The sequence below is a fragment of the Cucurbita pepo genome, chromosome 3, assembly GCF_057944985.1.
Source record: "Cucurbita pepo subsp. pepo isolate OVF chromosome 3, ASM5794498v1, whole genome shotgun sequence".
NCBI classification, from domain to species: Eukaryota; Viridiplantae; Streptophyta; class Magnoliopsida; order Cucurbitales; family Cucurbitaceae; genus Cucurbita; species Cucurbita pepo.
This window is the reverse complement of record NC_141800.1, coordinates 13,538,350-13,682,528: the sequence shown is the minus strand read 5'-3', so window position 1 is coordinate 13,682,528 and position 144,179 is coordinate 13,538,350. Positions and strand designations below refer to the sequence as shown.

At 35.5% G+C, this 144,179-nt stretch overlaps 10 protein-coding genes, 1 long non-coding RNA gene, 5 other non-coding genes and 1 pseudogene across 27 annotated transcripts; 5 read left to right on the top strand and 12 right to left on the bottom strand.

Annotated features, from left to right (window-relative positions):
- Nucleotides 1-675: 675 nt before the first annotated feature.
- On the bottom strand, nt 676-7,538 carry LOC111789743 (Ribosomal protein L34). Of its 6 annotated transcripts, none has more exons than XM_087122478.1 (4): nt 7,172-7,538; nt 3,075-3,209; nt 1,857-1,946; nt 676-1,148 (listed from the first exon to the last, which is right to left on the bottom strand). In XM_087122478.1, the coding sequence occupies exons 1-3, from the start codon at nt 7,440-7,442 to the stop codon at nt 1,882-1,884; spliced, it is 471 nt and encodes a 156-aa protein (XP_086978604.1). In that variant the 5' UTR covers nt 7,443-7,538; the 3' UTR covers nt 676-1,148; nt 1,857-1,881. The 6 variants fall into 6 exon arrangements, with proteins under 6 accessions (XP_086978604.1, XP_086978605.1, XP_023526192.1 ...); XM_087122479.1 differs by having other exon boundaries at nt 1,862-1,946; XM_023670424.2 differs by having other exon boundaries at nt 3,110-3,209.
- Nucleotides 7,539-16,190: 8,652 nt separating this feature from the next.
- LOC147793282 (uncharacterized) lies at nt 16,191-17,518 on the top strand. The gene is made up of 2 exons (XR_015420473.1): nt 16,191-17,224; nt 17,321-17,518. It is a non-coding gene; the product is annotated as an uncharacterized LOC147793282 (long non-coding RNA).
- Nucleotides 17,519-21,778: 4,260 nt separating this feature from the next.
- On the bottom strand, nt 21,779-21,852 carry TRNAR-ACG (transfer RNA arginine (anticodon ACG)). The gene has a single exon. It is a non-coding gene; the product is annotated as a tRNA-Arg (tRNA).
- A 30,166-nt stretch (nt 21,853-52,018) lies between these two features.
- LOC147793278 (uncharacterized) lies at nt 52,019-68,276 on the bottom strand. Its single transcript, XM_087122192.1, has 6 exons — nt 67,346-68,276; nt 66,454-66,735; nt 65,850-66,070; nt 65,468-65,670; nt 64,588-64,990; nt 52,019-52,090 (listed from the first exon to the last, which is right to left on the bottom strand). Exons 1-6 carry the CDS (start codon nt 68,274-68,276, stop codon nt 52,019-52,021), a joined length of 2,112 nt encoding a protein of 703 aa, XP_086978318.1.
- On the bottom strand, nt 53,814-53,886 carry TRNAR-ACG (transfer RNA arginine (anticodon ACG)). The gene has a single exon. It is a non-coding gene; the product is annotated as a tRNA-Arg (tRNA).
- On the bottom strand, nt 54,593-54,665 carry TRNAR-ACG (transfer RNA arginine (anticodon ACG)). Its single transcript has one exon. It is a non-coding gene; the product is annotated as a tRNA-Arg (tRNA).
- TRNAR-ACG (transfer RNA arginine (anticodon ACG)) lies at nt 59,004-59,076 on the bottom strand. The gene has a single exon. It is a non-coding gene; the product is annotated as a tRNA-Arg (tRNA).
- Nucleotides 59,332-59,528, bottom strand: TRNAR-ACG (transfer RNA arginine (anticodon ACG)). Its single transcript has 2 exons — nt 59,492-59,528; nt 59,332-59,367 (listed from the first exon to the last, which is right to left on the bottom strand). It is a non-coding gene; the product is annotated as a tRNA-Arg (tRNA).
- A 17,826-nt stretch (nt 68,277-86,102) lies between the features above and the next one.
- Nucleotides 86,103-92,685, bottom strand: LOC111791779 (polyadenylate-binding protein-interacting protein 3). Its single transcript, XM_023673253.2, has 15 exons — nt 92,371-92,685; nt 91,172-91,329; nt 90,929-91,093; nt 90,654-90,790; nt 90,229-90,416; nt 89,394-89,571; nt 89,053-89,286; nt 88,338-88,468; nt 88,146-88,203; nt 88,017-88,053; nt 87,425-87,717; nt 87,137-87,289; nt 86,833-86,931; nt 86,673-86,735; nt 86,103-86,520 (listed from the first exon to the last, which is right to left on the bottom strand). Exons 2-15 carry the CDS (start codon nt 91,308-91,310, stop codon nt 86,491-86,493), a joined length of 1,905 nt encoding a protein of 634 aa, XP_023529021.2. The 5' UTR covers nt 91,311-91,329; nt 92,371-92,685; the 3' UTR covers nt 86,103-86,490.
- A 3,522-nt stretch (nt 92,686-96,207) lies between these two features.
- On the top strand, nt 96,208-104,231 carry LOC111791777 (uncharacterized). Of its 3 annotated transcripts, none has more exons than XM_023673250.2 (10): nt 96,208-96,619; nt 98,246-98,289; nt 99,138-99,264; nt 99,541-99,670; nt 100,740-101,323; nt 101,679-102,015; nt 102,298-102,511; nt 102,696-102,785; nt 102,981-103,430; nt 103,751-104,231. In XM_023673250.2, the coding sequence occupies exons 1-10, from the start codon at nt 96,445-96,447 to the stop codon at nt 104,084-104,086; spliced, it is 2,487 nt and encodes an 828-aa protein (XP_023529018.2). In that variant the 5' UTR covers nt 96,208-96,444; the 3' UTR covers nt 104,087-104,231. The 3 variants fall into 3 exon arrangements, with proteins under 3 accessions (XP_023529018.2, XP_023529017.2, XP_023529020.2); XM_023673249.2 differs by having other exon boundaries at nt 96,209-96,619; nt 102,247-102,511; XM_023673252.2 differs by having other exon boundaries at nt 96,479-96,619; nt 98,235-98,289; nt 102,247-102,511.
- A 5,772-nt stretch (nt 104,232-110,003) lies between these two features.
- Nucleotides 110,004-111,286, top strand: LOC111791229 (protein BIG GRAIN 1-like B). Its single transcript, XM_023672491.2, has one exon. The coding sequence runs from the start codon at nt 110,053-110,055 to the stop codon at nt 111,133-111,135; it is 1,083 nt and encodes a 360-aa protein (XP_023528259.2). The 5' UTR covers nt 110,004-110,052; the 3' UTR covers nt 111,136-111,286.
- A 6,202-nt stretch (nt 111,287-117,488) lies between these two features.
- LOC111791544 (developmentally-regulated G protein 2) lies at nt 117,489-123,378 on the bottom strand. The gene is made up of 12 exons (XM_023672929.2): nt 123,238-123,378; nt 122,857-123,011; nt 122,650-122,717; nt 121,601-121,677; nt 120,920-121,100; nt 120,656-120,712; nt 120,085-120,159; nt 119,819-119,938; nt 118,674-118,844; nt 118,279-118,392; nt 118,011-118,181; nt 117,489-117,908 (listed from the first exon to the last, which is right to left on the bottom strand). Exons 2-12 carry the CDS (start codon nt 122,924-122,926, stop codon nt 117,813-117,815), a joined length of 1,200 nt encoding a protein of 399 aa, XP_023528697.1. The 5' UTR covers nt 122,927-123,011; nt 123,238-123,378; the 3' UTR covers nt 117,489-117,812.
- LOC111791919 (U6 spliceosomal RNA) lies at nt 121,303-121,395 on the top strand (annotated as a pseudogene).
- Nucleotides 123,379-124,180: 802 nt separating the features above from the next.
- On the top strand, nt 124,181-126,220 carry ATG12A (Ubiquitin-like superfamily protein). 2 transcript variants are annotated; one of them, XM_023670285.2, is made up of 5 exons: nt 124,181-124,338; nt 124,554-124,612; nt 125,121-125,189; nt 125,286-125,348; nt 125,881-126,220. In XM_023670285.2, the coding sequence occupies exons 1-5, from the start codon at nt 124,302-124,304 to the stop codon at nt 125,938-125,940; spliced, it is 288 nt and encodes a 95-aa protein (XP_023526053.1). In that variant the 5' UTR covers nt 124,181-124,301; the 3' UTR covers nt 125,941-126,220. The 2 variants fall into 2 exon arrangements, with proteins under 2 accessions (XP_023526053.1, XP_023526054.1); XM_023670286.2 differs by having other exon boundaries at nt 124,192-124,338; nt 124,436-124,612.
- Nucleotides 126,221-127,122: 902 nt separating this feature from the next.
- LOC111789648 (transcription factor MYB114) lies at nt 127,123-128,403 on the bottom strand. The gene is made up of 3 exons (XM_023670284.2): nt 127,834-128,403; nt 127,601-127,730; nt 127,123-127,481 (listed from the first exon to the last, which is right to left on the bottom strand). The coding sequence occupies exons 1-3, from the start codon at nt 128,015-128,017 to the stop codon at nt 127,205-127,207; spliced, it is 591 nt and encodes a 196-aa protein (XP_023526052.1). The 5' UTR covers nt 128,018-128,403; the 3' UTR covers nt 127,123-127,204.
- Nucleotides 128,404-133,931: 5,528 nt separating this feature from the next.
- Nucleotides 133,932-136,015, bottom strand: LOC111789984 (growth-regulating factor 1). 3 transcript variants are annotated; one of them, XM_087122755.1, is made up of 4 exons: nt 135,251-136,015; nt 134,768-135,176; nt 134,328-134,671; nt 133,932-134,205 (listed from the first exon to the last, which is right to left on the bottom strand). In XM_087122755.1, exons 1-4 carry the CDS (start codon nt 135,435-135,437, stop codon nt 134,198-134,200), a joined length of 948 nt encoding a protein of 315 aa, XP_086978881.1. In that variant the 5' UTR covers nt 135,438-136,015; the 3' UTR covers nt 133,932-134,197. The 3 variants fall into 3 exon arrangements, with proteins under 3 accessions (XP_086978881.1, XP_086978880.1, XP_023526497.2); XM_087122754.1 differs by having other exon boundaries at nt 133,932-134,671; nt 135,251-136,012; XM_023670729.2 differs by having other exon boundaries at nt 133,932-134,668; nt 135,251-136,005.
- Nucleotides 136,016-137,944: 1,929 nt separating this feature from the next.
- On the bottom strand, nt 137,945-143,695 carry LOC111790681 (putative GTP diphosphokinase RSH3, chloroplastic). 2 transcript variants are annotated; one of them, XR_015420469.1, is made up of 8 exons: nt 143,552-143,695; nt 142,365-143,341; nt 142,075-142,260; nt 141,345-141,805; nt 141,102-141,260; nt 140,677-141,019; nt 140,228-140,585; nt 137,945-140,090 (listed from the first exon to the last, which is right to left on the bottom strand). XR_015420469.1 is itself a non-coding variant. In XM_023671690.2 (7 exons), the coding sequence occupies exons 2-7, from the start codon at nt 143,118-143,120 to the stop codon at nt 140,292-140,294; spliced, it is 2,199 nt and encodes a 732-aa protein (XP_023527458.2). In that variant the 5' UTR covers nt 143,121-143,341; nt 143,552-143,695; the 3' UTR covers nt 140,115-140,291. The 2 variants fall into 2 exon arrangements, 1 of the variants encoding a protein (XP_023527458.2); XM_023671690.2 differs by lacking the exon at nt 137,945-140,090 and having other exon boundaries at nt 140,115-140,585.
- Nucleotides 143,696-144,179: the final 484 nt, after the last annotated feature.

Here is a 144,179-nt window from a genome sequence, read left to right as displayed (position 1 = left end):
CCTTCAAATTCCTCAAATATATATTTTCTATACTATATTATTCTTCTTACCTTCCTAAACATGTCCTATATTTGTAGCCTAAGTATAATGAAAACAACCCCTACAAACAGAGGACAAAATCAAAATTGACCTTAAAAATATTCCATAAAAAAAGTAATTAGAAGCTCTTAATTAATGGTTCAACAAGCTTGATTATGCTAATTAAATATGGGATTAATTTTTTTCTTGCTTCTGAGTTAAAGAAAAATAAAATAAAATAAATTATCGTACCATATAGTAACTTGTTTGTCCCCTTGTCAACTTAAATATTTTTGTTTTTAACGTGTTTCTAATTGAGATGTCATGTAATCGTTTTTAAAAAAATTAGATAAAAAATTAGGGATTAAAGAGAAAATTTTAAAATTTTATAATTTAACATGAATTTTAGTAAATGTATATTTTTAAAAAAATGAAATAGAATAATAAAAAATAAAGAGGGTAGGCGTCAGAAATATAATGAAGACAAAGCAAATATAGAAAATATAGAATTTGGTGAGGTTTTAAATTGGCACTTTCTAAGAGCTGAAAAGAGCCATTTTTCTAGCATACAATATTAAATCAAAAGGATTATTTATTTATTTATTTATTTTATTAAGAAAACTACTTTCTTACCATCATCATCGTCACTCGATACAATTGATAAAAATGTGTTTTTGGAGAAAGATTCGGAGAAAAAACCAAACCTCTAACCTCTAATCTTTTGATTAAAATTTCAGATTTTACGGTATTTGAATTATATTCATATTGGCACGTCTTAACTAGTTAAACTATACTTGATTCGTGTTTTTTTTTTTTTTTTTTTTTTCGCGCCTAATACAGGAAAATGTCACTTGAGAAGCAGGACAGGAATGAGAAAAGGGCGGGTAGGTTGAGAGGCCTATCAGAATTATGGTGCCTCGCTTTGGACAACAATGTGGTGCATTTATGGCAAACTGCATCCTCCAGTGTCCAAAGATAGGCACTGAACTACGTATAGCTTTGTATACCAATGGTTTCAAGTTTTAATGTCTAGTCTTCGAGAATGTACAAATTCCCTGTCAACTCCTCTTTGCCTTCTCATAAATCTTTGACAGTTTTGAAAATGCAACCATCTCAAATAGCTTGGACAGCTGAATGCAACCCATATTTGAAAGAGGAAAAAAAAAAGTTCAGTCATTTGATACAAATTTATGACCAGACTTCAAGAGAATTGGTGAATGAAAGAATCATGCTTAAAAATTTTGATTAAAAAAAAGAGGCAAATGAAATGGAATGACCTAAATGGTCTAAAGTACATGGAAAAGTCCACAGAACAACTCAGAAGATAGAGAAGTACCGTTAATTTCTTCATGCTCGTTCCAAATTCGAAGTACCATTTGTACAAATAAGAACCCCTTTGTTACATGATTTCTTTGTAATATAGATAGATATAGGATCTATGGAGCAATTACTTAGAAGTACATTTTTGTGCAGCAACCTTTCCTATATGATAGAAAATGATATCCATAACCGATATTATAGGATAGCAAATCTCAAATCTATCTATGAAGAGCAAATCTAATTATATTAGTGTCTATAATTGATTTCTAATGACGAAAATAATATTTTTTAGTAGTATTATTATTATTATTGGCTAGATAACAATATTTAAACCAAAAAAAAAATGATATGTGAAACCTAGCAAGAATTCAGATAAGATTTTAGTCCTAAAATGGCTTAAATCCTCCCATCTTGTTCCTTTTTGCATCTTATTCACCCAGAGAGTACATTCTTTCAATTCAGTTAAAAAAAAAATAACATAGCCTACACAAGATAATCGCAGGGCAATTCAAATGAACCTGACTTGAGATGAACATTATGCAGTTATTCTTGATCGGCCCTTTGCAATCCTTCGAGCAATAACTTTCCGCCCACCCTTGGTTGCTTTGCTGCTCAAAGAAGAAAATGAGGTTTTTAATGCACATTTTGAAATGATTTGTTACGTTTTAATTTGGCATTACAAACCACCTTCCCTCTAAAGCTAATCTAGCCAGCTAAACAAATCTTCGTAGGATGGTAGCTTTTTTTTTCTTTTTTCTTTTTTAACTCCAAAGGCCACAAATCAATGCAGATAAGCTACTTACGTATTCAGGAAGCTGGACAACATATGATGCTACTTCACGGTTGAATATAAATTATGGCAAGAGTGAAATGTTGAGATTTACGTTGATCGGTCAAGATTATCCTTTTTGAATGAGAAATTTGGTTGTAAGCTAGGTATACTTGGCCTTTGAACTGTTTTGGTCTCCCTTTGGGTGGAATCCAAAGAGTTCTATCTTTTGGCCGTGGTTGTTGAAAGAATCTACCACAAACTTCAGAATTGGAATTGTGCGTATATTTATAAGGGTGGTAGGCATACACTCATTCCAGGCACATTTTCTTATTTGTCTATTCATTATCTTTCTATGCTTCAATTACCAATAAGGATGCAAAGTCCATGGAGAAACTCTTTAGAGATTTTTTTTTGGGATGGATCTGGTGGTGATGGAAGATTACAAAAATATTAAGCGAAAGAAAATTCAGTTTCCCTAAATAATGGGTGGCCTTGGCATTGGCAATATAAAGCATAAGAATGATGCTCCCTTGCTAAATGGATTTGGAAGTTTCTACCTAACATCTTTTGGTTTGCTTGCAACTTAACTCTATTTTGTGGATTTTATTATTTTTAATACCCTTTCTTTATTGGGGTAAACAAACAGATATTTAAAAAAAAAAAAAAAAAAAAAAAAAAAAGAAAGAAAAAAACTTGACCACAAAACTCTACCGGGTGATTGGGAGGGCTTTTGTTCCTCTTTTAACTTCAAATTGGTTAGCTTTTTTATAATCCAACCTGTTGGTGATTGGGAGGGCTTACGCTCTTTCTTTTTTTTTTTTTTTTCTTTCATTTCATTCATCAATGAAATTCCCATGTTTCTCCCTAAAAAAAAACTTAACCATAAAGCTCTACTGGGCATGTTTAAGCAAAGAAAAACATTATTTGCAAATTATAGGTTCTCAATAGTAAAAACATTACATACATGATAAACATGCAGGAAAGGAAAGGGATAGATACCGGGCAAAGAATCCATGGTTCCTTTTTCGCCTGATGGTGCTAGGCTGAAAAGTCCTTTTAGGAAATAAGAGCATTGGTTCTTGAGTCGAAGAAGTATCTCCTGCGGAAAGAAAAAAAAAAGCTGAAGGAAAAATAATTGTGTGTGTATATATATATATTAAAAAAAAGAAAAGAAAAAGAGAGATATATAATAGATAAATAAAATGAAAAGCCCACGAAACAACGAGTTACAAGAAGGAATTCCAATTGTTTAATAAAATAGAAAGACTATAATCGATAAAAGGGTGTGAAAATTTGCACCAATGGAACATCAAGTGTCGTTGAAGATCCGTCCATTTCTTGTGCACCAAAGAGACCAAAAATAGGAGCGATTCAAAGCCAACAAAGTGTTTTCGCATTCCCCTTAAAAGGATGACCAATGAAAATCATGGATAGCATGTCAAATATGTTTCCTGGCAATGGCGTGCTTCACCCAAAAGCTTGCATAATATAATTCCAATACTGATTAGCAAAATAATAGTAACCAAATAGATGATTGGGCAATTATGAGAAAGCATGGCACATAATACACCAGGAGGGTGAGAGGGAGACAAAGGGCATTCGACTCTGAATTCTATCTATTGTGCTTACACTACCATGACTAAGTTCCAAAAGGATTTGAAAAAACTGAATCTAGAGAATTGAGATAAGAACCCTTTGAAGGGAGTCTAGCATAGAATGTACTGCAAAATCCAGAAGAATCAAAAGTCCACTACCATGAGTGGTTCATCAAGGATAATGAGATTGATCATAGAAAATGGGAGAGAGAAGCCCATTCATCTATTTCATCCTCCTTAAGATTTCCGCGAATTCCAGCTTCCATTATCAGCATTCCAGACATCGGCCACAGAAGCATGGGAATAATTTGGTAGTCTATAAAGTCTCGGATATAGTGAAGCTAGAGTGTGATCATTGGTCCAAATATCATGCCAAAATGACAGGTTATTACCACTGCCCAACACTTTCTTAATAGGCTGTTGAGCTGTGAAATTGAAGTCCATGGAGCTTTTGATGATCCCAGATAAGCGTCAGTAGGCCATTGTTGAAAGGCATCCATCTATCCAATGAATAATATTTAGCCTTAATGGTTTTACACCAAAGAACTTCGCCCTCACAAAGAACCTGCAAAATCCATTTATACAAAAGAGCCAAATTCCTATGCTTCAGATTGCTAATGCCCAACACCACCGACCTCCCCCAATTGGGGGGAATTTGTGTAGCATACCGTTTAACATTATGCATACTTCCATGTCCCAGTAGACCCTCCCAGAAAAATCTTGAGAGAACTTTTTAACAGAATTGACAATCGTGGTAGGCATTTTGTAAAGAGAAAAGAAATATGTAGGCATACTAGAAACAGTAGACATTAAAGAAGTAATGCCTACATCCCTTGGAAATAAAGGAAATTTCCAATTGTGAAGCTTGTGTAGTAAATTCTCCATCACTGGCTGCCAAAAACGAGTATTGGAAGGGTTGCCTACCACAGGAAGACGAACGAAAACAGCTGGCCAGCAACCCACTTTACACCCAAATTTTTGTGCCAGTCGATCTAAATTCTCTGGAGGAACATGTATTGCCATAGTTGATATTTAGACCTGAAGCCCGCTCAAAAAGACCAAAAATGATTTTCAATTGCCTTGTGATCCATGGAATAGAATAATAATGCATCATCCGCAAATTGTAAGTGATTAACTGTTAGGGATGAGGTACGACTGGTGCCACAGGTGTTGCTTTTCAATTCACCCAAAAAAGTGCTATCATACAAGAGACGATCAAGACAATCTGAAACAAGGATAAAAAGAAATGGAGACAAAGGATCTCCGTAGCGAACACAACGAGAAGGTATAATCTTGCCCCTTGGACGCCTATTAATAAAAAAATAGAGTAATTTGTGCTAGATATACAACCATATATCCATTTGCGCCAAAGAGTGGCAAAGCCTTTAGCCTTAAATATAGCATCTAGAAAGGCCCAATCAACTTTATCAAAAACCTTTTCTAAATCAAGCTTTAAGATTAAACCTGATTTCTTTAGAACACGCCAATCATCAATAATCTCATTGGCAATAAGGGAAGCATCCAATGTCCATCTTCCTTTAACAAAAGCCATCTGATTTTCAGCAACGGGGAAGGGCAAAACCTTTTTCAACCTTTTAGATAAACCTCGAGCAATGACCTTATAAGCATGGAATGAGACTAATAGGTCTAAAAGCATGAACCGTATATGCATCAACATGGTTAGGGATTAAACAAATGCATATTACAGGTGATGGAGAGGCTATGGGAGGCTGATCGGTTGGATTCTTTGGTTTTTTCTTTGCTTCCATGAAATACATATCAAAAGCTATGGTAAAAGTCTAGGAATCAATCAAAACATGCTGTATAGAGTAGTATCAAAGAGAAATTTCAGATGAGGGGTGAGCAGCCATGGATGGGTGAACGGAGTAGGTATACTAGCCATGGAGATGAGTAAGGAAAGGTTGGGGAGGGGTGTGGAGGGAAAATTGTAATCTTGGATAGGAAGGTCATAGTATTTACAAACAACTTAAAACAAGTTTTTCTTTATTCCGGATGCTCAATATGCAGTGCACACCTTAAGAATGCTAAAGAGAGATTTCTCTCTAGAAGGTTGAAAATGAGAGCTTTGACACCTAAACCTCCCCTCTCTTCAGCAACTCATACTATGCAATCTCAATATTCCCTACCTTCTCTTGTTGCCAGATCTCCCTGAGAAACACCCAACAAACCACCCTCCTAATTACCATATTATCCCTACTCTTTAGTCCATCCATTACTCTGACACAAAACGCACCTTGTCCTCAAGGAGTGAATAAAGATCCTCAAATTTTTCTCCAGTTAGATATACCACAAGTAGCAATAATACGGGGAATTCAGCTTCAATATCATATTTCAACAGAAAAATATGGTTCGCATGATATTTTCCAAAGCCAAAGTCAGTTAATTACAGAATAAGTAGACACACATCCCTGCACATTATCACAGTAAAGGATAGACATGGGCAGGCAAGTATCTTCACTGCCAACAAGGTTCTCAAGACTAATTGAGCCGTCATCTCTAAAGCTTGAATGATTGACTAAGATTTTTGGCATCCTAAATTTTCTCTTAACCTCAAGAGTGGCAAAATGTTATGGCGTTAAGAAACACTTGACAATCCCACTTTGACTTAGACTCCAAACTTATGATTATATAAGAAAGTTAATTGAAACTGGAAACGACCAGTATGCAGTATGAAAAAAGCATTCTTTTTCGGTTGCTTAATCAAGGCCGCATTTGCATTTCATGGCTCACAACAAGACATACATTTAGAACATTGAACCTTGATGCTACCATATCATTATTTCTGAACTATAAGTAGTTGTGGCTAATCACCATAGACCTTTCTTTCAAACTTTTGAACCAAACGGTTCATTAGGTCAACATACCATCTGCAAATGCTTTCTGATAATGAGTGCCTCACAAACAATATAAGATGTAAACATGTGAAAATAGGGTACATTGTCTAAATACAGCGTTATAAATTTTTTTAAAAAAAAGTTGCCTAGTATTAACGAAAAGAGAATAATGACATAGGACCAGATCATCCCCCCAATTTCATCCTGCAGGGAATTTATCAGATATGATTGTTATTTGGCATCGCTGCCTATCTTCACATTATTGCACTATCATATTTCAAGCCCTAGGGGAAAAAAACTAAATTCAATATTTGTATGAATTTAAAGAATTATAATAATATAGGTGCAACTTTCCGTTCCTAATTTGAAATCTAGACAAAATGTTAAATGAAAAAAACATCAAATTATCATCCATGCTTCATCATCTCCTATAAGAAGTCCATCCTTATACATATTAAATGAGCCTTGTACATTTTCATATTAAATGAGCCTTATACATTTTCCATCCTGTCGAACAGATGCCTTAACTAATCAAGCTGTGTTTTCCATTAGAATAAGCTACTTGTAAACTCATAAGAAAAATTAAGACGCCACAGAAACCGATAGCATACCGTCGGGCAAGAAGAACCGGAGCGACGGAAGACCGAAAGGGAAGAAAATGCCTTCTGATTCGAGCTTTCTCAATGATTCGGTATCATTCTGCTGCAAATGGTGAGCAGGCTGATGCTTAGAGACCGAAGGAAATAGCATCGGAGTGACATCAACACCATGGCCCTGGGACAGAGATTGGCTACTCCAAATCCAGTTATTCTGATGCGTCGAACTTAATCGCAATCGATTCATCAAAGAATTTCCCGTCCGAATCAGAAGTTTGGACGCCATGAGCAAAAGAACGAGCTCACTAACACTTTGAAATCAAATATAGGCGTGGCGGTGAGGTTGGTGACAGTGTGCGGAAAAACGTAAGGTTGGTGTGGCCGTCGCAGGAGAGCGAAGGGGAAGAAAGAAAATTTCGGGTGGGTTGGTGGCGGTTTTCCTTTTAAAACAACTCAAACCCCCTCCAAATGACTTAGAAGAGGTTGAGAGCCTAAACCACGGGGAATGTGATAAATGACCAAAATGCCCCCTATAAGACCCGTAAGAAGTTTTCAAAACCCTAATGATTTCTCGAGGCTATGAGAAACTTAAGTATGACCTTACGAAGTATTATACAAGATTTCAAAGGTTCTAGAACAGTATGGAACATAAGTCAAGGCTTACGGGAAAGGATAAAGTTACCCTTAACTAAGACTCAAGATCCTTATAGAATTTTTAAAGGACACGTTATGACTTTATGATACGTTGATGATTATGCATGTTATTATAAAATACTCACAACCTATGAGCTTGAAATATTGCTTAAGGAAGTAAGTCAAGATTTATACCTCGAGAATAACCCTTAAGAACAAGAACTTAAAGAAAAGTACAACGCTAAGTCCTACTTCCACCAAGACAAGAAGAATGTTAGGTGTCACTTATGAACAAAGGACCAAGGTCCTAGTAACTAGAAACTTTTTGACCTCCCACGGTATAACATGTTCATGACTTAGACTACATCTCTTCGAACGTAAAAAGTCTTAGATGTAAGTTTATAGACTGCATCACTTGGAACGTATGAAGCCTTAGATGTAGGTTTCAAACCACACTGCTTGGAATCTAAGAAACCTTGGGTGTAGGTATTCGGACTATGTCGATTAGAATGTATGGAGACTTGGGCATAAGCTAGATGTAGGTTTCAGATTACAATGCTTGGAACGTAAGAAATCTTGGGTGTAGGTGTTCAGACTATGTCACTTGGAATTTATGGAGACTTGGGCAGAGGTTTTCAAATTGCATTGCTTACAACATATGAAGACTTGGATGTAGGTTCCTAACTACATTTCTTGGAACATAAGAAGTTTTGGGTGTAGGTTTCAGACTATATCGCAGAAAACGCACGAAGTCCTGGATACAGGTTAAGACTAAATCACTTGTAACACATGAATCCTTGGATGAAGGCTCAAACTCTGTCACTTGAAATTCATGAAGCCTTGAACATAGGTTGTCATGTTCATGTCTTGTACCATAAATCCTAGGTGGAGTGTGTGAGAGAACAAAGAAAGAACCAAGAACAAGAATAAAGACAAGGATAAGAACTGAGAGCGAGAATAAAAACTAGAACTTGAATCAAGATCCAAGATCTCATAATGAAAAATCGAGAACTTCAGAATTAAGACCCTTGTTCTTAGAGAATCATCTTAGATTTCTATGTTTCTTGGGCTTCCACTCTAAGAGTTTTTTTCTTAAGTCTTGACCCACAACCAAGAAAAGAAATCTTAACGTGTAAGCCTTAATCCATACGAGCCTTAAACATTTATTCACATGCATAAATCTTTGATTTCTTATAAAGGGGTTTTAAGGTTCTTTCGTCATTTTTCTCCTACTTCATTCCCCCAACATGCTCTAATCTTCTTATGATCTTTCATAAATATCCTTAAGATCATAAATGTGTCTCACGTGAAGTTTCATAACGTTTGAAGTCCTTGAGGGTCTTGTAGACTTCTTAGAGTTCTTATAGGGATATTTTAGTCTTTTACCACCCCAAATCTTGGTTTAAGCCCTTGCCATATTCCAATAGTCCTAAAACTTTGAATAACCTTTTAAGCCTTGAAAAAAGACTTCGAATAACCTTTTAAGCCTTGAAAAAAGACTTCTTATAAAATTTTATGTCAATTAAAAGTCACTTAGATCACTAACTAATGGTGCATAACTGTAGGGACATTTTGGTCCGTTTATGTAACAACCCTAAATTTCTACTTACTCATAGTCGCTACTAACGTTTCATTTTCTCATAAAATGTTGAATCTAACTCTTAAAAGAAAACATCATTTGTAATATAAATGTTGAACATATTTAAAGCGTCTTCTATCTCTGGAAAACACATCGTACGTGTTTAATACGAAATATTGAAATGTAAAGAAAATAAAAACAAATACAAATAATTTAAATCGATTAAATTCAAAACAACCTATTCTAACCTAAGATCAGAAATTTAAATATGAGTCTACCCTATGCACGTGTCATAGTCTCTGCTTGCGATGTCGCCATCATCCATACATGGGCGCCTTGCCTTTACCTAAAAAATGATGTGGCACACGGCCTGAGTATTTTGAAGAATACTTAGTAAGTGACCCGATTATAGGGGTCATGCTAAATGCAATCACATGCAAATATGCTCTACGTACCTGTCTCTATCTCATCTCATACTAGGGGTGGTCTCCAGTCCGGACTATGACCCACACGACGAGTGTGAATCCCTAGGCGGCTTGCACACCCCCTAAACCCTCTCTGGTCAAGCTAGCTGTTTGTAGCGATGTCTGGAGGTCAGCGGACCCCTGGTGTCATGCTCACCATGATCCCCCTCATCATCATATTGTGCTTGTTCGCACTCATCATCTCTAAGAGAAGTATCTCTATGCTTATGTACACACATGCATGAGGTCCCTCTAGTTCTCATCTTAACATCTCTTCTAACACAACCCTAGTCTCATCTCTTCGTTACTTTAAGTAACACATGCTTGTTAGATATTTATATTAATACCATTTTCATGCTCTTAGAGTTGTGTCCTAAGTCGATCTATCGACATGATGCAATATGGCACTCATCATCATATAGCAGGCTTAATATGGAAAACACATTATACTCATCATAATGCAATTAAGTGCATCAAGCATGACAAGTACGTCATACATCGTAATATAACTAACTCACGTACATCATCATGCATCATAGCTCATACATCATCATAGCTCATACATAATCATATAACTAGCATACAACACCATACGATACAACTCATACATCATAAACATAAATATCGCATGCGTCATCGTACGTCATCTCAAAAAATCATAAATTGTAACTCATACAATTTCTAGCTTATCCTATGGTAAGGTCACTTACTTTGTTGGCCTTAGCCGAAGTTCTCCCTAATTAATATACGTTAGCTCCCATTCTTCAAGAGCTGCTCCAAATATTGTCAGGGTTCGTTTCCTATCACACCATTCATCATCTTTCCTTAGTATTTCACAATTTAATATTAATCCAACTAATAATTGTGAAATACGACACTAAAACGACCTCAATTAACCTAATCAGAGCCAAAAACAGGTTTAAAAGGGTCGAAATGGTGCAAACGGAGCTAAAATGAACATTCATATTAACATTTAATATGAAGCCTCATACCATAATTAATATACAATAATTGTTATAGCATAAATAATTAGTTTAACTTTTTAATTAAATCCAATTCGGATTCCAACCTATCCAATAATATTTAACATTTTTATGTGATAACTATTATAATTAAATACTAGGGTAAAACAAATATTTCAACCTATAATAATAATAATAATAATAATAATAATAATAATAATAATAATAATATGACATAATATGACATCATATTAATTAAAAAAATTTAAAACTATATTAATTTTCCTATAATCTTACAATTTTCCTTTTGATATGAAATTTATTAGCATAATCGTAATAATGAACACTAAGCAACCTTTTTAAATCTCCAATAGTATATACTATATTAATTATGATTGTTCAATTATAAACATAAAATAATTAATTAGGTTAATCCAATTAATTATTGTTTTAAATAGAATACGATACCATAATTAATAGTTTAATCATATGAGTTAATTATATAATTAATAACAATTTTAAAGTTGGACACTAATTATATTATAATATAATGATGATAATAATTAGATAATTTTATGTTTATTAGGATATAAGAAAATAGTTATAATTATAATGATATGTTAATATAATAATTATTATAATGATATCTTATAATAGTAACTAATAATTAATACCATATAATTATGTTTATATTATAATTATTATAATGATATCTTATTAGGATATAGTATTATAGTTAATATATTATATTATTATTATTATACTATTAGTTAATTTTAATAATAAGGATAATAATTAAATTTATAGAATCCGCGGACTAATTAAGAGGAATATATTAATGTATAAGTAAGAAACAGTATCTCTATGACTTGTGTATGGAGTGTCTTGTTGCCAAACACGAGGGGTTCACAATGGCTGGAAAAATCACCTTGCGCATTTGAATAAGCAACTTTATCCTTTCTAATTGTTTACTTTGTACGCATAAATGTAAAAATAGTTTGACCATGTTGAACCACCTCCATGAATCCCTATTTGGAAACGAGGTGGAGGGGTGTTCGTTGAAAGGCATGAACCTCAGCAACAAGTTCAGGCTTATGATGCTAAAAAGCAATCAAGTGAATTCAAGGTGGTGGCGGGTAATTGACTCATGAAATGATGGGCTCTCTTCACTCGAGATTTGAATACTTTCCTTCTGTTATGACCTCGTATTGATAACTGACCTACGAGTTGAATTAGTCAAAATTTATTTTATTTCATTAAGCATGCTTATGATGTTATTAGTTTTTTTTTTTTTTTTTTTTAATAGTTCAAAAACTTGGTAATTCACATTAATTTGTATGATGAGTAATAGAAAACCTATTTCCAACTCTCAAGATATCCTATCTTCTTTATTATTGATTCACCCGGCGAAATTCATGCAGTCTTGTTGCAGGGTTAGAGGTGGGATGGAGACGAAAAATATAATACTCGTTCTTAACCCTGTTTAGCCTCTCCCTGCTCTCTCTCTTTCATTCGGCTATCCGGATTGGTTTAATTCATTTTGAACTTAGATTGATTTAGCTTTAACCTGTTTTTATTTGAATTTAAATTCACCCCTAACAAAATACGAATAGAAGTTCCATCAAATTAGTATAAAATTTTCAATTACTTTGTAAAAGTGGAACTTCAATAATTGTATTAAGCTTTACAAGAGTTTCCCATTTATTGATTTATTTATATTACTCTATTTTCATAGAATATCGAAGCAAGCAAGTGAAAATGAAGCAAAATGAAGCAGACGTTGAACACAACTCTATGTGGAAACACTCGTACACTTTATTAATATCAATCGAGATGAGAGATTTACAAAACACTCGGTGGAAACTACTACTTTGTATTGCTTGAGATTTCTTGGGATGATAAACTAAGTAGGGTGGAGGGGTATTTATACTAGAAAATAAGTAATCAATTCCTAAAATTTCTGAACGTTTTTATATCCAAATCATTTACTTCCTATAATCCCTAAATCTCATTTTCTTAACATAAATATAGTCACTCGTACAGTTTGGGAACCCTACTGTGTTAGTGATGATATTTTAACGGCAGAATTCGAAAGATGACATAATCTCTATCAATGAAATTCGTGATAAAGATGACACAATCTCTATCAATGAAATTCCTGATAAAGATGGCATAATCTCTATCAATGATATTGGTACATGCATTCTCTCATACTGGTATATGAATCATCTTGCTTCATGTATGAGTACTAATGTTACAGTATTGCTATGCCTATATATTGTTTAGTATTGTTTTGAGATGTGGAGTCATTGCCTTTTGTATTTTATTAGAGGCAATTGGGAGGAAGTTTGTAAGTGAGACTTTTTAATGTGATAGTGCGAGAGATACACTTGTAAACACTTTGATTATAGTAATTTGCTACCACTCGTGGACATAGGAGAATTTCTTCTCTCCGAATCATGTAAATTTTTATGACTCTTTGTTGAATTTCTGTTCAAAAGTTTGTGAGTGCGATCGATCTTATTTCCACTTCTGTTTCAACACCCTCCAGGGTGTTTGGCAACAAGACACGACAAGTTTGAAATATGGGGCATGTCTCCAAGCATGAACTGCAATTATGGCATACTAATGACAAATGTCGTCCTTGATTTACTGAAGGGCAAACGTGGGCTCGTTCATGGCATCTTTGGCATGATTATGCTGATCATTTTAGTGTATTGCCCTAAAACAAGAAAAAGAGAAGAAATTGATTTTTTTTTTTTTTTAATTAAAGGATTGAATATGATGACAATGCGTGATTGGTTTAAAACCCAAGGATATATGATAATTTGGGTCCATACCCATATTCCGAAACCCTATTACGATGATAAGTACGGACGCGTATACTACGATGATGATAGTGATCATGTCGCGCATGACACTTAGGGTCTGCTGACCTCCGGACATTGCTACGACCAGCTAGCTCGATATGAAGGGTCCAAGGGAGATGCGAACCGCCTGTGGATTCACGCTCGCACGTGTGGGTCGTACGTAGGGAACTACTGCACATTCAATTTAGTCCAGACTAGAAGCTACCCCTAAGATGTTTTAATGATAGGTCCTTAGTGAATCATTGCATGTGTTTGCATTTTTACCGCCTTTATAGTGGGCTCACTTATTGAATATTTTTCTAAATACTCAGGTCGTGTGCTACATCAGTTTTCAAGTAAAGGCATGACGCCCCTGTACAGCTAACGATGGTATCGCGATCAGAGACTATGACACGTGCATAGACTAGTATCATATTTAGATTCTTAGACTTAATTAGAATAGTTTGTTATCTCAATTATCTTTCATTATCATTTTTTATTTTATTTCTAAATTATGTTTTGAACGCGTAAAACCATGACAATATTTTCAATTAATACTTGAAATTATGATTTTAATAATAATGTTTTAAGAGTTATATTCCGCATATGAGCTTAGGCTAAGATAACAGTAGCGGCTCTAGGTAGCTGAAATCTAGGTCGTTAGATTAGTATTAATAATATATGACATAAATATTAATTAAAAACTATATTATTTTCCTATAGTCTTATTTATGTACACATAATTTTCCTTTTTGATACTTAAATTATTAGCATAATCGCAGTAATGAACATGAAGCCAACATTTAATACTATATTAATTATAATTGTTCAATTATAAACTTATAATAATTGTTTTAAATATAATACAATACAGTGGTTAACTATATGATTAATAATTTTAAAGTTGTAAATTAATTATATTATAATATTATAATAATGATGATAATAATTAATATCCTAATCATAATTATAATAATTAGATAATGATAAGTTTATTAGGATATAGTGTTATAATATTTATAATTATAATGATATGTTTTTATAATATTATTGTTATGATATCTTATTATATTATAATTAATTATAGTATCATACTAACTAATAAATAATATCATATAATTATATTTATATCATATTATAATGATATTTTAGGATATAGTATTATAATAGTTAATATATTATTATTATATTAGTTATATTAAGATGATTAATTTTAATAGTAAATACATTACATGTTCAAATAAATTAAATATATATTGAAATATATTATTACATTTAAATAAAATTATTTTTCTCAAATAGGACCGTTAAAACTCTCCTTCTTCAGATATTCTTACAAAAGGCTCCCACCCATTTCTGCTCGTTACATAAAATGTGATTTAGATTAAAATACTATCATAGGTTAAGTATTATCACGCATTTTAATTTTTTTTTTTAATATAATTGTTATATTTGATTATGATGTTTTTCGTGATGTGATTAATTATATTACTCGTTTTTCATAGATTAAAATATAGTGATAATGGAGAAGAATCCCGAAGATCGCATAACCTCTTTCATTGCATATTAATTAGCATTATACTTATTGTTCGGGTTGGTCAAATTGGTTGGTCTACACCACGTAATTCGTTTTCTACATTTTCCGTTGTAAGCTTAAATCTCTGTAGGCGTAACACATCTTGAAAATCTCATTTGCTTAACCCTCGGTTCTTCCCCTATTTTGTTTCATCAAATAATTAATATTGATTCATGTGTCTATTCTCCTTTGTTTCATAACTCTATGTGAGATCCCACGTCGGTTGGAGAGAGAATGAAGCATTCCTTATAAGTACGTGCAAACCTCTCCCTAACAGACAACGTTTTAAAATTGTGAGGCTGACGATAATACGAAATGGACTAAAGCGGACAATATCGTTAGTAGCTTCAATATGATATTAATAGGTATCTCAAAATATCTCAAGTTAGTGTTTCAATACAAGAAGCATCGAAAATTTATGAACATCTATCACAGAGACAAGTTAATGGAAGAGTACGATCACAAATTTATTCAATTGTCTAAACTCTCGATTTTAGAACTAAAAACTAGAATAAGCGTAGCTTCAAATGTTTGAAAAGGATGTTTAGAATCCCAAAAGAAAACAATACATCGTTTACAATTGGGCGGTGGACGAGATGGAGAAAGAAATTGAAATATGAAAGGGATTGAGTTGAAGAAGTGGAAGACACAATGATGGTGATAACAACGGTGACTTTTCAAGCCAATATGAACCTTCTCAGTGTTTGGCCAAGAAAGTGTTTTTCTACGTCTCCTCCGAACCAGGTTGTTGACATATTCACAAAAGGTGTTTATTGACCGCTCTTTAAATTTTTCAGATCTAAACTTTACGTTCGTTCAAATCCGACACTCAACTTGCAATATTTAGTACTGAACTATAGTTTATCATATATATCATATTTGTAACGACCCGGGAAAGAAAGAAAGAAAAATAATAATATATATAATAAATAAATAAATAAAAGAGGAAAACGAGAAAAAAAAAAAAAAAAAAAAAACTCAGTCGCCGGAAAACCCGCGAGTTTTCCGGCGACCGCCGAGTTTTGCGGAACCCACGCGAAACGACGGCCACAGCACGCCTAGCCCTCAGCCCACGACACCCAGCATCTTCAGAACACCTGCAAAGGGAGACAAGATAGAAAATTTTGAGAGAGAGAGATTTCGGACAAACGTCAGCGAGTGTCCAGTTTCTCCGACGAGCCCTCAAACCGACACCAAATGACATGTTACCACCATGAGAAGGATCCCTAACGAAAGCACAATAACTCAGGGTGCGTTTTGTGTTATTTAGTAAGCGTCGTCGTCGGTAACCGAGGTCGGAAAATTAGGTTTTCTTAATCGTTCTTAGATCTGTGGCTTTTAGGAGCTTTTAGGCCGCAAAACTCCCAGAAAAGAAAGAAGGACGACGAACAAAGAGGAAAAGGGAAGAAAGAGGACCGAAATCGGCAACGGAAACGCCGCGGGAAGGAGAGAGAAAGCTCACCGGAAAATCGACCGAAGTCGGGTAAGGAAGACGAGATCTACGGATCTGGGTCAACCCGAACCCAAAACCCGAGAGAGCCAGCCCATTCCTCCCTTGGCCTCTGCCTTCGGCCCAGCCCAACTACAGCGGCCCAAACCTCAAACCAGCCCAGAAGCTACGGTTCAGTTGAACCAACCCAGACTAGACCCACGGTCCAATTGAGCCGGCCTGCAAACCAAACACTTGCGGCCCAGCCCAGTAAGCCGAGGCCCAACGATTAGTGTTGGCCCAGTAGCCTTCCACAGCCCACGACTCGAACCAAGACCCGAATCGGACTGCGACCCGCGCTTCGACCCGACACTACCGCTCGACGTGGCTCTCTCTGCTGCCGCCACGTGTCACACAACGGCGCAGGTAGTCCCTCGGCTCAGCTCGGCGCAAACGGCTCGGGCTCCCTCCGGTGACGCTCTGGCGGCTCCAGCGGCTGTTCGGCTCGGCTCACCTGTTTTCAGCCCGGTTTCCACTGTTTTGACCCTCCTGGATCTGTTTTCGGCCCCGATTAAGGTATTCGAGACCGTTTTAGAGCCGTATTTCACATTTATTAAATTATAGGTAAATTAATTGTGAAATACTAACGGAAAGTGGTGAACGGTGTGATAGAAAACAAACCCCGGCGACGTAGGAAGTAGCTCTCACGGAACGGGAGCTTACGTTTAGCTATTTAGGGAGTACTTCGGCCAAGCCCAACCAAGTAAGTGGCCTTACTATAGGATAGGCTAAATAGTTGTATGAGTTATGATGATGTGTGGATTATGATGCTTGATGATATGTGCAGTATATACATATTTTGTTGAGTGACGCTTGATATGTTTGACGCACGTTGTGGCATTATGATGAGCATGATGATTGCATGATTTTTACCTTAATATGATGATGTTTTCCATATTGAGCATGTTAGATGATGATGAGTGTCATATTACATCATGTCGTTAGATCGACGTAGGACACAACCCTAAGAGCATGAAAATGATATTAATATAAATATCCACGAGTATGCGTTACCTAGAGTAACAAAGAGATGAGACTAGAGGGTTGTGTCAGAAGAGACATTACGATGGATTTAGTGGGACCTCATGCATTTTGTATGTTCATAAGCATAGGGCTACTTCCCCTAGAGATGATGAGTGCGGACGCGCACCTTATGATGAGCGCGAATGCGCACAGGTGCGAAAGCACACAGATGAGGGTGTTCATGAGGCGCATGACACTATGGGGTTCCGCTGACCTCTGGACGTCACTACAGATTAGCTTGACCAGAGGGTCCAGGGGGTGTGCGAGCGCCCTGGGGACTCACACTCGCACATGTGAGTCGTGTGTAGGGAAGTACTACACATCCAATTTGTCAGAGACTGGAGGCCACCCGTAAGAGATTAGAGATAGGTCCCTAAATCATGATTGCATGTGTTTGCATTTGCATGGCCCCTATAGTGGGGCCACTTAGTGAGTATTCTTTGAAATACTCAGGTCGTGTGCCACATCATTTTTCAAGTAAAGGCAAGGCGCACTTGTACGGAGGACGGCGGCATCGCGAGCAGAGACTGTGGCACGTGCATAGGGTAGACTCATATTTAAATTTCTAGTCTTAAGTTAGAATAGGTTGTTTTGCATTTCATTGTTTAAAATTATTTTGTACACTTTTTTGTTTTTTCTAAATTTCAGTATTTCATATTTAAACACGTAAGACCATGACTCTGTTTTCCAGAGAAGAAATTGTTTTAAACGTTTTTTTGAAGTTTACGTTATCAATTATGTTCATGTAAGAGTTATATTTCCGCATTATAGATGAGCATGAGACGTTAGTAGCGACTCTGAGTATGTGAAAATTTAGGGTCGTTACAATATTTGATCTTTTATTAAAGGCAAATATCTTATTACATAGGCATATTTTCATTTATTACTCTTTCTATATGCTTGTAATTTATTTGATTATAAATAGATAACTTGCACATCTATGCCGTGGTTTTAGCAATATTCTCAATCTGTACCTAAGTGACTTACCTTTACCTGAAAAACGAGTAGCACATCGTTTGAGTATTTATAAATACTCAATAAGTAGCCCCAATTATTTGGGTCGGGAACTACAAATTCCTTTGCTTTTTATTTCCATGATACTCGAAAAAAACAAAAGTTAACCTAATTATATATCAAAAAACGAGTCCAAATGTCAAAAAAAAAACTAGAATCTTATCGAACGAACTCTAATTCATTAGGGAAAGGACTCTATGATGATACTCGACAAATAATACATACACGGAAAAACAACCGTGACAAATCAAACTACGAGGTTGATGGAAGGACCTTGCCTGTCGTGTCGATAACGTATATCTAAGAAGAAGTCAAATAATAGAAAAGAAAATGGACACACATTAGACGTCAAGTTCAAAGAAAAGGTCAAACCTTGAGGAAATATCCAATGAATGAATTTTCCATTTACGTGTAAAATGCAAATACTTTTAACGAGATATCCAATCTCTCACGCTTGGTGGCATATAAATGAAACCAAATAAATATTGCAAACAATAATAATAAAAATTATAAAAAAAAAAAACTATATTCTAAAAACAAAAAATGGTTGATCCGGCTTTTATTATAATCCCGGTGGTTTTTCTTTCCATTTGTGTAGTTTTCACGGTGTTGAGTTTACTTTGCCGGGGGACAGCGGGTGGCACTACCAGCGGAGGAGGTGCTCATTTCGGCGGTGCTGGCCATGCTGGAGGATTGCATCATGGACATGCCGCCCTACACCACGCAGGAGACCATTTTGGAGGTGGAGGACACGATCACGGCGGCGGCGGCGGTGGTGGAGGTGGAGAACACGATCACGGCGGCGGTGGCGGTGGTGGAGGCGGCGGCTGTTGACGTTAATTTTTTTCTTTTAGAGGTGCCATATATATATGTATTATGATTAATTTTCTTTTTTCATTTTTTATTTTAATTTAAAACAATAATAAGGATAATAATGATAATAATGACTAACGGCTATATATTTGAATTTTTTTTTTCCTTTTTTTTAATCATAATAATAATAGTAGTAATAATAACCGGTGATAAATTTGAAATTCTTCCTTTTGTTTCTTAAATAATAATAATATTAACAATAATAAAAGATTATAAGATTAAATTTCTTTATTCTAAATTTTCAAATATAATATTATATATAATTATTTTATTTTAAAAACAACTAAAAAAACCACCCAATATTATTCCCCTCAGCTACCAAGGGATCACGTGAGATATTTTTCATCTTGTTTCGGCTATAACTTTTTTATTTTTAGTCCTAATTTGAGTGATTCACGACATTTTGGATCATTATTCCAAGTTTTATATTATGGATACTTCAAAACATTGAAATTATTAGTAATTAAGAATAAGTTGATTATCATCAAAATATCAATTAATTAATTAAGTTGAGTTGAAAAAAAAAAAAAAAAAAACTGTGAACTTATATGTTTATATAAAATCGTTAAAACAATAACATTAGAAAAATACATCACGTAACTTCAAATAAAAACAAAGTAGGAATAAACAATGTCTTGATCCATCCCGAGGGATACACTAGCTTGAGAAAAGAAAATATATCTATCGTAACCTTAGTTCCATGGCCATCACCATGACCTTGTTATCCATGTAGGGACGTCTTTCCTTTATCTGAAAAGTAAGAGTAGCACGTGGCTTGAGTATTTTAAGAAATATTCAATAAGTGACTTCACTAATAGGATCGGGAAGTGCAATCACATGCAATAATGTTTGGGATCTATTATGTCATAAAACATCATATCATGGCCTTAATTTTAGCTTTCGGCCGAAGTAGAATTGGATGTGTAATACTTCTCTACACATAACCCACGTATGCGCACATGAACCCCTAAGCAAGCTTGTATATGTACCCATGGACTTTGGCATTCGTCTAGCGTACAACCATGCTGCCGGTATATCACGGAAGGAAGGGAGTGCGCATAGTATTGTGGTGTATACAATATCGTAAAATAACATCATGACGAACATAAATGTCGTATGGTATGTGTTTGTACTCATCATAATGGGGAAGTATCCCGATGCACTGAACATAATATGCATGAGATCCGAATAGTTTTTAAATTCATGACGTGTATCTATGACGCAATATGTATCATCGTTCATTTCATACATAACATAGTCCTTTTGGGTCGTTACATAAGTAAATGTACAATATGGTACCATACTTTCATAATATATATAACATTCAAAACTAGCATAACGTGCTAACCTGATAAACCATAGCATGACATTTTTCATCGTAGCAACACATAATAACATAATAAACAAACATATTAATCATAAGGGACGACATGTGCCCAAAAATATCTCATAGCAATGAAGATAGTATCCCTTTCTTATACAAAATCATGAGAGCTTATATTCAATACTATTATTGAAAATATGTAGATGGTCATTATTTATAACAAGTAGTATTAGAGTCATACCTCTAACTTAGCCATGTCAATAGAATCTTAATATCCTAAAATCTCGATTTATTTTCTAATAATTATTTTGAGTATTTTATTTAATTATGTGGTTGACATGGAAAGTGATGATATTTAAGAAATAACTTAAAGTGTTTATAGTGTATAATTATGTAGAACGCTATTAGTATAACCCACTATCATTATTAATGATTAGATCCAAAATTCATGTGTAGATAAGTGGAAAAATGAGTTTATATAGGATTGGAAAACAAAATATTTAATATATTTTTATATATTTGTTAATTAAAAAAATTAACATTTCACACATCATCATATGCAATGCGCACATGAGTATGATCACATCGTCACATATTGAGTTTATAATAAATATAGAAGTGAATTCCAATTTATAGAAAAATATAATTCTAAGAAACGACTCTCTACTGGGAATCAAACCCAGAATCTCTAGTTTCGTAGACCAGCGCCTTATCCATTGGGCCACAGAGTCGATCAATTATTAATTGAGAACTATTTTATATTCATCTGGATGTGAGTAATTTATATCAAATATAGAAGTGAATTTCAATCTCTAGAAAAGTGTAAATGGAAAAAACGACTCTGCTGGGGGATCGAACCCAGAATCTCTGGTTTCGTAGACCAGCGCCTTATCCATTGGGCCACAGAGTCATTGGTTTGCTTAACGAGAAATATATCTAAATTTATAAGAACATTCGTAATGTTGATATAGTATATTTACCACAAACCTAAAAACAAAAGGCAAAAATTATTAAATAGTTTTTTTTTTTAATTTTAATTTTTATTTTTAGAAGGGTAATAGATGATCAAATCAGGTCCCTTTAATCTATAAATATACTAAATATATGGAAAAAAAAAAGACTCTCATGTTGTCTACTCGGGTAGCCCTTCGTCCCTTCTCAAGGTGGGTTTACTTCTACACGCAGTAACTATTCATTATGTCACCTATTCATGTAGTCCTCGTCCATTATCAAGGGGAGTTTATGGGCCATCCCTCATTTCTACACATAATAGTGACCCTATCTACCGTCGAACTTTCAAAAGTTAATAATATTTTTGTTATTTAGATATTTGATTTTTAAGCCGGTTTAATTTTCAACTTCACCTTTTTACTTTTTCAAGGTGACGAACACATCCGACTTGACGTCATCAGGTCCTTTCTCTTATTTGTCAAAGAAAAACATTAGTCAAGCCCAAATTTTTAGAATACATTTAAAGTTCGATGCATTTAACCATCTTTCGTCCAAAAAGGAAAGAGGAATACTTAGTATTACTTGTCTATAGTATCCTTTAGCTGCTCGTATTCTCCATTTAAAAAAATATTTTACACACTTTTGTTTATTGTGAGATCCCACATCGATTAGAGAGAAGAACGAATTATGAGTGTGAAAATTTTTCTCTCGCAGACGCATTTCAAAAACTTTGAAAGGAAGGTCAGAAAAGAAAGCCCAAAAGAACAATATCTGTTAGCAGTGGGCTTGGACCGTTACAAATGGTATGAGAAGCAGACACCAAGTGATGTGCCAACGAGGAGGTTGAGCCCTGAAGGGGGTGAACACGAGGCAGTGTGCTAGCAAGGACATTAGACCCTGAAGGGGGTGGATTGTGGGGAGTCCCACACTGATTGAAAAAGAGAACGAATGCTAACGAGGACGCTAATGATTGAGGAAAAGAACGTAGCATTCTGTATAAGAGTGTGAAACCTCTCCACATAAACGGCTGTTTGGCAAGAAGACACTCCAGACAGTGCTACTTTGAAAAATGGGACAATTCACCGAGCTGGAAGTGCAATTATGGCATACCGACTACCAGTACAACACTTAGTTTACTCAATGGCCAACGTGGTCTCGTTCATGGCCTCTGTGAGCGTGATTCTGCTAATCATCAGTCGAGTTCCACTAAAAAATAGAGTTTGTAGTTGGGTGTTAGTGTTGGCCATGTGTGCGGCAGTAGTGTTCTTAGCATTGGCCTTTCTACAAGGATTTATAATGGTTAACCTTGTCAGCAATCTTGCTATAGGATATGGATATTTTCTAGCAGTATACTTTTTGTTCGGGCGTAATTCGTTTTCTTGTTTGGGTGGTCAATTGCTTATGCAGCTGTTTCACCTCTAAGCTTAAAGCCCACGACCCTTAAGTGTACCACACCTTAAATATTATATAAATTCAATCAAATTATTTTAATACTATATTTCATCCAATACCTAATATTGATTAATGTGTACGATCTTATTTTGCTTCGAAGTTTGTGTTTATAAAATGTACCTCATATTATAGATATCTAAAAAGATAACGATTATTATTCTCACGAGGCTTACAACTATAAGAACATAATTTGATACTCTTTAAGTTATTTTAATTTCTTGTTCAGAAAGTGTTGTTCAATACACTAAGATTCAAAAGTTGTCACAATCTGATTTTCGAGGTTTCAAAAATCGAATCGAGACTAAAAAGATGAAAGCGAAAACAAATAAAATAAAAGATAAAAATTCAATATAAAATTAATTAAAATGCATTTTTATGTCAATATAAAATTACTCGGGTACAATTTTCTTATTTTTAACTAATTGAAATACATTATAGATAAAATGTGGTTCTTCGAGTTTTGAGGTTGGTATAATTTTGGTATTTTAAATCTTAAGTTTGATTTTAGTAGCATTTATTTGGACAACACAATGACTCGCACATTCGATAGATGAACACAAAAAAACAGGAGTCAGAAAATACAAAGAGGAATATTGATTAGAAGTTTATATTAATGACTTCAAGTATGTACTGTAATAGAAAATACATATAATGCAAAAAGTACATTTTCTGAGCACAATCTAGAGTTTTACCATATATAATTATTTACTATACATAGTTGTTTACGATATACGTGACCTCCTTATAAATAAGGAGAAGACTCCCTAACCTAACAATTCTACTATTCGAGATTGATCTAGTCAACCAAGAATTGAATTATTAAACGACCATCAATATATTCACTGCACCAAACCAATTACGGTTTTCCACAACCTCATTTTTCAATATCAACACATTTTGTGCAACATGTCCGCTAGATTATTTGCACCCTCTATCTTCTCTAAACACGTCACCTTCTTCCACTGACCTACAACTAAAATGATAACATCTTCTGATTTGTTTTGTCTTTGAATGATAGACTAGGTTATTTACCAACTGAATGACACTTTGACTATCTACATTAAGAATTTTCTCATGCGGTTTCTTGCCTAATGCTTCTAGATAGTCTATAATCCACATCATCTCCTTTTCAACTTGAGCTATTGCCACATATTAACTGTATGAAAGAGCAATACAATTTTGAAGCGTAGACATCAAACTCATCCCATCATCCATGGCTTGCTTCCACTTGGTTGTATCCTCCAACTATAGGGCCCCATCAAAGGACTCTGGCTCCCCTTCATCCGTCAGCAACAAATATTGTAATGAAGGTGAATGCCTATCTAGTACTAGGATGGTTTTGGATGCTTTTTCTCAACATTTGCTCAAGTGTCACTTGTTGATACAAAATAAGGTATGATAAGATAAGTGAAAATCACTACAAGGGGAGTAAGATTCGGATTACCTTGTTGATCGAATATTTCAAGGCAAGAACATTGTTTGAGATTCGAATCACTCCACAAGCAAGATCGATCATGTCTAGCTTGGATGATTCTTGTTGATCAAATATCTCAAGGCAAGAACACTTGCTTGAGATTCGAATCACTCCACAAGCAAGATTGATCATGTCAAGCTTGAATGATTCTACATACAACCTAAACTACATAGAATTGCAAATAAACTTAGTCATTGGCTAAAGAAAGCACAAATGCTTCTTTTAATATATTTTTTCCAAGTCTACCTACAAATACAACATACATGACTTTATATAGCCTCAAAATGAAACTATTAAAGACATTCCAAGAGTTGTAACATTCCTATTCCAAGAGTTGTAACATTCCTACTTTTATGGCCATAATTAGCCATTACTTAAATGTAACCTAAAAAAGTCTTAAATTACAATACCTCTAAATTACTCTAAATTGTAACCCACCCAAAATTTACAACAATTAAACTTCATTCTTCTTCAATGTGGCATGAATTGAAACATCTTTTGATAATTTTGACAACCTTTTCTTCACATCTTCATTGAAGTATATTGTATGATTGATGTCTTTTGATTCATATCAAGGTGTCTCAATCATGTCACAAATACTTCATGGTAGATGATAAGATTTTACCATAGATGTTTGTGTTTAAGTTTGCATGTTACAAAGTAGTCTTGATCAAGCTAACTTGTGGAATAATCCGAATCGCAAATTTAGAATCAAGTTTTCTTTGCTCTTGATCTTAATCATCAAGGTAATTTGTTCCAAAACTTTCACTTGGGTTGATTCCTTATCCTTTTTGGGTTCTTAGATAGTTCAGATCTAAAGATTTTGTTCTTTAACAAGGTTGTTAGATCAAATCTAAAAGTTTCGTAACATTTGATATCAAAGCTTTAGATTCTAGGTTGGATATATGTTTTTGTTATTGTTTATTTCTTATTTTTCATTCCGAAATTTTCTTAATTCTTTTTCATCTCTTCATGGGTCAATCATCTAAAACAAAAAAGTGTCATTTTTGTTATTCTTTTCATATATATATATATATTTTTTTTTGTCTTTTATATTCTTATAAATCTTGTCTAGTTCTAAAACTTTGTATTTTATAAAATCTTGAAATTTGGGTTTCATAAAGGAAAAAAATGTCTATTTGCATTCTTTGCAACATGTCACAAAACAAAATCAGCCCAAATCTATGCTTCATCAAGCACAAAGACATGAGAACTATGGTAATAATGATCTATTTTAGATAGCTTTTCAATAAAATTTTGATGGAATCCATCAATCTATGAAATACATATCTAAATTACGTCAAGAGATGAATTTGCAAGACCAAATAAGAGAGAGACAAATTGTACAATCCATTAATGAGATGCATGTGAGTGAGAATAAAGTATCCAGGAAGAATTTGTATTGGTCTATGGTAATAGTTTTCACTATTAAAAGCGAGAAGTGAGTAAAGTGACCATGTCACAGGGATGTATGAGAATTATGTCAAGGCCATTAGGTGCCAGATATAGATTTCAAATCTTAGGCATGAGACGTAACAAATGGAATAAAAGCAGTACCTCTTCCAATAAGATGTGGTTTAGGGGCGAACCAAGGCGGAATATGTTGGGCATGTGACACATGAGTAAAGGTACATGATGAACCGAGACCATATTCGAATGAGAGAGATCTTGATGATAGGATATCTAAGAAAAATTTAAAAGAATTGTACAAGTCAGTGTCTATATAAACAAGGTGTACTTTCCTTTTTGGTGACTAAATCATAGAAACTCCTAAGAATTTTCCTCCCATACGTTCCCACAAGACCCTAATTATTTATATTTATGAATTTTTAAATTGATTGGATTCTAAATTTTCAAATATATTGAATTTTGTTTGGTGAAAGGGACATGGTTTGAATGTTCGTCCAAAGAAAAACTTTATTCAAGCCAAAATTTCTAGAGTACAATTAAAGTTCATAAAAAGTCCAATGCATTTACCCATTTTACGTCCGAGGAAGAAAGAGGAATACCTTTGACTTTGTGGCGCGACATTAATAGATGAAAAAGAGTGATTGTATAACAATTCTAAGGATTCAAATATCTTCATTAATTGACCAAAATGAAGATGTACTTAGCAACTTTATTTTCATTTAAAGAGATTTCACATGGATGGGGGAGGAAAACGAAATACTCTATATAAGGTTGTAGAAATCCGTCTCTAACAAACGCGTTTTAAAACCTTTAGAGGAAGTCTGGGAGGAAAAGTCCAAATACGACAATATATGCTAGTGGTGGATTTGGGCCATTAAACCTTTCTTAATTACCCTATTTTCATGATCGCTCTCACTTGGAATTGGCCTCATGCATCTCTTTTTTATTTTCCTACCATAGATTTCACCTAACTAAAACTTAGAAATTAAAAGCAAAACCAACCTCCACGACTTTAATTCAAGAGGACCCAAATATGGTTTTGGTTAGTACATCAAAGACTTTTTCAAAACATGCATTTAGTTTTCATATCTAGACAAAGTGTACGCGGAGAAATGAATGCTCCTATTATGCCAATGTCCAAATATATATATATATATATATCTTTTATATATCATAATAACCCAAAATATTCGAATTTAAAAAAAAAAAAGAATGGATTAGTCGCACATTTCTTAAAGTTTGAGAAGTGGGTGTTGGTCTTTGCTACAAAACCGAGGTCACTCACTTCATTTTAACATCCCATTTGAATAGTTTTCCATTTGAACAGTTCAAGCTAGTCGAAGAGTATAAAGTTGGGATTGATATGCTCGGACCCTTTTTTCCTAGTTTCAATTTTTCGAAAGCATTTAACATTAGTATGATTATCTTTTAACTAATTTTAATTTTTCGGAAGCTTTTAAGGTTCATATGATTACCTAAATTTTTTGATTCAATTTAAAGTATTTATGCATAATTAGACTTAGCTAATTTAAATTATTTTTGCAAAACTAGTGAGCCAATTCCCACACTAGAATTCTAACTTAAGATGGTTGGACTCCTTAGTCAGAATTTAATTTCAAAGATCAATGTTAAGCTAGCATCAAGGGGAGTCGTAGTAGATTTGGCCTAAGTCAACCAAGTAAGTGATATTACTATTGGCTTGGTCATAAGACTTGTCTTAATGTACAATGACTCGTGCCATGTGGCCCTTGCATGTGTCATTAATGTATTATGTTATGTGATGATGTGATAATGTTATATGATGATGTGATAACGTTATGTGATGATGTGATGACATTATATGATGATGTGATGATATTATATGATGACGTGATGACATTAGATGATGAGGTGATGATGTTATATGATGACTTAATGACGTTAGATAATATGATGTGATAATATTATATGATGATGTGATGATGTTATAGAATGATGTGATGATGTACATGATGTTGACATGATGATGAGATGCATAATAATAAGATGATGCGAGACGTATGATGATGAAATAACTTAATATGATGATGTTCCAATTAAAATGGTACACGTATTAGATGTTACGATGCATTATGACGACGAGTTTTCAAAGACAACCCTAGTTATTGTTAATGATGGTGAATGTATGAAGGTCAATGCGCGCATGTTACTAGAGTAATGTTTGAACGTTGTATAGGGTTGTATCATAAAGATGATTTAAAGATGAAAACTATAGGGACCTCATGCATTTTGTGTATTTATATACATTAAGATACTTCTCCATTTATGATGATGAGTACAGATGCATATACTATGATTGAGAATGTTTGATTAATCCACCACAACTAAATGATGTGAAAGTTATCTTATTTATAATCAAATAAATTACAAGAATATAGAAAGAGTAATAAACGAAAATAACAATAAAGGAAAGATAACTCTAGTAAGAAGACAAATATCTAAATATTTGTTTTATAATAAATATCAAATATGATATATATGGTAAACTATAATTCATTACTAAATATTCTTAACACCCCATCGCAAGCTGAGCGTCGAATTTGAACGAACATGAAACTTGAATCTAAAAAATTCAAAGAGAGGTTGAGAAACACTTTTCGTGAAGATGTCAACAACCTGGTTCGGAGGAGGCGTGGAGAAACACTTTCTAGGCCATTGAAAACTGCAGAGGGATCGTCGTTCAGCGGCGATGCTGTCTTGGCTTCGACGAGAATATGTCTAACCCATGAAGAGGGATTGTCGGGTACCGACGATGCTGCCTTGGCTCTGGTGAGAATATGTCAATCCAAGAAGTAGAAGAAGAAACCTAGAGCAAGGGACAAAGACAATGTTGAAGCCGGAAGAGTCGCCACAGTGGGCGAAGGGGCCAATTTTGGCGAGAAGGGAGGCGGCGACTTGGTTGACGAAGAGGCCAGTGTGATGCCCAGATTCCAAAGGTAAATCTCTGCAAAAGGTTGATGGGCTTATCGAGATTCCGTATATTTCTGAAGAGAAGACTGATGAGGATCCTGTGATTAGGATTTCTATGAAGGATGAAGGGAAGATTGGGAAGAAAATGAAAGAGACTATGTTGGTTGAGGGAAAATCGATTGTGTTGGAAAAGGTGAGGTTTGTATGTACAAAGTATGGCGAAGGGTGATTTGGAGGTCAAAAGGGTGGAACCGAAGAGTAATCAATCAGTTTCGCATGTGGCAACCATGGAGACTGCCCCTACAGCGTCAAAGCAAGCAAGGGTAGTGGAGAAGAAGATGAGTAGGGGATTCATAAGCCATTGAAAATAAAGGATCGGATTTGCTAAACGAAAACGGCTCTGTTACCATGAGAATATTTGATTAATCTACCACTTATGGTGTGAAATTTATCTTATTTATAATAAATTAAATTACAAGGATATGGAAAAAGTAATAAACGAAAATAACAATAAATGAAAGGTACCTACGGTAAGAAGGCAAATATAAATATTTGCCTTGTAATAAAATATCAAATATGTTATATATGGTAAACTATAATTTATTACTAAATATCCATAACACATATACTATGATTAAAAATGGTCATGCCTCGCATGAAACTTAGAGGTTTGCTGACCTCCGAACATTGCTACGGACAACTAACATGACTATGATGGTTCCAGGGGGTGCAAATTGCCTAGAGACCTACGCTCGCACGTGTGGGTCATGTGTAGGGAAGTAGTACACATTCAATTTTTTCCGGACGGAAGACCCGCTATAATGGTTTTTAAATGATAAGTCACTAGATCATGAGTTGCATACGTTCGGGTTCTCTGACCCCAATAATGAGGTAACTTATTGAGTATCTTTTAAAATACTCAAGCCGTGTGCTACATCTTTTCAAGTAAAAGCAAGACATCCCTATAAAGCTAACGAAGATATAGCAATTTGAGACCATGACACATGCATAGGGTAGCTGTACTTGTTTTCTTAGACTTAGGTTAGAATAGTCTCTTTTAATTTTAACATTATTTATTTTATTTAGTTTTCCATGTCTTTTAATTTTAGAACCGTGCATATGAGTATAGATGATGATGACGGTAGCAACTCTAGTGTTCCGTGTTTTTGGTATATTTTGAACTTCAATTACTTTGGCTTTAATGTGTTTATTTGAATCCAAATTCACCCATAATAGAGTATGGTGAACTACGTGTGGCTTTCAAGGGGTCAACGTAGACCATAACTTTGAATGGATCAAAGTAAGCTTGCGAATGTGGAATCTCAATTATTGTACTACGCTTTACAAGACTCTCCCTTCTTTGATTTATATATTACTCTCATTTCATACAATCTGAAAGCAAGCAAGCAAGTAAGAGAGTGGGATGAAAATATAGTGAGTATGGAGCAAAATCTCAAACATCCCACGCCCTCTTTCAATGGTATTCCTGATGATGCTGCACAAAATCAAGAACTTATAATTGTGATGCAGCCTGAGGTTGATGCCTTTCAACCAACCCCCCTCCACCTTGCTTCCAAAAATGGAGACATTGACACCGATCGAGCTTTGTTGGAGAACAACACGAGTGGTTGCTTGGTTTACGATAACAATGGGTTCATTCCTCTCCATTATACAGTGAAATTCCAAAAAACATTGTAGCTTCACATGTTAGAAAAAGAAGTGTAGCATCTTGAAATTCCAAAAAAACAGAGATGAGAATGTGCATCATTTAGAATAGGGCGGTGGAAGACATGGAGGAAGAAATTGAAATACAAAGGAGATTGGGTTCAAGAAGTGCAAGGGACAATGATGTTGGTGGCTACAGTGATCGCAACCGTGACTTTTCAAGCCGGGGTGAACCCTGCAGGTGGTGTTTGGCAACAAGACACTCCATACAATTCCAACAACTATGAAGAGGAATATTATTATATGAGCTCGAGTGCAACTTTGAAAAATGGGACAATTCTCCCAGCTGGAACTGCGATTATGGCATACAGACGACCAGTACAGTACTTGATTTACTCAATGGCAAACGTGGTCTCGTTCATGGCCTCTGTGGGCGTGATTCTGCTAATCATCAGTCGAGTTCCACTAAAAAATAGGGTTTGTAGTTGGGTGTTAGTGTTGGCCATGTGTGCGGCAGTAGTGTTCTTAGCATTGGCCTTTCTACAAGGATTTATAATGGTTAACCTCAAGCCTCTCAACGATCTTCCTGCAGCCATTGGATATTATTTAGCATTATACTTTTTGTTCGGGTTGGTCGGGTTGGTTGGTCTAATCCATTTAATTCGTTTTCTTGTTTGGGTGGTCAACAGCTTATTATGTTGTTTCACCTCTAAGTTTAAAGCCCACAGCTTTAAATGTATCGTAACTTAAATATTATATAAATTCAATCAAATTATTTTAATATTTAAGGTACGATACATTTTATATCGAAGTTTTGTGTGGAAAGTTTTTTCTAACACTTGCTTAAGTGTCGCTTGTTGGTACGAAATAAGGTGTCTTTAATCATGCCACAAAGACTTTACGGTAGATGATAAGATTGTAACAGGATTTAAGGAGGTTTCATGGTATTTTTCAATTTTAATGTATTACTTTTAAGCTTTTAAGTTACAACGAGTTAGTTGTAAGTATGGTATTAATGGGCATGAGAGTTACCTCCTTTAAATTGACCTTAGGTTAATTTAAGGTTTATTTTTAAGGCTATAAGTAAATAGTTTTACGAGATATGACAATTTACTACACAGTTATTTAGTATATATGTCATTTGTCATATATAGCTTTATTATGTATAACCATTGAGCAACATATAAATGTAACAATTCTCTCATTTGGAGACTGATCTAGTCAACTAAGAATTTCATTTTCAAATGACCATCAATATCTTCATTGCACAAGACCAATTAAGGTTTTGCACAACCTCAATTTTTCAACATCTAACACATTTTGTCAACATGTCTACTGGATTATTTGCACCCTATATCTTCTCTAAACACATCACCTTCTTCCATGGACCTGCGAGTAAAATGATAACATCTTATGATGTGTTTTTCTTTGAAGGATAGATAAGGTTCTTCACCAATTGAATGACACTTTAACTATCTACATTAAGAATATTTTCACGTTGCTTCTTGCCTAATTCTTCTAGATAATCTATTATCCACATCATCTTCTTTTCAACTTTGCCACATACTAACCTTCAGTATACGAAAGAGCAACACAATTTTGAAGCCTAGACATCAAACTCATCCCATCATCCATGACTTGCTTCCACTTGGTTGTATCCTCCAACTCTAGTACCCCATCAAAGGACTCTTGTTCCCCTTCATCAATCAGCAACAAATATTTTAATGAAGGTGAATACCTATCCAGTACTCTGATGATTTTGGATGATTTTTCTCAACATTTGCTTAGGTGTCACTTGTTGATACGAAATAAGGTGTCTCAATCATGCCGCAAAAACTTCATGGTAGATGATAAGATTGTACCATACATGTTTGGATTTAGGGAGGTTTTGATATGAACCGAGAGACATCACTCATACAATATGCTTCAATGAAGATGTGAAGAAAATATTGTTGAAACTATCAAAAGATATTTCAATTCATGCCACATTGAAGAAGAATGAAGTTTCATGTTATAAATTTTGGGTGGATTACAATTTAGAGTAATTTAAAGTTATTGTATTTCATTAATGTATTTTAAGAATTTTATTTACGGTTACAATTACATAATGGTTAATTATGGCCATTAAGTATGAATGTTACAACTCTTGGAATGTCTCTAATAGTTTCAGTTTTATTTTGAGACTATATAGAGCCATGTATGTTGTATTTGCAAGTAAACTTGGAAAATATAGTAGTTTTATTTTGAGACTATATAGAGCCATGTATGTTGTATTTGCAAGTAGACTTGGAAAATATAGTAAAAGGAGCATTTGTGCTTTTCTTTGGCCAATGACTAAGTTTCTTTTCAATTCTATGTAGTTTAGGTTGCATGTAGAATCATTCAAGTTCGACATGATCAATCTTGCTTGTGGAGTGATTCAAATCTCAAACAAATGTTCTTGCGTTGAGATATTTGATCAACAAGAACCATTCAAGCTAGACATGATCGATCTTGCTTGTGGAGTGATTCGAATCTCAAACAATGTTCTTGTCTTGAGATATTAAATCAACAAGGTAATCCGAATCTTACTCACCTTGTAGTGATTTCCACATATCAGGTTTCATTGTATTTTTCAATTTTAATGTATTATTTTTAAGGTTTTAAGTTACAATTAGTTAGTGGTAATTATGGTATTGATGGGAATGAGAGTTACCACCTTTCAATTGATCATAGGTTAATTTAAGGTTTATTTTAAGGCTATAAATAATCATTCACGTTGTTGCTTTAGGATGAATTTAAGTTTTCATATTATGCTTCTTAAGCCATGGGCTTGTTTCTTTGTATTTCTTATGTTTAGGTTTGTATACTATAGTCATTCAAGTAGTCTTGATCAAGCTATCTTGTGGAGTAATTCGAATCACAAGTTTAGAAACTATTTTTTTTATTCTTGATCTTGATCATCAGTTGATCATCAAGGTAATTTGTTCCAAAACTTTCCTGTGGGTTGATTCCTTATCGTTTTTAAGGATCTTGAATAATTAAGATATAAAGATTTTATTCTTTAATAACGTTATTGGATTGAATTTCAAAATTTTCGTAACATTTAGTATCAAAGTTTTAGATTCTAGGTAGGATATATGTTTCTATTATTGTTTATTTCTTATTTTTCATTAAGAAATTTTCTTATTCTTTTTCATCTCTTCATTTTGTGTCAATCATCTAAAACAAAAAAGTGTAATTTTTGTTATTCTTTTCATATATATATATATATTGGTCTATTATGTTCTTATAAATCTTGTCTTGTTCTAAACTTTGTATTTTATAAAATCTTGAAACATAAAGGAAAGTATATGTACTTTGGCAAAGAATGCAAATAGACAAGAAAATGAATTTTTCCACCCATCTTTATCAAAGTAAATCAGTCAAATCTATAGGTGAGAATCTCGGTAATAATGATCCATTTTGAATAGCTTTCAATAAAAATTTAATGGAATCCATCGATTTATAAAATACATGTCTAAATTACGTTTAGAGATGAATTTATAGGATTAAGTAAGATTGAGACAAATTGTACAATCCATTAAAAAAGAGGAAGATTGTCTTATAGGCGAGACAATGCTTCAAATGATGAAATTGTTACTGATGATGTGAAGACGAGCAAAGACAAAGACAATATGCAAATATATGTTGCTCCATGTTCATTAGAGACAAAAGGAGAAAGAATGTGAGGAAGAAATATTTAACACATGTCTGTATAGAGATTAAAGAGAAGGAAGGTTATGTTACTAGAATCTATGAAGAGAACAATATTTTGTATATGAAATGACAAATACACAATCACATCAGCTCACATTTAGGATTTTTATGCTAAAAATAGGTAGACTGGATAGCTATGAAAGATTGGATAGACTTAAAAGAATTGAATGGATACAACATCTTGAGGATAGTTCATAGTTGTGACACTGAGTAAATGAGGGATACATGAATGAACGGATACTACATCTGAATGAGAGGAATCTTGACGAAGGATAGCTAAGAAAAACTTAAAAGAATTGAGCGTGCACATGACCTATACTAATAATGTGCACCTTCCTTTTCGGTGGTTTAATCTTAGGAACTCTATGGTTAAGCATGCTTTACTTGGAGCAATTCATTTTATGTTGGGTGACCTTCTAGAATTTTCCTGAGATGCATGTGAGTGAGAACAAAGCGAGAATAATTTATATTGGTCTGTGATAATAGTATTCACTCTTAAAAGTAAGTAAAGTAACTATGTCATAGGGGTGTATGAGAATGTCAAAGCCCATTAGGTACCAAATATGGATTTCGAATCCTAAGCATGAGGACGTAACAAATGGAATAAAAGCAGTACCTCTTTCAATAAGAAGTGGTTTGGGGACGAACCAAGGCGGAATATGTTGGGCATGTGACACATGAGTAAAGGAATGATACATGAATGAACCATGACGATCTTGATGATAGGATATCTAAGAAAAGCTTAAAAGAATTGTACAAGTTAGTGTCTATATAAACAAGGTGCACTTTCCTTTTTCGGTGACTAAATCATAGGAACTCCTAAGAATTTTCCTAGCATAGGTTCCCACACGACCATAATTATTTATATTTATGAATTTTTAAATTGATTGGATTCTAAATTTTCAAATATATTGAATTTTGTTTGGTGAAAGGGACATGGTTTGAATGTTCGTCCAAAGAAAAACTTTATTCAAGCCAAAATTTCTAGAGTACAATTAAAGTTCATAAAAAGTCCAATGCATTTACCCATTTTACGTCCGAGGAAGAAAGAGGAATACCTTGAGTTTGTGGCGCAGACATTAATGTATGAAAAAGAGTGATTGTGTAACAATTCATCCCAAGGAAATTTATCCATAATGATGTACTTGATATGCTAATGATTACATAACATTTACGTTAATATGATGATCTTTTCCATATTAAGCAAGTTATATGATGATGAGTGTCATATTGCATCATATCGTTAGATCGACATAAGACACAATCCTAAAAGCATGAAAATGATATTAATATAAATATTTACGAGCATGTGTTACTTAATGTAACAGAGAGATGAGACTAGAGGGTTGTGTCAGAAGAGATGATAAGATGAACATTAGAGGGACGTCATGCATATTGTATGTTCATAAGCATAGGATACTTCCCCTAGAGATGATGAATGCGGACGCGCACAGTATGACGAGCAGGGTGTTCATGAGGAGCATGACATTATGGGGTTTTGCTAACCTCCGGACGTCGCTACAAATTAGCTTGACCAGAGGGTCTAGGGGGTGTGCGAGCACCATGGGGATTCACACTCACACGTGTGGGTGGTGTGTAGGGAAGTACTACACATCCAATTTGTCCGAGACTGGAGGCCACATCTTAGATGAGCTAGAGATAGATCCCTAAATCATGATTGTATGTGTTTGCAGTTGCATGGCCCCCTATACTGGGTCACTTACTGAGTATTCTTCGAAATACTCAGGTCGTGTGCCACATCATTTTTCATGTAAAGGCAAGGCACACTTGTATGGACGAGGGTGGCATCGCGAGTAGAGACTGTAGCACGTGCATGCGCTAGACTTATACTTAAATTCCTAATCTTAGGTTAGAATAGGTTGTTTTGCCTTTCATTCTTTTAAATTATTTTGAATTTGTCTTTATTTTCTCTAAATTTTAGTGTTTTGTATTTATGGTTGTGTTTCCAAAGAAGCGGATGTTTTAAATGTTTTCGACATTTATACTATAGATGATGTTCTCTTTTAAAGTTATATTTCCGCATTAGAGATGAGCATGAGACGTTAGTAACGACTTTGAGTATATAGAAATTTAGGGTCGTTACAAATTTGGATAAGTATTCAAATTTAGATTGACACGACATTAATGGACGGAAAAGAGTGATTGTATTATAAGTCATGTCAAGGATTTGGATAAGTATTCAAGACCGAGATTCAGTACCTCCGATTGTCTCTTATATCCCCTACGACATGATCATGCTACTTATTCCTCACTTCTAAGAATAAAGATTATACACACAAACCAATACGAGATTTTTCAGCATGCTTTGCGACATGATCATGTTATTTATTCATCGTTTCTAAGATTGAAGATGAAGAGTTTTTTCAGCATGCTTTGCGACATGATCATGTTACTTATTCATCGTTTCTAAGATTGAAAACGACGAGTTTTTTCAACATGCTTTGTGACATGATCATGTTACTTATTCACGTTTCTAAGATTGAAGATGACCTATTCCCACAACTCAACACAAGTCATTATAGCATGCTTTGTTCTCACTCTCAAGCTTCTTAGAAATTTTTTGAAAAGGTCACCAACGTAAATGTACTCCAAGCAAAACATGCTTATATTAATTAACATTACTATTTCATATTTATATATAAAAAAACATAACTATAAAACCCTAAATACAAGTTTTCTTTCTGAGTATATACAATTACTAAAAACAAGCCCCCACCAGCTAGTACATTTTTTAGAAAATAAAATCCAATAAACTCTAAGTAAATATTCTCAATTTATTTATATTTATGAATTTTTAAATTTATTGGATTCTAGATTTTCAAATATATTGAATTTTGTTTGGTGAGAGGGACGTGGTTTGAATGTTCGTCCAAAGAAAAACTTTATTCAACCCCAAATTTTTAGATTACAATTCATTGAATTAATTTGAGAGAATCAATGACATTAAAGTTAAGACATAAAAAATATCTTACCATAGTCTCCCGGTTCATAATGCATAGGAAAATTTGAAGTTTGAGTAATGGGGAAGAAATTAAAAGCAAAACCAACCTCCACGACTTTGATTCAAGAGGACCCAAATATGGTTTTGGCTAGTACATCAACCGTAATTCTGATTTATTGGCAAAGAGGCGGAGAAACGGATTTATCATTCAATTTGAATCATTTCAAGAACGAGAAAAAGAACTACCACCCTCTTCTACATTTAGTTTTCAGTCGAAAAAGTGTAAACTCTTCAAGTATTTGACATGTTTTGCTTAAGGTAAGAGATATTCATAAGATAAGGACATAAAAAGTTTCTTCATGTCTGCTTGTTATTTCGATTCCAATTCTCACAAAAAAAATTAATTTATTTTTGTGAGGATCCTGATATGATGATGTGATGACGTTAGATGATAATATGATAATGTTATATGATGATGTGATGATGTTATATGATGAATTGATTGCGTTAGATAATATGATGTGATAATGTAATATGATGATGTGATAATGATAATGAATATGATGTTGACATGATGATGATGATGCATAAAGATGATGTGAGACGTATGATGAATGAAATGGCTTAATATGACGATGTTACATATTAAGATGGTACATGTATTAAATGCCACGATACATTTGACGACGAGTTTTCAAAGACAACCCTAATTAATGTTAATGATGATGAATGTATGAAGGTCAATGCGTGCATGTTACTAGAGTAATGTGTGAATAGTGTATAAAGTTGTGTCAAAAAGATGATTTAAAGATGAAAACTACAGGGACTTCATGCATTTTGTGTGTTTATATACATCAGGATATTTCTCCATTTATGACGATGAGTGTGGATGTATATACTATGATTAAAAGTGGTCATGCCTAGCATGAAACTTAGGGATCTGCTGACTCTGGCCATCACTATGGACAGTTACCTTGATTATGATGGGTCCAAGGGGTGCGAATCACTGGGGACCTACGCTCGCACATGTGAGTCATGTGTAAGGAAGTTCTACACATTCAATTTTTTCCGAACGGGAAACCCCCTATGATGGTTTTTAAATGATAAGTCCCTAGATCATGAGTTGCATATGTTCACGTTCTCTGACTCCAACAATGGGGTTACTTATTGAGTATTTTTAAAATACTCAAGTCGTGTGCTACATCTTTTCAGGTAAAGGCAAGACATCTCTATATAGCTAACGACGATATCGCAATTCGAGACCATGACACATGCATAGGGTAATTGTACTTGTTTTCTTAGACTTAGGTTAGAAGAGAGTCTTTTAATTTTAACATTATTTATTTTATTTAGTTTTTTGTTGTATCATTTAAAAGATGTTTGCTAACGGTAAGTCCATGACAATGATTTAAAATGAAGTTTATGTTTTATGATAAAATTTTAAATATAGATGATGATGGCAGTAGCAACTCTAGTACTCCGTGTTTATGATATATTTTGAACTTTGATTACTTTCACTTTAATGCGTTTATTTGAATCTAAATTCACCCGATAATTGTCTCTCTTCACAAGACTTTCCCATTTTTTGATTTATATATTACTCTCATTTCATACAATCTGCAAGCAAGCAAGAGAGTGGGATGAGAATATAGTGAGTATGGAGAAGAATCTCAAACATCCCACGCCCTCTTTGAACGGTATTCCTGATGATGGCTGCACAAAATCAAGAAATTAGAATTGTGATGCAGTCTGAGGTTGCCGCCTTTCAACCAACGCCCCTCCACCTTGCTTCAAAAAATGGAGACATCGACACCGTTCGAGCTTTGTTGGAGAACAACACGAGTGCTTGCTTGGTTTACGATAACAACGGGTTCATTCCTCTCCATTATTCAGTAATTAATGGACAAGTCGAGATTATGAAAGAGCTTATCAATGCAAGGCTACAATCTATTTGGATGAAGCTTGACGATGGTCAAACTATTTTACATTTATGCATAGAAAGTAACCATTTAGAGAGTATAAAGCTGCTTATTTAAACATTTATGAATACTATCCCCTGCTTATTCAAATGTCATAAAAGAAAGTTTAGATTATCTCAAAGTTATGTGTTTATCAAATACTATATTAAGCCGTTGATTAATGTGTATGCTCTTATTTTGTTTCGAAGTTGTATGTTTAAAAAATGTACATCATATTATAGATATCTCAAAGATAACGATTACTATTCTCATCTTGTCAACATGTTTGCTAGATTTTTTGCACCATCTTCTTTAAACACATCCCCTTATTCCACTAATCTGTGAGTGAAATGATATTATCTCTGTCTTATCTTTGAATATAGACCAGGTTCTTCACCAACTGAATGAAACTTTGACTATCTGTATAAAGAATCATCTCACGCTACTTCTTGCATAAGAATTCTAGATAGTCTATCATTCATGTCATCTCTCTTCCAACTTCAGCTATTGCAATTCATCCCATCATCCATGAGTTGCTCCCACTTAACTGTATCCTTCAACCATAGGGTCTCATGAAAGAATTCTAGTTCCCCTTCATCAGTCAGCAACAAATAGTGTAATGAAAGTGAATACCCATCTGGTACTCTAATTGTTCTTGATGATCTTCTCAACGTCTGCTCATGTGTAACGATCCTCTTCAGCTATTGCAACGTATTAAGCCTTAGTAGATTAAAGAGCAACACAATTCCAAAGCCTAGATATCCAACTCATCCCATTATCCATGAGTTGCTCCCACTTAGTTGTACCCTTCAACCATAGGGTCTCATGAAAGACTCCTAGTTCCCCTTCATCCGTTAGCAATAAATAGTATAATGAAAGTGAATACCAATTTAATACTCTAATTGTTCTAGATGATCTTCTCAACGTCTGCTCATGTATAACGACCCTAAATTTTCTACTTAACCTAAGGTTGCAAATGTACACATATCATGAACATTTAATGCGAAATTAACTTTATTGAAACTTTATAATAACTTAATCTTAAACTAATACAAATTAAAATAAAACTAATACAAATTATGCTACTAAATGGATATGCAATTTAACCGCACATATAAAGATTGCATGGGTTAATCTTCATTGATTATTAACTTGTATATAAAAAAGAATATACTTGTCATTTCCATTTAGTGTTTGATTGAAAATGAATTTTTAAAATTATATAGTCAAATCAATGGGAACATTATATTTTTTTAAAAAGAAATATTATTCTCTATTTTAATGCAATAATACATCTTAATATTCTTATTGTTTATTTATTATTGGCTCGTAGAAAAAGACAAATCTATTAGTCATATCAATTTAAAAATTATGCAGTCAAATCAACGAGGAAAATGATACTCTTTTAATATATTATTTTGTCCATTTTAACTCGACGATGTATCATATTATTTTAATATTTGTTGCATACGTTATTTTTTATTTATTTATTATTATTTGGTAGAAAAAAGAATGTGTGTATACTTCATTTTTGTTTGATTATTGAAAGAATAAGACTTTTGAAAATCACATAATCAAATCAACGACGAATTTATCTATCTATATATTCTTACCTTTCCAAATTGTATCAATTAAACCAAATTAGTATTCGTACAAATTTCTAATTCGAAATTCGAGATAAACTTAGAGTTTATATTAAACAATCCTTTTATAAGGCTACACGTCTTCTATGACATAATAAACTATAATATTGTTGAAAAATATATAATTAGTTTACTTAAGACTCAGCAAACGTGGAGCCTCATTCATGTACTATGGTTTATCATATATATATATATATTAGTCTTTGCATTAAGAAAGAGATAATAATAATGGAGGAGATTCACCAACCACCTATACCCTCTTCCAATTCTCCATATCAACCAAATCAAGAAATTAGCATTGTGATGCGGTCTGAGGTTGATGCCTTTCAACCAACGCCCCTCCACCTTGCTTCCAAACATGGAGACATCGACACCGTTTGAGCTTTGTTGGAGAACAACATGAGTGCTTGCTTGGTTTACGATAAAGATGGGTTCATTCCTTTCCATTATGCAGTAATTAATGGACTAAGTCCAGATCATGAAAGAGCTTATCAATGCAACACCACAATCTATTTGGATGAAGCTCAACGATGGTCGAATTGTCTTACATTTATGTGTAGAAAGTGACCATTTAGAGGGTATAAAGCTGCTTATTGAAACATTTATGAATCGTCATGAAGATTTCTTGAATACAACTGATGACAAGGGGAACACTATTTTGGATTTATCAATCAAGCTCAGACAAAGTGAGGTAAGTAATAAAAAAAAAAACTCCAAAGTAGCTTCCCTTCCCTACTCAATTATAGTTTACCATATATAACACATTTGATCTTTTATTAAAGACAAATATAGACATTTGCTTTCCATGTCGGTCACATAGGTATCATATTTGTCCAAATATCTTATATCTATTTATTGTTATTTCCATATTTTTGTAATTTATTTCATTATCCAAATGATTATAAACAGAGAATTTTCACTATAGGGTGGTTTTATTATATGACTGCTACCTTGAAAAATGGGACAATTCTCCCAGCTGGGAGTGCAATTATGGCATATCGACGACCAATACAGTACATGATTTACTCAATGGCAAATGTTGTCTCGTTCATGGCCTCTGTGGGCGTGATTCTGCTGATCATCAGTCGAGTTCCCCTAAAAAATAGGGTTTGTAGTTGGCTGTTAGTGTTGGCCATGTGCGCCGCAGTAGTTTTCTTAGCATTGACGTTTCTACAAGGATTTATAATGGTTAACCTCAAGCCTCTCAACAATCTTGCTGCAGGATTCGCTGCACGATTTGGATATTCGTTAGCATTATACTTTTTGTTTGGGTTGGTCGGGTTAGTCGGTCTATTCCACATAATTCGTTTTCTTGTTTGGGTGGTCAAAAGCTTATGTTGCTGCTGTTTCACCCACGACCCTTAAGTACACCACACCTTAAATATCATATAAATGCAATCGTATTATTTCAATACTATATTTCATCAAATACTTATAGTGATTAATGTGTATATTCTTATTTTATTTCGAAGTTGTATGTTTAAAAAATGTACCGATATAAGAACATGATTGATCATATTCCCCTATAGCTTTTCCTGGTTCCATACACTAAGATTCAACAGCTTTGAATGGTATCATCATTAAAATAAAGTAAAGCCTCTAGATTCAACTGCACATTGTTTAAATTTTGTTACAATGGCTCACTCCTAATCTTCAATGAACTTTTGCTTTGGCGAGACCCCTTTCCTGGTAAGGAAGGAGAACCAAATTTAAGAGTTCAAAATGAACCAAATCAAATCGAAATGAGAATATTATTGTTGTTTACGAGGATTTATTTGGAATTGAAATTATTGATACCAATTACATAATTTAGTAGTCTACCCACTTTATACGCACTTTACATTTTCATGTTTTTTAACTAAATAAAATGCATTTCTATGTCAATGTACAATTTTCTTATTTTCAACTCATTGAAATATATTACTAGAAAAACTATCAATATACAAAATTATACATTTGGTTCTTGAATTTTGAGTTTAGTTTAATTTGGTGATGAGTTTACAAAATCGGTATTTTAACTCTTAAGTTTGATTTTAGTAGTATTTGTTAGGGTAATACAATGATTCACACATTCGATTTCGATAAACACAAAGAATAAGAGAGAAAATGCAAAGAGAAATATTGACAGAGGTTTATGTTAATGACTTCAAATATGTACCGTAATAAAGAATACAAGAATGCAGAAAGTAGGGTTTCAGAGTACAACATAATGGGATCTATATATATATATATATATAGTTTAATTTACTATATATATAACTTTACTACCTAAAGTCCTCTACTGTATATAACGATCCACCGTAGATAGTTTTAGGATATATAATCATTTACTGTACATAGTTGTTTATTGTAGATGTCATTTGTCATATAAAGTCTTGCTATGTATGCAACCTATAAATGAGCAGTAGACTTCATAACCTAACAATCGTGACTGATCTAGTCAACCAAGAATTTTATTCTCAAACAAACATCAACATCTTTATTGTACAAGACCAATTAAGATTTTGTCAACATGTCTGCAAGATTTGTTGCACCCTCTATCTTCTCTAAACACATCACCTTATTCCACTAACCTGCGAGTGAAATGATATTATCTTCTCATCTGTCTTGTCTTTGAATATAGACCAGGTTCTTCACCAACTGAATGAAACTTTGATTATCTGTATAAAGAATCATCTCGCACTACTTCTTGCATAAGAATTCTAGATAGTCTATCATTCATGTCATCTCTCTTCCAACTTCAGCTATTGCAACGTATTAAGCCTTAGTAGATTAAAGAGCAACACAATTCTAAAGCCTAGACATCCAACTCATCCCATTATCCATGAGTTGCTCCCACTTAGTTGTATCCTTCAACTATAGGGTCTCGTCAAAGAACTCTAGTTCCCCTTCAGTAGTCAGCAACAAATAGTGTAATGAAAGTGAATACTGAATACCTACCTGGTACTCTTTCTAAGGTTGCTACTGTACACATATCATGAACATTTAATGCGGAATTAACTTTATTGAAACTTTATAATAACTTTAAACTTTAGTCTTGCATGCTTCAATTAATGCCTTGAAATAAACGAATACAAATTGAAGTAAAACGAAAAACAATACAGAATGAAAAGCCATATACTAACATTTATGCTACTAAATGGAAATGCAATTTAACCTATACTAACCTATAGTCTACTAAAATTAAAAATATGAAACTATCCTAAGCATGTGTCACAGTCTCGGAATTGCAATGCCACTGTCAGCCTTATAAAGTGAAAAAATATGAAACTATCCTAAGCATGTGTCACAGTCTCGGAATTGCAATGCCACTGTCAGCCTTATAGAGTGAATAGCTTTACTTTACGTGAAAAGTAGAGTAGCACGTGGCTTAAGTATTTAAAAAAAAAAAATACTTGCAGGACCCACCAGTTAGTTCACACCTCTTGAACCCCTTGAGCATTCTTTGGGAGCTGCCGGACACCCATAACTTTACTTTACGTGAAAAGTAGAGTAGCACGTGGCTTAAGTATTTTAAAAAAAAAAAATACTTGCAGGACCGAGCTGTCGGACACCCATTAGGTTATATGCAGAAACCGAACCCTACCCATTGTTGTCTTGTATGATGTTTGGTTATGTTTCGTAGACCAGCACCTTATCCATTGGGCCACAGAGTCGTTAATACATATATTGTTTTTCTTTCATTAAAATTTTCTATTATTATTTATTCTCCATTAATTTTTCAAAATATATATTCAAATTGAGTGGTAAATGTTAATTAAATGTTTGAAAATAATAGATAGATGTTTTAAAACCGGACCCTACCCATCTTTTGTAATGGGTTGTATATTCAATCTTAATTAAATATTTTAAAATAATGGATAGATATTTTAAAACCCAACCCTACCCATTTTTTGTTTATAGGTCAATTCCGCTAGGGATTAAACCCTCGAGTCCCTTGTTTTGTAGACCAAGGGTTGGATTCATTATTCAATTAAGTGTTGTTTGGGTTGAAAAATTTACTCTTTTTATCTAAAAAAAATATCCAAAACTAACTCCGCGTTAGTACTTGCCTAGTAGTGTCACGTACCAACTCTGCTAAGATCGAACCCAAAGTGTCTTGTTCACTAGATAGGCACTTTTATCTCTTGGGCCACGAAAAATAATTATTAATCTATTTTATTTATCTTTGACGTAAAATTTGAGTTTAATTGAGTAAAAAAATTTGGTAATATTTCCACAGTTAATGTGAAATCGTACACAATCCAATCTAAAATTTTATTACATTTTACATCATGTAAATAGTTAGAGCAATATAAATAAATAAATAAAGAAAAGATCGGTTGTAGTTTGGCGGTAGTAAGTTTATTTTCTTTTTATTTTCTTTATGGAGAAAAAGAGGTGGGAGGATTTATACCTCCCCAACTTTTAGAATGTAAATAATATCTTAAAATATGTCAATTATGGTACCTAGGAGATTTAATTTTCTAATGCTATAAATTGTCTCAATCATGACCTGTAATAAAATTTAAAAATATTTCCATTATTAAAAAATATTACTCAATAATAATTATACGGATTATGAGGACCTTCACGAAAATATAAAATAAAGTCACAAGAACTTATACTGAATTTTGATGATATCATATCATTATGAGAATATGTTGAGGATCAATATACACAACCAGTGGTATTAGAGTCGTGCCCCTAACTTCACCTTGTCAATAGACTCCTAGACATAAAACGATGATATCATATCATTATGAGAATATGTTGAGGATCAATATACACAACTAGTGGTATTAGAGTCATGCCCCTAACTTCACCTTGTCAATAGACTCCTAGACATAAAACTTACATCTTATTTTTTTCTAGGATGAGTGGGAGAATTTATTGAATATAAAGTGTAATGACCCAACTTCACGTACTGGTTGAACACCTAAAAGTTTAAAATATATGAAAATATACTAAAAGGCATTTCAATAAAATCAAGCTTGGGATACTCATTTCGGTAAAATTATTAGTGACGAGCTACGTGATACACACATGCAACCTCAAGAAATATTTTTCATGACTAATATCCATGACAACAAATAACAAAACGGCCCAAAATCTCTTGTTTCATAGACCAACACCTTATCCATTAGGCCACGAAATGATCATAAGAGACATCACAAAGGATGAAAGAAGACATCACAACGGATTGTGATAGAAAAAGAAGCTACAGTTTTTTTTTTCATAAAAAAGGAAGAGTAAGTTGGAAAATATTCAAGAAATGAATCATGAACTCAAACCCAAAGTCTCTAGTTTCGTAGACCAAGAGTTTTTTTTTTTTTTTTCATAAAAGGAAGAATAAGTTGGAAAATATTCAAGAAATGAATCATGAACTCAAACCCAAAGTCTCTGGTTCCAGAGTTTTCTTTTTTTCAAAAAAGTAAGAGTAAGTTGGAAAATATTCAAGAAATGAATCATGAACTCAAACCCAAAGTTTCTAGTTTCGTAGACCACAGCCTTATCCATGGTCGTCAATACATATATCTTTTTTATGAGCTGATGTTTTTATTTAATTATATAGCGCCTTATCCATGGTCGTCAATACATATATTGTTTTTATGAACCGATGTTTTTATTTAATTATATTTTTAATTATCTTGTACACTGTTTGGTTGTGTGAGCTACTACACATTAGTTTTATGGATCATGAACTAGACCTGTGCCTTATCCATTGGGCCAGAGAGTAATCAACACATATGTTATTTTTATTTAATTACATTTTTTTATTACTATTTATTCTCTAGTAATTTTTAACTATTTGGAAAATAATTTTTCAAAATGAATATTCAAACAAGTGGTGATCATTGAAAAAATCTTCAAATCAATGACCTCAAGATTTGATTACATTGTATGTTCGATTGAAGAGTCTAATAACTTAGAAACCTTAACTATCGATGAATTGCAAAGAAACTTGTTGGTATATGAGCAAAGATTGAATGAATGTGTGGGTGATGAACAAGCACTAGAATCGGTGAAATAGAAGGCGATTGAGCTTGTGAATTTTTTCGAGGAAGGGATAGCGAAAGAGGAAGAGGTAGATATTCATTTAACAATGGTACAGTTGAGTATTATAAGTGTCGTCAGTTGGGACATCTTAGATATGAGTGTCCCCAATTGGAGAAGGAAGCGAATCGAGTTTGATCGTGTGGAGAAAGAAGAAATGTTGTTGATGTCATATGTGGAGCTTATTAATCGATCAAGGAAAATGTTTGGTTCCTTAACTTAGGGTGTAAAAATTATGTGTACAAAGAAGGAATGATTATCATATCTTGATAAGTAATTTTAACAACCTGTGAAGCTTGGAGATAATTTCAAGATGGTTGTGTTTGGAGAAGGTAACATTAAGTTGCAAATTGTTGGACACACTAAAGTAATCACTAATGTTTCCTATATACTTGAGTTGAAAAATAACTTATTAAGTGTTGGACAATTGCAAGAAAGATGTGTATTTATTTTGATACTAACATGAACAAGCAGAATCTATCATCCCAAGAAGAGGTTTATTATGCAAACACCAAAGTCTGAAAATAAGATGTTCATATTACTGGATAGAATCATACCAAAACCTCCATAATGATGCATTTCCAAAGAGAAGTTTCTTGAGAGTAACACAAATGCCGCAATTAGTACATCCAGACATCTATATACCCATCAAATCTCTTTCCAACAGTAAAAAGAGATATTACATAAGTTTTATTGATGATTATCGATACAAGGTGTGAGTATATTTTCTTGTTGAGAAATCTGAAACCTTTACTGTCTTCAAGAATTATAAAAGTCTTGTTGAGAAAGAGACTAAAGATTTTATTTGTTGTCTGCGCACAGATAGGGTTGGAGAGTTCACCTCTCATGAATTCAAGATTTTTTGCAAAATTAGTAGTATCAATAGGCAACTTACTGTAGTCTACACTCGCAACAAAATAGAGCAATTTAGCGTAAGAATGGTACAATCATGAACATGGTTAGAAGTATATTATCAGAAAAGCAAGTTCCAAAGAATTTTGTGTCATGTCCTCAACAAAAGTTCAACAGTAGTAGTGGAAGATATGACTCCTAAGAGGCTTGGACGTGTAAAACCTAATATTGATTATTTTCGAGTTTTTGGATGCATTGGTCATGTTCATGTATTAGAAGGTAAGAGAAAGAAGTTAGATGATAAAACTTTTTAGTTCGTGCTATTAGGGATGAGTGAAAAGCCTGAAGCATAAAGACTGTATGATCTAATATTTAAGAAGATAGTTGTACTCAAAAACGTGATTGTTGAGAAAATAAGTGTTGTGATTGGGGCAAAGTAATGAAAAAGCTAAACTTAATATCCTCAAATAGGAAGATAGTCATACAGAAGGAATTGAACATGGCCAAAGTGAAAGAGAAGAGAAATTTAGTTTACCTTCAAGTGAATTATCTAAAACAAATTCTTCAACCTTTGAAGAAAGCACACCAGAAGGGAGGAATAGAAGAGTACCATTATAGATGGAAGATTGTATGAGCGGAGGAGAATTTTCTAAAGAAGCTGAACACAACAATTTTGTTCTACAATGTCATGGGTCATAAGCACCTCATCTCGTACTAGGCCTTAAGGTAACTCATATTCATCTCTATGAGTTGGACGTCTCACACTCTGCAGCATTAACTATCTCATGACTTATCTTGGGAGGTATAACTCATAACCAACATTGACTTATAGAGTTAACATTATCATCAAGTTCATACATGAGTCACGTTAGTCTATGACTCTCTATCCTGAGAAAAATGTCTACTAAACCTAAAACCCAACTACTTTGATATCAATCGTAACAACACAAGCCAACCGCCAATAAATATTGTCCGCTTTGACCCATTAGTATCATTGTCAGTCTCACAGTTTTAAAATGCGTCTACTCGAGAGAGGTTTCCACACCGTTGTAATGAATACTTTATTCCCCGTTATTCTTTTATTTATTATTAAAAAAAAATTACTAGTCAATTCTATTTAGTACTTAAATGAAAAAGAATTTTGCAAATCAAATCAACGAATAAATACTTTTTTCTCTAATTTGAACACGAAACTATACGATAATTATCTTTAATCTTTTGTTGCATAGGTTAAAGAATTTTAAAAATTATGTAGTCAAATAACAAAGGATACTTTTTTTAATATATTGTTTTCTCATTGTTGCATATGTTATTCTTTTTTCTTTATTATTATTTCGTACAAAAGAAACGTGAGTATGGAGGAGGACGCACATCACAAATAGAGATTGTGACATGTGCATAGGGTACTCATATTTAAATTTCTAGTCTTACGTTTGTAAAGGTTGTTTTGCATTTCATTGTTTTAAATTATTTTGTATTTATTTTTATTTTCTCTAAATCTCAGTATTTTGTATTTAAACACGTAAGACTATGTTTTCGAGAGAAGAGGATGTTTTAAATGTTTTTAACATTTATACTACTGACGGCATTTTCTTTTAAAAGTTATATTTTCGCATTAGAGATCGAACATGAGACGTTAATAACGACTTTGAATATGTAAAAATACAAGAGATTTAAGTTTCTCGGAGCTAAAGTCAAGAGGTTAAAGACTTAGCAACCATTCTAATTTGTATTTAATCTTAAATAAATCAAAGAAGATGCAAACTTACTCAATCCTTTAACAAATTACTCTATTTTTAGTTAAAGACTTCGGTTTTGTCTCTATTTTTTTCTTTGACTAATTTTCTATTTTCTTCCGATTTTAAATATTAAATGTATAATATCTTTTTTATTTCTAATCGACTTAGTATATATAAATAATATAAAGTCGATTCATCAATGTACTCCAACTAAAAGGAGTTTTGAAAATTACATAGTTAAATAAACGAGGGTATTTTTAAATTTCTCTGTTGCATATGTTCATGGTTTATTAATTATTGACTTGTATATACAAAATGAGTCTATTTTAAATTATTGTTTTCTCCATTTTAATATGATAATACGTTATTTGGACATGTTATTCTTTTATTTAGTATTGATTTTGTATTAAAAAACAAAAGTCTACTTCAAAATTACATAGACAAATTAACGACCAAAATTATACTTTTTTTAAAAAATAAAAATATGCTCTAATTTTTGCTTTGAAGAGGTAAGCGTAGACTTGCAAACGTGGGGCCTCGTTCATGTACTAAGGATGTTTATCACAATATAATATATTAGTGTTTGCATAGTATTTGGGAGCAAGAGAATTGGATTAAGAAAGAGATAATAATAATAATGGAGGAGATTCACCACCAACCTATACCCTCTTCCAATTCTCCATATCAACCAAATCAAGAAATTAGAATTGTGATGCAGTCTGAGGTTGATGCCTTTCAACCAACGCCCCTCCACCTTGCTTCCAAACATGGAGACATCGACACCGTTCGAGCTTTGTTGGAGAAGAACGCGAGTGCTTGCTTGGTTTACGATAACGATGGGTTCATTCCTCTCCATTACGCAGTAATTAATGGACAAGTCGAGATCATGAAGGAGCTAATCAATGCAACACCACAATCTATTTGGATGAAGCTTAATGATGGTCGAACTGTCTTACATTTATGTGTAGAAAGTAACCATTTAGAGGGTATAAAGCTGCTTATTGAAACGTTTATGAATCGGCATGATAGCTTCCTAAACACAACTGATGACAAAGGAAATACTATTTTGGATCAATCAATGATGCTAAGACAAAAAGAGGTAAGTAATTAGAAATTGTTGTAAATGGATTCTCTCGATTATGATTATCAAAAAGAGATCATCAATTATATATCGATATGTAATGAAAACGTTCTCAACTTGTATTCTCTGTAGATGGTGGAGTATTTAGTTTCGATTCCAAAATTAATATGTGGCACGAGATTGACAAACTTTACAGCCTCAAATGCTACGAAAGAAGGTACAAATTTACAAAAGACCAAGGCAAGAAAGCCTAAAAGACAAAATAGAAAAATTGTGTCATCGTCCACCAAAAAGACGAGAGGGTGGGTGACGGTATCAAGGCAAAAATTGAAGTAAAAAGGAGACTGGATTGGAGAAGTGCAAGGGACAATGATGTTGGTGGCTACCGTAATTGCAACTATGACTTTTCAAGCTGGAGTGAACCTTCCGGGTGGAGTGCAACTCTGTGGGCGTGATTTTGTTAACCATCAGTCGAGTTCCACTCAAAAATAAGTTCTCTAGTTGCTTGTTGTTTGTTGCCGTGGTGTTCTTAATATTTGGGTATCTATTTGGAGTTGGAATGATTAGCATCGACCCTTCCCACCAACCTATTACAAGTAGTGCCTATTCATTTGGAAGTTTCTTTTTGCTCGTGTTGGTTGGATTGATTTTTTTATTCCACATAACCCGTTTTCTTGCTTGGATACTCAACTTATTCCGCACTTTCCACTTGAAGCTTAAATCCCACCACCTTAACTGCATCACATTGTAAACTCAAATAAGTTATTCCACGTTACGTTTCATCAAATTCTATAAGAGATTATTTACTTAATTTTGGGTAATGATAGTTTTAAATAAATAAAAAGAAAAAAAAAATAAGTTCTCCAAATTTAATAAAGAAATAATACATTTGAACTTCAATTTTTGTAACGACTCTAAATTTCTACAAACTCACTAGTTCAGCTCTTAATGCGAAAATATAACTCTTAAATGAACATCATTTATAACATAGACTTTAAAAACGTTCAGAAAAACTTCAAACTTCTAGAAAATACTGTCGGTCTTACGTGTTTCAAACAAAGACGTTAGAATTAAAAAATAAATAAATAAATTACAAAATAAAATAATTTAAATGATGAAATGCAAACATCATATTCTAACCTAAGACTAGGAAATTAAATATGCGACTATCCTAAGCACGTGTCACGGTCACTATTGGCGATGTCGTCGTCATCCGTGTATGGATACCTTGCCTTTACCTGAAAAATGATATACACAAGACATGCAATCCTGATCTATTTCTATTCTCTAGGGGTGGCTTCCAGTCTCAAACTATTATGGATGTGTAATACTTTCCTACACACAACCCACACGTGCGAGTGTGAATCCCCAGGGGCTCGCACATCCCCTGGACCCTCTCTGGTCAAACTAATCTGTAACGACGTTTGGAGGTCACACACGACCCACACATGCGAGTGTGAATCTCCAGGGGCTCACAAATCCCCTGGATCCTCTATGGTCAAGCTAATCTATAGCTACGTCTGGAGGTCAGTGGAACCCCTGGTGTCATGCTCCTCATGAACACCCTGCTTCGTCATACTATGCGTGTCTGCACTCATCATCTCTCGGGGAAGCATAGTTCGTCATACTATGCGTGTCTGCACTCATCATTTGTGGGGAAGTATTCCTATGCTTATGAACATACGACATGCATGCTTAATATGATCGCGTGTCTGCACTCATCATCTCTGGGGAAGTATCCCTATACTTATGAACATACAACATGCACGCTTAATATGGAAAACATTATCATATTAAGGTAAACATCATGCAAACATCAAACCATGTACGTCAAGCATTAAAACATAAATCACGTACATACACGTTAAAGTACTCCCGCGCCTTATCCATTGGGGACAGAATCATCCATATATATATTGTTTTTATTTAATTATATTTTTTTATTATTATTTATTATCGAGTAATTTTTAACTCTTTGGAATATAATTTTTCAAAAGGTTTGAAATACAAAAAAAGATAGATGTTTTTAAAATGTGACCTATTATACTTGTTATATATGTCGTGAATCAACTCTACTAAAATCCAGAATCTCTGGTTTTGTAGACCAACGCGTTATCCACAATACATATATTATTTTTATTTAATTACATTTTTTTATTCTCTAGTAATTTTTAACTATTTGAAATATAGTTTTTTTTTATAAAACCCGACCTTACCAATTTTTTATCTTGTACGCTATTTGGTAGCTTTAAATGTGTGATCTACTAAACTAGTTGTACGGGTTATGCACCGAATCTGTGGGAATGAGTTTCTGAATTCGTCCATCATGGCCTTAAACATTAGGCCACAGAGTCATATATATATATATATGTTATTATTTAATTACATTTTTTTATTCATTAGTAATTTTTAACTCTTTGGAAAATAATTTTTTAATAAGGTTAATCTTAATTAAATGTTCGAAAATAAATAGAAGATGTTTTATGAACCAACATTTCAAAATTTTTAATAAACCATTAGAACAAATCTAATTAAAAAAAATTTAAAATTTATGGTTGAGTTATTCATTATTCAATTAAGGGTTGTTTGGGTTGAAAAAACTTACTTACTCACCGAACATTTTGGTCTAAAAAATATCCAAAACTCGACCCTACCTATTTTTTGTCTTGTACACTTTTAATGTGTGAGTTGCTTACTAGTTTAAGTCACGTACGGACTCTTCTAGGATCAACCCCTATGCATTGGGCCACAGAGTATCTGGTTTCGTAGACCAGCACCTTATGCATTGGGCCACAGAGTCGTCAATACATGTTCAAGAATAAATAGATGTTTTAAAACCCCCGACCCTTCCATTTTTCGTCTCATACACCCCTGTTTGGTTGATGGTTGTGTGAAATTTGCCCGGACCCTTGCCATTTTTGTGGGGGATTCTAAACTAGTTTTATAGATCATGAACTGAATCGACTCTACTGGGGATCGAACCCAGAATCTCTGGTTTCGTAGACCAGCGCCTTATCCATTGGGCCACAGAGTCGTCAATACATGTTAAAAAATAAATAGATGTTTTAAAACCTGACCCTTCCCATTTTTTGTCTTGTACACTGTTCGGTTGTGTGAGATTCTTAACTAGTTTTATGGATCATGAACCAAACCGAGAGTAGAGTAGTCAATACATGTTGAAAAATAAATAGATGTTTTAAAACCCGACCCATCCCATTTTTTGTCTTGCACACTAGCGCCTTATCCATTGGGCCACAGAGTCGTCAAGATCGAACCCAGAGTCTCTGGTTTCGTAGACCAGCGCCTCCCGACCCTTCCCATTTTTTGTCTTGCACACTGTACCCGTCAATACATGTTGAAAAATAAATAGATGTTTTAAAACCCGAACCCTTCCCATTTTTTGTCTTATACACCACCCTCTTTGGTTGTGGTTGTGTTTGGTTGTGGTTGTGTGAGATTCTAGACTAGTTTCATGGCACATGAACTGAACCAACTCTCCTGGGGATCAAACCGGTGACCCTAGGTGACCAGGGCCTTATCTGAAAAATAAATAGATGTTTTAAAACCTCCGACCCTTCCATTTTTCGTCTCATAGGGTCTCTGGTGACCCTAGGTGACCAGGGCCTTATCCATTGGGCCACAGAGTCGTCAATACATGTTGAAAAATAAATAGATGTTTTAAAACCCCCGACCCTTCCATTTTTCGTCTCATACACCCCTGTTTAGATCATGAACTGAACTGACTCTGCTGGGGATCGAACCCAGAATCTCTAGTTTCGTAGACCAACACCTTATCCATTGGGCCACAGAGTCATCAATACATGTTTAAAAATAAATAGATGTTTTAAAACCTGACCCTTCCCATTTTTCGGTTGTGTGAGATTCTTAACTAGTTTTATGGATCATGAACCAAACCGAGAGTAGAGTCGTCAATACATGTTGAAAAATAAATAGATGTTTTAAAACCCGACCCTTCCCATTTTTTGTCTTGCATACTGTACCCGTCAATACATGTTGAAAAACAAATAAATGTTTTAAAACCCGAACCCTTCCCATTTTTTGTCTTATACACCCTGTTTGGTTGTGTGAGATTCTAAACTAGTTTCATGGCACATGAACTGAACCAACTCTCTTGGGGATCAAACCTAGGGTCTCTGGTTTAGTAGACCAGCGTCTTATCCATTCGGTCACAGAGTCGTCAATACATGTTGAAAAATAAATAGATATTTTAAAACCCGACCCTTCCCATTTTTTGTCTTGTACACTGTTTGGTTGTGTGAGATTCTTAACTAGTTTTATAGATCATGAACCAAATCGAGAGTAGAGTCGTCAATACATGTTGAAAAATAAATAAATGTTTTAAAACCCGACCCTTCCCATTTTTTGTCTTGTACACTGTTTGGTTGTGTGAGATTCTTAACTAGTTTTATAGATCATGAACCAAACCGAGAGTAGAGTCGTCAATACATGTTGAAAAATAAATAGATGTTTTAAAACCCAATTTTTTGTCTTGTACACTGTTTGGTTGTGTGAGATTCTTAACTAGTTTTATAGATCATGAACCAAACCGAGAGTAGAGTCGTCAATACATGTTGAAAAATAAATAAATGTTTTAAAACCCGACCCTTCCCATTTTTTGTCTTGGACACTGTTTGGTTGTGTGAGATTCTTAACTAGTTTTATAGATCATGAACCAAACCGAGAGTAGAGTCGTCAATACATGTTGAACCGAAAGTAGAGTCGTCAATACATGTTGAAAAATAAATAGATGTTTTAAAACCCTATTTAAACCCTATTTATGTAGGATTCTAAACTAGTTTTATGGATCATGAACTGAACCGACTCTTTTGGAGTTCCAAGAGATTGTGTGTGTAATATACAATGTGTATTACCCACATGGCATATTACCACACAACAAGGAAAATGAAATTGCCTTAGTTTGAACGCTGGGGAATACTTTTGGAAGTTCATAAAGAACATCAGTTTCAATCCGAAGGAAGCTCTACAGAATCATTATTCTGTTATGCGACTAGAACAAAACCCCTTATTACCACACAACAAGCTTTTAATAATATGGCGGAGAAAGAAAGAGGCTTTCCCCATAATATGGGGAGATTTGCACGGACCCTTGCCATTTTTGTTGAAAAATAAATAGATGTTTTAAAACCCTATGGATCATGAACTGAACTGAATCTGCTGGGAATCAAACCCAGAGTCATCCATTGGGCCACAGAGTCGTCAATACATGTTGAAAAATAAATAGATGTTTTAAAACCCGACCCTTCCCATTTTTCGTGTAACGCCCCTAATTTTCTTTAACCTAATTAGTGACGTCACCCATGCATACTTATCTCATTAAGCGGAAGCTCATCATAAATAACCTTGGAAGAGTCTTTCATAAATATTCATGAATCCAAAACAAAACCTAAACTCTGAAAATAATCCTTCAATACTGAATTCGAAATAAATCCAAATGAAACAATATTCGATGTAAAACTTAAAATAGTCTAATAAGAGTAAACTCCTAAAAATATCTCATCTCCAACTTCCATGGTGTCCTCAGCTCCGCCGTCAACCGTACATTGGCGTCTTGCCTCTACTTGAAAAATGTAGGTAGCACGTGGCTTGAGTATTTTATGAAATACTCAGTAAGTCACCCCATTGTTGGGGTTAGGAATGCAAACACATGCAACATATGAGCGGGACCTAACTTTTCATAAACTTTTCATAGCCTTGGGCGCTTTTCTATTTCGGGTAGGGTTGGATGTGTGGTACTCTTTCACACATGGCCGATGTACGTGTACATGGACCCACCAGGCGGGCTCTTATACGTACCCCCTGGGCCTAGCTTGGTCGGGCATAACGTGTTACACGTTGCCGGACACCACAGAACAGAAAAGGGCCCACATGATATCATGGCGAACATAAATATCGTATTTCATTCTTTCGTAACATAAAGGGGAAGAATCCCGATGCACGTGACATACATATATGCATGAGGTCCCTTAACATATCTAACATGGCATTACATAAGCAGTGCTAACATCGCATTTACGTTTCTTACATCACATGACATCTCACATGACTTACATTACATGGCATATTACATAAACATTCCAGTTGCATAAACATCTCATGACATGACTCGATAATTCTACGTGTATCTATGGCATCAATCAACATATTCATGGCATATAATACTAACATCTCATTCATGACATAACATAAACAGTCAACAATCAACACAAGTTCATACATCACATAATATACACAATCCACGGTCAACACAATCTATACATCACATAATCATATCACATAAATATGGTGCATGCAGGGGCCACAGGGCACGCACCATCATACAACACGTAGTAAGCTAACTCCAACAGTAAAATCACTTACCTCGATGGTCTTGGTTGAAGTCACTCTCAACGAGCTAGTGCCAGCGGTTAAATACGCCCTATGATAACCACATAAGAATTTAGAACCTTTCATAAGGTACCCTAGCTAAACCTCATGCTATTTATCAAAATAAACCCCCGACCTAATCTGTCTTTAACGTTTAGGGACCATACTGACCTCGGATGGTAAAACTGAGGGTATAAACGACTTCGGAAGGGCCAAAAACCGCGGCACACGTCAAGCCGAGCTGAGCTGCCACGGGATACGCGTGCAAAGCAATGCACGCGTTTGATGGGTTCGTATTGGGCCGGAATGAGCGCGGCCCATGTTCGTCTATGGACTAGGCTAGAGACGAAGTAGCCCGACCCGAATCTTTCATCTTCCTTACCCGGAAGACCTTGATAAACCCTAAACGAAGGTGTGCCGCTGCCGTTGCCGATGACGACACAGTCTACCCACTTCCGACGACGGTGACATGGCGTCTTCCTCCTTCAGTTCCGGTGGCCTACCTTCTTCAAGGTAGCGCGATCTCGACGTCAATGCTTACTTCCACCCGTTTTCTTTCTCCAAAAGAGCAACACTAATCGATTCCGAGAACTACTGAAAACCCACGAACCCACCACACGCTTTTCCCCTCTAACACTCTACATAGTCTACCCACTTCCGACGACGGTGACATGCTTACCTCGATGGTCTTGGTTGAAGTCACTCTCAACGAGCTAGTGCCAGCGGTTAAATACGCCCTATGATAACCACATAAGAATTTAGAACCTTTCATAAGGTACCCTAGCTAAACCTCATGCTATTTATCAAAATAAACCCCCGACCTAATCTGTCTTTAACGTTTAGGGACCATACTGACCTCGGATGGTAAAACTGAGGGTATAAACGGCTTCGGAAGGGCCAAAAACCGCGGCACACGTCAAGCCGAGCTGAGCTGCCACGGGATACGCGTGCAAAGCAATGCACGCGTTTGATGGGTTCGTATTGGGCCGGAATGAGCGCGGCCCGTGTTCGTCTATGGACTAGGCTAGAGACGAAGTAGCCCGACCCGAATCTTTCATCTTCCATACCCGAAAGACCTTGATAAACCCTAAACGAAGGTGTGCCGCTGCCGTTGCCGATGACGACACAGTCTACCCACTTCCGACGACGGTGACATGGCGTCTTCCTCCTTCAGTTCCAGTGGCCTACCTTCTTCAAGGTAGCGCGATCTCGACGTCAATGCTTACTTCCACCCGTTTTCTTTCTCCAAAAGAGCAACACTAATCGATTCCGAGAACTACTCGAAAACCCACGAACCCACCACACGCTTTTCCCCTCTAACACTCTACACAGTCTACCCACTTCCGACGACGGTGACATGGCGTCTTCCTCCTTCAGTTCCGGTGGCCTACCTTTTTCAAGGTAGCGCGATCTCGACGTCGATGCTTACTTCCACCCGTTTTCTTTCTCCGAAAGAGCAACGCTAATCGATTTCGAGAACTACTCGAAAACCCACGAACCCACCACACGCTTTTCCCCTCTAACACTCTTGGTTTTTCCCGTACTCTCAAACACCCTCGAGAACTCGAAACGTTTGGAGAGTCAAAGTCATTTTCAAGGAAGGAGGAGAGTTGAATATGGGAATATAAAAGGCTGAACCGACTCTCCAGAGGATCAAACCCATTTGGTTGTTGGGTGTGTGATGGTAGACCAGCGCCTTATTCATTGGGCCACAGATAAACTAGTTCTATGGATCATGAAGAGAACCGACTCTGCTGGGGATCGAACCCAGAATCTCTGGTTTCGTAGACCAGCGCCTTATCCATTGGGCCACAAAGTCGTCAATACATATTAAAAAATAAATAGATGTTTTAAAACCATACCCTTCCCATTTTAAGTGGGATTCTAAACTAGTTCTATGGATGAAACCCAGAATCTCTGGTTTCGTAGACCAGCGCCTTATCCATTGGGCCACAGAGTCGTCAATACATATTGGAAAATAAATAGATGTTTTAAAACCATACCCTTCCCATTTTTCGTCTCATACACCGTGGGATTCTAAACTAGTTTTATGGATCATGAACTGTACCGATATCGACTCTGCTGGGGTTCGAACCCAGAATCTCTGGTTTTGTAGACCAACGCCTTATCCAATACACATGTTTTAAAACCCGACCCTTCCCATGATCATGAACAAAACGCCATTTTTAAGTGGGATTCTAAACTGGTTCTATGGATCGTGAAGAGAACCGGTTTCGTAGACCAACGCCTTATCCATTGGGCCACAGAGTCGTCAATACATGTTGAAAAATAAATAGATGTTTTTAAAACCCGACCCTTCCCATTTTTGTGTGGGATTTCTAAACTAGTTCTATGGATCATGAAGAGAACCGACTCTGCTGAGAACCCAAAATCTCTGGTTTCGTAGACCAGCGCCTTATCCATTGGGCCACAGAGTCATCAATACATGTTGAAAAATAAATAGATGTTTTAAAACCCGACCCTTCCCATCCATTGGGCCACAGAGTCGTCAATACATGTTGAAAAATAAATAGATGTTTTAAAACCCGACCCTTCCCATCCATTGGGCCACAGAGTCGTCAATACATGTTGAAAAATAAATAGATGTTTTAAAACCCGACCCTGGTTTCGTAGACCAGCGCCTTATCGTCAATACATAATGTTGAAAAATCCAGCACCTTATCCATTGGGCCACAGATAAACTAGTTCTATGGATCATGAAGAGGTTTCGTAGACCAGCGCCTTATCCATTTGGCCACAGAGTCGTCAATACATATTGAAAAATAAATAGATGTTTTAAAACCATACCCTTCCCATCATGATCATGAACACTGGTTCTATGGATCATGAAGAGAACCGGTTTCGTAGACCAGCGCCTTATCCATTGGGCCACAGAGTCGTCAATACATGTTGAAAAATAATAGATGTTTTAAAACCCGACCCTTCCCATTTTTGTGTCCGACCCTTCCCATTTTTGTGTGGGATTCTAAATCTATCATGAAATGAACCGACTCTACTGGGGATCGGACCCAGAGTCTATAGATGTTTTAAAACCCGACCCTTGCCATTTTTTGGTGGGATTTCTAAACTAGTTCTATGGATCATGAAGAGAACCGACTCTGCTGGAGGTCGAACCCAAAATCTCTAGTTTCGTAGACCAACGCCTTATCCATTGGGCCACAGAGTCGTCAATACATATTGAAAAATAAATAGATGTTTTAAAACCATACCCTTCCCATTTTTCGTCTCATACACCGTGGGATTCTAAACTAGTTTTATGGATCATGAACTGTACCGATACCGACTCTGCTGGGGTTCGAACCCAAAATCTCTGGTTTCGTAGACCAATGCCTTATCCAATACACATGTTTTAAAACCCGACCCTTCCCATGAATAAAACGCCATTTTTAAGTGGGATTCTAAATTGGTTCTATGGATCATGAAGAGAACCGGTTTCGTAGACCAGCTCCTTATCCATTAGGCCACAGAGTCGTCAATACATGTTGAAAAATAAATAGATGTTTTAAAACCCGACCCTTCCCTTCCCATTTTTCGTGGTTGTGTGAGATTTACTCGAAGGATTCTGTTTGGTTGTTGGTTGTGTGAGATTCTAAATCTATGGGTTGGTAGATGGGTTGGTAGACCAGCGCCTTATCCATTTGGCGATAAACTAGTTCTATGGATCATGAAGAGAACCGACTCTACTGGGTGTTCAACCCAGAGTCTCTGGTTTCGTAGACCAGCGCCTTATCCATTAGGCCACAGAGTCATCAATACATGTTGAAAAATAAATTGATGTTTTAAAACCCGACCCAACTAGGTTTATGGATCCAAAAATACATGACGGGTTTTTGTCTTATAGACTTTGTTTTGTTGTGGGAGATCTGCTTCCCATTTTTGGGTGGGATTCTAAACTAGTTCTAAGGAACGGACTCTGCTGAGGATCGAACCCAGGGTCTCTAGTTTCGTAGACCAACACCTTTTCTATTGGGCCACAGCATCGTCAATACATGTTAAAAATAAATAGATGTTTTAAAACCCGACCCTTCCCATTTTTTGTCTTATACACCCTGTTTGGGGTAGCTTGCTAAAAAGCCCAACTAGAAGAAAGAGTTGTGGCCACGGCCCCAAGGAGTCTTAAGCACTTGTACAATGCTCCATGATGGAGCTACTTTCTCAACTCTTAGTCAAGCGTCCCATATATATTGAAGGAAGGGAAAAAGGGGTCTCTTTCCTCGCCGCTCCATGATGGAGCTACTTTCTCAACTCTTAGTCAAGCGTCCCATATATATTGAAGGAAGGGAAAAAGGGGTCTCTTTCCTCGCCGTAGCTACTTTCTCAACTCTTAGTCAAGCGTCCCATATATATTGAGGGAAGGGAAAAAGGGGTCTCTTTCCTCGCCGTAGAGGTCAATCCCCTATCACCTTCGGTGCCTCCTTGTGGTCCTTCTCTTTAGCTTTTCCTCGGCCTTGAGAGTTAGAGCTATCGAACCGACTCTGCCATTGGAAAAATAAATAAATAAATAGCTGTTTTAAAAATCGACCCTTCCCATTTTTTGTCTTATACGGATTCTAAACTAGTTTTATGGATCATGAACTTAACCGACTTTGCTGGGGATTGAACCCAGTGTCTCTGGTTTCTTTGACCAGCGCCTTATCCATTGGGCCACAAAATCGTCAATACATGTTGAAAAATAAATAGATGTTTTAAAACTGACCCTTCCCTTTTTTTTTGTCTAAAAAGTACCATATGTCTTCTAGCAGTGGGCCTAGGCTGTTCTCCGAAGGGGTAGACACAAGACAGTGTGTCAGTAAGCATGCTAGCCTCCAAAGGGTAGATTTAGTTGGGTCCCACATCCGAGTGCCAACGAGAACGCTGGGCCCTAAAGGTGTGTGGATTGTGATGTCCCATATCAGATGGAGAGGAGAACGAAACTCAAGGGGTGGAAACCTCTCCTACCAAATGCATTTTAAAGGTTTGACGGCAAGGGAAAGCCAATATCTACTAGTGGGCCCATGGCTATCACTCCGAATTTAATATCGAAGTAGTGTCGGTTGTATTTTGAAAATAATTATGGGTTTGAATTCGAGGAAAATTTATCTTTTAGAAAGAAGAGGATGGTAGGGCAAGCAATATAAAAAAATAGTGAGAAGGGAATAATCAGGTTCATTTTCGAGATGAATAATAAGTTTTTTTTTTTTTTCGAACTATTTTGTATTAATCTACTATGTGTATAAAAAATATTTGGAAGAAGGTTCATTTTAAAAAATGAATAATAAGTTTTTTTTTTTAATATTAATCTATTTTGTATGATTGGGAGAAAGGAGTTTCTATGCTGAATAAAATATTTTTTAGAAGGGAGCAGTAATAATTATATTTTTTAACTTTTAAAAAAAGTGTTAAGTGCATTTTTAATTTTTTGAAAGTTGAAAACATTTTTTAAATAAAATATTAATAGTTTCTGTAACGTGTAAAATAGTTTTTATAATATTTGTTTTAACCTTTTTTTTTTTAATAAAATATTTAAAAAAAATGATAACAGCAATAAAAATGAAATTCCTAACCCGGTAAGAAATCTTACCTTAAATATATAAAGATTAAATTATTTTTATAAAGTGTGTGTATTTTATGTAGCAACGGGTGTTTTTAGGCATTTTTATAAACAAGATGAACAATAATTGTATTAACAAAAGAAATAGGTGATTTTTTATGGATAAGAAGTGATGTTCTTATAGATTTATTATTGAATAAGGGAGGATGATGAAAACAAATCTAGCCGGCGTTGCAATGACAAGAAAACGTGTTTAATATTGTAAGTGAAACTTTAAAACGAGGAACACAAAATTTTGTTAACTCTTCATTTGATGTTTAACTTCATGTTCATGCAAATGTTTTTCTAACTGATTTTTATTGCAATAAAGATTGTGGGTGCACAAATTGCTAAATCTACCCTTATACGAAGATATTGTCCACACTGTCAAACTACATATTCAAGAAAAAAAATCGATCGGCTTTTGATATAAAACAAGTGAGTGATTCTAAAGAAAAAAAATCGATCGGCTTTTGATATAAAACAAGTGAGTGATTCTAAATCTTCTCCTATGTAATATTAATATGGTTGTGATTTCATGTAATGTCTCACGTCGGTTGAGAGAGGAATAAAATACTTTTATAAGGGTGTGGAAAGCCACGAAAAATCTAAAGAGGACAATATTGGCTAGCAGTGAGCCTCGGCTGTTCTCCAAAGGGTAGACACGAGGCAGTGTGTAGTAAAGACGCTGGCTCCCAAAGAGATCGATTTGGTAGGGTCCCACATCCAAGTTCCAGCAAGGATGCTAGGCCCTAAAGAGGTGTGGATTGTGATGTCCCGGTTGGGGAGGAGAACAAAACACCTGGTGTGGACACCACAGCAGATGCATCTTGGAACCATTGAGGGAAAGTCAAGGAAAATATCTATTGGAAGTAGTGTTAGGTGGTTGTATTTTGAAAATAGCAGTGTAATAATAATATTTTTTAACTTTTCAAGAATGTTAAAATGTATTTTTAATTTTTGTTAAGTTGAAAACATTTTTTAAATAAAATATTAATAGTTTAGTGTTTTTATAATGTGTTTTTTAATTTTTTTTAATAAAATATTAAAAAAATGAAATTGAGGAGGGATGAAAATGAAATTCCTAATCGAGTAAGAAATAATTACGGTTAAATATATATATATATATAAAGATTAAATTATTTTTATAATGTGTATGTATTTTATGTAGCCGCATGTATTTATAAGCATTTTATAAACAAGATGAACAATAATTGATAAGGAACCTGTGAATGTTTGATTAATCCACCACACCTAAATGGGGTGAGAGTTCTCTTATTTATAATCATTTACAGGATACAGAAATATGGTAAATTACAAATAATATGGAAATAGTAATAAAAGGAAAGAATAATAAATGAATGCAATATATTTGCCTTTAATAAGAGGGCAAATATGGTAACCGGTAATGTAAGGCAAATATCTAGATATTTGCCTTATAATGAACGGTCAACTATCCTTAACACCCCCCCGCAAGCTGAGCGTCGGATTTGAACGAACGTGAAGCTTGGATCTGAAAAATTCAAAGAGAGGTCGAGAAATACTCTTTGTGAAGATGTCAGCAACTTGGAGATGAGAGGGTACATATTGTGTGCGAAGTTTGCCAGCGATAACAAGGTCTCGAAGGAAATGATAATCTAGTTCAACATGTTTGGCCCGCTTGTGAGAAACGGGATTAGAGCTCAAAAAAATAGCACTTTTGTTGTCACATAAGAGTAAGGGCTGCTGTGAAATAGGGACCTTGAGGTCATGCAAAAGATGCGTAACCCAAAGAAGTTCAGCAGCGGTTGTTGCAAGAGCACGATACTCAGATTCACAGCTGGAGCGTGAGACAGTAGGTTGCTTTTTGGCACTCCAAGAAACCAGATTGTTACCAAGATAAATAGAATAGCCGGATGTAGAACGACGAGTATCGGGACAACCAGCCCAGTCAGCATCCGAATAAGCGACTAGCGTACTAGGAACAGTGGATGGACGAAAGGTAAGACCAAAGTGGAGTGTTCCTTTGACATAGCGAAGAATACGTTTGACAGCAAGAAAGTGATCTGTAGTAGGGGCATGCAAGAATTGACTGGCAGAATTGACAGCATAGGCAATATCTGGACGCGTAATAGTCAAGTACTGAAGGGCGCCAACAAGAGATCTGTAGAGAGTAGGATCAGAGAAAGGAGAACCATCAGCAATCAGGTGTTGAGAAACAACCATGGGAGTGTGAATTGGTTTGCTATCGAGCAACTGAGCACGAGTAAGAATATCTCGAGCATATTTTAACTGACTAATAAAGAGACCATCAGGAATGGGTGAAGCTTCAAGACCAAGAAAGTAACTGAGAGAACCCAAATCTTTGGTAGCAAACTCAGAATGAAGCTTGCGAGTAAAGCTGTCAATAAGAGATGAGTTGTTGCCGGTAACAATAATGTCATCAACATAAAGAAGCAAATAGATAATGTTAGATTGCTGATGAAAGACAAAAAGGGACGTGTCAGCGCGACTGCAAGAAAACCCAAGTGTGAGAAGAAATGAGCTAAAACGCTGAAACCAAGCACGAGGAGCTTGCTTTAAACCATAGAGGGCTTTCTTTAATAGACAAACATGAGTAGGAAATTGAGGATCAATATACCCAGGAGGTTGTTCTATATGAACACGTTCAATAAGAGTTCCATTGAGAAAAGCATTCTTGACATCAAGTTGTCGAAGAGGCCATTTATTTGTGACTGCAATAGAAAGCACAACACGGACAGTGGTAGCTTTGACAACCGGACTGAAAGTGTCAGTGTAGTCAAGACCAGGAACCTGAGTATAACCTTTGGCAACAAGACGAGCCTTGAAACGCTCGACGGATCCATCAGGCAAATATTTAATACAAAACACCCATTTAGAGCCCACGATGTTGGTGTTGGCAGGGCGAGGAACCAAAGTCCAAGTATCATTTTGTTGTAATGCTCGAATTTCTTCATCCATGGCAGCCACCCAAGCAGGATTCTTAGCCGCAGATTAGCCACCCAAGCAGTGGATGCAAGAAGAGCAGAAAGAAGTCCAGATGAGCCCAAAATATCAAGATTTGCTGGATGACGAGTCTTGAATATACCAGCTTTGGCTCGTGTGATTATAGGATGAGTGCCCAAAGAAGAGAAATCAACAGGAGGTTCAATAGAGGTCGAATTAGAAGTCGAGGGTGGCAAAGTGGAACCTGCAAGAGAAGTATCAACCTGCACAGACTCATCTACAAGGTCAGAACAAATATCACATGGGGATGAACTGGATCGAGGAGTTTGCGGTGATGAAGTGGTAGAGGGGGATGAATCAATATGATGAAAATGTGGTTCTAAGAAATTTGAAATAGGAATAGAGGAAAGAGGTTGGGTCTGGGAGCTAGGGATAGCAGGAAAGTGAGTTTCATCAAATTGAGCATGACATGTGATATATAGCTTAGTGGTGGCGGGATCAAGACAGCGGAACCCTTTATGAGCAGGACTATAACCAAAAAAAATACAAGGAATGCTACGGGGAGAAAGCTTGTTAGGCATATAATCACACGACAACCAAAGGGATGAAAATTGTCATAATGTGGAGTGTAGCCATAAAGGAGTTCAAAGGGTGACTTACCTCCAAGAAGTGGAGTAGGCAACCGGTTGATAATATAAGCTGCAGTGCTGAAGGCGTCAACCCAAAAACGAGAAGAAAGATGAGACTGAAAGAGAAGGGCCAAGCCAGTCTCAGTCACATGACGATGTTTTCTCTCAGCACGACCATTTTGAGCAGGTGTATATGGACAAGAGAGTTGATGGTGAATGCCAGAATTACGTAAATGAGTTTTGAAACAAGTACTAGTAAATTCGGTACCACCATCGCTTTGAAATACCTTGATACGAGAAGAATATTGATTTTCTACAAATTTTTGAAATTGAAGAAAAATATAAAAAAAAATCAGATTTAAATTTTAAAGGGTAAAACCAAGTGAATCGAGAATAATCATCAATAAAAATAACATAATAAAGGAAACCCGAATTTGATTTGATGGGAGAAGGACCCCAAAGATCACAATGAATAAGATCTAACACATGAGATGACCTACGTTCATTACGGGAATAAGGCAATCGATGACTTTTCGCAAGCTGACAAGTATTACATAATGATGGAGAAGGCAATAAAGACGTAAGAGAAAGATGACCTTTTCTATTTAAAAAAGAAATAACATAATGATTCACATGACCTAGACGAGCATGCCATAAATCATATGAAGCACGTAAAGATTTGTTTCTAAGGACTGAAATAAAAGCAGAGTTGCCGCGCTCCAGCACATATAGCCCTCCATCTCTTTTACCGGTTGCCACCACCCTTCCTGTTTGACGATTCTGGATAGTAATAAGATTATTAGTAAATGTAACGGAGAGAGGAAAATGAGACGTTAATTTACTTATGGAAAGAAGATTTTTAGTGAGGTGAGGGACAACCAAGACATCGAACAAGTGAATATTTGGAACAGGAGAAAGAGTACCGGTGTGGGTAATGGGTAGGGATGCACCGTTTCCTACAATCACAGAGTCCTTACCCGTGTAATTTTTAGACTGATCCAAAATAGATGGGTCGACAGTCATATGGGCCGAAGCTCCAGTGTCCAGAAACCAATCAGCAGCATCGGATCCAGCAATAGAACATGACGTGTTAAAGGCTTCAGCAAGGTGAGCATGAGAAGAATCAGGTCGAACATACCGTTGGTTGCAGCGGTCAGCATAATGGCCCTCTTTGCGGCATATTTGGCAGTGAGGTGGTCGACGACCTTGACTTGAGTGGGTTCGTCCTCGATTAGAAGAGTTGTTTTTGTGAGAATAAGAACGACCTCGCTGGTTGGTAAAGGAAGCAGGGTGGCTTCTATGGGTGCGACCACGATTAGTGACTGTGAATGCTGTAGGAGTGGAGTTAGAGGACTCAAGGGAGAGTTGAAACAACTCAAAACTTTCAGCTTTAGAGACTAAATCTGCAAAACAGGGGATAGAGGTGAGAGCCATCTGAGCAGTAGAAAAAGCTGAAAATTCGGTGCCGAGTCCACGAAGGAACCAGTGCACTTTATCAATGTCCTCGACCGGTCTGCCAATGGCATGAAGTTGGTCACAAATTTTTTTGAAGGCACGGGCATACTCAGCAACAGGTTTGGTGCCACGTTTCATCAACTGCAAGTCATCCTTGAGTCTCAGTTCACGAGCTTTCGACTGATGGCTGAACGTAGTTTCCAACGCAAGCCAAACATCACGTGCAGTAGAGAGACCAACGACAACAGCCATGGCTTCCTCAGTGAGAGAGGAGAGCAGGAGACAGAGAAGTCGTTGATCGGCTACTCTCCATGCCAAATATTTGGGGTTGAGTGTTGAAGAGGTTTCTGGTTCAAAGCGAGGTGGTGGAACCATAGTTCCATCGACATAGCCCAGCATGTCTTGACTCTCAAGAAGAGGGAGAAGTTGGCTTTTCCAAAGAAGATAATTGGAGGAAGAAAATTTGATGGTGATCATATGGATTAGAGTATTGAAAGGAAGAAGATGATAAGAAGATTCGGAAGCCATAGAGAAGAAAGGATCAGGGTTGTTAAACCAAAAGGGCTCTGATACCATGTGAATGTTTGATTAATCCACCACACCTAAATGGGGTGAGAGTTCTCTTATTTATAATCATTTACAGGATACAGAAATATGGTAAATTACAAATAATATGGAAATAGTAATAAAAGGAAAGAATAATAAATGAATGCAATATATTTGCCTTTAATAAGAGGGCAAATATGGTAACCTGTAATGTAGATATTTGCCTTATAATGAACGGTCAACTATCCTTAACAAACCCTAATCCTCAGCCCAACGATCCAAGCTTTTGTTGAAGCAAGAACCTTTGAATTGAATCAAAGTAATTAACACTTCCCGATTCAAGCTTTTGTTGGAGCAAGAACCTTTGAATCAAAGTAATTAACACCGAAATTAACCCCTCGAACCTTTGAATCAAAGTAAGAACCTTTGAATGAAAGTAATTAACACCGTAATTAACACCACGTTATATAAAATTCAGATCAACCAAGAGATAATGCTAGAATTAGATTACTTTTACGATGGAAGATCTGGAAGCAAAGGTGCTAGAATTAGATTACTTTTACACTATGGAAGATCTGTAAGCAAAGGTTATGTTATTGGCCATAATTTTTAATTTGTAATAAGATGGTTGAGATTGATCTTATTGGCCATAATTTTTAATTTGTAGTAAGATTGTTCAGATTCATCTAGAACCATTGAAAAAGATGCCCGATATCTGGTGATTGTATTGGTGGTAGTCCTAGACTAGCACGTACTTGCATTAATAATACCGGATCGACAGTATTGGTATCGTGAATACTCCGCCTCTTTCGTACTGCTGATTATGACCGGCCACCTGTATGTGTGATTTTGTAACCACCACTCTATTTGCTATATTCACCCCATCACCCATTCCAAATATGTTCAACCCCATCAGAAATAAACGGCAACAAAAGACATTAAAACAAGTAACTGTTGGATGATGGAAGTCCCACATCGACTAATTTAGGGAATGATTATGGGTTTATAAGTGAGGAATGCTAACTCCATTGGTATGAGGCCTTTTGGGGAAACCCAAAACAAAGCCATGAGAGCTTATGCTCAAAGTAGACAATATCATACCATTATGGAGAGTCGTGTTCAGTAACAGTAACTTCCAGTACCAGTAATAATCCATAATTTTTCCGATCAAGATTTTTATACGCGGGAGCTTTTCAGTAAACCCTAATTTTTTCGGCCAAGGTACTTTTATGCTAGAGCCCCGTTAGAAAACCCTAATTACGACGGCGAAAGAACGGTACCATTTTCTGGTTCTTGTTCTCCTTCCCAAGGTTTTCGACAGTGGACAACAGAGGAGCTTGAAGCCTTTGAGGTCGCTTTTTTGATAGTCATGGAGAACACGGCGGACCGTTGGAAAGCTGATCGCCTATCTCATTCCCAGCAACCCCAAGAGGGAGGTCTTAAATTATTGCATGGTTATGTTTGAGGACCTGGCGACAATGCAACAAATGGAGTGGTCCGTTAAACCATCGCATCTGTTGTCGGGGGCTACGTCGATGATCGAGCTGAATCGCAACCCGGCCAAGAACAAAAAAAAAAAGAGAGTTTTGGACTAAAGAAGAACATAGAAAGGTTCATGAATTTCTCAAAATTTTGTCCTTCCATTAGGATTAATATTTGCTCTTTTATTACAAACAAATATCTTGTATCCATTTATTACTCGCTTTTCTTCGTATCACTTATAAAATTATAAGTGGTTGTTTTTAGCAAATATTTTTCTTATTTGGATGAGTATGCGTTCATAAAGTCACCGCCGTGTTAAGGGGACGACACTATACATATAATCAATCATTCAACTTTAAAATGAATAAATAATGAGTTCTTACTTCTTCTACAATTGGTGACCACTATTTCACGCATCAAAATTAAAAATTTAGAGGTCAATGAATTTCAACAAAATGTCTTAAAAACACAAATTTGTTGGACTTATAAATTGTTCTTGGAGCAAATGATGATTTGGAGGTGAGTTAAAGCAGAAACAAATGGAAGAAAAACATCAAGAACAAACCCAATCTTCCAAGTCTCAAGAAGCCAGAGGCAATGATGAAATTAGGATAAGGATACCTCCTGTTGAAAAGAGTACAAGAAAGCTCTATCAAGCTTCAAAAATTGGCTTCATTCAAACGTGGAAGACGCAAATTGAAGAAGACCCAGAAATTGTTCCAAATGTTCTAATCTTTTGCTTCAATGATACTGAGAATCCATTGACCATGGCGGATTTAGAAGCTCCAAATGTCACAAAAAGAAGTAAAAAATGGAGCGTTCAACGAACTAGAAACAAGAAAAGAAGAAAACGAGTATCCAAGGAAAAGAGAGGATGGTGGGAGATTTGGAAGAATAGTCTAAAATACAAAGGGGATTGGCTACAAGAAGTGCAAGGCACGTTGATGTTGGTAGCGACGGTGATAGCAACCGTGACATTTCAAGGTGCGATCGACCCTCCTGGCGGGATTTGGCAACAAGATGTGTTGACTAATTGCAGCTGGAAACAGGGAATAGATGTGCATGCCCAAGCTGGGACTGCAATAATGGCATGCAAATCACTCCAAATCTACATACGTTATTTTATGGCGAATTCGATATCGTTCCTTGCATCAGTGAGTGTGATTCTAATGATAGTGAGTGGGTTTCCTTTGAAAAACAGGATTTTTGGTGGGTTGTTGACATTAGCCATGTGTGTTGCCGTTGCATGCTTAGCGTTTGCATACGTTTGTGGATTCGCAATGGTTAGTGCGAACCAAACATCCCAAAGTTACTTATTGGTTTTGCTTCGGGTTTGGTATGGAATTGTTGGGCTTGTTACTCTTTGTTGCATTATAATTCCTTTTCTCATTTGGGTCGCCAAGATCTTCGTTCAGAGGTTGGGTAGAACCGAACATTAAGTATCGTGTTGAAATCCTGAGATGTGGCAATCCCGCACCGAAAATTTACATTCCTCCAACCTTTTAGAAAAAGAATTGTTAGTGTTTTTGTTGTTTTGAATAGTCATGGATTATTTTATTAAGGAAAAGTCAAAAACCATTGTGATTAAAGTATTATGTGCTTGGATCTGAATGATTAATAAAGTAGATTTTGAAAAATTATTGAATGTGTGCATGTGAGAACAATTTTTGGTGTTTGTATAGATCTCGTCCTGTTCTAAAACTTTGTATTTTACCGATATCTTGAAAGATATGTATTTTGATACATACTTGTGGAAAGATTCATTTTCTTGTCTCATTTTATTCTTTGCAACATGTCATGAAAGAGGTCAACCAAGCACGTAGATGTTGTGATAACCATGTTAATAACTATCCATTTTGGATAGCTTGTTATGGAAATTTATATGAAATCTACCGATCTATGGAATGTTTGCAAGACGAAATAAAAGAGGGACAAATTGTACAACCTATTCAAAAATAGTAGGATTGTCTTATTATCACGACCCATACCCAGAATTCGGAATCTGGATTCAGCATCTAATGGTTTCGATATTCCCTTTCATCCTTTGTGACGTTATCACAACACTTCTAAGAGTAAAAACTATCCCCACAGATAAACATGAGTCCTTCTAAGATATTTTATTCTCATTCACAGCATACTAGGCAAATTCTCAAGAGATCACCCAAGAATTACTCTCAGTTTAAATTTCGAACTTTTCGATAATATATATTTTATGTCATTTGAGATATGCCTACTTGTAACATAAATATAATATTGATTATAGAAGTGACTTTCACCCGATAGTGTTATTGAAATATCGAATACTTTAATTAATTTTAATAACATTTTTAATATATCCATTTATTTGACCAAATCAAGGTAAGATATGACCTCATTTGATTCAAATATGTTATATATTGTATTCATTATTTTAATAACATCCATAAAATATACATAAATGTCCTCCAAAACAAAGTAAACTTTATACAAATGATAGTGAGATAAATGTTTGTTTCTCTTTCTTTCCTTATCTCGTTTGATTTTCTATATTATAAATTTTAAACATCATATTATAAACAAGTGTTTCAATCCATGTGTTGCAAGTGTTATTTTATTTATTTATTTTAATTTGTGTTTATTTTAAATATCTCGACATAAGTCTAGAACGGAAGGAATTTGCCATATTTAGGGCACAACGAGTTTCTTGTTTGCTAGACTAATTTTATACTTTCTTACACTAAGCTAGACAAAATTCTTTTATGAATTTGAAGACCTAATTTCGAGAACTTTTTAAGATCAATGAATATTGTTGTTTTTGTTAACGTAGATCTTGTATTTCTACTCGAATGAGATTTTAGTGTTTTAATTATGTCTAATAGAGTATTGTTGGGTTTTATGTCCTAAAACTCATAGTTTGTAAACAAAGATATATTCTATTTTCAATAAAGTTATTATTGATGTTTATTCAGTAAAACTTGTTATTGAATAAAGTGAACTTTACGATCATTAATCTAAATCCAATAAACTAAGAACACTCTAGCTATAGTATGATTACTTGAACTATATGTAGAGACATAAGAGTGGATCAAGTTCAAGTATATAGTCAAAATGATCTATAGTATAAGGATAAGGCTGAGTACCTTATTCTGGGGACACTATGGATGCGGCCCACTTTTGTATATGATATAAACAATGTGATCACTAAATTGTGCATGTGGAGACATGTGAGTGGGGGCGTCCTATGCAATGAGTATTGCATAAGATCGGACCATGAAAAAAACCACTCTCACTTTATAAAGTCGTTTACTGTTGAGACTGATTTTCTTTTCATTCGATAACCTAGGTAACTCGGTTTTAATCCTGAGCTAACCATGAACTTCTGTTTATTCGGAATTATCCTTAGATTTGCATGGGTGAGAGTGGCTCTAGTTCGCCGACTCAACAGGCCTCCCATTTCAGGGGTAAGACTAGGTGAATGGCTGGGGACGTGGGGTGCAAGACGGAATTTACTCCTACCCACTTTTAGGGATAGAAGAAAGGTAGTTCCCTTAAGCACTGACTCCAGGTCTTGAACAAGGGGCCCCACCCTCTCATTGGCCTGAGAGGGATTCGGTTTACTGGTTGGACCACAAACCAATTGTTCATTAGAGGATCAGTGAGACATAAGGAACAAAAAGTAACTTCAGGGGTAAAACGGTAAATTGACCCAGCTCTAGTTACGAACAACCTGTGAAGGATCGACTTACTAATCATGGTTATATCAGATGGACAGAAATATATCTATAGTGAGGGGAGTGCAACTACTAGGCTATAGTAGAGTGTTCTAGTAGTTAACGAATGTTGGTTAACCAGGTTAATGAGTTTAATCGGTTAATCTTGGATCGTTGGAGCCCATGATCTATAGGTCCATTAGGTCCCTCTGCTAGCTCATATCGGACTAAACCATAGAACAGTGTGACGAGTGAGTTCGAAGTGTTCGAATTCAAATTAAGGAATATGCGTTACATATATACGATATATTTAACCACAATTTTGTTTTATTTACGAATTAAACGAAAAGAGAGAATCTGAGATATTTAAATAAGATTTAAATATCTTAATCAATTATGTGTCGGAATTGATTGGGATTGGCATTTGAATTAATATTAAATATTAATTAAATAGTTTAATTAATCATTTAATGTTACTTTAATTTGAAATTCATTATTCAAATTAATTGTTGAATTAAAATGAAGAAAGTCAAAATGTTGACTTTCATCTAATGGAAAAATCCATGTTAGTGGAATTTTGAGGTGTCAAAATTTGGTTTAACCAAACTTGCATGTTTGCCAAATAAACCCCACAAGTTTGAGTGGAATTTTGAGTGTCAAAATTTGGTTAACTCAAACATGCATGCTTGCCACATAATCCCAAACATTTGAGTGAAATTTTAAGTGTCAAAATTTGGTGATTTCAAGTTTGCATGAACATGCACAAACTTGACTCTTTAAATAGAGTGATCATGATACTTGGAAGGGATTCTTCATCTTGATGAAAAACCTTGAGACAAACACTCTCTTTCACATATACAAAATCTCTCCCAAGTTTAGTCACTCACCGGATTCCACAATCCCGTTCTAAGGCCGGAGGATAGTGGAGAAGACACTAGTGGTGGTTCGAAACCGGTTCGTGAGGCAAAAGGAGTTTGAACTACAAAAGGTTAGTATTTAAACTCATTAAGTTTTAATACTTATGAACATGCTAGTTATTTACAATAATTGATGTTCTAAAAGTGCCTAAGATCCAAATTGCTTCCGCATGTGTTATATTAACACCATCAAGTATATCATGATTAGGGGTGTGCATGGGTCGGATTGAGTTGGGTTGGGAGATGACCCAGCCAAAAATTCGGGTTGGTTAGATTGGTAACCCAACTCAACTCGAAAAAGGAACCCAACACTCTATTTTCGGATTGGGTTTTCTGTTGTTAAAAAAATTAAATTTTGAAAGACTTTTATTTATGACATTTCATAATTATTAAATATAATATTAGATAAAATATATTAAAAAATCACAAACAAGGATTAAGGAGACAAGTGCCTCTATGCAGTACTCGATGCTGACGAGGACCAACTACAACGAGTGGACTTTGTTGATGCGGGTCCTAATTTGGCCTTCTTTCTCTCAAAAGTCTTGTCCCTCATTTTTAACGTTTAAACTCCTCTCTCGTCATCCAACTTATAAACATGGGTGGTTGCACTAGCAAGCCTAAAACCATGGAGAAGGAAGGCGTCCTTGTCCTCAATTTTGTTCATGTTCTTGTTGTCAAGGAGTCGAAGAAGACGACAACGAAGAAGGAAGCAAGATTGAAGAAGGAGAAGGATGTGAAGGTCGAAAATGAAGAAAAAAAGAGTGATGATGATGAAGCTAATGAGAAGAAGGTTGAGGAGAAGAACCAAGCGCCGCCCCTTGAATGTTTGCTCGTTGAGGGCAAAGCAACCGAAAAAGAAATCTAGGACAAAAAAGAAAAGCCTAAATAAGAAGTTTGAGCAGGCCGGCTACAGTAGTAATATGACCGGTGACGTTGATGATTGTAAGAGCATCAACGAGATGATTTACTTCCTTTCAGGCAACGCGATCTGCTGGCAATCAACAAAACAGAAGGTAGTTGCTCTGGCTTCTTGCGAAGCAGAGTACATCACCGCTTCGACAGCGGCCACACAGGGAGTTTAGCTTGCACGGCTGATGGAAGAACTTATTAGAAGAGAAAGCGATCCACCAATGCTATACGTGGACAACAAAGTTATATCTGCCTGATCAAAAATCCAGTTTTGCACGACCAGAGCAAGCACATAGAGATTCGGTTTCATTACATCCAAGAGTGTGCATATCGGGGGCTTATCAAGATTGACTTCATCCGAACAGAGTAGCAGCTTGGAGACATCATCACCAAGTCTCTGGCACCAATAAAAATTTGAGAAACTCCGCTCAAAGATCGGAATTTAAATAATAAAGTAGATATAGCACAGATTTCTTTATTTAGTTTTTTTCAAGTTTTTTTCTTAAATTAGTTAGTTGAATCTTTTTTTAGACAATTTGACTCTGTAAAATGAGTACCATATTTTAGTTGGCCGGGCCAGGCTCAAGTTTAGTTGGCCACTTCAACCATTTTTAGAATCTAGTTTGTTTTAAATACTCCAATCAAATGAGAAACATCAGGACCAACCGGTGTTTCGGTGTTTCGGTGTTTCAGCAACAACAAAACCCAAAGCATTCGTTCCCTTGTTATTTTCTTGGGCTTTCTTTTTTTCCCTTCTTCCAACAATTAGAAAAAAAAAAAACATTGTTGGAAGAAGGAAAAAAAAAAAAACAGAAAATAACAGAAAGAGCAAGGGAATGAAAGCTTTGAGTTTTGTTGTTGCTGAAGCACCGGTACTGGAGGATTGAAGACTTACTAGGAGGAGGTGTTGTTGCTGAAGCACCGGTACTGGAGGATTGATGACTTACTAGGAGGAGGTGAACCACCGGGACTGGCGACGCACGAGCTCGAAGAAGAGGTGGTCGAACTGCATGCCATCAGCGCAGATGAATCGAACTCTTTAGCCGAAGCGGAGAAGAACCTGTGTTGGCTGAAGGCAATGCAGGAAGAGATGGCATCCATCACTGAGAACAAGACATGGAGTCTGGAGGACATGCCGCCGGGACATCGACCCATAGGGCTCAAATGGGTGTTCAAACTGAAGCGTAACGAAGAGGGAGAAGTTGTGAAGCACAAGGCCCGTCTCGTGACGAAGGACTACGTCCAGAAGCAAGGAGTGGACTTCAAAGAGGTGTTCGCGCCGATGGCAAGGTTGGAATCTGTCCGCCTGTTGCTGGCAATCGCAGCATATAATTCCTGGGAGGTCCACCACATGGACGTGAAGTCCGCTTTCCTCAACGGAGAGCTGAAGGAGATTGTCTACGTCCGACAACCACCTGGCTTCCTCGACAATGACAACTCCGATAAGGTACTGCGCATACACAAGGCACTCTACAGGCTTCGGCAAGCACCATGAACCTGGAACGCGAAGCTCGACAGTACCCTTCTGTCGCTGAAGTTCAAGCGCTGTGCCTCTGAGCATGGCATGTACACGCGTGGCCACGGTGAGCAGCGGCTGATCGTGGGAGTGTACGTTGACGACCTCATAATCACTAGAGACAACATGGAAGTTCTTGGAAGATTCAAAAGGGAGATGTCAAAGACCTTCAAGATGAGCGATCTCGGCGTGCTCAGCTACTACCATGGCATCGAAGTGCAGCAGAGTACTATCGGCATCACCATCTGTCAAGGTACGTACGCGAAGAAGCTGCTGAACACAACTAGGCTAGCCGACAATAACCCTACAAGGATTCCAATGGAGGCCCGGCTTCAGCTAAGGAAGGTCGGCACTACGCCGACAGTCGACGCCACCAATTACCGCAGCATTGTGGAGAGTCTGCGCTATCTGGTAAACACACGCCCTGACCTCACCTATTTCGTTGGAAACGTGAGTAGGTTTATGGAAGCACCTAGGGAGGAGCATCTCGTGGCTATCAAGTGCATCCTGCGCTATGTGGCCGGAACTAGAGACTGGGGTGTGAGATACTGTGCAGGGAGAGAAAAGAAGAAGTTTGAGCTGATCGGCTACAGTGATAGTGATATGGCCGATGACGTTGATGATCGTAGGAGCACCAGCGGGATGATGTACTTCCTCTCAGGCGACGCGATCTGCTAGCAATCAACAAAACAGAAGGTAGTTGCTCTGTCTTCTTGCGAAGCAGAGTACATCGCCGCTTTGACAGCGGCCACACAGGGGGTCTGGCTTGTGTGACTGATGGAAGAACTCATCGGAAGAGAAGGCGATCCACTAATGCTATACGTGGACAACAAAGCTACGATCTCCCTAATCAAAAATCTAGTTTTGCATGATCAGAGCAAGCACATAAAGATCAGGTTCCATTACATCCGAGAGTGTGCAGCTCAGGGCTTATCAAGATTGACTTCATCCGAACAAAAGAACAGGTTGAAGACATCTTCACCAAGTCTCTATCGCAGGTCAAATTTGAGGAACTTCGCTCAAAGATCGGAGTTCAAATAATAAGGTAGATATACTGCGTGTTTTAGGAGGAGATTGTTAGATAAAAGCCTTTGGTTTTCTTGGAAAAAAAAACATCAGGTTTCCCCTTCTACTTCGTGGGTTACACATATTCTCGTCGGACCCAAGGCGGCATCGTCGCTGAAAGACGATCCCTCTGCAGTTTTCGTTGGCCAAGAAAGTATTTCTCTACGCCTCCTTCGAACCAGGTTGTTGACATCTTCACGAAAAAAATTTCTCGACCTCTCTTTGAATTTTTTAGATCCAAGTTTCACGTTCGTTCAAATCAAACGCTCAACTTGCGAGGGTGTTAAGGATATTTAGTATTGAACTATAGTTTACCATAAAAATCATATTTGATATTGTATTATAGGCAAATATTGTCTTCCATTACACATAGGTATCTTTCCATTTATTAATCTTTTCATATCCTTGTAATTTATTTGATTATAAATAGAGAACTTTCACATCATTTAGATGTGGTATACATTTATATAATGTAGTCTATCGATTTTAACTCTTCATCTAAATACTCCAAAACGAATAACCAAAGTAGAAAGAAGCATTCACACAACATACTTTGGACTAAAAATACTTTAATCACAAGGATTTCTACTCCTTTCTTAATAAATAAATAAAATTAAAAAAAAAAAAAAAAAAAAAAAAACTAATGGTTCTTAAAGCTACAAAACTACTAACAATTCTTCTCTTAGAAATAGTCTAAGATTAATTACTTTTTCGGTAAATGTTCGTAACTTCTCAATACATAACTGTCCCATCTCATGATTCAAACATAATACTTAATATTCAACTTTAAACAAGTCGAAGTTATTGACTCACATACCGGTCTCTCTACATGGTGCCGTTGAAACATGCGAAACCTTTGAGGGGTCTGTGAATATACGAACAAATGTCTTCACCGCCCAAATGAGAAAAGGAATTATAACGCAACAAAGAGTAACAAGCCCAACAATTCCATACCAAACGCGAAGCAAAACCCACAAGTAACTTTGGGATGTTTGATTCCCATTAACCATAGCGGATCCACAAACGTATGCAAACGCTAAGCATGCAACGGCAACACACATGGCTAATGTCAACAACCCACCAAAAACCCTGTTTTTCAAAGGAAACCCACTCACTATTAATAGAATAACACTCACCGATGCAAGGAACGATATCGAATTCGCCATAAAATAACGTATGTAGACATAGAGAGATTTGCATGCCATTATTGCAGTCCCAACTTGGGCATGCACCTCTGTTCCTTGTTTCCAGCTGCAATTAGTCCACACATCTTGTTGCCAAATCCCGCCAGGAGGGTCGATCGCACCTTGAAATGTCACGGTTGCTATCACCGTCGCTACCAACATCAACGTGCCTTGCACTTCTTGGAGCCAATCCCCTTTGTATTTTAGACTATTCTTCCAAATCTCCCACCATCCCCTCTTCCGGTTGGATACTCTTTTTCTTCTTTTCATGTTTCTAGTTCGTTGAACGCTCCATTTTTTAGTTCTTTTCATGACATTTGGAGCTTCAAAATCCGCCATGTTCAATGGATTCTCAGTATCATTGAAGCAAAAGATTAGAACATTTCGAACAATTTGTGGGTCTTCTTGAATTTGCGTCTTCAACGTTTGAATGAAGCCAATCTTTGTCGTTCTTGTATTCCTTTCAATAGGCGGCATCGTTATCCTAATTTCATCATTGCCTCCGGCCTCTTGAGACTTGGAACACTCCATTTGTTTCTCGTTTAATCCACCTCCAAATGATAAATTTCTTCACCAACAATTTAATTGTCCAACATTTAGAGATGAGATTTGTATTTTTAAGTGGATTATAGGTGAAACTTTCCACGACATTGACCACTAAATTACTATATAGGAAATAGTGGTGACCAATTCAAGAAGAAGAACATTGACTAACAAATCATAAGGATATGTCGCCTTACGGAGGCAGTGACATATTCATAACCCATATTCATCCAAGTTTGAGTGGGCAACAAGTAATTTGCAACATATTCTTGGGTGATTTCACGAACCCGTTCATGCAAAAGTGTTAAGAATGAGAAATAGAATTGGAATCAAAGTATGTATTCTCATTGATATTCATAACCTTTAAATAAGATAACAGCTATCAACTAAAAAAAAATATAAACTAATTAAATATTTAGAATAAAATAAAATATACTACAAATCAAATCGATATATTTCATAATTAATGTATTCTCGAGATATTATATCTCAACAATGAGAAATAGTTGTGAGCAAGCAAACAAGGGATTAAGTATTTATAAAAATATATGTTGTTTTCGGTCGCAATCTAATTTTTGAGGTTTCAAAATTTGGACCATGACTAAAAATACAAGGACTAAAACATAAATAAAAGTAAAATTAAACAAAAGACGAAAACCAAATTTAAATCGAAATAAAAACAACAAATAACGCACAATTAAATAGAAAATTAATCTCTTCACATCAATGTTGTTCAAATTTATTACAAAAGAGAAAATGGGTTTAGAATAAAATTACAAAATGAAATACAAAGACGGACTTACGGTTCGTAATGACCCCTTATGTGACCGCACAGCTCTCAAACACTCCTCCACCTCAACCACATCGTGCAAACTCCTGGAAAAAAAAATGGTGACCAAGTATAAAAATACTAAGTAATCAACTTACTTGTAAGCTCTTGTCACGTCTTTAATCTAATAGGTGTCCACGGGCTTTACTCTAAGCTCTAGGAATTTCGACTGAGTAACTGCTAACGGCGTGGAGACTACCTTTGTCATTCTTGGATGTCGTGGAGGTCTGCTAGATTCTTAGGTCATCTATATTAGGTTACGGAGTCTGCTACTTATTTATAGTTTATCAAATGGTAATACATATTAAAGCTATATATATGGTAAATGACATATAAGTAAATGGTCATATTATCTGGTAAAGCTTGGTAGATGGTTATGTACAGTAGATGGCCGGTAAAGTTATGTATACTAAATTGAACCATATATGTACACCCCTTGTCAGTGCTTTGAAAATGCATTTTCTGCATTCTCGGTATGTTTTTACTGTATATACTTGAAGTCATCAATATAAACTTCTAGTTAATATTTCTCTTTACATTTTCTCTCTTTTGTTTTTTGTGTTCATCTAGATCGAGTGTGTGTTATTGTACGATCCTAACACCTAGTATCAAAGCTAGGCTAGATTCACCACGATTTGTGAAGATGGAAAGCTCAAAAATTGAAATTGAGAAGTTCGATGGATCCGATTTCTATTTCTAGAAGATGCAAATTGAAAATTATCTGTACCAGAAAGATTTTCATGAACCTCTATCTAGGTGAAGCCGAATACTATAACCACGGAACATGGAAGCTCAAGAATCGGCAAGCCTTAGGGTTCATCTGGTTGACATTGTCAAGAAATGTGGCGTTCAACATCATTAAAGATAAAACAACTTCAGACCTGTTGAAGACGTTGTCGAATATGTACGAAAAATCGTTGGTTGTGAATAAGTTGTAATTGATGCGGAGATTGTTCAATCTACAAATGTCTAAAGGTGGATCTGTTGCAGATTATATAAATGAATTCAATAGGATTATAAGTCAACTAAGTTCGGGGAAAATTAATTTTGAAGATGAAATTAAAGTATTGATTTTAATGTCATCTTTACCTGAGTCTTGAGATATTGTTATTGTTGTGATCAACAGTTTCCCGGGATCTAAGAAACTAAAATTTGATATACAATTTTCAACAAAAGCATTCGCAAACAAGAAATTGAGTATTCATCTGGTGGTGCTTTCATTATTGACCAAAGGGAAGAAGTAAATCGAACCTCTTTGCATTTTCTCACTCTTGTTCGTTGTGTTCATCTAGATCCAGTGTGTGTTGTTATGCGATCTTAACAGTCTAGACAGTTTAAAGTTTGTCTCTTGTCTCCAAGACGTCTAGGACAAACTCCTCGAGCTAACCTACTCGCTGAGTGCACATATGTCTATACCTTTGATCGTCACTCTCAATCCTAGGGTGCATTGTCTACTAAAAAATGTATTAACCTAGGTCAACATGTAAACTACTCTAGCTATAGCGCCCTGATCTTAACTTGGTTCTCTAGTACATGCTTGTTAGGGAGATATTTCATATCGATCATCTAAAGCATGGGACACATAGTCTTAATGTTACCACGGGTGATACCTAGAGGTTAAGGAGGTCTATTGGATTCCTAAAGCAACTAGATGGCTTAACACGGACTTCTGGCTCTAGGGTACTATGTTCTAACTTCTTGAATCTTTCCAAGTCTAGGAGCACTAGGGTCTCTAACCATTGCTCCCGGTCTTAAGGTGCTTAGTCTATTGAAAGCGTCCTGACGTAGGTCGTCGTCTAGCTCACCTAACTCTAGTGCCCTAGTTCTAACTCTGTGCAAATAAATTCACTCTACATGGAAAACCCACAATCAACGACTTGGAGCTAAACCTACTATATTATGCAAACATACAACCAAACAAGTTGAACAGGGAGATATCATCTATCAATCATCTCGAACACATATCACAATAGCTTATCCTTATTTCTAACCTAACGGGAAGTATATAAAATAGAATTCATCACAAATCTCATTAGAGGAGTATTTTGGCAATTTCTTGCATCTTGTGTAGCATACTCATCCCTGTTGCCCAACTCATATTATAATCACGCACATTCTCTTTCTACCTTGCAGAAAACCTAAAACAACATGCTTCTCGGAAGTCTTAACCTAGGGGCATAACGATAATTTTTCCATAACATACATATTGTATATACTCATACAAATACATCCTTGCAAATTCTTTAACATAGTAAATTTTAACGACCTAAAGTAAGGAATGTTCGCATGCTAGCATGTCCTAGCGATCTCTACAAGTAGTACTTATATAAAGTCTATATAGTTACTTACTTGGATGACGCAGCCTTACTGAGTTAGCTTTTCCGCTCGTTAAGAACTCCAAAAATTTTTGAAATTTCTCTAGATCTTAATTCAAGTCAAAACAGGGTTGGTATCAAAATTGGAGTGAAACCCTGATAAACAAAGGTCAAACAAGGTAAAAAGGTATACTCATACGCTTACAAGCGCGCTCACACGCAAAGAAGGGCTGCCCACGTGCACACTCACACGCACATACCAACGTGCCTAGGAAGAGGAGTATGCCCACTCCTTGTTTGACACGTGAAATAATTCTATTGGCGCGCGCATGAAACAAGTCAGATCTGCGGTAGCTAGTCGGACAAGGTGAAATGACGAGTCACTCCATTCGCTGCGTGACGTGTGGCTTGTTTAGGCTCCTCTCGTCGCTTGACATGGGACTCTATGCACACCCGACACGCGTCTATCTCCCACAAACGCGTTTCCTACGTTTTCCAATTCAATTTTCTTTAGATATTCCTAACTTTTTATAACTCACTTGAATCAATACAATTTTTTCATGAAAGTTCAACACCTTTTAACCTATCTTTTACAAATATATTTTTCTTGTAATTTTTAGTCAACCACAGCAAGAAATGACAGAGTCCAAAGTTGGTTCAGAATTCAAAACTCACAAAACTTACATTTTTTTACGTTAGCTAGAACATCATCTTTCCGTCAAATCAACTTCAGCTTTCTTCACGAAACTTGTGAAAACCTCCTCATACTCAAAATTTAGAACTTAATTCCTAGTAAAACTCATGGGTCTTGGAAAAATTCGACAAGAAACGGAAAATCTTACCTCAACCTTACCATTTCTTGACGGATTCGAACAAATCACATGCCCAAAGTTGTTATCCTCAACATTGGGACTATTTCTTGTAAAGGATCTCCGACCAAATTCCGATTCCAAACCGTCGATCTAATTTTTCACTTCAAACCGTAACTTTTTTTTCCTTTTTCCTTTTATTTCTCTGTTTTCTTCCTCCTCGTTAGAACTTTGATTAGGGGCTTATCCATACTCCTAAATGGACAAAATTACCATTTTGTCCCTTGAATTGACTCGAACACCCTTTTTCCAATTTTTTACCATTTTTTTTAAATACAAAATTACCATTTCTAAATTACATTATTTTGAATATTAAAAACTAGAGATGGATTACAACTTTTGTTGTTTCAATTTTCAATTTTTTATTAAATAGATTCATAAACTTTAGAAAAGGTCGAACACATCCTAAATTTTCAATTTGTTTGATAGATCCATAAATTTTAAATTTTGTGTTTAATAAGGTTCTAAATTTTAATAAGTTTTAGACATGCAACTTGTGTTTATTTCTGAACTTTTAATTTTGTATCTAATCCATAAATGTATATTGGACGTTTTTTTAAATTAAGAATCTCTTAGACATAAAATTTCTTTCTTTTTTTTTTTTTTTTTTTTTTTTTGTATGCATATTAAACTTTCAATTTTATTTTTAGTAAATTTGTTAGTTTCGAAAATGTTTAATATATGAAGCATAAGAAAAATGACTTATTAGATAGAAAAAATTATAATTTAACAAAAACTTAGATTGATTCATTTTTTGTGAATTTGTGAAAAATATATTTTGGTAACTACGTTCTTTTACACCGTCTCAAATTGATAATACGAAGTTAAGTTTGAAGTAGGTAACATCTTATCAAAAAGGATTATAGTTTGATTGGCATAAAGCATTTATCTTCTACTAAAAGGTTAGATGTTTAAGCATCTTATTTTCACGTATTGTTGAACTCAAAATCTAGATGGGGTATATACACCGAATGTATTTTAGTGGAGCCAAAATGTGGTCTCCACGAGGAAATGATTTGGTTGGACCTTGAGTTTGAATTTTAGATAGGTGATAGGGTTCATCCTATCTCGATTTCACTCTTGGTACTATTTTCCCGGCCTAATTTGAGGTATAACTCTTTTTTTATGTTTTCTTTAAAACATTTCCTATTTTTAGTTCTTATAGAGCGAGTTTGGACATTTAGACTATCAATCCCTCTCGCAAAGTGATCTTAAGACTCATTGAGATAACTCATCAAGGTGGCCTTAAGATATTCTTTGATCGACTCATCTTGTGGGTTAATTGTGAGTTTTTCTTGGTTCAAAAAGTACTAGGGTAGTCACCAAATTATCATTAAAATGACTTGTAAAATCCAGTTAATAGATTTTGAGTTTTCCTTAGATAATCTTTTATCCTTGATATCACCTATCAAATCTAGTTTTATTAGTTCAAAAGATTATCTCTTTTATTAGTTCAAAAGATTCCAAGATAATGCACAACTTTTGAGCACATTGGTTCAATAGGACAAAAACATCGTCCAAAAATATTTGGTGTCGAATTGTAATTCTGAGAGTCTCTTTCACATCTCGGTTTTGCATGACGTCCTAGAAGTCAAAGCACACCTCAACACTTGAGACGTTGGGTTGGTTCGAGCCTTGTTGGAGAAGAAAATGAGTGCTTGTTTCGTCCATCAAAGGGCATACTCAAGTCATGCAAGACCATAATCCGTTTGGACTAATGGAAACACCATTTTGGAGACAAATTGAGGTACACATTATGATTTACTTGGTACTCCAGGAAAAGAAGCAACCAAGCCCCAAGCAATCGTCCAGAAACAACCAAGCCCCAAGAAGCTGTATTTTTACTTCCATCTATTATGAGTACTTTAATCATTTGTTAATGTCTTCTCCAAACATTTTCATATTCAAATTCTAATTCGATCGACTACATGCACAGGTCTCAGAATATGACAACCTTAGCTTTATCTCTTCAGTAATCAATGCCCCAAGTTTGGTCTTGACGTTCTTGCTTACCAAACATACTAAAGACCTCATTTCAGAGGCGAGCCACAAATTCAGGAACTAGAAATACAAATATATAGAACAAGACCATTATCAAGAAAATTACAGAACTGATGATATCGATACTCCAATGCTCCAATGTCATAACAAATGATGTCGAGGCCTAACCAACCCAAGTCCAACTCGACAACACAGTTCTACAAGCAATTCAATATATGAAAGTAACAAATCCAAAGTAAAATCGAATATACCAAATCATCGCCACGACCATATAACGAAGCAAGAGATATAAAAGTTTACATCTCACTGCAATCCCCTGCCTGGCCCAACCCTTTCCATTTATTGCACACCTAAAAATCAGGATTAAGATATTTCAATTATTATAAAGTTTTACATAAAGAGCCTGTGATGTTGCATAGAGGGCATACAAGTATATAGTACAAAATGCCGAAAGCAGACCAAACAAACAAACCAAACCCCCAAACATTCAACTGTTGATTGATAAATAAAGGATCGGGAAACAACGCGATGTGATTTTGGTGGTTATTTTGAGAAATTTCAAAGCTACCAAATTCATGGGATGAGGGAAAAGGTGATTCAACTGAAAGCCATAAACTCCTCCCCATCCCAAGCGACTCCCTCCCACCCCCAGTGTGTTTTTGTCTCTGCAAGTTTGATGAAAGCACTGTGTTCAAAAAGCTAAGAATCCAGTAGTAAGACTGCAGAGCAGCATCAGCGGGACTGTTTAATACTCACGCCCCTTGTACGGCATTTCCTGTTCATATAAGAAGATTTGAAATGCATAAGGCTCGCGAGATAAATGCAGACGAGATATCAACGCAACAGTCACCCAAGTATTATCTTTTCTAGGTGAACTGTATAGGAAAAATATTTTAAAAGGCTCAAGACAATCTGAGGGGCACTTACAGGTTGGTAACCCGGCATGTACATGCCATGCCTCGGGTGGCTAAGAAGCATGGGTTGTGCATACTGCATTCAAAGGAATAAAAGTTATTATGTACGGAACTTTGAATTTAGAATAAGGAAATAAAGAACGCCGTAACTTCATATATTCAGTAAACCATACTTGAGGTCCATTTGGCTGAACATATCCATGTGGTGACTGCATTGGTGCAACCATTGGATTGAAAACAACAGGCTGGTGACCTGGAAATGAAGGCCCAATCTGCAGAACCATGAATAGTTGGAAACTATTATAGAGGATCTAGATGTAGTAGATTCTGGCAGATATGATAAATCAACAGATAAGAAGTTGAATTTATTTGCCACTGCCAGGCCATCCATAAAAAATGTATAAACAGTTATATTTTCATAGAAGCTATTTTTTTTTTTAGAGAAACAACACAACAAGACAATATACATGTACTTACTCCAACACCATAAGGCATCCCATGCATATGGGGCACTGCAGGTATGTTGGCCTGGTAGTAGAACGAACCATCAGACATAGATGCTGGTGAAGGTGGCCTAACAGGTGCTTGAGATGGGGTGAAACTCTTTGCATTAGGATTGAGTTTGAATTCCTATTCACAAATGTAGGCAAAACGTAAAAGAGCCAAAGACGCTAGTTTTTAACTCATAAAAATAAAAAATAAAAAATAAAAAACCTTCATGGACGTCCTAAGCTTGCTGAACGTGTCCAGCAAAAAAAAGAATACCTTAGCACGAGGATTAAGGGTTGATTTTTCAGAAGATAGTGATCCCATTGATGAGCTAGGAGTTAATACAGGACCACTAGATGTACCAGCAGCACCATCTGAATTCATTGATACGGAACTACCAGGTCGGCCACTAATGTTCAACATTTGAACTTCTCCACGAGATTTGCCAGGTTCTGGGTCATCAGATAGTTCGGGAGGACTTGACTTCGCATTATGCTTTGATGGAGCATGTGAGGCAACATTAGGCAGTATCCCTCCATCAGATCCATCTTTCTTTAGTGGCTGCAAATCTATTGTTTCCATCACCAAATTCCAATTAGCAGCTATAACTAACATGAGTAGAGTCATCAAACTTAATGGTAAATTTAGAGATGAATCTGCAAATTGAATGCAATAAGCAACACAACACAAATAGACCAGCAAGAGAGAGTTATCACCAGAAAATGGAAAGGAAAAAAAAAATCTCTTCAAGGAAGATTGACTATGGCCTACAACTAGCATCTGGTACATGTCACTTTAAATCTTCAATCAAAATAGTAATTGAATTCTAATATATTATAAGCTAGGAATTATGCAGAAAATGGCTCACCATCGCATTTAGCTAATTGAGAGTCATTAACTCCCTGCTGCAATAATAGAAGAATAGAACGAGTAAGTCCAGGAAAACTTTACAACAAGCAACAAAGCAGATTTTACAAACACTATTTTAAAAACCTACCATGTCCTTTTCTACAGACTCTTCCGCAGCATTCTCCCCATGATGTTTGTCCTGGATCCTATATTTTAGACATTCAACCCAGAAAATCAATCACAATTATGAATATGTGGTCCTCAAAACATCATTTCTTACCGAGTCCGGAAATCCATTGTCCTCCAGGAAAAAACAATAGCATATTGTAAAAGTACAAACCTGCTTTCAATTTCCAAAGTTGGGCAACTTTTGCATGAATTTTCAGATGCGAGTTGTCTGGCATGATTATTAATAGGAGTAGATCTAGATAGATCTACACCCATATTTGTCAGGGAGGGTTGTGCTTGATCCTGCAAATCGGGACAAGTTAGCCTCCATTTCATTCATCTCTAGAAGCAATAAACGAACATAAAACGGCAAGATAAAAACCTCTTCTTTTATTCATAAGAGGAAAAAGACCTATTTCAATTTAACCGAATACAGTAGAACATAAACCAAGCAGGATAAATAACCAAACGAACTCTCAACAGCACCATCTTGAAATGATTGACCCGTCATTACTATATATTTATTTTTAGAAGAAAATAAACAATAATAACTTTGAGCTAGGCATGCGTAAGACTATCAAGATGTTCCAAGTCTTAATCCAGTTTTTTACAAGAATAATTTGAAAAAATGGTCTGATCAACCTAATAATAACAAAATGCTTAGACTTGAAGATGTGGGACTACACAATTTCCATAGGACATTTAAGAAAATAAAGTCAAGCCATTGATAAGAAAAAATTAATACTCCATGCATTCAAACATAGTTTTTAGAAATGACAATATTATTATCCATTTGAGCCGCTACTATTTTCATAAAAATACTTGATCAACATACTGAAGAATTAAAACCACAAGGAGATTATAATAAAAGTCAATTCAAGAAATACCAAGGATGAAGAGCTTGAGACAGAAGCTGCATCACTCCATTTTCCAGACAATGTGTCTGCAAGCCTAATATCAGAGCTAGAAGACCCCCCAAAGGTTTCCATGTTACGTGAATTGAATGATATGTCTTCATTCTCATCAAATCCGCTATCATCAGCCACCTTCCCACGAACTACAGAAGAGAACCTGGTTTCCTCATCAATATCAAACTTATCATGGAGATCAATACCTCTTTCCTGTTTAAATAAAATAAAAGGAAAATATTGAGTTTCAGAAAAGTTTGCTCAAATTCTATGGCCTGCAAAATGCAGCTTGAGGAATGCTATCAGATACCAAAAACTACCTCTGCTAAATGAAGATCTTCAGTGTCCTCCCCCTCTATTTCTCTAGCTATCCTTGAAGCTTCCTTTTCCAACTCTCTTGTTTGAGGGCCTCTCTCAAGCTTTGTGGTATAGAGTTCTTCATCAAAAGTGCTTCTAACTCCAAAAAGTTTTTCGTTGACTTCAAACTGATCCCAACTCCTAAAATAAGCAACAACAAGAAGCACATATAAAAATGTATATAAGAACGAAACAGAAGTAATTTGTAAACCTTTAAAGAAACATAATAAGGTATAACAGAAATTATATCAACTGCTTCAGGAACTGACGTCCCATATTTAAAATAATACGATGCCCCTGTAAGAATATAAGATTACCTGCAATTATAGTCTTTGAGATTCAAGCAACCAATAAGGACAAGTACACATTAATAATGAAATAAACCTCAGACACTGGCTTTGGGGATCCATCCATCACCAAAAGCTTAAAATTAAAAAAAATATAGAAATTGATTGAGAGAAATATAAATATCTTAAACTCGTGCCCAACAAATGCATTTAATTCTAGCAATCACTTTGTTAACCACGACCATGTCCAGCCACAACAATACTCTCCTTATTCTGCAAATAGTGATGTTTTGCCAAAAAAAGTGATGGTTTTAAAGATATGTAGATGCAAGATGTAGCTGGTGGGTCCAAGTTCACAAAATTATCGTACGCAAATAAATCAACTTAATAGCAAAGTGAGCAAATATTGGGGCTCGATGGGTTGCAATCACATTACAGGGGAACTCCACATGATTAGAGAATTTCCAAAATAAAAGATGAGTAACAAGGTTTGAGGGAAGTGCATAACAACCTATTCCATGGACCATCAAATATGTTATCCAGCTCAGGAAATTGAGGATCATCATCATCAGGTATCCATGGTTTCAATTCTCTTTCTGCATCATGTTGACTAGACTGTGAAATAATGCTGTCTATCAAAAGTTCCTGATTTTCATAATCAACTTCATTTGATAGTCCATCCTTTGTAACAGTCACGTCCTGTAATCAATTGTCAAGCAGAATGATCAGATTATAGAAGATAAATTGAGAACGAAAGATGGCTATGAGAAACCATAGATTAACAGACAATCTTTCATGGTCAACAGATACTGACATAATATTCCGTTGAAATGCTACAAAAGAAACCACACTAGAAGGAAGACCCCATGACTGCTTGTTATTATCACAAGAATGACGAAAAAAAGATAATAAGACTCTTAAATAGCAAAGCAGAACCTTGGCTATAACTTGCACGAGATCTTTAGCTGGTATTACTAAAGTCTTGGAAGGAGCCTTATTCAACGAGTCTCCAATGGTTTTCTGCCCCCGTGAAGAAGTATCTTTTGTCAAGCGTGCCATTTTTAATATAATTCCTGAAAATGAGGATCAAATAAACACTGCTAAAGACACCAGCTTATAGAATTACAGATGATGTAAGGATAAAAAAATTAGTTATAAGGCTGCTTGTGAAATACATTTGACATAAGAAAAGTAGTGGAAAGAGAAGATACCAAAATCTTTTTCAGTATTGCTCGAGTGGAATATTCCACTGTATATAGATCCATTTTTAACCTGGACGTCTACATGTTGTCCAATAAAACATGCTGTTAAATAGACTAATCGATCATGTGATGAACTCCCAAAAGTTTCGTCTTTGCTACCAGCAGCCAGTGCTCCTGCATAAACAAATATTAGAGAGAATAAAGTCAAGTATGAGTTAATTTAACAAAAAATAAAACGGATAATGAACTCACTTGTATTAGTTAATCTGTTGGGGTTTGACTTTCCAGGCTGAAATTTATTCTCAAACTTAGTTCCTACATCCCTATCGCCTCTACGACGTCCAAAACCATTAGCAGAAGGCTTGGAGTTTATGGATTGTTGTAGATTCATATCAGTTGCAATCCAGAACCTATTGAGAGAAGGTGAAAATATATGGAATCACCATTCTGCCAAATACTAATATGTTTGAATTAAATATCATGCTTTCTATGCAAGAGTAACATGCAACAGAAGGAGAATAGATGTCCTACAGTCCAAAACAAGACAGGATAGAAAAATATATTCAGGAAAATCATTAGCCCTTGAAAAGTAATGACACAAGCTACTGAGGAGAATATTTTTAAGAGTTACTATGATTTTCTAGTGCGATATTAAGGAAGAAGATGAAAATAATCTGGTTAAGCTCAACTATCGCAACAGTGGAAGTAGCAAAATAGTATCATTCCTATGGAATTGAAAGGAAATCCAGGGGCCCACTAAATATTGACTATAAATAAATCAAACAAAGTCCACACATTTGAAGATTTTGACCTCGGATCAAAATTCAGATTACAAATTTTTTTAATCCACTTTCTTCCCAATGCTGATCCTCATGTGGTCTAACAAGAAATGTTGATAGAGAAATATCTGAGTGTGACTTAATCGCTTAAATTACCGAACTTACAGTGAAGTTCACTGTCCAGGCATGCTTTGTTTCTCCGACTTTGAAACATACAATGAACAAATAAACGACGTCTAGCAGCAAGATCGTAAAAAAATATTGATACAACAACAGAAAAACAAGAACAGTGGCATAATGTTCGGAGAAAGGATAAGTAAAAAGAAAACCAAATCCAATCAATTTTCCGCAAGAAAATGCAACCAAATAAGGAAAAGATCAACAATTCAAAATTGAAAAATCTACCAAATGCCAGATAGTAAATCAATCGTAACACTTTCACAAGCAAGCCCATCAAAGTGAACCTCAAACCTAATATCATCAATTTTTATGTCAATTTTATCGTCCGTTTCCTATCATCCAAAACATGCCAAGCCACTAAAAACCAAAGCCCCTAGAAATTACAGCTCCAAGAGAGAAAACTAAAAGCATCGATAGCTCCATAACAGGGGAGAAAAAAAAAACACAAACAATATGAAATTGACACAACAACATTCAAAACATGATCCTCACCTGGATAGACGCAAATAATCGATAGAATTAACAAAGAAAAGCGGCGAGTCGCAGATGGAAACAGGGGAGGTGGATTCTATTAGGGTTTAGGGAACGGTGCAAGGAAGGAGGCTGGTTCCTGGTCGAAAAATTAGGGTTTTCTTTATGATGCGAAGAATGCAGCAGATAAATAGCAAGATCAAAGATGGTGATCGGGAACAGAGAACCACAGGAGACCGCAGAAAGGAGAGGGAAATTGTAGAGAGAGAGAGGGTCGATGCGGCCTCGAAATGATAGCACCAAATGCCTTCGGGTGGGGTGAAAGGACGACATATGAAAACTGCGATCTATTTAAGGACGCTTCAAGCGGACTAAAATAAAACTATTAATTATTTTTTACTGTAATTATTTTTTTAAAACACAACCCAAAATATAATTATTTTAATCTCTCCCTTCAAAATAAATAATATAAAGATATTCAATAAATAATTATTATTATTGGTCAGTCTCATAATTAATTAAATTAAAGCATAGATTAATTAATTTTTATTCAAAATTTATTTTTTAATGTTCTACGCTTATGTTTCTCGACATTTTTTTAAGAGTAAAAATTGTCTACACAAACTAACACGAGTTATTTCAATATATTTTGTCTTTACTCACATGTTTCATAAGAAAATTTATACGAGGTCATTTAACATAAACTATCTAAGTAATGTAGCTTTTGTAGCTACTATGATTGAGCTATCGGAAAAAAAAATGCACCTTGTTGGTATAAAAATATCTTTCGATTTTTTGAATTTTTATTGGGTATCGTAAATTTGGTAATTTGGTAAAGGTGCTTAGCTAATTTTTTGTCGTGTTTAGTTATATATTTATGTGCGCATTAAATATATAACTAATAAAACCCGAAGTTTTGCCCACTGAATTAACTAACAAAACCCGAAGCTTTGCCCATTGAATTAACTAACAAAACCCAAAGTTTTGCCCACTGAATTGACTAACAAAACCCGAAGTTTTGCCCACTGAATTAACTGAGAAAACCGAAGTTCTGCCCACTGAATTAACTGAGAAAACCCGGAGTTCTGCCCACTGAATTAACTGATAAAACCCGAAGTTTCGCCCATTGAATGAACTAATAAAACCCGAAGTTTTGCCCACTGAATAAGCAAAACAATTGGCGCTATATATTTGGTAATGTACGTTACGATATATATTATAAAATTGTGTTCGGTTCGGGTTATCTCGAAGTATTGCCCAATGAACCTGAAACTCAACCGGATCTATTTGGGTTCAGAAAAATTAACCCAACCCAACTCATAATGCTAATTCAACCCAACCAAACCCTTATAATTCGGGTTGGGACGGTTCGGGTTTGTTGGGTGTCACGTTTATATATACACCCTAGCTAATAAGTCCATTAAAATAATCTAACATTAATTATGAGATAAATGTGTGGTTTTTCTTTTGATATCAACTTAAAAAAAAATGTTACTCTCTTCACTTCATATTACATTATTGTTTATGAAGATTTGTTATTTTCCTTTTTTCTTTTTTTTTTTTTTTTTCCCATTAATTAAATAATTTAATATATGTCAGGTCGATAATGTATTATGACTTATGTTATGATACATCATGCACTCTATATTAGTATGATTATAATTAAGATTATGAGTCATTGACGTGCTAAGAATGTATTCATTGAAATGTTTATGAAATAACAAAGGTACGATTTGCATATTATATTATTAGAATATATTTTATATAGCTTAGATTTTTCTCTTATGTTTAGGAATTTGTTTATAATATATTTTATATATTTTATATCTTCAGATTTGATTAATATAATATTTTCTCTTATTTCTAAGATTTAGTTTGTAGTTTGTATTCTATTTAAACGTTGTGAATATTAATGAAAATTGAACATTTGATTCCACTTATGTTTTTCGGGCTTTTCATCCCACTTTTGTTTCTCATTTTTAACATGATTCTTAATATGGTATCAGAGTCCTATTCTTAATATGGTATCAGAGTATCATTCTTAATGTATATAATTTAAAGTTATGGAAACTTCATGCATATTGTGTGTCACGTGCATCGAGATATTACCTCGTTGTGATTAGTACGGACGCGAACCTTACAACATTTATGTTTGTCATGATGTTACGATATAGATTGTACATGCCGCAATACTATGTGGGCTTGTTTCCCTTCGTGGCTTTGATAGTGTAAGTGTCCGCTAGTTAAAGAGCAGACCTAAGGGGTACGTATGCACCTGCTTGGTGGGTCCATGCGTTCGTACATGGATAAGGTGTAGAGAAGTAATGTACATTCAATTTTAAGCTCATACTATAAAGAATGAAATGATTTTGATGAAAGGATAGGTCCCATAATTGACAATATTTGCATTTTCTGACCTCAAAAGTGGAATCACTTACTTGAGTATTTAATACTCAAACTACGTGCTACTCTTATTTTTCAGGTAAAGGTCAGGCGCCCTTGCAAGTTTGACAACTTTGCGGTAACGGTCATGGGACCAAATTAGGGTAGTTACATGCCTGTGTTTTCCTTTGTAGCACTTTCCGTAAATCATGACAATTAATTTTATTTCTTTTATTTTATTAAAGTTCGTGTTCATTCATTTTTCCGCCACATCGTTTTAATGATTTTATTCTGAACGTGTAAGTCTATGGCTTCGCAATGAAATGTTTTAAGTAAATTTTATGCAGATTATAGATATGTCATGTACGTAGTGACGACTTTGATTTCAATAGGAAATTAGGGTCGTTACACAAGAGAATTCATACCAATTGAGATAGTGCACCAACTAAAAGACCTCTTACCCGTAGAGATAGTGTCCCTGTGATGTCCCACGTTAGTTGAGGAGGAGAACAAAAGAACCTTTATAAGGGTGTGGAAACCTTCCCCTAGTAGATACGTATCAAAGCCTTGAGGGGAAGCCCGAAAGGGAAAATCTGCTAGTGGATCTGAGTCGTTACAGTCCCTTACTTAGATCTTCTCCTTATCCGCCAATGTGAGACTCCAACAATCATCTACTCGAATAAAGTACATTATTGAGTCTCTCCTCAAACAGCATCTATCTATCTAACACTATCTAGACTATTTTTGTCTCTTTGGATCACATTGCTAGTCCAATAGAATTTTTCCACAAATCTTCACTATGATCCTACACCTTCAAGACTCGTGACTAGCAATGTGCCTCCATAACGGTATGTTAATGTTCACTTTGAGCATAAACCCTCGTGACTTTGCTTTTGGATTTCTCAAAAGGTCTCGTACCAATTAAGACACTGTCCTAATATGTAGAGTACTATGTTACGAGAAGTGCTTGAGGTCCACTAACATGAGTAATGAGTCAATCACATAAGCTCAATTTAAGCTAACATTTAAGATAGTGTCCTAACACGTACCATGGCAGTCTTGCTTGAGGTCCATTAACATGAGTAACGGGTCAATGACATGGGCTCAATTTAGGCTTCTATTGACGAGTATGAAAGGGGGTTTATTAACGATTTATTAAAAGGCCAAAACTTGAGGATTAGGGTTGCACGATGAATCAATACATTCTTTTTTTATATGCATTGTGTTGATATAGATGAGGACTATACACCATAAATGACCATATAAAGGAAATAATTATAAATAAAAGTAAAACATTTATTAAAAAAATTAAAAATTATTTAAAATTTTTGTAGAAAAATAAATAATAAAAATAATTATAAAATAAAATAAAAATATGTATATCGGGGCATTTGTGGAATTATGTGAATATGAGAGGGCATATACGGTAATAAAAATGTAAACAATGACTTTCCAGGAGTAAGACGAAGTCTTTGAGGAAAGGGGGGGTTAAAACGTTTTCAAAACCCTTGGTGCCAAACCCTTTCCCTCTCTGAAGCCGTCCTCTGTTCTTACACTTTCATAGAATCCAAACCCTAATCCTAATTCCTCTTTCTTTCTTCTATTCTGCTGTATTATCTTTCTGATTTATAGCCCCATTTGGTGTTAATTCATACTATTTCTATCGTTTTCGCATACATTTCTTCTACTCCTCCTTCGCTAATCGAGTTGGAAATGGTATCTGGCTTGAGAATCGACGGTGGGACTCAGATACTCCCTGCTCGCGTCCGAAAAACCATCCAATCCATCAAAGAAATCGTTGGGAATCACTCTGATGCCGATATATATACAACTCTCAAGGAGACCAATATGGATCCTAATGAAACTGCACAGAAGTTGCTCAACCAAGGTTTTTCTTTTTCTTTCTTTTTCCCTCTCGGCCTTCTTTTCTTTGCTCGCTTTTCTTTCTTTGTAACGCTTCATCCATTGTAAGGTTTATTGTTCTTAAGACGCAAAGATGACTTCAAGCACTTTGTTGGCTCACATTCTTTCGTTGGGCGTCTTTGTTTTGCTTTGTTGTATATTTTTATTTTTATTTTTGGGGCTCTGGTTTTTTACCAGAAACTATTGTGCGCATGCTTCTTCTGTCGGAGCAGTGGGAAAGGTCAAAATTTTGTTTCTGATGGTTTAGGAAGTCATTGAACGTTAAAGATTGTTTTTTCACCGTGGAAAGTTGCTCAGGTGCTTTAAATTTAAGAAAAAAGCTGACGATGGTTGTTCACCGGTGCTAAGGACTTGATTCCAATTTTATTATTCGCTTTGATTTGTTATTTTCTGAGAAATTAGCAGTTAGGTGGCGACAACATTGAGTTGAGTGGAAATTTTCGGATTATGTGTTTTTCCCTTCCATGTTTTTTTTTTTATCAGTTCATCTTATAGTTAACTAGATTCTGTCATCTTCTGATACGACTTCGGCATTTGTCAATTCCTATCTATCGTGTTTGTGGTGGCAATAGTTGAGTTGGATTCCTGCTTGAACTGTGTATCGTTCCATCATCCAATTTATACGATGAATTTCTCAATGAAGAGTTTGAAAATGTCTTTAGTACTTCTTTGGTACTTTCTTCTGCCTGCATCATCTTTTTTTTTTTTTTTTTTTTTTTTGGACGTTTATATGTTTAGGCAATGTATTCGTATTTGCACTCCACATGGTTTTTTTCGCTAATTATCTGTCTTGGAAGGGATGTTTATTGCTTAGTGTATGAAAATCAAATTTAAAACAGTGTGCACTAATGAATATAATGTTTATCCAACCAAGAGACTGGGTTAACGTTTGGGAGAGAATGAATGTCTAATTGCTCTCCACATGGTTCCTTCGGTAATTATCTGCTTTAGAAAGTTACTTAGTGTATGAAAGTCAAATTTAAAACAGTGTGCACTAATGAATATGATGTTTATCCAACCAAGAGACACTATGGGCTCACGTTCAACCAGAGAGGATATGGGCTAACAATTATCTGGGGATTCATATTTTGGGAATTACGCATGTCATAAATTTTCCTAACATGCGAGTGCACCACTCTACATATGTTAAGATATTCTTGTTGCATGTTATAAAGAGGGTAAACTTATCCCCTGAGGAGCGGCCCCATTGGCTAAGACTTGCAGTCTTTGAGTAACACCTACTAAGAGATTGCATGTTCAAATCTTCAAGCAAGCTTACTATGGAAAACCCTTGATGTCTTTGAAGTCTGAGCCATTAGTTGGGCATGAATTTTTTTTATAAGAAAAAGAAGTAAACTGTTGGGAAACAAAAGGGGAGAGAAAGCAGTGCAAGTAATTAGCTAACATGGAAATGCTCTGTTATCAGCCAGAATAAGCCAACTGAGTTAAACTTAAATTTATATTTTGTATAAAAGCACATATAATTTCATAGCATCTTTTACTGCCTTTGATTTGTATGGATTTTATTTTTTCTGTCTTTTTTTTCTATCGCATAAATATTCAATTTCTTATTATTTTAGTTATTTGCCAGATCCATTTCGTGAAGTGAAGAGAAGAAGAGATAAGAAGAAGGAGGTACAATCACAACATTTTGGTTTCTTTGCCAGCCATTAATCTCATCTGTCTTTCTCTGTGGTTACCATGGATGGCCAGCTGTTACTAACAGAAGTAAAGAGTTGTATAAGTTCATGTTTCAAATTTATATGTCTTCACATATTGGTTCATTTCGTGATGATGGCTAATGTTCTAAAGGCTGAGGTGCTCTATAGGCGAGTCATAAGCCCAAAGAAATATGAGATTAAAACCTCATAAGAATAAAAGATATTGATGAAAAATGTAATGGGTTCAAATTTTAAAATATTAATCATAATAATATTATGAAAAAGAACTAGAACAAAGAGTCTCACATCTATACCTTTTCTTCCATTACTGTTCTCACCTGACATCATAATCATTTTCCATGTCCACTAATGTGAATGCCTTTTTCTTAAGCTACTCATTTATTTTGGCTGGTATGCACTATTGTTCTTTTTGTGTGTGTGGGTGGGTAGAGCGATAATATTCCAGTTTTGTTCTAAGCTTTTGTTAATTTTTGTTTTGTCTACTGAAAAGTACTGCTGTTATGTTCTTCAAATTTTATTCAACCATCTGGCATACTACAGGTTCCAAGTTCTGACAATCATATTCCATATATCTAGTTGGTTTTGGATACTGAAAAAAACCAAGACTCTGAGCTATTTACTCTTTTAGGTTTTCTCTCCAATTTTGTTTTTCTATTCATGCTCATTTTACATCTAGCTTTATCATTTTCTTTTCTTTCTGATGTCATTTTTTCATCATGAAATTCTTATGGCTGCTAGTTTTAACTTTACATTGAAAGATAGTTAGCTTGAAACTGAGGTGTAGATGTGTTTTGTTCTCAGAATATGGGATACAAGGGTTCATTGGAAGCAGAAAGAAACTCTGAGGATGTGAGGCAAGGGACAAAGGTATATACATCGTCTGATCGTAATGTCCGGAGAGGGGCCTATGCAAAAAGTCCTCGGCCTGGTACTTTTTAATCTTTGCCTATTATTTTTCTTGATGCACTGTATGGTGCAGATTCTAGACATTTTGTTATAGTCTGTTGATGAAGTTCACACATATGGTTGCTCAATTATAATTGAAAGGATTTGATTTCATTCATTTTTATCTCCTAATTTTAGTCAGAAAAGAGTGTATGATGAAGATGAACACAACAAAATTACATGGGCTTATGGTTTATCAGCATGTTCTAATTACCTCCTTGGTTTGCTTTCTGATTGATGATTGATTTATGTAATCTAGGCATCAGCAAGGAGTTCCGCGTTGTAAGAGACAACAGAGTTAATCGAAATGCAAATAGAGAAGTAAAACCTGCATCTTCACCTTTGGCAATATCCACCAACGAGGTGTCTACAAATGTGGCAAAATCAGGGTATGCATCCTTAATCTTCTTCTTGTTCTAGCCTTTTTGTATTTTGACTTGGTTTACTAATTATTATTTTTTCATCCTTTTGAATTTTTCGTATTAAATGAAGTTGTATCATAAATCATGGTTAGAGAGGAATGAAGGTACTTTCAGTGGTTAGGATAGGATGGATGCATTTTGTGTAGGGCTAATTTTGTAGCCTTTCTAAATCATCTTTGACGAAGGACTTTACTTTGCAGGCGCTCCTTTTCCTTCATCTTGCTAGGTGGGAACATTTTTTTGCTATATTGTTATAAATTTCCATTGCAGTTGGGCTTTTGCTTTTCATACGTCAGTAAATGCTGCTTCTCCTGATAAAAAAGTGAATGTTCTTTCAAGAACGTTTCTGTTTCCTGTCAGACCATCAGTGCATTTTTAGTATAACTTTTCTCAAAAGCTTAGATTCAGGAGTAATAGTCTATTGATAGGTCTTGTAAGAAATGACAAATAAATGCAGGGAATTACTGTGATGACTAATCTATGAAATTTGGGTTATGATGCGGACCATGAATACGTATCCTAGAGTGTCTTCTACTGAAGTTTGTATTATTAGGTAGCCGTGCTCTGATTTTGTAAGGAGTGGGTCCACAAGCCTGCCTTGAAAGATTTTGGACGTTTCTGTGTATATATGGCATTGTCTTGATGTGTAAAATTGATGTTAAATTTCAAATAACATGTTAAACATGTTCGTTTAACATTGTTATTTGGCTAGGAATTTAATACTTACATAAGTGCAGCTGCATAAACAGAAAGCTGTAATTCATTGTTGTTACACTTTTCTCTGCACAAAACTTCGCCAGAAACTCCGAAATTTATTATTTGCAGAAAGACCGCTGCTGATGTTTACTTCTTTTTGCATTTGACTTGGAATCCTGTTTTGGGCTTGTCTTCTCCATTATATTCATCTTTGGATTTCTATGCCTAAATTTTGAAAGTTGACTTTCCCTGCTCCATCCCCAAAATCTGTTTGTTGATCAGATTTAAATTTTTATTGAATTCAGTACATGGGCAACTAATTTACTTATTTATTCATCAGTACCACTCCGAAGGGAGCACATGGGGGGCCCTTTGGTGCTAGGTTATCACAAATATCTTTCCGGAAAACCGATTCACATCCCAACAGTCAAAGAGATGGTTATTCAAAGGGAATGACCCGGAAAGAGTCAAGAGATGATGTGGGTGTTTCCGTGCAGAGTTCTGTTCCAGATATGCACATAGCAAAGCCGAATGATCCTGAGCAACAGTCACCTGTGTTGGCGTCAAATGGTGCTGCTGTTGGTTTATATTCTTCTTCCACAGATCCAGTCCATGTACCATCTCCAGATTCTAGATCATCTGCTGCAGTTGGAGCTATAAAACGTGAAGTTGGGGCTGTAGGTGTTCGTCGGCAATTAAAAGATAGTTCTATAAACCAGTCTTTGGGACCAAATGTGTCTCTCTCAAATTCTGTTGCTGAAAGGGATGGTTCTTCTACAGACTCATTTCGACCATTAGGTTCCATTTCTAAAGGCGAACAGCTTAGTCAAATTACTGAATCTGTGATTCCTGGCCTGGTAGGCAGCAGATCAACGTTAAATAATCAGCATAGGCAACATCAACCAACTATTGGCCATCAGAAAGGTATCTTAGTATCTTTATTTTCTTTCTTTCTTCTTTCTATATATATATATATATATATATATATATATATATATATATATATATATATATATATATATTTTGAGTGAAGAACGCTGAGGTATCATAGCATCTTTGTTATTATTGCTTGACTGCGAAGTGTTTGGATTGTCTTTTTCAATATAGTTCAGAATGTTATTTTTCATTATTTGTCAACGAACTGCTACTGCAAGTCTGCTGTTTCTTAGACGTGTTTCTTTGAGCGTGCATGTCCACACTTCATTTTTAACATGAGTGTGTGTTTACTTGGGGAATTCATCAAATTTTAGGAGAGAATTCACCATCGGCTTTGATGCAGCTTCCCAGCCTAACAAGGAGTGGAAACCTAAGTCAAGCCAGAAGTCGAGCACTGGTAATCCTGGAGTAATAGGAACACCCTCAAAATCTAAATCTCCTACTGATGAGTCCAAAGAGTTGCCTTCTGAAGCAGTTCATGTACAAGAGAAGCTTGCAAGAGTAGACCTTCATGAGAACCAGCATGTTATCATAGCAGAACATATTAGAGTTCCCGATAATGATCAATATCAGCTGGTCTTTGGCAGTTTTGGGACAGAATCTAATTCTTCTGGATGTCTGGTGTCGGGTTTGCAAGCCAGTAGTGGTCGAGAGGAATTGAATGGAGAGTCATCAGCTAGGTTTGTATTTATTTTTTATTCCTTTTATCTTAATCTGACAAAAACTGTGGCACTAGGTAATTATGAGCCAAAGGTTTGAGCATTCCTTCATAAGATAGAATTTTTTTCGATTGAGTTAGTATGAAATACCAGATAAGTATCCCTGAAACAAAGTTTCTTCATGGGACTCACAATTCCTGCCAGTAGTTTTTTTCTTTTGCTGACATTATCCATCTGACAATGTTTTTGCAGCCAGTCTGCATCTGCTCCGAGGATTTCTACTGATGATGCTTCTTGCAGCAGGCAGGTTGATTTACTGGATGATCAGGTTCGAAGTTCAGAGTCTAATTCTCCAGAATCTGTTGTTGCAACTGAGATTCAGTCGGCAGATAAAATAGAATCTTCTAGTCCTCAGACAATGGATACTTATGCAGATATTGGACTAGTTCGAGATAGGAGTTCAAAATATACTCCTGATTCACAGCATCAAGATCCGTCTGAGTTACCGGGATTTTCGGTGAGTTTGTATTAGATTATTAACTTTTGAGGTAGCTGCTGAGAATTAAGATATTTTGTATTCCTACTGAATTGATGGTTAAAAGTTTGATGTTCCTAGTAGTATAATGTTTGCATTGCTTTTCCTGTACCCCATTTTTGAACGTGCCTTTTTCATTCCCTTATATAACTTATTTTCCAATCAGGCGTATGATCCACAGACTGGTTATGATATACCTTATTTCAGACCGACAGTAGATGAAACTGTACGGGTGCAAGGACTACCATCTCAGGATGTAAGTGTAGTTGTTTACATAATATCTGGCGTGTTCATTATTATCTGGATTTCTGTGAAATGAATACGGACACAGGTGTTTGAGTTTCTAATGATTGTAACTTATAATTGTTATGATTATTTTCTGAGCTAGTAGTTTGTTCCACTGCTGGCAGTAGTATTTTTTTGTTCTCACTTATCAAATCTCTGACCCTAGGCGGTTAACTCTCAAACTGCTAACGGCATCTCTCCATCAACGATTCCAATGGTGCAACAACCGCAAACTCCAGTTGCTCAGATGTATCCACAAGTTCATGTTTCCCATTTTGCAAACCTCATGCCATATCGACAATTCATATCTCCTGTTTATGTTCCACCAATGGCCATGCCTGGTTATTCTAGTTCCCCAGCATACCCTCATCCGTCCAATGGTAACAGTTACTTACTAATGCCCGGTGGAAGTACTCACATGAATGCAAATAACCTGAAGTATGGACTCCAGCAGTTCAAGCCTGTTCCTGCTGGCAGTCCGGCAGGGTTTGGGAACTTCAATAGTCCTGCTGGTCTTTCTGTAAATGCTCCTGGTGTAGTTGGGAGTGCAACCGGACTGGAAGATGCATCTCGAATCAAATACAAAGATGGAAACCTTTATGTCCCAAATGCACAGGTTAGTAATTGTCATTGCCATGGTTTGGCTGTAGCTTTGTTGCCTTACATGCAAGCTTATAATTAACTTGATATCATTTCATATGGTTGTTAGTGCGTATGACATTATTTAGAAGGGGAAAAGACCTCGTTTTGTAGAAGTTTTTGTGTGTGGGTTGGGGGGGGGGGGGGGGGGGGGGACCTTTACCGTCAAGTGCAAATGACACCCTGACATGTTTGTTTAATCTGGATCATCATGATATCAGCCACTCTCAAGCCATTCAGACCTTTTATAATTATAATATAAAGTAGTTTAATGTATTAGTATATTTGTTATTACAGGCTGAGACATCTGAAATTTGGATCCAAAACCCAAGAGATCTTCCAGGTTTACAATCGGCTCCATATTACAACATGCCAGGGCAAACTCCTCATGGTGCTTATTTGCCCTCTCATACTGGGCACGCTTCCTTCAGTGCAGCTGTGGCGCAGTCTACACACATGCAATTTCCCGGATTGTACCATCCACCTCCTCAACCTGCTGCTATTGGAAATCCTCATCACATGGGGCCTGGTATGGGTGGGAATGTTGGAGTGGCTGCTGCCACTCCTGGGCCACAAGTTGGTACTTTCCAGCAGCCACAGTTGGGTCATCTTAATTGGACAACTAATTTCTAGACAAATGAGGAACGAGAATTGTGAAACTAACCCCGCCCCCCTTTATTATTATACAAGGGATTGAAGTAGTCATAAATGTTTAATATTTTGTCAAATGTGTAATTGATAACCTTCTCATATTCAATGTAGTATGCGGTTTTCTCCATTTGCATCTATTTCATCTGCTGTTTTAGTTACCCATTCGTCATCCTAGCTATAATAATCAAGTAGGAGAAGCTTCTGTAGGATTTAACAGAGCTACACAGGTGGATAAAGCCAAGCCCTATGGATTAGAACAAAATACTTGGTGCTAGCAATGCGCTTAAGCAGCTTTTCCAAATTATTTGCATCTAGCATTGCTTTTCATAATTTTAACTCGTTAGAACCTTAATTAGAAACATCAGTTGTTAATATTGCAGGTATTAATTGGAAAATGTTGGTTTAGGAGTTTTATGTTGCAGTGTACCTGTGGTGGCCCTGCGGGAGAATGGTCAAGGTGAAGTCTCTGAACATTTGAATCTAATATTACTGTGTTCATATTGAAAGATGTCAATTAGTAAAGAAGGTAACCAGCTGTGGTTTCTGGATCCTTTCCATATGCGTAGCTTCAATGGTGATCAGGAAAAAAAAAAAAAAAAGGTGAGAGATGCTTTATCTTTCAACTTTGTACCTAGTGCAGATTGCAGAATATATAGACTTTGTTCTGTTCAAAACTTTTTTTTATTGAAACTGTCGCGATGTCTTGGGATTACCAAACACATTACTCTTTACCTTTTTTTTAACGATCATTTTCATGCTCTGTACAAAAAAGCTTAACCCTACACATCGGAGTCCCTATAGACTTCATCTATTTTGAAGCTTTTATTTTTGCTAGTGAACCTAGGGATTATATCGTGCAAAGTCTTGCCATCATCATCGGTTTGACAATGGCTTGATATATGTATACAAAAATCGATGTACTTTGGGATCTGTGTGATGTTTATCTTGGTACTTTGAAGTTTGGAATACTTGAGAGAAATGAAAAAAGAAGAAAGAAACATTGACTTCAATTTGTGATGCATTCCTAATTTCACGAAAGCTTAGAAGCATCTTGTACTGAGCTAGTGTGGATCAGTTTCTTGAACTGTTTCAAAGTTGTCTAGACTGTTCATGCTTTTATCTTGTCCTGTTCATGACCATGTTTACAGTTGAAACGTTTCATTAGAAGTTTATTTAAAACCTCAACGGCACTTCAAACCACCTCCTGTTATTCTGTTTATATTTTTTCACCCGAATCATTTTATTTCTTTTCATGTTTGTCAGTTTGTTGGAAAAACAGGTCATTTTCCCAAGGTAGGATAAGTGTCCCACTTGGAATCTTGGGCACAAGTCACAAGATCATTATTCTTCTCTTGAATTCAAGCCTACTCAGAGGAACAACTTGTCTTATTCTCAATGGTAATTGAAGGAATGATGGAACGTAATGCCAATTGCTTTACACGTTTTTAATTTAATAATTTGACAGGCAAAAGTGGATGAATGAATCTGAGATACAAGTTTAATTTGTTAACAGCCAAAAGCTCATAAATCCTTCCCATGGCAATGGACATGGACAGCAGATCTGAATTGCAGGGAACTGTTTCTAACGCACAGTTGTCCACAACCCACATTCAGGTCATATTTCCTTACCCTTTTCGCAGCTTCCTAATGTAGTCTTGTGTAGATGACAGAGGCAGCCTTGTGCCTGTGTCCTTAATAATTGGCTCCAATGCACCTTTCCTTTTCTCTCCCTACTTTTTCCCCCTTAATATTTTTATAATAAAAGTTCATTTATTTATTTATTTTCACACTTTTTAGTGTGTTGGTGACTTGGTTTTGGCCTATATTTTAGCAGACCATCCGTACTTTCCCTACTGCACTGTAGCTTCTGATAATATCACTTTTGAATTGGACTCATGTGCATTCTAGGAGAGCCATGAGAATCTAAATAGTAGACAGACATTTGATCCACTATTTTTCTCCCCCTTGCATTTTTCCATTTGAGTAAATTTGACTTTTATGTCCAAATTTTCAAAGTTTTCAACTCATTTAGTTTTAAACTAAGAACATTTGTGATTGATGAGTTATATATACTATATACTAAGAAACTGATATGATTGCTCCTGTGGATTTATGTGAATAAGAAAGTAGATATGAATGAGAAAACCTGACACTGAAATTTTGAATCATATATACTTTTTAGAAAACATTGGGATTGAGTTTGTAGATATTCGCACAACTTTTATATTAGAATATTACCACACCCATACAAGCTTGCCATCGTAATTGCCAAAACTTTTGCTGCTTTTGAGAAATATGGCTATTCTCATGTTTCAACGAAAGCAAGGACAAAAGTAGATGTCTCTTCAAGTTTGTATTATGCCCATTTAAATAAAATATATATATCATGGTTAGCTGATATCAGAAGTCAACTTTGAAATGAAAAAGGGTATAGAATTATTTCATAGGGCTAATTTAGTGGCCATGAAAATCATCAACGCACCACCAGGGGACAAGTCCCTCAAATGCATTGTAGAATACGTATGTAGATGTTTTGATTTCTGCTACACATTGATATGGTGTCCAAAATTGAAGTGTTAGTGGTAGACATTGCTTATTCATTCACTAAGTTTGTTATTGATGTGTTACAATCATGCAGTGTCAACGTTTATCGTTTAGCTAGCGTCACGATCGTATGTACAGTTCGTGGCCTGCCTGATTATATGGTTGATTGAGATCTTGTCTTCATAACTTCTAGTTTCACTTGGTGCATCCTTCTTGAGGTAATATGTAGTTGAATTTAATATTGAATTGGAAGGCCATTTTCTCAGAAAGTTGGGACTAATTAGCAATAAGCACGTGTTAAAGTAGGATTTGTTCTTTTTTCTTTATATTTTTTTTAGTGGGGGAGCTCTCAATAGTCAATATACCTTGTCGAACTGCAATCTGAAAGGAATCTAATGGGATAAAGAATTAAATTATGTTTTATACATAAATGTAAAATCAAGTATTAGGAATTAGGGGGTACATTCAAACCCGACAATTCGGACCAACTTAACCCGAACTATAAGGATTGGGTTGGGTTGGGTTCATTTTTCTGAACCCGAACTGACTCAGTTTAGTTTCGAGTTCATGGGATAAAACCGTCGGGTTGATCCGAACCAAATAAAAATATATAAAATATATTAAGAAGTTAACCGTAATGGTAGGTTTGCCTTTTTTTCGGGTAGGAATGAACCTTGGTTGAAATTGATTTTATTTTTATTTACCTTTTTTGAGTTCGAACGGTAAGAAGAGGATGAAACATGAGCCGTTTAAGATGATAATTTATGTTTTATTTATTGAATTAGGTTGAATTGACTCGTTTTCAGGGATGTTGTGGACATTTAATTAGGGATGATTAATTAAGTACTTGGCAAGCTTAATTTGGGCATGATATTAATTAATTATAGAAGCCTTTTGCTGTTCATAATAATTGGTTTATATGCCTTGATCTTGAAGGGACTAGAGAGAGAAAAAGAACATGTGAGGAAAAGATTGAGAGAGAGAGGGGAAGAGAAAAGCAAATCCACAGCTGAAAACTCAAACATGGGTAGGGCTACTTTGTTTGTACCCAGCTTTTCTTTCTTTAATGATACATTAACTGAATGTTTAAGAACATTAATTAAGAATGATTTAGATTAATCCATCCTTTTCCTCTTGTTCTAATCCCAAATCACATGCTTTATGCTTCATTATTCCTTTACTTAATTCAATTCCAAAGGGTTCTTAGAGGCCACGAGTGCAATAATAATTATGCAAATATGCACCACCCCACTTTAGAACGTGCCCTTTTTTCTCTATAGAAGCACACGTACGATAGCAAAAAGATGGGTAGAGAGTGCCTATGAAGCCTTAGATGCTGTTTTATTTCGATTGATTTTAATAAAGAATACGAGTGTAGTAGTATAGTAGTGTTATGCGGAAAAATTCTATGAGAGAAGATGGGGAGCAAATAAAGCAAAGTGTAGTAGTGTTATACGGAGCATCTTGTATTTTTTTTTTTCGATTGATTTTAAAAAAAGTGTTTTCCACGAAAAAAAATCGATGATTCTTGGTAAGAGAGTTGACGGTCATCAATGGCTACCATCTTCCTCAATCCTCATGATTTCCGCTTACAAACTTGTCTCTCTCTCTTCAAAAAACCCTTTTTCTTTCTCTATCTAAATCACCTTTTATCTTCCCACTTCCTTTACGTTCCCATGCATATATGTTCCTATCCATACATGTATCTTTGAATGTATGCCTAGGAATATACTTATTAATATGTTGAAAATATCCGAGCAACGAGATATTGGAACCTCCACTTAAAAGAGTTAACTTTTGTTGTATAGAGGGATGACTCGATCGATAAAAATTAGTTTAATATAAACATTTGAGTCCAAATTCGTCCAAGTTCTCTTTTTAAAAAATTAAAATAGGATTCAATTAACGATCTTTCATCAGATATTTTAACTTAGCTTTTGAATTTTTGTTTAAATTGGTCAAGCAATAATGCCCTTAAAAAAAGTTTAATTTAACCTAATCAAGTAAGCTTAGACCATTAAAATTGGTGATAATAAATATAATCTTAGACAAAAAGTGTCCCATAATAAATAATCTAAAGAAAAGATATAATTAAAGCTATGTCTTAAGTAGGTGAAAATTTTATGGCTTATGGTTTAATCACACATAAATCAACTACCAAATGATTAAGCCAGTTTAAAAAAACTGTTAATCCACCACAAATTGGAGGCTAATTATGCTAATTATGATACAAACAACAAAAAGTAGTGGTAAAAAAACACATTACTTTAACCAAGTTTGGTTATTTCATTAGTAAAATTAGTGGAATTACCCCTTTTTAAGCCTAATTCAAATCTTTGCCCTATAATCATTACACTAAAAGAGCATCAATTACTCTTATACATTATGCAATATTATATAATTCATAGTATATTAGATTACACTTCTTAATTTAACGGAAATTAATTAAGTTTATAATATTAAATATTATATTTATTAAAGTTTATTTTATCGATTTTAATATAGATCTTTATTTTTATCGATTATGCAATATTATATAATTCGGTCAGTAATTCTTTTTCTTAAAAAAAAAAAAACACAGAAAAAGTAAATGATCCCATACCGTGGGGAGCTGGATAGTTATTGTGAAGCCTGAAGACCACGTACACATTTCAATAATATTATAGAAAAAAAAAATGCCATGTCAACACTGACAACCTGACACTCCTTCCAGCTTGGATCCACTCGACGTACATGCGAAAAAAAAAAAACAACGGTCATATTATTTCAATACGTGGAAAATAACTGGAAAAATACTTATTTTATTTTATTTTACTCCATCCACGAAAATTGTTCAATTTAATTTCTGTCTTTCAATTAATTTTAAAATTAGTGTATAATTAATTTTTTACTAAAATTTATTAATTAATAATTATAATTTCCATAGAGAGAAAATTACCTTACTAACATATTTTTATAATTTATAAATAGTTTATTAATAGATACTATTTTTTTTTGTAGAAAAAAAAAGTAAAAAAAGGATTAATTTCAAAATTTATGGAGAAAATTTTGAAATTAAATATTTACAAATATACCAATTAAATAGTTGGATCAATTTCGACTGCCAAACTTAATAATAAAATTTGAGTTGAATCGAGTTAATTTTTTTTTTTTATTAAATTTTTGAAAAACAAAAGTTTAAGTCGGATTCAAGTTGATATTCTTTTAGTCGAATCAACTTAAAAATAGGGTTACAATCCAATGTTGGTGAATATTTGATATTTGGATTATAAATTCTATTTAAATTGGTCGGGTTAATTTTTTTTACCCAAATAATTTATCCACCGGGACTCCTGACTACCTATATATTAGCCTCTGAAAACGGGCTATAATTGCCATCATCTTCTTCCCTTTCTTCTCTGTCCATGGATCTGTGGGACAACTCGTTTCAAAGGGAAGATCCAGACCCCCACCACCACCAACACCACCACCAACGGCGGCGTTCTCGCCGCGAAAACCCCTCTTTCTCTTCCTCCCTTCTCGACGCCATCTACCGTTCCATCGACGACTCCAACGCCCAGGGAGAAGACCAACTCATTTTTTACACACAAAAAACTACCACCAGAACAAAACAGAGCATCTCCGCCGCCAAAACAGAGGACCACCAAACTCTCCAATTCCGGCGTGATTCTATGATCGACAACTGGATGGATAACAAAAAAATCAAAACCCTTCGCGACTTTACTGTTTCCACTTCGAGCTCGTCAGAATCCAACTCCACCGCCGGCAGAAGACTTTCCTCGTCGGAATCGGAGTTTCTTTCACGTACACTCCACCGGCCAAAGCCGAAACCGAAACCCAAGCCGATCAAAACCACCACATGGTCTCAATCAGAAATTATCCCAAATCCAAACCACGAAAATGGGTTCGTTAAATCCAAATTCAAAGCTTCAAAAATCTACCACGATTTGAAGAAAGTGAAGCAGCCAATTTCACCCGGCGGCCGACTTGCGAGCTTCCTTAATTCCCTCTTCAATGGCGGAAGCCCAAAAGCTAAGCAGAAGATATCAAACACTTGTTCAAACAATTCAACGAATTTGGAGTACGACCCGCCGAGAAAATCGAAGTCCCAACAGGGATCCTCGTCTACCTGTTCCTCTGCTTCGTCGTTTTCGCGGTCTTGTCTGATAAAAACGCCGTCTTCAAGAGGGAACATTAAGAGATCGGTTCGGTTCTGTCCGGTGAGTGTGATAGTGGACGAGGATTGTCGGCCATGTGGGCATAAAATGTTGAACAAATTAGAGGAACCCATTGGGAAGAAAGGGAAATTAGAAACAGAGGAGGATGATGAAGACGACGACGACCGTTTGAGCTGTTCAAGCTCCGACCTGTTTGAACTGGATAATCTGTCGGCTATCGGAATGGAAAGGTACAGAGATGAACTGCCAGTGTATGAAACTACCCATTTCAACACTAATTGTGCCATTGCTAATGGATTGCTTTTGTAATTTTTTCTTCTTTGGAACGAATTTTGGGAGCTTACATAAGAGATTAATTAGGTTTTTTTAAATCAAATTAGAGTTCGAGACTTGTTGTTACTAATCTCCCCGAGGCCTCTGTTATCGAGCTTTCGAATAGACTCTCCTTAGTTGTTCGACAGCTAAATGACTCATTCTTTAAAGCCCTCAAACAATCTCTCTAATTTAAGCTCAACTCTTTTTTCTGAACCTCTCCAACAAAATACATTGTAACTATGACCCTGATACCATGTTAGGAATCACGGATCTACACAGTGGTATGAAATTGTCCACTTTGAGCATAAGCTCTAATGTCTTTGTTTTGGGCTTTCCAAAAGGCCTCATACCAATGGAGATAATAGAGATGTATTCCTTTACTTATCAACTCATGATCATTCCTTAAATGAACAAACGTGAGACTCAATATGATATCTGAGTCTTTATGTTGCTCGATATATCGATCAAATATTGATATTAAACATTCTAATTTACAGATAGATCGATATATATTGATCTATTACTGTTCATGTTGAAATTCTTTAGTTTATTTGTTTGTATTTACTTTTAAAAAAAATGTTTAACCGGTCTCTTAACTTTAAATTCTAAGTTCTACTAACAACCCAACCCAACCCAACCCAATCCACGAACGTACTGGATACAAAATTAAAAATATAAAATTTTATTTTTTAAAATATTTTTTAAAGGGTAATAATAACACTAATTATAAATGTTAATATAATATAATGAGTTAATTGTAATTAGAAAGAAAGCAATTAGACATAAATGGAAAGGGAGGGAGGGTTGGGCCCACAAAATGATGGTAGTTTGATATGAAAATTAATTAACTAATTAATTAATTAATTAATTGTTAACAACCAAATTAACATAAGAAAGCAGGGTTAGCTTAGGGTGCGGGAAAAGGAAAAGGAAACGGCTAGAAGAAGAATTAGGGTTTCGAATGCCCTACGGACCTATACACCCTTTCTTAATTATCTAATTATATCTTCCCCTTTACTTTACTTTAATCTCTCTTATTAATCTAAATCCAATAATATTAATAAATTTAAATACATTTCATTTAATTTAATTTAACATATATATTTACTATAATCATGATGCCACGTGCACCAATGATGAGTCGAATTAAAAACTCAAAATTTCGGAATTTTTTATTTTATTTTATTAACCTTTGAAGGTTAAAAATGTAATTTTAATGATAAATTAAATTATCGCTTCAATATTTATTATATTTAATTATTTTATTATAGACAAATATCTATATATTTGTCTTCCATGGCTTACCATAGGTATCTTTTATTTATTGTTCATGCAGAGTAACTGTTCTTCAATTTTAGTTAATCGATTAGTCTTGGACTTGCCCAGTTGTTTCTTGGCGGGCATGTTTGCGTAATACTTTCCAAGGAGTCGAACTTGGCTCTGATATCACTTGTCACAATCGCACTTTTATAGCAGTGGACTTGCAATTGTACGACACTCACTTCTTAGCAATGAGTGAGTTAAGCTTATTCATTCTTGCGTCGCCTACGGTCAAGCGACGTATGCTCGAGTCTTTGGCCCTGGTTCAAGAAGAATGTTTTAGAAAACGGGGCAGAGAGTTTTGGAAGCAAGATTTGAGAAATTGAAATTGGTGTTGTATGGGAATGTAAGAAAAAATGCAACAACAACGGCTTACTGCATATAACTATCGGGTAGTAAGAAGTTGACAACTAGTCATATCCACCTATAGTACATTTTGGGGCATTTTAGTCGATGAAGGTATTTTCATTTATTATTCTTTTTCATATCTTTGTAATTTATTTAATTATAAATAGAGAACGTTCACACTATTTAAGTGTGGCGGTTTTAGAAAATATTCTCAATCATGAATAACACTCTAATTCTCGAACATTTCCAAATATAGATATAAGAAATTTTGATATGTTTTTTTTTTTTTTGAAGTTATCTCGAGTTGGTAAAATGTAGATAGACGATTTCCATCCACGTAATAATAACAAAAATACTTTTTAAAATTTTAAAAATATTATAGGGCTAATGGAATTTTCAGATATTAATAAAAAAAATATATATATATATATATATATTATTAATTTTTTTAAAAGGAGAATTAGATAAAAATAATAAATAAAAATAATAATGTGACAAAATAATTATGGGAGGCATTGTAGCCTTTGCTTACGTCAAATCGTTGACTGTTGTTAATCATCACCATAATTTCACCCAATATCTATTATTTCTTGGTTTGACTTTAAATCAAAATTTAATCATATTTATTATTATTATAATAATTATTTTTATTATTTGGGTTTTTATAATTAGTTATAAAAGAAAATTGAACAGAGATTATGGAGGGAAAAGGCCAACATATTATATTAATTAATACAAAAAGGCAATTTTATAATTGAGTTTGGTGACCCTATTTTTCCCCTAATATGATCCACACATGTTCATTAATTATTAATTATTAATTATTAATTATTAATTTATTTCTTTGAGTATTTTTTTAAATATGCATTTAATTATGACCCAATTCTTTGTCCCCTACAATTTCTCTAAAAACTTTCAATATCACTATCATTTATATCACTTTAAATCAATATATATTTTATTTTACTACTTATTAATCATATAATTAAATATCAAAAAAAAAAAAAAATCAATAAGCCCAGACGGTCTAGGATTTTAAAAAGTAAGGTCGCTACGAATGACCTCTTAATTAGAGATTCTATACCTAAACTAATTCAGTTATGTTCAGGTACGTTTACAGGTATCCATCGACCCATCTCGATAGGAATAGTCGAGAGAGATAGGAAGGTTCCGGATTAGGAGAAGAAAGAAGAAAAGTCGATGAAAGGTATAGCACAAGCGTAGGGTTGGCATGTTATGTTGCTCACCAACCATGCACAAGCAAACACTATATCCAACATTATCCTATGCTTATGTCTGTGTTTCATGCAACTTCTATGTAGGGACCTCTCTCTAAATTAGGGTTTGGCCCCTTTAATTATTTTTGTTGCCCTCTCCACCTTCTTTCCTATGCTTGCCTACTTCTATCCCTACATTAAGAGGGTCCCTTCTATTTTCATTCCCAATAATGATCGTGAAATCAATTTCCAAAACGTTCGATGGGGTTTGAGTAAACGAGTAGAGTTATTTAGTTTGAGCGTCGTTCAACATCGAGAGTTCGTTTGATTTGAAGTTATTAAGTCTAGTGATTTAGGTCAAATCTTTTAGCACCTTGCCAAACGGTGGGAGTACAGAAACAGTACCATTAGACATATGTTAGAAACAAAACCTCTTAACGGTAATTCAGTAGCTGCATAGCATTTGAAGTGCATAGTTTTTAACTTAAAACGGTTAATTCTAGCCTCTAAAACTTGGTTTCTAAATGAATGAAATATCATAAGTGAACGTGAATCCCCGTTGAGCTGAACCTAGGAATAATCAAATAAAACTAAATTTTGAGTATGAATCGCGATATTTTATATATAAATATATGTATTAAAAATGTTATTGTAACATTGATGACTAAGTAATGTATGAAATATCGCTCTCGTATTTAAATGACTGATTCATTTAAATAGACAATTTCTTACGTTATTTAATAAACTTGTCTCTTCAAAAGTCGTATCCCATTTAATAACGACCAAATATCCTAATAAAATTGAACAATCACATTTTTTAAACAAATTAAAAAAAAAAAAAATAATGCCTTCCAAAGAAAAATTAATAATGAGAATTTATTAGAAAAATTATATTTATTTGTATGTATATAAATTTTAATTTTTATTACATTTTTGGTTATGTAGTTTTATATTTTTAATATAAATTATATTAAAAAATGAAAATTAATATACGTAAAAATATTTTATTATAAATGGATGGTTGATGAAAGTTAGTGGGCTCAAGTGGGGGAGTTTGGGCCCACAAAACAGATTTGGATTTGGATTTGTAGGGGCAGCCCATTAGTCTTTCCACCATCGCACGTGATGGGCTGGGCTCATTAAGCTCCTACACCTGTCGTCCATCCACACGTGTACCCACTCACTCTCCGTAACATCCACCAAGTGGATCATTATCCTATTATTAATATTATTATTATTATTTTGACTTCAATTTGAAATTTTTAGGCGCCTTGTTTTTTATATTTATGATTTTATAAGTTTTATTTTAATTCTTACTTTTACAAGCAGTAATTATTGAATATGTGATATTTTAAACCGAGTAAAAACAGAGTAAAAAGAGTAAAAATTGGCAATTTCTTTAAAAAGCGAAAATTTTATCATAATTTTTATTTAATTTAATTTAAAAAACCTTATTTTTTAATTTTTATAAAAATTAAAATAAAATTATTAAAATAGAATATAAATTAAAATGTTATTTTAAGACATGCTTAAAAAAAATATAAAAAAAAAGGACAAATAGGTAAATAGGAAAAGAAAGTGTGTGATTGGGAGAATATTTTGTGGGAGACAGACACGTGAGCTAAGCAGCTTTGTTGATGTAAGATTACGAAAATGCCCTCGGATAATTTTGGGTAAAGTGGGAAAGGAAAGAAAAGAAGAGTGAAAAAAGGAGAGGTGGAAGTGAGGGAAATCTTTTTAAGATCCCAAGAAGAATGTTTTGTTGTTTCAACAAAATTAATCAATAATTGATGCAAATTAGAGCCCATCATTCATGAAATTTTCTAATTTTTAAATTATTTTCAACCCGATAATTATTTTCGGGTAGAATTGACACGTGTATTTGGAGATTCAAATAAAAAATGATGGGTTAAAAAGTGATGGGTAAATATATTGGTTAGTAATAGGGTAAAAGTTGATAAGTATCGGTGGGGTAATTGTTAGATGTGACGTTAATACTAGTAAATATGATAAATTTTCATGAATTGATTGGTCGACAATTTTGCTATCATTGACTGTTTTTTTGAAAAGATGTGATATTGAAGCTGCCATTACAAATTAGTTTCAATTTAAGGGTACTTACATTGAACCTGCTCCTAAATTAGTGTCCATAATGAAGTCAAAAGGACTAATCAAGCGAAATGTCTATGTCGGTGCCTATTATACCTATGGTAGCTAGCATAGTGACACTAGAAAAGAGAAGATGGTGGTGTCTATGGTAACTATAGTAAGAGAGTTTCTAAACATGTTCATTGATGATTTACCAAGGGTACCTCCTACGTGATCAGTGAGTTTTTGAATTGATCTCAAACCAAGTATCGACTCTATTCTAAAATCCTCTTACTGCATGGTACTGACACTTGAAGCATGTTGGTTTTGTTCGTGTGAAAAAAGATGAATTGATGTGGTTGTGCATTAACTATAGAGAGTTAAGCAAAGTAACTATAAAAAACAAATATCCCCTCTCTCATATAAAGGATTTGTTCTACGAGAGGTGGTATTGTTCTCCAAAATTGACTTATTGAGCTAACACTATAGAAGGAAAGGGAAGACGACACCCAAAAGATGATAGTTAGGACAAGGAGTGAGCATTATAAGTTCGTGTTCATATCATTTAGAGCATGAAATGCACCCTAGGAGAGTTCTAACCATCTTGAGGGAGAATAAGTTATACGTCAAGTTTTTGAAGTGCAAGTTTTTGTTACAACAGGTCTCTCCTTTAGGACACGTGGTACAAAAGTAAAGAGCTTTTGTGAATTCGAAGAAATCAATTCGAAGAGCAACTTTTCTTTGTGGAATAGTTTTAAATTTCTCTGTAGGGAGTCGTTCAAACAAATTTTTTTATGCTAGTTTTTCATGAATATTTCCTTTTTATGTAAATTCATTGAATTCCAAAGTAAGATGTTTAAAATGTTTCTTAGAGGCTAGGAGATTTTCAAAATATTTTCATTTGAGTCATTTTGAAACGCATGATATACATGCAAAAATGTTCGTATAATCAAGTGAAAAAGTAAACCCTCAACACTCACTTTGAACTAAATTACCTATTGCTTTAGTCAAATTAGTAGTATTTCTCATCATTTAGGGGCAAATTTTTGAATAATAAGTTGTATTAGCTTCATGAATAGCCTTAAAAAAATTAATTTCTTGAATGATTTGAATATGGTAGGTGAAATCAAACTCCATTAAGGTTGGTTTAGGAGCATCAAATTAAGTAAAAATTATAATGTGAACTTACTATTTGAAATGCATATGATTCTTATTATTTATGATGATATTTTTTACACACCTCAGCTGGTGCCTCATAAATTCATCCATCATAAATTAACGCTATATGTTTATAGTTACCATTTTGGCCAAGCCATATCCTTGTATGCTTGGATGCAGCAGGCAGGCATTCTACAATCCACAATTCACGAGGCATTCTACAATCAAAGCTTTGGCATATCTTTCACAATTCATAATTTTTATGAACAGGGCATCCAACTGTGGTTCTAATACACATTAACAACTAAATTACAAAGGATTTCTTATCAATAAATTCCAATTATACACTGTGGTCTAAGAAAGATTTCCCTATGTTGAGCAGATCCCAGAGAAAGCAACACAATAATCTCACATTATAATCCTCGTGGATTGATTGGGGTGTAAAACTAACCGGATATATGTCACATCTTCAACGAATAGTAGCTCTGCTTCAAACAAGCACCACTCGAGATCTGCTTGGGGTATCATCTAATGTTGTACTTATGTCTTTAAAGGAGCCTTCTTTTCTCGGTCAGATATCCGAGCTGGACCAGTCGTATGCGACTTGAAACGACCTCTTCCTCCCTCTTCCTTTTCCTGGAAAATTCATGCAGGTGGTCATGTACACGACGAAAATAAAAGAAAAGTGAGGAGTCAGCGACCACGGTTGATTTAGCCGAGACAAACAACATTCGGTACCTTTTTCTTAACAATCTGGACCACATCCTCGTCCTGAAGAAGATGACCAAGGCCACAATGTTGTGGATAGTGCCGTGCACTTGTACCCCATACAAGCACGTATTTGACATCTTTAACCAAACTCCTGTGGATATGATTACAGAAGTCTTCAACTGTGCACCCACCTCTATCCTAAAATTATATTCATGGAGTAATGACAAGAAGAGGAGGATTAAAACAAATACATAAATAAATGATTTTAGAAGGGAAAAGAGAGGGTAAGGCATACAGCAGAAAGAACAAATGGATCAGTGAAATCGGGTTGCTGGCCTTGAGGCTTTGAATAAATCCTAACAAGTCCCATCTCCTCCCACATCCTAGCTAGTAGTCTGTCTAAGTTCAACTGTCCAAATAACAGAAGAGAAACTCATTATAGTAAAATCCATATAGACTGATAAACCACATATAAACAACAGATTTACTGCTCAGATTAACTTGAGTTCACAACAGAGGTATGATGTGAATGCATCTTAACTACAGGTTTGGACCCTTGGGTAAAATTTTATTACATAAACAAATAGAAGATTAGGTAAAACCAAAAAAGATTGGTCCAACATGAAGATCAAAAGGCAGATATTAAATTGTCCACTCCAACTCGGTGGAAACTGAAATGATAGAACATACCTTGAGATTACAACTAATGACAACGGAGTTGGGCTGACGGGCCAAATTGTCTACGTCGTCAATACCAACTACATCAATCTTGTTGTAGACATACACACACTTCATGTACTTACGATTTCCCTCAATTACATCAATAAGATCATCAGCCGTGGCATCCTCTCGAAAGAGTACCTGGAGAAAATCAACATAGTGACGTATGGATACGGTCAGATCTAGAAAGAATGGCATATAACTAATCTAACACCATCTGTCTATGAACATGAACAAAAAAGAAAAATCATGCAGAAGAAAGAAAAGAGAACTTGTGCACGTATGCTACTTAACCTTTGTGAACCAAAAGGTTAACCTCCAAATAGAAATCAAGGGCAAAAGTACCAAGGGAAATAAAGTGTCCGTTTTCAAATTTTGGAAATAAATTCTAGTCAGTGCAATCAACTTTATCAAGCGTATTGCTATACAAGCAATTTTACCCGCCATATGGGAAGTAATCAGAGGGTTTGTATGGGAAGGGCAAACAAGGATGAATCCACCTGCTGACATGGGTTCTGGTGCCATGGATACTACTAGACAACTTCACTAAATGTAATTTCAATGTTTTTCTTTTAAAAGGATACAAATAAGAACTTAGTTTTAACAGTTAAGGCATATTTTACTCGAAAGAGATTGTAGGTTTGAATTCACCCACCCCATATGAACGTCTAATTCTAAGAAAAATAAAAAATAAATAAAAAGTCAATCAGCAATATGATGATTAAGGACATAAATCGGAACTGTCCTATTTGAAATTGGCATTGATGCCAACCACAAGCCTCTTTTAAGGCCAGATTGGAACCACAATAGTTTAGCAGAACTTGTTTTTCAATTATTCTCACTCTCTCATCATAGCTAAGTGGAGAGCAATTTTTAATGCACGCTACACCCTGGATGGACGATCACAACCTCAACCAGTTTTGTGAGTTACAGCTTAGTAATATGGATTTTCTCTTGCTTCTCAATGAATAAGAAATCGAAGGGAAAAAAAGAGAATATTAATGGAATTAATCACTGATGATTCTATCGGTCATCAAAGGCAGGTTCCAATAAAAGGAACATAGATCAGAAATTAAGGTGAAAACCAGTAATCTACGTTTAGTTGGAAGCTATACCTCTGCATTGTGAATTTTGTACTCGTGTAGAATTTGATAGCACAGCTTCTCATCAACATGAGTTAAAGGAAGGGTACTATTGAATGAAATACCACCTGTTTTTTTCTTCTTGAAATATATCTGTATATAAGAATTAAAGCAGAGATAATTGAAGTACTAACTGATTAACCGGTCAACAAGGATGAATGAGAAGAATTTTCTATTTCAGCCAAATTGAAGTACAAGATGGGAACACCAATGAAGAAACTAGCAAAGCCAAAACTTACTTGAGGTGGTCTCTTGTTCAAACGCAAACCCACTGCTTCCAGCTCTCTTGTGAGAATCTGGCGATGGCCCTCACTCTAAAGATTACATAGAAAGTGTGTCATGAAAATGTTGGCTTAAACAACACCCATAAGAAGGTAAGAGCTAAATTGTAAAAAAGAAATTACAATCTATACTATAAACAGTAGAATTGCAAATAATATTAAATAATCATTCAAAAAGGTAGCATATGTTACTTATCATTCTCAAATAGTTAATAACCTAAAGGCATCCAATCACCATAGAATGAGTTAAAAGAAAAAAAAATTATTGACCTTAAAGAGATATAGCATATAAGGGAAAAAATTCCAGAGTCTCATAATCAATAAAAGGACGTCAAAAACTTGAAGAGGACTAAGAAAGCAAGTCTTGGAAAGATGACATCAAGTCTAGCGGATGCAACCTCATATCAAACAATTTCAATAGAACCTTAATTTTGGTTCCGAAAATAAAGAAGTGAAATAATTTGACATATACAAGAAAATTTCGTTAAACTCAAAACAAAATTAAAAGAAATTGATTCTTAAAACTTACTTTTGAGGCATCAAGAACCATCAATACTAAGTCTGAAGACTTGGCAACAGCAATAACCTGAAAAATACAATTCAAGAAAACTTAACATCCATGATACCCGTGATATTGAATAGCTAAAAGGGAAGTGGTATGGATGGGGAAAAAAAAAGGATTATAACCAATTACTACTCAAATAAAATAAACAAAACATTAGACTATATCCCCTATTGTTTAATCATATGCTATAAGCCTACAACAGACAAATAAGAAACTAAACTATGTTACCTGTCTACCACGTCCCTTTCCCTCAGACGCACCTTCAATAATTCCAGGAAGATCAAGCAGCTGAATTTTGGTATCATTGTAGTGTATAATTCCAGGAATGCAAGTCAGTGTCGTAAACTCATAGGAGGCGGCTTCTGATTGAGTGCCTGTCAACAATGTTAAAAGTGTGGACTTTCCCACACTACAAAGAAAAAAGGAGACTTGTGACGTAGATTCCTTTGATATCAAAACAATGTTGTTATATAATTAATAGAATAATATTGCTTAATAAGTAGCAAATACTACAAGGAATAATAGAGCCTGCAACTCAGTTCTAAAAAAATTTGACAACCACATTAATTTGTTTTAAAAAATTATGATAATAATAAGTAGATTCATACAAAGTCTCTTTGAGAACATCTGATAAAATTGGAACAATTCATAGAAGATTAGCATACCCCTTCACAAGGATGATATGCACAAAACACTTGTTTCTTCTCAAAAGAAAAGAAGAGAAAAACTAGGAAGTCTAACATGGTTTAGAGACAAAAGTCTGCATGATCCGAGCATATAGGTTCAAAAGCTCTAACAGCCAAGTTTTTAGAGCACCTAAACTGGTGACTCCTTCTGTATCAAGTTTAAGTATCTCTTTTCAATAGTTTTAAGAGAAATAACTATCGTAAAGTGACAAACAGGAAAAACCTTGGAAATCCTATGAGTGCAACACGCCCATGGCCATATTTTGTAACTTCAAAACCCTCTCCACCTCCACTTGAACCCTGAATGCATCATGTTAAGAATAGTAAATACGTAAGCCAACTTTTCACAAGTCCCACCATATAAAGGGACCAAGAAGAAATAAATAAAATCAGTGATATTCTGAAAACAAAGATTGAAAAACTACCATCCTATCAATGAACATCAAGTAGTCAATTTTTATGAACTAGTATGCAGAAAAATAGGATGCACCAAGAGCACAGAATATAAGAATTGTAAAATGGTTGGAAGGAGCTTAAACGGTTGTGAAGTCTAGGATAGGAAAATGGAAACCTCTTAGTACACTTGTTTCTTATATTGCATCATCCACTAAACACATGATGAAAGAGAAAAACGCCCGGACATGTAGAAATGTGAATACACGTTAATAAAAAGAGTTAGAAACAATAGACACAAATCTCAATAAGTATGGGAATTATAAACATGCTGATTAATAAGATAACATTAAGTCTGCTTGGGCAACGAAACATTTGTACAACAATGTATACTTTGATAACATGAAAATTAATTTAAGAAATGTGTGTAATATGAACAATTTTAGAACAGGTTCGGCATTGGAGTTGAACTTACAAGAAAAACACATAACATCAAAAAATAAAATATATATATATATATATATATATATATATATATATATAAACCACTCTTTGCCAGGTGAAATGAAATTTCTTACAGCAAGGAAAAGCCAAACGATCGATAATAATGGTTTGGATTTATAATTTCTTTGGAAAAAAGAATGAAGAAGAAGAAGAAGAAGATGGTTTGCTCCAGAAGTTTTAAAAGAGGCAATACTGAATTAAATTTTGAATTAATTACTCGTTGACAACAATAATTGAATTGTTCATGAAACTTGAATTCTTCAGACATGTGAGTACACAAGAAGCAGATGCATTCTTACAGCTCTCACTTAAACAAAGCTTACAAACTAAAAGAAAGAATCAGAAAATATTGAAGGAAACGCAAAATCTACATACCTTTGGAGGCTCTAACAACTGCGTCCTCAACTTTGCTATCTTCGCCTTGAGCTGACCAAGATGATATTCTGCGGTTCGAGAAAGAAGTACAAAAAACCGTTATGATCACTTGAACCAGAAAAAGAGTACATGCAAATTGTGGTATATGCACAACACATGCAAAAGGAAGAGACTGATAATAACAGATTAATGGATGAAACCAAGTACCCGTGGCCTTATTTTTCTGAGTCCGAGCCATCTCGGCCTCGATTTCTCTGATTCTTTCAATGATTCCCATTTTGCTACGTCTTCAGCAGCAAAATCACAATCGAAGCACCAACTCCAGAAGAACTAAGATATATGTTGTGTTCGACCGAATTTACCTTCAAGAAAACAACACAAAACAATACAATTTGATCGATACAGAAACAAATGAATGCGTCAATGGAGCATTAACTTCCGATGAACTCCGTTTTCCTGATCGATAAATTTCCAAAATTGCAAGATCATGGTTACGAATTCAAGTTGAAGTTCAATTATATGATCCAACGAACAGCAACCGGAAAAAGAAACAAAATGATGGAAGCAAATTTGTAGAATATAACTCACTGTAATCGACTGGATGAGGAGCTGTGGAGGTTGAAGGACGGAGAAGGGAGGGAGGAAGGAAGAAGAAAAGCGCCAAGCCGAGAAGAAATAAGCATGGCTAAACCGAGTAGGTCTCAGAGAATTAATGGAACAGTATTGGGCTTTTCAAGAGGCCCAGTTTAATTCAAAAGGTCCACTTTTTTTTTTTTTTTTTTTTTTTTTTTTTAATCAACTCGATTCATTCATGTACCCCTCTTTTACTCGGGTATCACATACCCACCAGCCTTTTTTTTTGGTTCGTCTCCGAACCACATATTACTAGGAGAGGAACCTAGCTCTGACACAATTGGTGATGACCCATGCTCAGGATTTGGAATTCATATTCGACACCTAATGGCATTCCCCTACATCCTTGTGACATGGTCACCTTATTTACTCCTTGCTTCTAAGAGTGAAAACTATCCCTCACAAACTAACACAAGTTCTTTCAACATGCTCTGTCCTCACTCACATGCATTCTAGAAATTTTTCCAAGAGATCACCCAACCTGGAATTGGTCGAAACAAAACGCGTTTGATTGTAAAGTTCTTATGGTTGAGCTACCAAAAACAAATATGTACTTTATTAGTATAAACAGTAACTTTCATTTGTTTTAAGTTTTTCTTAGTCATCCTATTCTTAGGAGTGCTCTTATTCGAATGTGGTATCAGTTCATTTATACACTTATCTTTAACTCGAGTGTCACAATGAAGACCATTACAATCGAGTTAGTAAATCTTAATTAAAATTTTGAAAATAAATAAATAGATATTTTAAGAACTATCGGAACCCAAAAAATTATGATTGGGTTAGGTGGAGTGATTATTTAATAAAATTTATTTAAGATGAAAGAATTTACCGTTGGATCTAAAAAATGACCCAACCCACAAGCCCAATGGGCTCTTTATTACCTTGCAAAGCCCAAATTTACGCCATGAACCGTACAAAATCGCCCAATCAAGATCTTTCGTTCTTTTGATCGAAGTCGGAGACCGTACCCCACACAGAGGGGTGGCAATTCGTGCAGTCCACGGCGGAGGAAAACGATGGCTTCTATGGAGTCGTCTAGTTCTGCTAAAAAAGGTGAGCTTTAGAGGATGTATGAACAAACCTATTTTCAATCAGGGTTTATTCTGCTATTTTTGATGAATCGAACTTCCAAACTTTATTCAATCTTCAGGCTAAGTTGATCGGATACAGAAGGGGAGTTCTTTTACAATTACCGTTTAATACGATTCTTTCCTAATGAGGTTTTCAATCAAAATCTATGGTGATTTATTTGGTTTTATTTTTGGTAGTGGTTGTTCTGCTGCGATCTATTGGGGATGCTCCCATTCTCAAACAAAACAAGTTTAAGGTTTGTATTACCGTAATTTTTGTCTTTATATGGATTTAGAAGTTGTAATTTGTGTTGTACTGTTTAAAATGTAAAATGGAAATCAAATCTTGATGCATGTGAAAACTTTTGGTAATTCGATTAGATCAAGATGAACTGAACTGTAAACGATTGATTCTAGTATCGTGTATGCTGACTGGGTGAGACATAGATGAAGAAAACGACCATTTTAGGAGCTAAAAGGAATGAAGCTTAATCCTTGTACTTATGGTTTTCATGTGGCTAATAGCAGAAACTTTATTGTTTATGACAAATTGTGGAAATTTTTATAGAATTATTGATGAATTAAGTATCATGATTAACTTGGGGAGGGTATATCCCTGCTATGCGGTGAGGGTTCTTAGAATGTGTGGTTTTGAAAAATTTTATACAGCGGCTCCTCCTTTAAAGTTATCCTTTTGGAATCTTTTTTTTCTATATTTGTAAGTTTATGGCAAATGTTCATTCACATATTGTATACATTTGACAGATGCCTGGAACAGACAAATTTATTAAAGTGATTGATTATATACGTCGGTCAATCCAACGGGACACCTTGGTATTCATCTGACTTCTGAAATAGTCTCTCTTTCATCTGCTCATTCTTAAGAAATTAATGACACTTCACCATGCTAATTGTTTCTATTCTTTGAAGTTTGTGTTTGTCAACAGTGCATTCTCACCTGGTCCAGATGAGACAGTTATTGATCTATATAATGTGAGTTGATATTGACTCATTTCTTCCATTTATGTTCAAGATGCGTTTGTATACTGTTTGAAATTTTCATTAACTTTTAGAATCAGAAAAGGAGGGGGGATTTTTTTAGAAGAATTGGTTGGAATTTATCTTAAAAAGATTCCATCTATTGGCTAGTCAAAAACTGCCTTCTTAACTGAGGGGGTATCTTCATTGAAGGTGTAGTGTAGACTTCTGATGTTGATGTTGGTCATGAATCATTCTTGAAAATACCCATCATTATATATTCTTAGGAGGTGAAGGAAAAGGCTTAAGCAGTCAAGATTTGAAACCTTTCTGAAGCATGAATCCACAAGATCTCTTAGATTATCACCTTCTCTGAGGGCTGTGTATGGATAAAATTATTCCGAGTTCATAGCAATTTCTCAATCTGTTTCATTACCTAAGAATAAATATATGTTTTTTTTCATATCCACACGAGTTTAAAGTTTTTCTTAAGTAATCGTGTCTAGAGGTATCTTGTTCATGATCTTTTTTGTGTGTTTATTTGCAGAACTTTGGAATTGATGGGAAGTTGGTTGTAAATTATGCCTGCTCGATGGCTTGGGGATAATTTGCAGTGTGGTAATGTTTAGTGCTGAGGCTGTAAATAGTATATTGAACTGTTCATTCTAAGTACTGTGATTATAAGCTCATCCATTTATTTTTTAAGAACCATAGTAGTAGATTTTCTTCCATATTTTAGGCTGCTTTCCCAGATGGAAAAACAAACCAAGTCAAGTTCTAGAGTCATACTCGTCAAGGACCAGAGTCTGTAATTATTTATTTGATCGACCTCGTTAATCAATTGTTTTAACATTGAATGTGAAAGCCAAAGGATTTTTTTTCTTTTACATCATAACTGTTATTAACATACAAGTGGTCATTGCTATCCAAGCGCCATATTTTGTCTGATGAAAGAGATCAGTTCTTGTGTGTCAGTTTAAGATGACATTACTTCGTGTTTACCCTTCATAACTAGTCTGGTAATCCTCGTTTAACATACCTGGGGATATACAAGTTATCTTTCTGTTCTTTTTTCTCCATGACAAGAGTTAGCTGGGAACATATAACTCTAATAGTAAGCTTCAAAGGGGCCAATTTGATGGTATAGGTCTGAGGAAACACGAACAGATAGTGAGTTGAGCGTCGGTCTGGGGGTTATATATAATAAACTTTGCTGTAAATTTGTACACGTCTGTTTTGTTTGGTTAAAATCCAAGAATGACAAGATATAGACGCTGACCATATCAGGCTGAGTGTTATGTGGTGGAGGAATGCTGGTCTCCACTATTTGTCTGATTCTGACCATCTGAAAACTTGGACTAAACTCGTGACAGAAAGTGAACATTTTGTTTTTCTTGCCTATCTGAATGATTCTTTTCATAATCCCCACCACTGTATCGGATTATGAGGCAAAATCTAGAAACTTAAACCATCCCCTCTTAATGAGTGCACTATCAAACTCCCTTCCCTCTCTGAACTTCGGGGATTACTATATGTAGCACAAGATCACTCTCTGCCTCTCTCTTTAATCTTAGGAGATTACCATATTCGCACGCTCGATGTCTCTTGCTGATTCCCTATGATCGAACTTCCTTGCCTTTTGCTATATTCAGAGAAGTGTAAGGAACTACAATCTTTGGAATATGATTTTGATAATTGATAGCAGGTAGAGTAGATAGGTAGAGTAGATAGCACAAGATCAAGTTAGTAGGAATCTGTTCGTCAGCAAGCAAATATTTGGCTAAGGCTATGAGGGAAACCATAGAAATTTAGATAAATCACTGATGATTTGCATACAACCTAAGCTTATAGTTGCTGCTTATGATACCTAATTACAGGAATTTACTCATCCACTCCAAATCAGGCCCCTCATTGGAAAAATCAAACAAGTTATCAACATCATACTCCAAGTTCGTGCTATTTTCACATTCTTGGGATGTTTCCTCTTCTCTTGACCCTGTGTCTACTTTTCTTTTACACACTTTTCTTTTGAGAATGTCGCTTTCTTTTTCACTCTGTAGGTTCAGTTTCTTGCTCAAATGAGAATTCCAATAGTTCTTTATCTCGTTATCGGTTCTTCCCGGCAGTCTCCCAGCAATCAAAGACCACCTGAGAAGATCAATCAGGTACCACCCCATCCCAGAAAACCAAAACTCCTTTTCAGATTACGAAACTGAAGTTAATCAAAGCGAGAAAATTGGAGAGTGAAACGGGCAAGAAAACATGACCTGTTTCCAAGAAGTTTATGGAGCCTGAGGATCAAATCTTCTTCTTGATCTGATATATTGCCTCTCTTAATGTTAGGTCTGAGATAATTCAGCCATCTTAGTCTACAACTCTTCCCACACCGATTGAGACCTGCAAAATTTAGAAACCCATTAAACCAAATTTACTTCTCATATCTCTGGAGTTGGAATATACAAGATGAAAAAAAAGGAAAGGAGTGAAAGAGCAGCAGCACCTGCTTTGGCTGCAATGGACTTCCACCTTTTTGCTCCATGAATGGCAATAACCTCAGCCAGTTTTTGATCTTCTTCTGCAGTCCAAGCGCCTTTATTGACTCCGCCATTCCTCATATTTTCTGCCTCATTTATGTCTCCTTCAACTTGACTCACTTTTCTTTTCACAGACTCCTCTTCAGTCATTGGAACTTTAAGAGATAGAGATAGAAAGAACAAGAGTGAGAGAGAGAGAGAGAGAGAGAGAGAGAGTTTATGGTTTAGAAGAGTGCTTTATTTCTCCTTAAGAGGCGAAAATATAACAGGGATCTCAGCAAGCAACTAGAGACATATACAAAGAAATTGGAATAATTTTTTGGGTTGGCAGCATTTCAGGAAAAGGACACACTCTGATCATGAGCTCGATGATTGAGCGAGATATAAAGTCTGCCTCTAAAATAGTTAACAACAGCTAGCAAACACATACTGTTTAAGAAACAGTGAAGGGAAGTAAAACTTAGGGAAGTAGTAAAAGTTTATTGGAATTAATGTTTTACACAATGGATCTTGTTGTTGTATTCTGAATGAATGAAAGCCAGGAACTGTCATGAAATTCAGAAAAAAGGAAAGAGGGCTTTAGAGAGAGAGAGAAAGGCCTCGAATTTAGTGAAGAATCTATGTATGATAATGGAAAGAGGAAGGAGAGATGATTTTAGAGAGAGACAGAAGGAGGACAAAGTGAAAAAACTAAGCAGAGAACAGAGAAGTATTGTCTCGAAATAATACAACTTTTTCAGAGGCCATAGAAAGGAGAGAAGATCAAAACTCTTTTTATTTTTATGATCACTATGCATGAATTTGCATTTTCATTGGTTTCAACTTTCATATTCCTATTTCTCTCTGCCCAAACCTGACTTTTTACCAACTACTGTGCATTTTATATATGAATTTCATCAGAAAAACCACCTGTACTTTCTTTCTTTCACAACATCAGAACAAATGGAAACTGTTGAACATGTTTACTTTAAGTTGTTGAGGTTAGGTGGTGAAATTAAATCATACCCATTTCCTAATTCTCATGCATACCTCTTACTTACATTTAATGTATAAGCTTTAACTTTTGTTTTATATGATATTGTAGCATCGACTTCCATAAAGTATCCAGCTTGAAGTCTTGTACGTCAGATTTAATCTATCGAAAGGTTATCGAAAAAAGTCAGAGACCGTCGATACATTGAGTTTCTTGTCAATAAAATAGTGTTGATAGAGGAACCTTTGGCCGGCGATTTTAGTCAACATTGGGAAAGGGGTAATGCTTAGAGGATTGGACGGGCTTGCTTTAACCTTGCTGAATAACTTGATTCCCAAACATTGTTCGAACAAGGTCAGACATGGTCCATTCAAGGGTAATAACTAGCACAAATTTGAGGTAGAAGTACTAACTTATCGAGTCGCAAATTATAAATTCATGGACTAAATGTCTTGTGAGCGGTGATATTTTTTTTAAAAAAAGTTGTACCATAATTATAAAGGGAAATTCTAACACCGGGCTCATAGAAAAGGCATTTTGAATTATGTTCGGGTTGAGAATAAATACAATATTTCATTAAAAATTGTGCAGGATTATTTATTAAAATCCGAAAATGTGGTTTAAAATTAAAATAAGACACCAAATCCGAATATTTATAATATTAATGTGATACTCCTTTAAAGCTGAAACATAAATTCGGATCTCAAACCTTAGATTTATCTGTTTGTCTTTTTACATTAATGAACAGCTTCGTAGATCCAGCTCAAATTTCATTTTTTTTTTAAATCCTATAATAATTAATCATGGATATAATTTAATTCTTATTTTTACTTTCCAAATTTTATTTTAATAAAAAAAATTTAAGTTTTTTTATTTTTAATTTTATCCCCTAAGATTTTTAGAATTTCTATTTTACTCCCTTTGGAAAAAAGCTTTAGTAACCGACCACGCAAATATTATTCTTTTTGAATTTTTTTTCATTTAGGTTTTTCTTAAAGTTTTAAAAAGTGTTTGAGAAATTTTCATACCTTTATAACAAATGTTTTGTGTACTAGCTTGTGCATAGATGATGGATAGCTTTGCTTCCCACTATAAATATGAGCTGACAGCCAATTTAATGGAGGGCAGTGAGGAAGATGGGGCTGAGGGAAGGTCTCAATTATTTTGCCCAATCCCAATACAATCTCAATCATCCAATTATGGAATTAATTTCTTTTACTTGATTTGATTCAAAACAACTCACTCTCTTAGAAAGAAACAAAAAACTCCATATTTTTGGAGTTTTTAGACTTGTTGATGCACGACTCTAGTCAAGTCTACTAGTTTGGTAGTACTTGAGCTGACTTGAGTTAGTATCGAGCTAAAATGGTGTTGAACTTTTAACACGGTAGAATTGTCTAGGTGGGTATGATCTCTCTACTCATGTTACTTCTCGTATGACATCACTCTCGGGTCTAGATAGCATTCAAGTTGAGTTGAGTTAGCACTGACTCAAAATGATGTTGAACTTTTCTCACGGTAGAATTGTCTAGATGGGTATGATCTCTCTACTTATATTACCTCTCGTACGACATCGCTCTCGAATCTATATAAGAGCTCGATTTTGTCATGGAGAGATATCGAGAGCTAGGTTTAACGACGTAGCAACACTTCCCATTGTTTCGAACTTTCTATTTTAAAAAGATATGTCCACTAGGTTAGGTTCCATTGACTTTTATATGGGCCTGTCTGATTGAAACACAGAATCCTATTTGCTTTCAAGCCCAGTGGGCTTTTTTTGCTCCATTTTGGCCCATTTTCCTGGATCGCCCTCTAATACTAATTAATCTCTTACTTGTCAATAATAATAATAATAATAATAATAATAATAACCAATTTCAATTTTAAGTAGTTTGAATAAAAAATATTTAATAAATTTTTAAATATTTGCTGCTGTTATGCGTCGGATCGTTTGGCGGTGAGTTTGAATAGCAATTCCTCTCTCTACAAATTTTGGTGGGGGAAATTCAGAGAGGGAGGGAGAAGGTAGGCATGACGTTGACTTTGATTCGAGCAAGCAGCGAAATTCATTGACGTTATGATACCTAGGATGACATCATGAATCATGGACGGGACTCGAAATTGTTGAGGATTGTTGGGAGAGAGTCTCACGTTGGTTAATTTAAGGAATAATCATTCAAGATGTCTTGGTGGTCAAATGGTAGACACGCGGAGACTCAAAATCTCATGCTAAATGAGAATAAGTTCTTGCAACGGATCACGAATTTTCTCTATCTAATGAATGGGAGTCCGCTTTGAAATCGTCCGCCCTGTATCCCAGGGATTGGCGACTTACCCATTTAGTAACTTTGGAACGGGCATGCAACCATAGATAACTAGTTTTGGACACGCATGACCGTGACATCCTCCCCCACTCAATATGGAATGGTAAAGACCTATCTAAGATGAGAGCATGTAAAAGGGGTTTGTAACGGACATGCAACCATGGACAACATGTCCTGGACATGCAAGACCGTGACATCCTCTCCCACTCAATTGGTTGACGTCCCTATCAACCGACTCCAACAAGCAAGACTAGGACATCTATTAGATCTTTGTAGGAGGAACAAATGACTATGGATACAACTTATTCTATTTTTACACTGCCTCGTTAGCTTTTCATGGACTAGATAGACCTATGTTTCTTTTTAGGGTCAATAATTGTTCCCACATTTCTTTTTTAGGATCAATATCAGTGCAGTTCTTCCAACAATAAAACTAATCCAAATTATAGAGCTATGACACAATCAAATCCGAACAGATAAAATGTTCAATTGAATCGTATAAGTCTTTACTCGGGTTATTACTTATTTTTGTACGTGCTACTTCATTTTCTAATTATTTATTCAATTAAATAAAAAGAAACTAATTATATATATATATAGATAAATAAAAGAAATACAACACTTTTTTCGACTTTTAAATAGAATACAGTCCTGAATAATATCTTCATCCTAAAAAAAAAGTAATTTATTTGATGCAGTTCAACTTCAACTTGGTAAATTTTTAAATGACGGAAATAATAGTCAATGATCATTATAGACACATCTACTTTATAAATATTTATAATAAAAGAAAATAATAACAGAAGAAGGAATATAAGATAAAAACGCTACTATATATGAAAGACACTTAAACCGACATCATAATTCATGTATTGAGTAATTATCACGGAATGTTAAAATTATAGTTTTTTAAGTAATATATTATCATTAAATAATTAAATAATATTTAATAACTATTTAATTTATTTTTTAAATAATTAAGCTTAAAACACTGCTTGAATATATAAATTTACTATAAAAAAAAATTTTAAAAAAAAAATGTGTTTTGTTTCTAGAATCTTACTAAAAATAAAAATACTAATAAGAAATTCAAAATAAAATAATTATTTGTTATATAAATTGGGTGCACAACGGTAGATGAAACGGAGCGGGCAGTAGGCGGATAGGAAGGGCGAGCAATGTCGTCCTGCGCTTAATGGGTATACATCATATTTGATTCAGATTTTTCTGCTTTTGATTTTGATTTCGATATCTTGTTCGTTCTTTTGTCCATTTCTGATTATACACTTTATTAATTCAAATCTTGTTCTTCGATTCTTTTTCTGCTAACCTATTCCAGTTTTGTGCTGTTTGGCTTTCAACTGTTCTTATCAAGTAAAAATCTTCGCCATATGATTTTGATTTCTTGGAATGCCTTCAAATTTTCATTTGAACATCAATGGTAGGATATGGTAGGATGTGATTGAGTTCTTGGTCTCGTTGAAAGAACAATAGAACAACAAATCCTTTGTTCTCCATGGTAGGATATGGTAGGATGTGATTGAGTTCTTGGTCTCGTTGAAAGAACAATAGAACAACAAACCTTAAAGGATGCAAAATTTATACAAGCCTACTGCTAATAGATATTGTTCGGCTTTTAACTTGTTATGTATCACTGCCTCACGATTTTAAAATACGTTTGTTGGGGAGAGGTTTCCATACACAATCCACCTCCCTTAGAGACCTAACGTTCTTGCTAGCACACTGTCTAGTGACTGACTATAATACTAATGTAACAACTCAAGCCATTAACTCGTTACGTATTGCTATGGCCTTATAGTTTTAAATGATGGAATGAAAATCAGTTCAAGTTCCCATTCACCATAGTCATAATCTACAAAAAGAAATCTACAAAAAGAAATCTAGCCATTATGATAGAAGAATCAAAATATTGTAGAACTGGAGATGAATTTGGTCAGCCTCAAAATAGAAAACTGAACAATATCCTACAATACTGAATAGCTAAATTTGAAGGAGTGTGGGAGCTGCTGAATAAGAGATTGTTTGGAGTTTGGACAGAACTGGCAACTGCAGAATGCCAATCCTTCTGCTATCAAACAGTGAAGCTGCAAGATTCTTTCACATCTGCCTTCTCCACACAAGAGTTTCGGTAACTCTCAATCATTTTATAAAGGTGGGGTTAAAATTTACTCAAACTCAGATGCTCACCACAACAGTCATCCAAATTGAACCACAACAGTCCCCAAATTAAATTGGTAGTAAATATTGTCCTCTTTTCAACTTTTCAAATTTTTATTTTGAGTTTTCCTCAAATTTTGTTAGGAAGAGATTTTCACACATTTCATAAAAGATGTTTTGTTGTTTTGTTGTTTTGTTCTCTTACTCAATTGATGTGGAATCTCACAATACGCCCTCTTTCGAGGCCCAGCATCCTTGCTGACACACCGTCTCGTGTCCACCCTCTTTCATTGACACGTCACTCAGTGTCTGATTCTGATATAATTTGTAATAGCCTAAGTTCACACTGCTAACAGATATTATCTTCAAGGTTTTTAAAATGCATATACTAAAAAGAGATTTTCATCCCTTATAAAAAATGTTTCGTTCTCCTCACCAATCGTTGTGAGATCTTAGAGATACCCACCTCAATCTTATTAAATTGTAAAGTGTTAATCTAATCTTTGTTCATAAAAGAAAGTAGGAAAAACAAAGACCCTACTGGTCATGAAAACGAAAGTGCATTTAGCTATGAAGTTAGAAGAGAATCTAGCAAATTTCCTGGTTGTTTGTTCCAATCAAACTAGCAAGGCTGCATACTTTGAAACATGTTTCTTACAGAAAAAGACAGCAAAGTGTAAAAAATAAAATATTAACTAAAAGAAAGCAAAGGACAGGAAACCTCTCTTGAAAATCCTGCAGTTTACATTCAAAACTTTAGCAAAAGAAAAGCTTCCCTGACCACAAACTAAGAAGGTACTTCACTCACTGACAAGTACTCTTTTGGCCATAACCCAAAACTCCATTATTGATTCTTTAACCATCTGCACAGAGAGACAGAAACAGAGAGAAAAAAAAAACAGAGGTGAAGTGAGAAGGAAACTGTCAGATTACAGCTGAAGAACTAAAGGTATTCATAACCCAATAAAATTTCCATTTTGTATACTTGAATTTGAGGCTAAATCAAGCCAGGAATCCGAATTTTTTGGTGGGCAATCCTCAAAGAAATGGAGTAGCGGCTTCTGGGTTTCACCATCTTGTTCTTGTTCTTCTTCCTCTGCTTTAGCTGATTTTGACGATTTATTGAAATCTGTGCCCAAAACAAAGCAGTGTTGCTCTTGTTCTTGCCTTGTCTGTTTAGAATTGTAAATTTGGTGGCTTTGAGTAACAAATTGGGAGCATCCTTTGTAAGAATCCATCGCTATTGGCTGCTGATTATTATAAACCTCAGCAACCGAGGGAAAGAAAGCCTGCACGCCAACGCCCTCTCTTGAACCATTAATATCCCTACTTAACACACAAACAACAACCTTTAAACACATATCGTAAACAACCCATCAAAGAAAAAGAACACACTTTTTTGAAACCCTTTTATTTTTCACCGACCTGTAATCTTTATCAGCTTGACAATGAGTCCCTGAGTACAAAAAGAGTTGAGGGTTTGTATTATTTGAAGAGAAATCAGAGCAGGGAGGTCTGGAGGAGGAAGATTGAGTATACATAAATGGATGAATGGAGGATTCATGATAAGCAGCAGCAGCAGGAGGAGGAGCTTGGTGATATGATTGAGTTTCACAGGTCATTGAAGATGAAGAAGAAGAAGAAGAAGAGGAAGAAGAGATTTCCACAGGCTTTCTTGAACGATTTCTGCCTCTATGCATGTGTTTCTCGCAGTATTTGGAGTCTGGAAAAGCTTCTTTTGAGCATCTCCATTTTTTGCCATCTGTTCTTCTACACCTTCCTGGTTCTGGGTCTGTTTTTCTGCCAAAACCCATCTCAAAACACCCCCACCCAACTGAGAAAACACAATAAAACAGTCAAATTTAGTGTAATATGCTTGTAGTTGCATATGAAACAACCGTGACTTACTGGGTTGGTGAGGGAAAAGTCTTGCAGAAAGGGAGGAATCTAAGCTTCTTTTCACAGAGAAGATTAGATCAGGAGGGATTGGTACCCCTGAAACCATGTATTTGAAGATCAAAGCTTGGTGTTCTAGTTCTTGCCATTGAGTTGGTGTGAAAGGAGAGGTGGTGCAGGTCTTTGGACTTGAATTCATTGTTCTTGAAAGCTTGAAAGCTTGAAAGACAGAGAGGGGGAGGGTACGTTGTTCTTGGGAGGTGCTAGTTTTTTTATGGGTATTTCTGCAAAGTTCATAGGCTGTGAAAGCTTCTTGGTTCCTGTCAAATGATGGCTTGCAGTGTGCAGTTAATATGAGTACTCCTGTGTTGGGTTCATTGCTGGTTTTGTCTCTGAGTAGCTTGCAGAAACTCACATACAAATGGATAAAAGAAAGAGAAAAGGAAATGAAATACGATAGACACACCCTTCATTTTGCTCTCTCCACATCATATTCCTTGAAAAAAGTGCCATGAGATTTTGCAAAACTGCTGAAACAATGTGGTGTGGTGTGATGTACCTTCACAAACTCACTCTATCAATACGAACAAATACAGCTGCAGGTGTCATCTCCCTATTGCACGCTCAGGAGGCTGAAGAATCTACCAAAACCCTACCCTTTATAACATTAACTTGGCCTACTTTTGCCTCTTCTCTTTCCCTCAGTTTTATACTGATATTTTGCCCCTTTACTCTGGGTTTCTTCTGCTTGGTTGGTGGGTTCCCTTGGAGTCATAAATCCTTCTCTATGATGGACAAGCCTTTTAAGGGTGAGCCGGATGGTTAGAGAGAGTAACATAGCATTTTTTATAAGGATGGAAAAACTTCTACGCCTTTTAAAATGGTGAGGCTGACAGTTAGATAAGAGAACGAAACATTTCTTATAAGGGTGTGGAAATCTCTCCCCAACATATGCGTTTTTAAACTGTGAGACTGATGGTTAGATATAATAACAAAGCATTCCTTATAAGGGTGTGAAAAACTCTCCCTAATAGACGTGTTTTAAAACTATGAGGCTGACGGTTGGAGAGGGTAACAAAGCATTCATTATAAGGATGTGGAAGTCTCTCCCTAACAGATGCGTTTTTAAATCGTGAGATTGACAATTATAGAGGGTAATGAAGCATTCATTATAAGCATGTGGAAATCCCTCTCTAATAGACACGTTTTAAAACCGTGAGTTTGACGGTTATAGAGGGTAACGAAGCATTCTTTATAAGAGTGTAAAAATCTCTCTCTAACAGACGCGTTCTAAAACCATGAGGCTGCTCGTTAGAGAAAGAAAACAAAACATTCCTTATAAGGGCATGAAAACGTCTCCCTAGCAGGCACGTTTTAAAAGTGTGAGACTGACGGCAATATTTAACCGGTTAAAATAGACAATATTTACTAGCGGTGAGTTTGAGCTCTTACACTACTCAACTTCATTATTAATTAATGAGCTAACACCCATTTGAAGCTCTTACATTTGGGCTTCATATCAGTGTGTGAAGAGTAAAACAAAGTATATTTGTTTGATAGGGTTCATAGTTATCTTGACATTTGTACTTAGCTCACAATCTCTGTGTAATATGATGATTACAAAGGGAATTGAATAAATGAATTGGGTTTTGTAAAACTGTTAACTCTTTTGTTAATGGAAAGGACAGAAGATATTAGGAGAAACCAAGCAAGGGACTATTGGTCAGTGGGAGGTTCCAATTTGTTTGCTTGCAATTCAAAGCTCTCTCTTTTTTCTTTTGTTCATGTCAGGGAAGTGCCAAAACTGTTCACACACCATCAGAGGACTCTGTCCTATGACACATGCCCTTCTTTCTCTCTCTTACTGCCCTTCTTTCTCACTCATGTCTCCTTGTCCTTGTTCTTTATTGTGCTTCCCAACCAACTCAACTTTCCACTCATTAACCCCCAAAGTTTCCTCTTTCCATATCAGTCACTCTCTCATGCTTCCTTTTGAACTCCATTTTCTGCTGCACACTCAGGCTCTGAGGGCTCACCCCATACCCCCAAGATGCTTTCAGGACTGACTCAGTGATACCCTTTTCTTCTTTTTTCTTGCTCAAGTGGGGGATTGGTTTGGTTTGGGTTGGCTTGGCTTGATAAAGAGATTAAAGCTTTGCTTGTTTTAGAAGTTTCTTTTCCTTTTGGTGGACTCATCTTTGCAAACCAGATGGAGTTTGCTTCTTTTCCATTATGAATGTTACTCTATGCTTACTTTCTACTCCCAATAACATTTGCTTCCCACAAAGATATTCATTGGGATGCCACCATGACATACTCCATATCAGTTGGATATAGAGACATAATTTAATAATGATATCCATTTAAATCCTAAACTTTCTTTTAACTCAAACTATTTAGACTACCGTTTAATGATTTATAATTAGTTTTGTGAATCTCATATCGGTTGGAGAGAGAAACGAAACATTCTTTATAAGGGTGTGAAAACCTCTCTATAGTAGGTGCGTTTTAAAATCATGAGGCTAATAACGATATGTAACGGGCTAAAGTGGACAATATCGGTTAACGGTGCGCTTGAGTTGTTATAGTAGTATCAGAGCCAGTTACTGGGCGGCATGCCAACGAGAACGTTGGGTCCTCAAGGAGGGTGAATTGTGAGATCCCACATCGGTTGGAGGGGGAACGAAAGATTTCTTATAAAAGGTGTGGAAACCTTTCAATAGTAGACGCGTTTTAAAACTATGAAGCTAACAACGATACGTAACAGACTAATATTTGCTAGCGGTGAGATTAGACAATTACAAATGGTATCAAACCATATTCTTAGGAACTCTTTTGATCAAGAATCTGGTGCTGTTTCTGGTACAAGAAGATCCACTGCATCTCTTCCTATCTTCTTAAGCTACTCTACCTTTTGATCATCACAACTACATATTTCACAGCTCACAATCACTACCTTCATCACTTCCTTATAAATCTCAGCCATCCGATATGCCACGTACCCTCCATAGCTGATCCCCATTACGTTGTACTTCTCCACACCCAATCTCTTCATCACTTCGCCTACACTTATCGCTTGGAACAAATCCGACGTGTTGGTTTGGTTGGTGTGAGATTCCCCAAGGAACAAAAGCTGGGTATGGACAGATTGAAGCTTCACGACAAGTCTCTAACTTGGAAAAAGAATTGGCATTTGGAATTCCCCAAAGAACAAGACAGGCCTTGTTTAGGTTCGTTTGTTTGGATGTCCAGAATTGCATTGTTGTGTCTTTGTCATCCCAAACGTGGCTTGGCGACATGTTGCAGAGCCTGAAGTTGAGCTTCCACCATGTTTTGAGTATTGAAATGGCGAGAGAGAGGATGAGATGCTAATTGAATGAGATAAAGGGAAATGGGAAATTAAAAATGGAAGATAAAGAAGGAGAAGACACTGGAGCTGATATCACTATTTGCGAGAGAAACAGAGGGATGTGTATGAAAAACAGGGGTTTTGTGTTCATAAGGAGTAGTATATGTGTAACAGCTGAAAAGGAGTAAGGTTGAGTGGGGAAAAGGGTTATGAAGTTCTTCATGTGATATTAAGAAAAATGAGGACGTGTTTGAATTATAGTCTATTTGTTAATCGGTTGGAGAGGGGAACAGAACATTCCTCGTAAGGGTGTGGAAATCTCTTTCTAATAGACGCATTTTAAAACTATAAAACTGATGACGATACGTACAAGGCCAAAATAGACAATATTTGTTAGTAATGGGTTTGAGTTGTTACATATGGTATTAGAGCCAAACACTATGCGGTGTGCCAACGAGGACGTTGTCTTCCAAGGAGGTGGGTTATAAGATCGCACGTTGGTTGAAGATGGGAACAAATCATTCCTCGAAAGGGTGTGGACAATATCGGCTAGAAGTGGGTTTGGACTGTTACAAATGGTACCAGAGCCAGTCACTAGGCAGTATGTCAGCGAGGAGGCTGGCCCCCTCAAGTGGGCCCCAACCACAGAGAGGAACGAAACATTTCTTATAAGAATGTCGAAATCTCTTCCTACCAAATGTATTTTAAAATTGTGAAGCTGACAACGATATGTTACAAACAAAAGCGAACAATATATATATTAGCGGTGGGCTTGAACTATTACAGTATAGTTACTAATAGTCGTCACAATATGAATTCTACTCGTTAAAGCTATAATTTTTTTTACATACGTCTAACCGATGTATACCTATTATATTGGCAATGAAAAGATACCTTACGTCCAAACCGAACACTTTTCCCCTGCCCATATTATATACTTTTGCAATCTTTTTTACAATTGTAGTTCGCCTTTTCACTTTTAAGACAGCCACGCTCGTCTGATAAGAGCCTTTCCACATAGATTCCTTAACCCATGCCACCATTTTCCTCCATATAAATCTCTTGTTTCCCATCTAGTTTTTGCTCAACAAGCAACCTTCTTCATAAAACTCAAAACCATGGATAGTAACCATGGCGCTTACACAAACCAGATCTCGTCTCAGAGACCACTGGCCATCGTCTTGGCTCTTGCTTCTGCTGTGGTGCTTTCACCATTAAGACCTTGTGAATCCAGATGGAGCTCTGGATTTGTTCTTCCACTGGTTCTTTTGGTGCTTATAATTGCCATTAAGACATCTTCGTCTTGCTCATCCATGTCCACGGACAGAAGGGAGAGAGATTCTGCAATTCTCTCGTCAGATCCTTCATGGGTTCTTAAAATTGGGAGCTCCTCCTGGGGACTTGCAGGGCTTTTAATGATGTTGATTTTCGGGCTTTCTTGGCAGAGTTCTGTTAAAGAATTCCTCTGGAGATAGAGAGCCTAATAATTTGTACTGTTGGGACCTGATATGGATTATTATAATGAAATTTTTAAAAGGTGAACTTAAATTATATAGACATAGCAAAGGCCAGCAACCAGTACATCAAGTAGTAATCTAATGCAGATATGTACAGATATTTATAATTATATACAACAGAACCTGATCCATAATTGAAGCATGATATTTGTAGTGTAATCATAGGAATGGGGCAATGAAGCCACTGTCAGCTCCTCCAACCAGCAGGCTGTGGAGTTGCTACAGTAAAGCCTCCCTCGTACATTCGCTGGATTTCTTCCCGGTATTCAATCAACGACTTGTCGGGTATTGGTGGGGTCAATTCAACCACGTCCCCCATCTTCAGCTTGCACTTAGGGTCGCTCACAGGCTCATGGTTCAGTCTTGGTCTCAACTCCTCCTTTATTGGGAACCTATAGTGAGCCCATCTTGTGCTTCCTCTTCCTGCTCTTTCTAAAAGATCCATCATCGTTGTGTTAGCTGGGAATTCCTGGACCGACATCTGGTGATAACCGAAACAAAGCGTTTTTCAAATGTTAAAAGCCGCACTTTCACATAAGTAAACAAAAACAACAAGATTAATAATCATAGACCTTTTCGTTTTCAATCATTATGACAAACAAAGGCCCATCCTGGAAGCAGTGAGGTTTGTAAGAGTATGAACAATCAGACGAGTGAAAAGGGAAGTTGCAGGGTGGTTTGATGGAACCGATAGAAGATCGATCTCGGTTCATGGTCTCACAATGCCAGGTGAGAACCCATCTGGCCCATTCAACCATCTGGAGCACAAATGAAGAGTGCTTAGAGTCACCCTCCTTGTATCTCCAATGCGCAGCAAACCCAAACTCAGCTTGCAAATGCATTTCCTTGGTCCGAATTTGAACTTCAAGCGGGACATCACCTTCACCCCTTACTACTGTGTGTATAGATTGATACCTGATTACAAGCAGATCATATAAGAGAAGAGAGATAGAGTAAATATGAAGCCACTTAATACTGCTTTTAGATAAATAAATACCCGTTTAACTTCGGTTTACTTATGTAGTCCTTGAGCTTTCCCGGTACTTCGGGCCATAACTGACGAACGATTCTCAATGCTTCATGGCAGTCCTCTTCATTTTCAACAATGAGTCTCAATCCATGAATATCATGGATTTGATTCACGGTCAAATTCTTCCTACAAAAAATCAAATTTACCTAAAAATAAGAATCGCGAACACGAGAGAACGAGAGAGAGAGAGATGGAAGGCTGAAGACGTACTTCAACATTTTGCGATGAATGCTGTAGACACTTTTGTGCCGCCCAGTTACAACGTGGTAAGAGATTCCATTATCCTTGAGAGCTCGCTCTAGTTTTTGAATTGCAGAAAATATAATTGCTTCATCATATAAACCCAGCAGCTTGGAGGACAAATCTTCGTGCAATTCCAAATTAAGATGCTTAAAACACAGGTTTTCTAGCTGCTCCTTCCAACTGTAAATTCCAAGGCGATTAGCCAAAGGAACAAAAATCTCCATAGTCTCCTTTGCAAACCTTTGCCGCTTGATCAGAGGCAATGCATCTAAAGTCATCATATTGTGTAGACGGTCTGCTAATTTAATGAGGACAGCTCTTGCATCAGCCATAGCAAGGAACATGGTGTGCAAGCGGTCTGCCTCAACGATTCTCTCAGCGGTATCATGTTCTCGTGCAAGCTTGCTTAAATGACTTAGCTTAGACACCTAAAACGAAGTAGAAGAGAGATAGGTTAGGAACTTATTCTTCATCAGAATTTTTTTTTGTCGGGTGGCGGGGAAACCAGTCAGATATGTAATTCTAGAAAAGCGCAAGAATGTAAAGAAGAACGAAATATACAAAATGAGCTGTCTAATACGAGAAATATAGCGTGTTTTACCCCAAATTTAAGATTAGTTTTGCAGTCATATTCTATGCCTAATTCTAAGTCATCTATTCCAATGACAAAGAAAGTGTGGACTGCACAGTATCTTACCCCTTCAACCAAATCAGCAACCTCAACTCCAAATGTCTCCAATATATAGTCATGACTCAAAAAAGAATCATCAAGTGTGTCGTGCAAAAGCCCTGCAGCAACTACTGTGGAGTTAGCACCAACAAGCGCAAGCATCACTGCTGTTTCCACACAATGTTCCAAGTAAGGATCGCCACTTGCACGCATCTAAGGAAGAACGAGAAACACCATTAAAGGATTCTTAATGAATATCATCAGTACTCAAGAATCAAGACAATAACAACACTGTCAATATCAAAAGATAGTGTTACCTGTCCCCTATGTGCTTTCTCAGCCTCATTAAAAGCCTTAATCACAAACTCGTCACAAAAGATTTTGTGCTTTGATTGTGCACTTAGAAGCAAATCCTTCACATACGACTTGGAATTACCTTCCGTAATACTGTCCTCCATATTGAAAGTCAATTCATCTCCAAACAAGGCAGATGAACTCGCATCTAACCTATCACTCGACACCTCCAATCTCGGCGAATCATAATCCACACACGAACCCAATGCATTTCTCACAAACCCATTGAACAGCCTGTTGGTACTTCCTCGTCCATGAAAACTACCATCCCCGCTTCTTTCTCTTACAGTCCATAATGGAGTTCTCGCCGCCGACCCAACCCCACAACTGCCACAGGAAACCGGACCCTGGAACACTGATACTGGACTCTGATCCCGATTGAAGAATGACCCAATGAATTTATTTGGGGAATAACGGAACGAGGAACTCAATTCTTTAAGCTCCTCCCCTTTATCATGCTTAAATGAACCCAATTCTTCTCCACCACTCGAAATGCTCGACGACGAGGAGGAGTGCCTCAGCGCAGTCGACGAGAACAAACTCGACAACCCCCCAACCATCGGTTTTTGGGATGAAGTGGCAGTCGAAGACGCCAACGACGAGGACCGAGAGGTAAAGTCTAAATCACATGATGCATGAGCGTTCATCTGGCAAGGGTGGGGAGAGGAACAAATAGTACTCGGTGGGCTAGTATACAGCGCTATAGTTGGAACAGCCATGGCCTTTTTTCACTCGAAATACCACCAATACCTCAAGAAACCCACACAATTTCCAGCAAAAAAGAAAAAAACAACCAATGCTAAAGCAGATCAAGCGAATTCTTCAGCAACCAATATTTTCTTCCCCTTTTCAAACGATTCGACACACGCCAAGCTTTTTCTGTACGCAATCAAATGAATGTCGCAGAGAGTACAAATTCCACGAATATTCAGCAAAAAAACTACAGAAACGAACCAAACAGAGCAAAGATTCAATCAAATTTCAACCAAGAAGCACTGCAGGAGAATATGAAACGCAATACAGTAGCGACAAATTCATCAAAATCGAAAGCAAAAGAGAAGAAGAAAAGATGAATCAAATCAAGAACTAAAATCGAAGAAATCTAAACTAGGAAGCCATCGTCCTAATCTTGGAGGAGAAGCTCACATACCTTGGAGGAGAAAGTGAGAAGCAGAACGAAGCGTGCGTTGGTTCTGTGATTTTCTAGTAATCTCTGTGCGTCTCAATATTGCTTGGCGTCCTCGAACTGGAAAACTTGAAATTACCATATTACCCTTCAATCAAAATGAATTGCTGTCAGTTTTGTACCCCAGAAAAAATCTATAAATTTAATAATTATTAATTAGCAATTAGTAACACTTTTATCAAATAATCTTTTTATATATTATACAAATAAAATAAAATAAAAAAATCCCAATTATTTAATAAAATTAAAATAAACAAATATCCATTTATATCTACTAAATGTAATAAATATTATTTACCCACGCATGCAACTAGTTCAAATGGGTCCACCTTATTTTATTTTATTTATTTATTTATTTATTTATTATTATTATTATTATTATTATTTTGTGGATGCTATTGCTACTATTTAAATAAAAATATATATTATTTTTTCGTTCAATTATTCCATCCGCGTTCCTTTACTAAAATTCAAGCAATTGCGTTATATGTACTAAAGTTTACAATTAATTAATTTAATTGAAGTATTAACTTTAGGTATGATAATTTAATGTTTAATGAACTATAATATAGTATTAGTTATGAAGTTATAA

Coding starts and splice junctions, on each gene's coding strand:
- LOC111789743 (XM_087122478.1), bottom strand. CDS start 7,442: ATGGCGTCCAAACTTCTGATTCGGACGGGAAATTCTTTGATGAATCGA. Junction 3,210..7,171: donor CCGGTTCTTCTTGCCCGACG/GTATGCTATCGG, acceptor TTCTTTCCGCAG/GAGATACTTCTTCGACTCAA. Junction 1,947..3,074: donor CTTTCCTGCATGTTTATCAT/GTATGTAATGTT, acceptor TTCTTTGAGCAG/CAAAGCAACCAAGGGTGGGC.
- LOC147793278 (XM_087122192.1), bottom strand. CDS start 68,276: ATGCTGGGCTATGTCGATGGAACTATGGTTCCACCACCTCGCTTTGAA. Junction 66,071..66,453: donor GCCTACTCCACTTCTTGGAG/GTAAGTCACCCT, acceptor CTGACCTTGTAG/ATGAGTCTGTGCAGGTTGAT. Junction 64,991..65,467: donor CATATAGAACAACCTCCTGG/GTATATTGATCC, acceptor TACTCTCTACAG/ATCTCTTGTTGGCGCCCTTC.
- LOC111791779 (XM_023673253.2), bottom strand. CDS start 91,310: ATGAATCTACAACAATCCATAAACTCCAAGCCTTCTGCTAATGGTTTT. Junction 88,054..88,145: donor AGTCTGTAGAAAAGGACATG/GTAGGTTTTTAA, acceptor CTATTATTGCAG/CAGGGAGTTAATGACTCTCA. Junction 86,932..87,136: donor GGATGCCTTATGGTGTTGGA/GTAAGTACATGT, acceptor ATGGTTCTGCAG/ATTGGGCCTTCATTTCCAGG.
- LOC111791777 (XM_023673249.2), top strand. CDS start 96,445: ATGGTATCTGGCTTGAGAATCGACGGTGGGACTCAGATACTCCCTGCT. Junction 99,265..99,540: donor TGCAAAAAGTCCTCGGCCTG/GTACTTTTTAAT, acceptor TATGTAATCTAG/GCATCAGCAAGGAGTTCCGC. Junction 99,671..100,739: donor ACAAATGTGGCAAAATCAGG/GTATGCATCCTT, acceptor TTTATTCATCAG/TACCACTCCGAAGGGAGCAC.
- LOC111791229 (XM_023672491.2), top strand. CDS start 110,053: ATGGATCTGTGGGACAACTCGTTTCAAAGGGAAGATCCAGACCCCCAC.
- LOC111791544 (XM_023672929.2), bottom strand. CDS start 122,926: ATGGGAATCATTGAAAGAATCAGAGAAATCGAGGCCGAGATGGCTCGG. Junction 119,939..120,084: donor TGAACAAGAGACCACCTCAA/GTAAGTTTTGGC, acceptor TCTTATATACAG/ATATATTTCAAGAAGAAAAA. Junction 118,845..119,818: donor ACAAAATTCACAATGCAGAG/GTATAGCTTCCA, acceptor GATTTTCTCCAG/GTACTCTTTCGAGAGGATGC.
- ATG12A (XM_023670285.2), top strand. CDS start 124,302: ATGGCTTCTATGGAGTCGTCTAGTTCTGCTAAAAAAG. Junction 124,339..124,553: donor GTCTAGTTCTGCTAAAAAAG/GTGAGCTTTAGA, acceptor TATTTTTGGTAG/TGGTTGTTCTGCTGCGATCT. Junction 124,613..125,120: donor TCAAACAAAACAAGTTTAAG/GTTTGTATTACC, acceptor TACATTTGACAG/ATGCCTGGAACAGACAAATT.
- LOC111789648 (XM_023670284.2), bottom strand. CDS start 128,017: ATGACTGAAGAGGAGTCTGTGAAAAGAAAAGTGAGTCAAGTTGAAGGA. Junction 127,731..127,833: donor GTCCATTGCAGCCAAAGCAG/GTGCTGCTGCTC, acceptor TAAATTTTGCAG/GTCTCAATCGGTGTGGGAAG. Junction 127,482..127,600: donor CATAAACTTCTTGGAAACAG/GTCATGTTTTCT, acceptor TGATCTTCTCAG/GTGGTCTTTGATTGCTGGGA.
- LOC111789984 (XM_087122754.1), bottom strand. CDS start 135,437: ATGAATTCAAGTCCAAAGACCTGCACCACCTCTCCTTTCACACCAACT. Junction 135,177..135,250: donor ACTTTTCCCTCACCAACCCA/GTAAGTCACGGT, acceptor GTGTTTTCTCAG/TTGGGTGGGGGTGTTTTGAG. Junction 134,672..134,767: donor CAAGCTGATAAAGATTACAG/GTCGGTGAAAAA, acceptor TTGTGTGTTAAG/TAGGGATATTAATGGTTCAA.
- LOC111790681 (XM_023671690.2), bottom strand. CDS start 143,120: ATGGCTGTTCCAACTATAGCGCTGTATACTAGCCCACCGAGTACTATT. Junction 141,261..141,344: donor ATTCATCGCAAAATGTTGAA/GTACGTCTTCAG, acceptor GATTTTTTGTAG/GAAGAATTTGACCGTGAATC. Junction 141,020..141,101: donor AGTAAACCGAAGTTAAACGG/GTATTTATTTAT, acceptor GCTTGTAATCAG/GTATCAATCTATACACACAG.